This window comes from Salmo salar, chromosome 23 (genome assembly GCF_965601325.2).
Source record: "Salmo salar chromosome 23, fSalSal1, whole genome shotgun sequence".
Lineage (NCBI taxonomy): Eukaryota > Metazoa > Chordata > Actinopteri > Salmoniformes > Salmonidae > Salmo > Salmo salar.
In genome coordinates this window covers 11,993,365-12,105,998 of record NC_138313.1, presented here as the reverse complement: position 1 = coordinate 12,105,998, position 112,634 = coordinate 11,993,365, and the positions used below count along the sequence as shown (strand labels likewise).

At 41.8% G+C, this 112,634-nt stretch overlaps 1 protein-coding gene across 2 annotated transcripts; it reads left to right on the top strand.

Annotated features, from left to right (window-relative positions):
• Positions 1-16,153: 16,153 nt before the first annotated feature.
• LOC106583994 (pituitary adenylate cyclase-activating polypeptide type I receptor) lies at positions 16,154-93,697 on the top strand. Of its 2 annotated transcripts, XM_082967917.1 has the most exons (13): positions 16,154-16,535; positions 25,625-25,733; positions 56,302-56,406; positions 74,000-74,100; positions 82,700-82,797; positions 83,018-83,150; positions 84,232-84,385; positions 84,548-84,608; positions 84,761-84,830; positions 84,995-85,086; positions 85,499-85,628; positions 89,628-89,669; positions 90,063-93,697. In XM_082967917.1, exons 1-13 carry the CDS (start codon positions 16,455-16,457, stop codon positions 90,339-90,341), a joined length of 1,455 nt encoding a protein of 484 aa, XP_082824043.1. In that variant the 5' UTR covers positions 16,154-16,454; the 3' UTR covers positions 90,342-93,697. The 2 variants fall into 2 exon arrangements, 1 of the variants encoding a protein (XP_082824043.1); XR_014382284.1 differs by lacking the exons at positions 16,154-16,535; positions 56,302-56,406; positions 74,000-74,100; ... (7 more) ...; positions 89,628-89,669; positions 90,063-93,697 and adding exons at positions 34,467-34,627; positions 34,766-35,552 and having other exon boundaries at positions 25,627-25,733.
• Positions 93,698-112,634: the final 18,937 nt, after the last annotated feature.

The following is a 112,634-nucleotide window of genomic DNA, read 5'->3' as shown; positions in this document are numbered from 1 at the left end:
TTCTGTATACCACCCCTACCTTGTTACAACACAACTGATTGGCTCAAACACATTAAGAAGGAAAGAAATTCCACAAATTAACTCTTAACAAGGCACATCTGTTAATTGAAATCCAGGTGACTACCTCATGAAGCTGGTTGCGAGAATGCCAAGAGTGTGCAAAGCTGATAAGGCACCTCTCAGATTTGACTTAGGCACCTATTTGCCCAGATCCGGTACCTCTCGCGGCATGATTTATTAATTATTTCACTATTCGCACTGTTGTGAATTGTTAGATACTACTGCACTGTTAGAGCTAGGAACACAAACATTTCGTTACACCTGCATTAACATCTGCTAAATATGTGTATGTGACCATTACAGTGTGATTTTATTTCTAGCCATCTCTGAATTTGAATCGTGGGAAAGCCAAATAAAAAATAAATAAGAAAAGGCAATCGAGTTTGACATTTTTCAAGTCCAAAAATCCAGAGAAAGATGGTGAGTTGAACCCAGAACGAGCCAGAGAACCGTCAATGCCGGAGGAGAGTGAGGGGCACACTGTTCCTGATGGCGATGCTAATCCCGACAGTTCAGCATCACCACCAGCATCTCCACTAGCTAGTAGGTCTACTAGCTAGTCAGGCTCAGTGGGAGAGGGAGATGGGGCAATGGGGGGAAGGGGGGCTGTGCATCCACTCACGAAGTGCTCGGAGCAGCCTCAATTTGCAGTTCAAGAACAAGCAAACGTATAACCACTAGCTTGTCATGCAGAATTCAAACTTGGGCTGTACTATATGCAAAAAGGTAGGGAGTTTGGGTCTAGAAACAACTGAAGGGATTAAACTAGCAAAAGAGTGGGTGGAATGTACAGTAACATCTTAACATCCTATGCATCAGACGTAAAAAATAACAACAACAAAGAGCCCTCAGAAAAAATATTTTTGAACATGCCTGAACCAAGGCGCATTTGGTGGCAGCAAGCCTTGTAGACTAAAAGAGGATTAAAGAGGTTAAAGAGGATACACAGGTTTACACCGAAAATGAAAAAAAAATATAGACACTACAGCCTACAGAGTCTTCAGAACAGCCTTTGGAGGCTACACATCACAGCCTCATGCCCGCTCATTGCTTTGAGCAAGGAGTTGACTCTCATGGACTTGACATGGGGAGAGTCATTGTGGAAGGTTTTGAATACAAAGGTAGGATTTTTTCCCCCCTTCATCTTCACAGCACTGAACAAGTTTGTAATATGAATATGTGTTTCATATTATCACGTAGGCAGGAGGGCTATATATTCTCATATGTGTGTTCTGCTGTAGCCTATATTGATTTATTTTATTTGAAGTTATATTCCAATATTGTGATAATTGTTCCACTGCTACATTGAAGTCTTGAAAATTATATGAAATTATATGAAGTCTTGTAAGCCCCACAGCTGAGTATGTGTGCATGTGATGGGTGTTCAGCAGTGTCGTCTAAAAACGATGCTGTACAGACGCAGTTGAGCTTAAATCTCGAGTCAGTTGTTCGAATTGAGTTAGGAGTGTGGCCTTTGAAATGGCAGCAGCAGTATGAGAACCCTCACATTCTTGAGCATGCAATACAGCTTTCCTCAGTATGAAATCCTTGTCAACCCACTTTGCTGTCATGGGGCTGACATCGCTGATCCAAATGTCAGTGGTGAAGCCAATAGCAGTGACACCCATAGCAAGTAGCTTATGGATGTGAGTTTCAACAATACTGTGTAACTCCGGTAGGGCAACATCTGAAAAATAGCACGATACTTGGTAGTGTGTACCGGTGCTTGACCAGTCGGCAAAAGCCAACATCATCCACGACAGAGAACAGTTGATTGTCAAGGGCTAAGAATTCCATTATCTTTGCTTTAATTGATTTTGCCTTTGAGTTGTCTCACTGAAATTGTTTTACTCTTTCAAATGACTGCTCTACTTGTTGACTGCTCGATCCACACAGCAGACATTGTGGGCTAGGTTAGGAATGCTGTGTTGCAGGTGTAGTGCTATATTTTTCAATGAGTCATTACATCATCTACCTACGTTATATAGGCAGCTTTGACATCGGTTTTGCACAACACCGTAAAACTACACATTGGGCCGATGCCCATGTTGGCATTTTTAGCTAATATCGTCCGATTCCGATATGCTTACCGATACATCATGCATACCTAATTCTGAAAGTATTCAGACCCGTTGACGTTTGCCACACTTTGTTACATCACAGCCTCATTCTAAAATGGATTAAATAAAAAAATTCTAATCAATCTTTTTATTTACTTATTTTATTTTTACCCATTTTTCTTCCTAATTGGTAGTTACAGTCTTGTCTCATCGCTGCAACTCCCGTACGGACTTGGGAGAGGGGAAGATCGAAAGCCGTGCATCCTCCAAAACACAACCCAACCAAGCCACACTGCTTCTTGACGCAATGCTCAGTTAACCAGGAAGCCAGCCGCACCAATGTGTCAGAGGAAATACCATACACCTGGCGACCATGTCAGCGTGCACTGCACCTGGCCCGCCACAGGAGTTGCTAGTGTGGGACAAGGATATCCCTGCTGGCCAAACCCTCCCCTAACCCGGACAGCACTGGGACAGTTGTGCGCCGCCCCATGGGTCTCCCGGTCGCGAACACAGAATCTCTAGTGGCACAGCTAGCACTGCAGTGCCTTAGACCACTGCGCCACTCGGGAGGCCCCTTTTCTCAACAATCTACACACAATACCCCATATTGACAAAGTGAAAACAGGTTTTTAGATGTTTATGCAAATGTATAAAAAAAAAAGAAGAAATACCTTATTTACGTATTCAGACCCTTTGCTATCGAAGGTCAGCATCCCGGAGTCGCCTATTTCACTGTTGACGTTGAGACTGGTGTTTTGCGGGTACTATTTAATGAAGCTGCCAGTTGAGGACTTGTGAGGCGTCTGTTTCTCAAACTAGACACTAATGTACTTGTCCTCTTGCTTAGTTGTGCACCGGGGCCTCCCACTACTCTTTCTATTCTGGTTAGAGCCAGTTTGCGCTGTTCTGAGAAGGGAGTAGTCCATACCGTTGTACGAGATCTTAAGTTTCTTTGCAATGTCTCGCATGGAATAGCCTTCATTTCTCAGAACAAGAATAGACTGATGAGTTTCAGAAGAAATGTCTTTGTTTCTGGTCATTTTGAGCCTGTAATCAAACCCACAAATGCTGATGCTCCAGATACTCAACTAGTCTAAAGAAGGCCAGTTTTATTGCTTCTTTAATCAGGACAACAATTTTTAGCTGTGCTAACATAATTGCAAAAGGCTTTTCTAATGATCAATTGTCCTTTTAAAATGATGAACTTGGATTAGCTAACACTTCATGCCATTGGAACACAGGAGAGATGGTTGCTGATAATGCATGTATGCCTATGTATGCCAATAGGTGGCATTGTTTCCGGTGATGTCTGGTGAGGACCTGCCTTACAACAGGCCTACAAGCCCTCAGTCCAGCCTCTCTCAGCCTATTGCGGACAGTCTGAGCACTGATGGAGGGATTGTGCATTCCTGGTGTAACTCGGGCAGTTGTTGTTGCCATTCTGTACCTGTCCCGCAGGTGTGATGTTCAGATGTACCGATCCTGTGCAGGTGTTGTTACACGTGGTCTGCCACTGAGAGGACGATCAGCTGTCCGTCCTGTCTCCCTGTAGTGCTGTCTTAGGCGTCTCACAGTATGGACATAGCAATTTATTGCCCTGGCCACATCTGTAGTCCTCATGCCTCCTTGCAGCATGCCTAAGGCACGTTCACACAGATGAGCAGGGATCCTGGGCATCTTTCTTTTGGTGTTTTTCAGAGTCAATAGAAAGGCCTCTTTAGTGTCCTAAGTTTTCATAACTGTGACCTTAATTGCCTACCGTCTGTAAAGCTTTAGTGTCTTAACGACCGTTCCACAGGGGAATGTTCATTAATTGTTTATGGTTCATTGTACAAGCATGGGAAACAGTGTTTAAACCATTTACAATGAAGATCTGTTCAGTTATTTCGATTTTTACAAATTATCTTTGAAAGACAGGGTCCTGAAAAAGGGACATTTCTTTTTGTTGCTGAGTTTATAAAGATGATCATCAACAAATTGGTGCTTATGTCAATACATTGCAGTCAATGGGAAGAGATGAGTGTCAACCAATAGATGCTTATGTCAAAACTTGGCATTCAATGAGAAAGGTGAGTATCATAGGGTTGACGCTTACAGGGATTTCAGAAAGTATTCATACCCCTTGACTTCATCCACATTTTGTTGTGTTACAGCCTGAGTTCAAAATGGATTCAATATATTTTTTTCTCTCACAAAAAAAACCCATAATGACAAAGTGAAATCATGTTTTTATTTGTTTTTGCAAATGTACTTAAAATGAAATACAGATCTATTCACACCCCCTAAAGTATTCACACCCCTAAGTCAATATATAGTATGTTTGACTCACCTTTGGCAGTGATCACAGCTGTGAATCTTCCTGGGTAAGTCTCTAAGCGCTATGCATATTATTCTTCAAGCTCTGTCAAGTTGGTTGTTGATCATTCCTAAACAACCATTTGTATGTCTTGCCATAGATTTTCAAGCCATTTTAAGTCAAAACTGTAACTATAGGCCACTCAGGAATGTTCAATGTCATCTCTGTAAGAAACTCCAGTATATATTTCGCCTTGTGTTTTAGGTTATTGTCCTGCTGAATGGGGAATTTGTCTTCCTCTGTCTGTTGGAAGGCAGACTGAACCAGGTTCTCCTCAAGGATTTTTGCCTGTGCTTTACTCTATGACATGTTTTTATCCCAAAAAATTCCCTAGTCCTTGCCGATGACAAGCATACACGTTCCAAAAAAGTGATGTGCAGAGGGATAGGGTTCTACTTCTACCAATAACTGTTTTGATCAGAAGAACCCTTTTTGGAAGACAAGGGTTATTTTTAAGGCAAAGGGTTCTACATAGAACCTTTAACATCCAAAGACATCGCTTTTTAAAGAAAGGGTTCTTTGGAAGGCAAGGTTTTTTTTACATTGAACTATAATATTTCCCAGCATGCTCTATTGCAGGGATGTTTTAAGAATTGTTTGTTTTACTGTAATATCTGTACATTGCTTGGTTGATATATTCTATGCTACTCAAAGATAAATAACATACTATTTTCAAAACTAACCAATCTGTTAGTAACTGGATTTATTGCACCCATTACTGAGATGGTTGTTCCAGTTTAGATTATTGAGGTAGTCTCAGTAATCAATATTCCCTACCTTGGCAGTAGGAAAGGGGCAGGTGATTAACAATGCCACTTGTTGGAAATCCTAACTCTGGCTGCATTCCAATAGGAAATACAAATCACTTTGCATCTGACCTGTAAACTAGGAGCTTCCTAACATCACTGTGTTAGGCTATAATTAGGCCCTCAAATAATGGTCTGATGATATATGGAATGTATAGTCATAAATAATTACATTTCTAAGGATGGTAGAACCCTTCATAGAGGGTTCTAGGCAAAACCCTTCATAGAGCGTTCTAGGTAGAACCATATAGAGGGAGTTATTTGAAGTACCTTACATTGAACCCTCTGCAATGGGTTCTACCCAGCACCAAAAAGGGTTCCCCCCTGTAAGGTGCTAAGAGTGTACCCATAACATGATGCAGCCACCACCATGCTTGAAAATATTAAGAGTGGTACTCGGTAATGTGTTGTGTTGAAGTTGCCACCAACATAACACTTTGTATTCAGGACATAATGTGGCAAAGAAATTAACTTTTTTCGCATTTTTACTTTAGTGCCTTATTGCAAACAGGATGCATGTTTTGGAATATTTGTATTATACATATTTGTGACCGGGGAACAGGCATGACCCGGAATATGACATTCGTAGTCATTAGTCCAAAAAGTATTTTTTGACCTCCATTGGACACAACGGTCTTGCAGAGAGAGGAGGGGGAGGGAGAGAGAGAGAGTGATGAGGGGGAGAAGGAAGGAGAGAGAGTAGGGGGAGAGTGAGGGAGGGGGAGAAAGGGGAGAGGGTGAAGGTGAAGGTGGGAGAAGAGAGAGAGGAGGGAAAGCAAGTGCGAGTCAACAGACAGACAGAGGAGGGAGAGAGAAGGGAGACAGATGAGAGGTGGGAGAGAGAGAAATAAGGGAGAGAGAAGGGATAGGGTGAAGGGGGAGGGAGGGAGAGAGACAGAATGAGAAATAGAGAGCGATAGAGAGAAGGAGGGAGGGAGAGGGTGGTAGGGGTGAAAGAAGGGCGAGTGAGAGGGAAGAGAATTGGGGGCATAAAGAGGAGGTAGAGATAAGAGACAGAGGAAGTTAAAGAGAGGGAGAGAGGAGGGCGGGAGGTAGAGAGGAGAGAGATAAGAGGAGAGAGAGAGAGAGAGAGAGAGAGAGAGAGAGAGACACACACACACACATACGTCTGTCTGTGAGTTTATGTCTGTCTGTCATAACGAGTGTGAAAGCGACCGCTACAACACAGCTGGATCCAAGTGCCAAATCCTTGTGTTACTGGGGAGAGGCATTAACAGTGTACACAAGGTGAGAGAACAAATCAACGGCCCACAATGCCCCTTTTTCTCAGAAATACGACTTGATGCATGATGAATAGAGGTAAGCCAAGGACACTTATCTACTATGTAAACAGTGACGCTGGCTGGTGTAATTGTTGCAATGCTTGTTGTGTTGAGGTTGTCACCCAGTGGCTGACATAGCAATAAGGAACTCAGGAAATTGCCTGGTGCCTCACATCATCAGGGGCCTCGTGAAGTTGGCATACTTTCCTTTAATAATACATAATTTCTTTGTTATCTTGCCTTCCTCCTCTCTAGGCCCTTCTCTGATATGCGGTGTTTAGCGGTTGTGACCAGCTCTGGTTGTGGCAAATGGAGCGGACAGACAGGAAACGCCACGTGTTCGTTTAATATTAAAATACATGCTCCTTCGGGGGGGAGCTCACTGCCAGAGCATGCATAATGTTAAGATAATAATAATTACAGGCAGAGAGGAAGGTATGCTATACCAACCCCCCTGCAGGAAGGAAACACATGCATGCGAGTAACGACATTACAGCAATAGCATGTCACCAAGAACACCAACACATACTGTAGCTTGCACGCAGCAGCCATCAGAGAATTGTTTCCAGAACCTGGTGGACTAAGTAGACCGCCATAGAGTGACGATCTAATTGGTGCAACATCAGCTTATGCTATCAGCTGATGCAACACTCAGGTTTCCTGTCTGATCCAACTGTGCTTGATTTTCTGTATGCTTCCTCCACCTTTTTATTTACCTTTTAAACGGTTGGGTATAGTAGCTATTATGACACATTTCCTGAAAGCTAAAACACTCAGGAACACTTACGTTTCATCTATTTCCCTCTACAACCCAAGCTCCGCAAGATACGCTTGAAGGGACTTTGACAATAACTGCAATTGAAAACAATGCAGATATTTTTTTCTACACACACAATTAGCTGAGGATCTTCCACCATGTTTACAATAACCTTTAGATTGGTACACCTTTCCGATATTTAAGTCATTTGACATATTTTCTTATTAGTCTTATGAACATAGAAACCTGGTTGCAATTTGTTTCTGTGCTAAAATTGTGTATATCTCTATTGGTCGATATTGCAAATAAATGATCTGTTTCACCTGTCTTTGTACTTGTCTCCAACCCCAACCAGGTGTCTCCCATCTTCCCTCATTATCCCCTGTGTATTTATACCTGTGTTCTGTTGCCAGTTTGTTTTGTTTGTCAAGCCTACCAGTGGTTACCCTGTGCTCCTGTTGTCCTGGTTTTGACCATTCTGCCTGCCCTGATACTGCCACCATCTATCTTCAGAGTTTGTTCTGTTAGGTGACCTAAACTGGGATATGCTTAACACCCCGGCAGTCCTACAATCTAAGCTAGATGCCCTCAATCTCACACAAATTATCAAGGAACCCACCAGGTACGACCCTAAATCTGTAAACATGGGCACCCTCATAGATATTATCCTGACCAACTTGCCCTCCAAATACACCTCTGCTATTTTCAATCAGGATCTCAGCAATCACTGCCTCATTGCCTGCATACGCTATGGGTCCACGGACCAACCCTCATCACTGTCAAATTCTCCCTAAAACACTTCTGCGAGCAGGCGCTTCTAATCGACCTGGCCCGGGTATCCTGGAAGGATATTGACCTCATCAATGTGGACCACAATAGGTACTACACGTGACCCAACATAGACCTCGAATTGGTGTAGCGCCCATATGAGTGCTAGCGCTTCTTTTTACACCACGGAGTAGTTTATCTGATAAGGGTTAAACTTCTTGGAAAAGAAGCTAACAGACCTCTCAACACCGGACACATCTGCTTGCAGCAGGACTGCACCTTCCCCCACGTGACTGGCATCCACCTGCAAGGTGAATGACAAATACATGCAAGGAGCAGCCAGCACTGGAGTTGCGGTAAGCAACCTCTTTGCGTCTTCAAAAGCCTGTTGCCATTGAGGAGACCAGACGTAAACAGCCTTAGCGTTCAACAAATCTGTCAGGGGAGCGACTACGGTAGAGAAGTTCTTACAGAAACTACGGTAATAATCAATAATTCCCAAGAACCGCATCAGTTCCTTTTTAGTAGTTTTTAGTAGTGGAAAAGCATCAATAGCTACCACTTTAGCCCAAACAGGACGCACTTCACCCTGCCCAACCACCTTACCAAGGCACGCAACAGTTGAACAAGGCTTGAATACGGGACAGATGCTCCTCCCAAGTATCTGCCTAAACCACTACATCGTCCAGATAAACAGCACACCCGACCAGACTGGAGACAACCTTATTCATAAGGCACTGAAAAGTGACCGGTGCTTTACGCAGGCCAAAACTCATAACCTAATAAGAGTACAGACCGAAGGGTGTAATAAAGGCAGAGATTTCACGTGGCCTACTTGTCAGTGGCACCTGCCAATAGCCCTTTGAGCAAGTTTGACCTTTTTAAACTTAGCTGCTCCGACCTGATCAACGCAGTCCTCCATCCGAGGAAGTGGAAATGAATCTGGCTTACTGACAGTGTTTACCTTACGGTAGTCTGTACAAAATCTGTTTGTCCCATCTGGTTTACTGACCAAGATACAGGGAGAAGCCCAGCTGGAGAAAGAAGGCTCTGCAATATTACTCTCCATGTACCGCTCAGCATCCAGACAACGCAGTTTCCCTAAAGAAACTCTATGGAACCGCTGACGGACGGGGTCAGCATCCCCAACATCAAGATCGTGTTCTATTCTACGAAACCAATATGACGGCTGGTTACACAAAGGGGGTTGGGTTAGAATGAAAGAGCAGGAAGACTGAGGTACAAAGGAGATTGTTGGGTCTCTGGCGGACCTTGAAAAGCTATGCTAACATAAATACAGAATCTTATGCATTCTATTAACCACCCATTCGGAAAAGGAAAATGCAAGATATAGTTACACTGAGCTGCGCTTCGATAGATGAGTCGAAGATGGAAGACTGGTTTGCCCAGCAGAGAACGCCCTTGTCCTTTGTAGAATCTCTTGCTGTTGTGTTGTAGTGTGAATATGTTGTACCCTGTCTTCTCAGGAGATTGTCTGTCCTTTCCTAGGCCACGTATGTTTACAGCTGCTGCTGATACATCCTACAGTAGAAGTTGAGTTATCACTTCTTTAATGAATAAAAGTTCAAAGTTCATACCAAGTTGCCATACTCAGTTCGTGCTATATTCTGGCTGGTCTAGTCGAAATTCACCATTCCCGCGTGGTGATCATCACCTCCACGTTGAAATTAGCCCTTTTAAATGTATGGACACCAGTCCTCACGTCATCGGGAACTAAAGTTAATTTTGTTAGGTTGTAGTTGAAATTAGCCCTTTTAAAACGTATGGACATCAGGACTCATGTCGTCGGGAACAAAAGTTTGACTTCCGTCAACGGGCTTTTGTAGTGGGGGAGAGAAGGGCGTGTTTCATAATTCTCAACCAATGTCTGTTCACATGGGCGTGGCCACTGAATGAGCATAGTTCACTTTATGAAAACAATTCTCTCATTTAGAAGCTAAAATTACATTTCATCTTATCACAAAAAGTTGCATATTTAAACATTTAAATTGCACAACAATTGCATGTGAATCTGATAACTAGAATGTGTAGAATTTCCATGATACAATTTGTCGTCCTATCATCAGATATTGTCCTAGACACCAACTGATCTGACATCATATTCTTTAAGTACCAACGGACACTTTCAACTGGTTGGATTACTGAAATATTGTTATTTTCCCCCTAACCTTTTTATGTTACCATACTCTATGTTAACAAAGGGCTTTCCAAGAGTCCATTCTGTAGAGTGGAGAGAAAAGGGGGGAAAGGTATTTATGGGGGTCATAAACCTCCCCCAACAGGGCAACGTCATGACAGGAGCGAACTGATGTGGGACAGGCGCTGCTAACGCTGTAGGCTTAGGTTTCACGTTAGTGCGAGTACTGAATTTACCCTTTGCTTTGAGAACAGGACATTCGTTTTCCAATGACCTGAACCCTAACAGTAATGACACTCGAGAATAAAGTCAGCTTTTCCACAGGAGCCAGGCTCAATCCTAGATTAATTCAACTCTGCCCGTAAACCAGAGTGTCTGTGCGCGAGGACCAAATCTCTCTGAACGTCCCCACTCACTCCGAATACGGGACTCTGCAAAGTCACATTTGTCAGTCAAAACATACTCATCTGCCAAAACCATAGCTTCAGAGACATTGGCGAAAATCTGATATCAACTTTGGAGGGGACAATTACATGAAATTTTCTCAAGAGCAATTCCTGAGGGGGACACCAAAAGTAATGCTGTAACACATAGCCTACATTGTAATATGGTAAATGTATATTGAGGAACCAAAGAAATAAGGTGTTTGCCATACTCCTAACTACCGGTACCCAAAACTACACAATTAATCACAACAGCAATACCATTGCCTTTAACAAATCTTAGTTCAGTCACCAGTTTAAGTTGAGAGTGGGGGTATCCATGGCATTTTCCAATTATGTTCCTATTTTACAAGTCAAAAAAATGGAGAACCTTTCATAATGTTGCCAAACAAAGACTCAACAAACTTACCTGAGACTCCCTGTCTCTGCCAGTCTGTCCCTGCATATCTGTCCCCAACTCTGCTGTCTGTGTGCCATCTGTTGCCTGCTCTGCCTAATGACATCATTGTTAAACATTTCCATTAGAATTTCATTTCTTTCTTATGAACATTTTATCAACTAGTCTTTGAGATATTAGGCTACTAGGGTTCTTACTATGCGTTTTGGTGTATTGAAAAATACTCTGATGTCCGTCTTTTATTTTTCTGCCATTTTTCTACCTGGCTGGCTGGCTACACACACACACAGTGTGTAGGTTATTTACAGTAGGAGATGGGCTTCTATCATCTTCAATCATTCTATTTGGGCTTCGATCTAAAAGGTAGCTAGCAAATGTGAAACGGATTAAAATGACAAGAGTTGACAGCTGTATGAGTTCACCATTTACACAACATATGCTGCAACCTTTTGTAATTTTAATAGTTTGTTTCATATTGGCTGGCTTCCAACAATAGCTGAATTTGCAAAGCTAGCGAGCACCAATTCAGTTTCAGTGGTGTTTGCTATAATCTTTGCTACCCGGGTTAAATAAAGGTGAAATAAAATAAATAAATAAAAGTTCACTTGCGACAATTTAGCTTTTGCAACGAGACCATTAAATATATTTAAGACAATGGTAGAAGAGAGTGTAGTTCTGTTCAGTTTGGATTTCAGTTTATCGCTAACCTTATCACAGGGACTTTGAAGCACTAACTTACATCATCTGCATGCTGATTCCATCTTTGACGATGCCACATAAATGGAATAGGTACTAGCTAGCTTAATAGTTGCGCGCTAGCTTAATATTTGCGCGCTAGCTCTGCATATTCAGCTAGTGTGTGTGCGCGATTGACTGGATTAACCTCACGTCAGTTACGTGCATTGAGTGCCTTTCAGACAGTAGATACGACCTCTCTGTTACCTAGCAAGCTAAGGAACTGGCAGTGGATCAAACCATTGTGAGGCAAAGGGTGGGGGGGTTGCAATCTTTTGAAACTTAAAAACGCGCTATTAAGTGTCTATAATCAGCACAATTGCTTTCATTGCGTATTATTAATATTATTTAAATTACATAGTTATGTTTCAGTGATATATTGCGGGGGACAAATCATATTTTTCCCAGGATAGGGGGGTCGTGTCCCCCCCGTCCCTCCCGGGATTTCCGCCCCTGTTCAGAGACGGTCTTCACTTTTCATTTGTTAATGTATGTGGCTATACAATCAAGGATTGTATCCTTAAATTTCTCTAGCATAATCAGATCGCACAGCCCCTGGAAAGTCGTAACCACAGAGGCGGAACACCAGCGATTAAACTGTGAAGGTAACTCTTGCGCAAACTCAACATGAGTCTGTTTATCAGCCTTTTTTAAAGTTCTAAATCGTTGGCGGTAAGCCTCAGGAACCAATTCGTAAATCTGCAACACATCCATTTTAACCTTATCAGAGGTGAATATGCTTCCTGCGCTTTACCAGTCAACACACACTGCTACATTAAAGTGCGATTAGAATCAGGCCAACTCCTAGCATCAGCAACACGCTCAAACAATGAAAAGAGCGTCTCATAGTCCTTCTCATAACATTTTGGCAACAGCCGTAAGTTTCCAACAACATCAATCGTGTCCGGGGCACAACCAAGAGAGGAGCGACCTCTAGGTAAATCTGGGTCACCTTTCCAGAGCAAACTCTCCCGTGACCTTTCCTTCCCTAACCAACTCTAGTCGCTCTTGTTGCAGCTTGATTTTAGCACGCTCAAAATCTTGTTTAAAATCCAAATCCTTTTCATACTTGACACGATCATACTCACAATCATGCTCTAGTTTAACACGTTCATGCTCTAGATTAACACGATCATGCGCCATTTGTAACAAAAACAGTTATTTCTGTTGTTCAAAAGAAGGTCTACTAGGGCTAACAGACAGAGCGGCCATTGTAACAAAACAGGGAGATGGCTGGGGAGGCGGCGAGTTCTCGGCAGAGGCTGCCCCATTGGTAACTTCTAGTATACCACTCTCCATCAGATTGGCCTTCAATATCAACCTAACCGAATTTAAGACGTTTATCACTAATTTCAACCTGGTAGTGATCAGCGATCTTCAACAGCTGTTCTTTAGTACATAATTCGAACAGTTCCTCTGATGGAACGCGAATGAACTCGTCTACATTAGACGCCATAGTCACAAGTTACTGCTAAAAATAATCTCACTCTTCCCCTCTGCTGAGCACACCAGACCACAACAAGAGAAATACCAATCACACTGGGCACCACAGGAGAGAGATGAGATATATAAGGAGCTTCCCCAAATCCTACAATAACTCAACCCTACGCTTCGTGCGGATTTGCAGTGGGTAATTATGAACTGAAGCTCACTGGCATGGAAAAAAAAAACAGCACGCTGGCGGATTCCCCCAAAGCCACAGATGTGCCCCTGAGAAAACTGCTCAGTCCACAGACATCCACACAAAAAACACAAACAAAATAACCATGCCCAATGTATTCCAAAGTGGAACACGTCGCTAAGCCTAACAGGGGAAAAGACAGGCTATAGCTCCTGGTAGCAAATGGCACTACCCTACCCAAATCTCCCACTGAGGTACACAGCAGATTGTACTCACCACCTCAGACCAATGTCCCAACTGCAAGTAGAGCAAGAGTTTCCAGCCTGGGCATGGGCCTGGAAACGAACCAACGTTACTCCAACGCAGCTCACAACCAACTATCCACCGCAGTGGCAAGTCTACCAAAAACAAACCAACAAAGGCACCCAACAGTGGTCTACCAAACAGCACAACTCAAAAAAGCTATCACAAATATGCAAACAAGCACTGACAGAGTTTTCAAACACTAACTCCACGTTTTCTCCCAAACAAATTACTCATACCAGTTAGCTCAACAAAACTAGTATTTGGCCTACTGGCCCTTTTTATTCCATGCATCGCATCATTTGATGACATCACCGGACAACCAAAAACACTGATACATCTCTAAGGCACTATACCGAACACATAAGACTATGCACAGAATACTAACCAAATCACATCCCAAAATAACATTAACCCATCATAATACTATACGCCAAAATGTCTAGGAACCAACCTTATATTCCCAGAGGAGCTCCCACTTGTCACGAACCGGCTCGTAGCCCGTGACAAAAAGGAGACAATGTGGAGATCAAGAAATAACAAAAATATATTTATTAACTAAAGCAACAGTAGTGTAAGTGGTTGTGTGCAAAGATGTGATAATGAAGGGTTCTGAAAGGTGCCAAAGCAAGCTGCCACAACCAAAATCCAACAGTGTGTCTGCATGGAGAGTCTCTTCAATGAATGGGGGGGGAAGGTGTATTTATCCCTAGGACACACCCGAACCCAGGTGTACCATTTTGCTGACAACTCTCCCGGCTCCAACCACCGACATCGTAATAAGGCAAACAAGAGCAAAAAGAAAGAATTCGGCAGAGGGTTGTCAAAGCATCCTCACATATGCATTCCTATTGTCCAGGCCCACTCAGCCTGCAAGCCCCCTGTCCAGTCAGTCTGTTTTTTTTCAGACTTCCTGGTAATTTGACATGAGAGAAAAGAGAAAAAAAAATGGAGCAGTTTTATCTGGAAATAATGTTATGGGTAATCTTTTGATTAGAATCAGAATGACTGTTTGGGACCTTTTTAAGAAGTCACAATTTGGTTAGAACATTTTATGTGAAGATCAGTTTGGAGTCACTATTTCATGTTATTGAACCAGAGTCATTTCTTGAGTAAAAGTTAAAAATCTACCAGAATTTTAAAGTGGGTGTATTTACATGAAATATTAGTTTGCATTGATGTTATTTATTTGATTTAACCTCCAACATGAAATATAGTTTTTTTAATAATCAAATAATACATTTGGCATTGAATCATATTTGGTTTCAACAAGTGTAGTATTTTTCCATTGAGAAAACCTAACTCATTTATGTGCAATCACTTGAATTATTATTGATCCAAAGAGTTGTTGTTTTTATAGTGTAGGTCCCTATTGTCACGTCCTGACCAGTACAAGGGGTTATTTGTTATTGTAGTTTGGTCAGGGCGTGGTAGGGGTGTGTCTGTTTTGTGTTGTTGGGGTTTTGGGGTATTGTATTTCTATGTTCTTTCTATGTTGTGTATTTCTTTGTGTTGGCCTGGTATGGCTCTCAATCAGGGACAGCTGTACATCGTTGTTGCTGATTGGGAGCCATACTTAGGTAGCCCTTTTTCCACCTGTCTTTTGTGGGAAGTTGTTTTTGCACTGCTGTGATTAGCCTGCAAAACTGTTTAGCTGTTGTTGTTTTTTTTTTTTCTTGTTTTGTGTAGTGTTCTAATAAAGTTAAGATGAGCATTCACATACCCGCTGCATTTTGGTCCAATCACTACGACGGCCGTTACACCTATATACTCCCCATGCTAATGTCCTAGCATGGCGACTAAGCTTAAAGGTAATCCAGTGTCTATGATTGAGGACTGCCTGTGTTTGGACTCTATGGGAAAACAATGAATTAACGTGAATGGATAATCAGTAACTAACAACAATCATATGTTAAAGATACAGATCATGTTGAGTTGCCAAATTAGAGCTATGGGTGCCTCATATCGTCTGTAGCCTTTATACTCAATGAAATAAGTAGTGTATATGCACATAATGTTTTTAATAAAAAAAATGGTATTTCACCTGTAAGCCTGTTTAAACCGACCTCAAGGTTATTTTCTGACACCAACAGAAGTATCTCTCCGGTCTCAAGCACTGTACCAGCAGAATGCATTAGCCTCACGAGACAAAATGCATTTATGCTTAGGTCTACTGCAATTATGATTACCATGGTTTCCCTAATGTTTTAGTATTTAACATTAACAGTGGATATAGTACACTTTTATAACGTAAGAAACCAGTGGACAAACTACGGTCGTTCTTTATCTCCAAGGAGGACAAGCACGTCTACTATACTGAGTGTGTGTGCGCTGCTCTGTTTACTGTAGCTGGCATTTGAGTAGGAGGCGCGCACCTCATTCACTCAGTCGAGTCCTGTCTCTTGTACGAGTATGGCGAAGTCTTGCTAGAAACTAAGCCCAGCATACCTGCGCTGGAGAAACCCCACAAAACTTCTGAATAACGGCGACAAGAAGGGTTACATACAGGCACATGCAAAATCTGTGGATAATAGACTGTGAAAGATAATCAAACAATACTAGTTTTCGTTAATGAGGTAGAGAAACAACTAACCAGTGTTTCATTAAATAATTAGGATACTTATTTAGAGTTATGTCAATGCAATGTACTATTCTTTGAACCATCTTTTATACTAAGAAAAGGGGCAATTCATTTTAAAGGACAATGTTACTCACTAAAACTTCGTCGTTGAAATGGATTCGCACGTTATTTGCTATTTGGCTGCATCAGATTGTATGGGAAACGGTAAGTAGATGCTTTTATAACATTCCAAACATTATTTTGACCTATTTTACTTCCAAATCAATTTAATCATCAATATAGCATATTTTATACAATGCTCTATAACACACTATCCAAACTATACATTATTTCTATAGGTTAAATGAGAAAGAATTCTAGAAAGTTTGGGACTTAATTTCCCTGATTATTAGGCTGCAACACTGAATCTTTCATCCATTCTTACAGATCATTGTCCCTCCAATTGTCATCATAGCCCCACGATTCGGCTGGTTATTGTTAAGTTAATTTCCTTTGAGAAAGGATCGTGCTGAGTTTGGTGTTTCCGGTGCCAACCACGGAGACCGGGGCACAGCGACTGTGTCTAATTTAGCTGAGTACTCCGTGCGGTCCCGGTACAGTATAATTTTTCTGAAGGCGTCAATGAGCAGCAAGAGTCCCGTTCTCCGGTGCTGCCTGTGAGAGAGACTTGAGTGTCTCCCGTGTCTCTATTAGGACACGTCCTTGGCATCTATCATCTCCCTGTAGTGCTCAAAGTCAAGCAAAAAGAAAGTGTAAACATATTAATGCTATCTTTCAATAGGGGAAAGAACAACAACTTGTGTAACTTGGGGGGAAACGCCCCCCTTAAGTGAAATATTTGGTACAATTGAAATATGTGCATATTGGCGATCCTCAGGCAAACACATTTTGAAGGGAAATAAGTGGGCAGAATTTTGGTTGTTTTTCAATAAAAACAAAAACTTGCCCCTTTAGGATTGTGTTCAAATCAGTTGTATACCTTTTTATTTTGGAATTTGAGTAATTGACTCTTAAAAGATAAAGTCTATGTATCTTATTTTCATTAAATAAATCAAATATCGGAGCAAAATGTCATTGGACATTCTCACTAAGATTACGTTTTGATGTATGGACCCTTTATTTTCACCCTTCCTGTCCAAATCTTAGTGTCTCAAAATGGATTGTGTAGATCAAAGAAGTTACTTTTAGATGATTTGGAAAATGTTAATTTAACTAACAAATTGCTGTAAATTTACAGCAACACTTTAACAGTTATCTACTGTAATTCTATATTACAGTACTGCAAAGGGAAATGCATTATAGGGGCTCAATGGATTTCCGCTACACTCTGAAAATTACAACACAATTGTACAGTAAAGTAATGTATTACCTGTTTTGCTATATATTTACAGCAGCATACTGTGAATTATGGTGCATTGTGGGAAAATGTTCTGGGTGGCGAAATAATCTCTTGCTCATTAACATATTTTGAAGCGTGCCTTGTAAGAGGCTAGATTTGTTGCACCCATTAGTGAGAATGCTATATCCCACAGAATACAGTACCATACCGTTTTTTGGGAATCTAAAAACCTTTTTCTGTAAATCTGCAGTAATCCAGTGGCTACTGTGCTGCTACAAATGTGCTGTATTTCAGTACTATACTGTAATTTCGGAGTTCCAAAAAGCTTTTGTGGGTGCATGGTGTTGTGGCTCATTAACCTTTTCACACTACAAACAAACAGGTGTGATAATTCCACAGTGGTCCCTGCAGTGTACGCTCAAACCGGTGTGATTAGAACATTTATTTAGAACGTCCAGTTTTGATTGACACAACAATCAACATTTGAGCTGGACACTGTTTTTTTACAAACATTTTGCACAAACACAGTCCTTACAAAGTTATGTCCAGAATGTGACCAGTTTATTTTGGGATGCAATGTTCAGACATTCGCAAAGTAGCTACAGCATATCACCATCATCCAAACCGGAAAATGTAGGCTACATTTGTCCTAGCGCTAACTGAGGAAAGATTGACGTAACACAAGCGGTCATATTTTTATAAATCTCAGCTGACAAACTACAATATGAATTATCTAATAGCAATTACTATTTATAATTAATCACATCATGGGTGAACTCACCAATGATCGAAATAATTGAGTAAAACAGTTTATAGAAATCAAAATTAATCCGACGATGGGTAGTTTTTGCGCGCTGCCATGTTTTTTTTTTTGTTGCATCAACCAAACATAATAAGAGGAGACGAGATGAGTTTGGTCTGTTTGCAGTATGCACGTTGAAGGGGTATGTCATCTACGATCATTCACTTCCCTTCATCCCCTTCCGGAAGTTTACCTGAAAGATGAGTGACCCATTTCTTCACCTCATTATAACATCTTTGGTCTGACAGATGTTTTACGTGACACCCAGAATGGATTGTATAGTGTCAACAAACATGGTGCCACACGTAGCTGGCAAATAGCTTAGCATTAGCTCATTATAATCAGTACAACCTTCAAAAAAGTATTTTACACACATAGGTGTCCATTACAATCTATGCAATAATCGGAATGCATTATATGACACCAGTACTTGAAAATGTGTGAATAAAACAGTAAATACATTATGCTCCATACATATATACTGTATGCACCTATAGTAGAAATGACAACACAATATACATAAAATAAGGAACTTACTTTTATAGGAACGCACACATGTCCAAAGTTATTATTTGTAAGGAAAACAACAGGGAAGACAATGCGAGCGCCAGCCATAACATTTTCCAAGACTGCACAAATGTCTGCATACTTGATCTGCACAAACATTGGTAAAGTGTGTGAGCTCTCCTCGAAGAGAGAACCCCCGAAGAGATACGTTTCTCCGGCTCAGTAAAGCCTCAAACATAAATTGTCCTCAAAGCTGAAATGGGCTAATTCTATGTGAATTGATGATGAGGCAGATCACACCTCAATTCAAACTGTTAGAAAATACTTGTTAGAAAATAATTTGAAATTGACAAGTTGAAACACAGCCAGCCTATAGAAAATTAACAGCAGCGTGTATTGTCTGTCCTGTTACCTAATAATCACATTTTGGAAAAGTGAGTGCATTCTGACATCAACTCACGCTGGGGCGACCGTTAGAGATATTTGGAACTCGCGTATGAACAGTTGAATACATTTTGAGGGTTGCCAATACTTGTTCCACCCGTTAGTGAGATTGCTGTACCAATTTAAGTGACATGTGGTAGTAGTTCCCTAACACTGAGAAGTGTCCAGGAGGGCATGAGACGAAGGAATGTATAGTATCGGTGGAGAAAGGTGCGTGCGTGCGTCTGCCCATGGGGCTGGAGATCGAAGGTGTCTGGCAAGAGAAAGGCAGGTTGAGGTTGCCAAGGTCAGAGTAGTACAGAAAGTGTTGAATGATGAAACAGTGAAGAGTGGTAGAAGATGGTAAAGGGTGAGGGATCCTGAGAAGATTCTTGTGAGTAGGCAGAGACCAATAGAGTGTTGGGAATAATATGTGCTTCAGTAAGGTGGGTTTCGTAGCATTTATAGCCATGGTTGTCAACTGTACTGCAGAAATGGAACGTAATTCACAGAAAATAAAGGTTGTGGCGGCAGCTGCAAAGAAGTACTTGGGATTGCGAGGTTTTACTGCAGAAGAGTTGCAGGGGGTGTTGAGTAGGATTAGACGGGGTTAAATAGTGCAATGGAGTGGTGCTTTTTGTTTTGTTGTGAGGACTAATAGTTGGCAGGGGAATGTTCCTTTTTCCCAATTTTGTATTACCGTAATGTTATGTAGGTAGGCCGTGACTGGCCTCACACTCCAGTACAGTAGGTGGCGGTGTATGCACCTAAAAGTTGGATGCACTGTTAGCGATTGTTGTAATTTTATTACAATACAATTTAACAATATTTTGCCATATATTTACTGCAGCATTCTGTAAATTAGAGAGAACATATTTTTAGACATGCCATGTAAGAGGCGATATTTGTTGCATCCGATAGTGAGTGCGTACCAATTGAAGTGATATGGGGTAGTAGTGCCTTAACAACTTAATATATTCAGGAGACAGGTCAGAGTGACAGTGTCTTAAACCTGTAATGGTTGAATATTAAGCTGTGTCCTTTTGATCTGTTCTGCCTTGTAATCAAAGCCAGTTTGGAAGCCTTTGTTTAGGGTTCTAGAAGTGCAAGTGATATGAAACACCAAATATTCATAAATATGCTTCAATATACAAATACCTAGCAGCCAACTTGCTTGAACTAATCCCAAGTAATTAGTGAAATACTAACATGATTACAGTAGAATTGACTTCATTATAGTATATTAGGCTAATTTCACAGTATTGTACCATGACACTGTGCTGCATTTGAAAGTAACTTACAGAAAGATGGTGCAAAGATACATCCAAAAGATATCCTATTACAATTACATTATAGTTTGAAGACCAATGTATTCTAAACTACAACAACATTCCTAGTAACGGTTACTAGGAATGTTGTTGTAGTTTAGAATACATTGGTCATAAATATGCTGCAATATACATATATAGAAATTAACAGTTCTAGCAAGGACAATGTTTCTGTAACCGTTACTAGGAATTTTTGCACCTGTTACTGAAATGGTTGTTCCAGTCTAAATGGCTTAGGTAGTATCCTCAGACTGTTTCCAACTCTGGCAGTCATTATGAATGCAAGTTGCAGGTGAAGAAAAATGTCAACAGTTAGAATATCCAACTCTCGCTGAAATATACACTACTGTTCAAAAGTTTGGGGTCACTTAGAAATGTCCTTGTTTTTGGAAGAAAAACACTTTTTTTGTCCATTAAAATAACGTACAATTGATCAGAAATACAGTGTAGACATTGTTAATGTTGTAAATGACTATTGTAGCTGGAAATGGCTGATTTTTTATGGAATATCTACATAGGCGTACAGAGGCCCATTATCAGCAACCATCATTCCTGTGTTCCAATGGCATGTTGTGTTAGCTAATCTAAGTTTATAATTTTAAAAGGCTAATTGATCATTAGAAAACCATTTTGCAATTATGTTAGCACAGATGAAAACTGTTGTGCTGATTAAAGAAACAATAAAACTGGCCTTCTTAAGACTAGTTGAGTATCTGGAGCATCAGCATTTGTGGGTTCGATTACAGGCTCAAAATGGCAAAACACCAGTCTCAACGTCAATAGTGAGGAGGCAACTCCTGGATACTGGCCTTCTAGGCAGAGTTCCTCTGTCCAGTGTCTGTACTTTTGTCTGTACCATCTTAATCTTTTCTATTTATTGGCCAGTCTGAGATATGGCTTTTTCTTTGCAACTCTGCTTAGAAGGCCAGCCTCCCGGGGGTTACCTCTTCACTGTTGACGTTGAGACTGGTGTTTTGCTGGTACTATTTAATGAAGCTGCCAGTTGAGGACTTGTGAGGGATCTGTTTCTCAAACTAGACACTTGAATGTACTTGTCCTCTTGCTCAGTTGTGCACCGGGGCCTCCCACTCCTCTTTCTATTCTGGTTAGAGCCAGTTTGCGCTGTCTTGTGAAGGGAGTAGTATAAAGCGTTGTACGAGATCTAAAGTTTCTTTGCAATTTCTCGCATGGAATAGCCTTCATTTCTCAGAACAAGAATAGACTGATGAGTTTCAGAAGAAAGTGCTTTGTTTCTGGCCATTGTGAGCCAGAAACAAAGAACCCGGAGGTCAGTGATGGTACTCCCATGTGGTCTACTCATTCCGAGCGCAGGTCTAAATCTTTGGTCCTTCCGTCGCACCTCTTCTGATGTGATGAATGGTTTCTTGTCTAGTTCTGTGAGAGGGATAGGTGTAGTGGGAGGAGGGGGGAGAGCGATGGAGAGGGAGAAGGGGGGTGGGAGTAGTGGAGGGTATGTCTATCGGGCTGGTGCTGGAGGATAGAGTGAACAAATAGGACTCAGAACCACCTGGCTTCAGCGCACTCACCAACAGTATGTGTGTTCATTGTGAGTGCCTCCGTGGGGGCAGATCTCTGTACGTACCTTGTGCTGTCTATGGATGGATTAACTCATGTGGAGGCAACCATGAGCAGCCATATATCTGCTGCTACCAGGGCTGGAAAACCAGGGGTTGGTGCTGCGCCTGGTGCTGGGACTGTGGGCCTGGAAGCAACAGGAACCGGGAACCAGGAGGAAAGACAACTTGAGAAGCAAGCAGACACAAAAGGGAGTCCTAGACCCCTAGGTCAGGGATGGCCCTCCCCTGGGGTCCGCTCGCTCCGGGTTGAGCTGTGATGTTTGGTCCCCCCTCCATCCTCTTTTGGTGGCGGAGGGTTCCGGGTTGGTTCCGTGAGTGTGATAGTGGGAGGTAGGTGTAGGTAGTAATTGAGAGAGACAGAAAGGGGGGTTGGTGGTTGAAAATGTGTTCATCGGCCTTTGCTGGTGCTGGAGCCTTGGTCGGTCGCGTAAAAGCAAAGCGACGCGGCAGCCAGGCTGAAGGCTAAAAACCGGGTCTGAGCTTTGTCTTGGTCTGGGCAGCTCGGGGGGCAGTTAAGATTTTGAACTTCCATCTTGCCACCCTCCTCCTCAGTCGTTCATTCCACAGCTTGTTGCTGGTTGATCCTGATGTTCCTTGGTTCCCACATATATAACATTTACCTAGAAATTCACTTGATGAAGGCGACAGGACTGAAAATGAACGAATTCAGCAACATTGTCTCTGTCACTAACAAATACAGTCATGGTTAATAACTCTGCAATTCACTTGAAAAGGCAAGGCGACCTGGGAAATTATATTGGAGGCGTGGCTTAGTGGGGGCAGTGTTCAAGATGATACCACTCAAATTTGGACCCCCTACAGGGTCGCAGTGACTATCGGTTTGAGTAATGACAAGAAAATCACTTTACGTAACTGTACTTATATGTTAAGTGCAACGGGATTCCATAACCTCTCTAGGGAAGGTGGGACGAAATCGTCCCACCTACGTAACAGCCAGTGGAATCCTGTGGCGCGTTATTCAAATACCTTAGAAATGCTATTACTTCAATTTCTCAAACATATGACTATTTTACACCATTTTAAAGACAAGACTCTCGTTAATCTAACCACACTGTCCGATTTCAAAAAGGCTTTACAACGAAAGCAAAACATTAGATTATGTCAGCAGAGTACCCAGCCAGAAATAATCAGACACCCATTTTTCAAACTAGCATATAATGTCACATAAACCCAAACCACAGCTAAATGCAGCACTAACCTTTGATGATCTTCATCAGATGACACACCTAGGACATTATGTTATACAATACATGCATGTTTTGTTCAATCAAGTTCATATTTATATCAAAAACCAGCTTTTTACATTAGCATGTGATGTTCAGAACTAGCAAACTTCCGGTGAATTTACTAAATTACTCACGATAAACGTTCACAAAAAACATAACAATTATTTTAAGAATTATAGATACAGAACTCCTCTATGCACTCGCTATGTCCGATTTTAAAATAGCTTTTCGGTGAAAGCTCATTTTGCAATATTCTAAGTAGATAGCCCGGCATCACAGGGCTAGCTATTTAGACACCCACCAAGTTTGGCACTCACCAAAGTCAGATTTACTATAAGAAAAATGTTATTACCTTTGCTGTTCTTCGTCAGAATGCACTCCCAGGACTTCTACTTCAATAACAAATGTTGGTTTGGTTCAAAATAATCCATAGTTATGTTCAAATATCCTCTGTTTTGTTCGTGCGTTCAAGACACTATCCGAAGTGTAAAGAAGGCTGACGCGCCCGACGCGTTTCGTGACAAAAAAATTCTAAATATTCCATTATCGTACTTCGAAGCATGTCAACCGCTGTTAAAATCACATTTTTATGCAATTTTTCTCGTAAAAAAGCGATAATATTCCGACCGGGAATCTGTGTTTTAGTACAAAGAGAGAGAAAATAAAAACATGGGGTCGCCTCGTGCACGCGCCTCAGTGTCATTGTCCTCTGATAGACCACTTACCAAAGGCGCTAATGTTTTTCAGCCAGGGGCTGCCTCGACATCATTCAGCTTTTTCCCGGGTTCTGAGAGCCTATGGGAGCCGTAGGAAGTGTCACGTTACAGCAAAGATCCTAAGTTTTCAATAAAAAGAGTCAAGAAGCCCAAGGAATGGTCAGAGAGGGCACTTCCTGTACAGAATCTTCTCAGGTTTTTGTCTGCCATATGAGTTCTGTTATACTCACAGACACCATTCAAACAGTTTTAGAAACTTTAGGGTGTTTTCTATCCAAAGCCAACAATTATATGCATATTCTAGTTTCTGGGCAGTAGCAATAACCAGATTAAATCGGGTACGTTTTTTATCCGGCCGTGTAAATACTGCCCCCTAGCCCTAACAGGTTAAAAGTTATGAGCAATGACAGCACATTGGGTTTTACAGTGCAGCATCCCCCTCCAGCCTGTTCACGTGTTCTTATAAAGTTATTGCGCAATCGCGTGTGAAAACAGAGTTTTGACTGGCCACTATTGAAAAAAAGGATCCCAGCTTTCTTGGACTGTGACATTTATTGCTCAACTCTTAAAATGAAGCACGTGAATCCACTTTACAATCAGTGTAGCCTACCTGGCAAATTAAAAACGTATCCACAGGAAGCGCTTCCTCCATTAGCTATTCGAGTGCAGGATACGGATGACGTGTCTTTTTTTGCTGGAGTTGATGAATATGAGGTTGAAAAGTGGTGGAATTTCCCTTTAAAGACGTTGGTTTTACTGTAATATATCTCAAAGATATTGACCTATCTCACTATGTACACTTCTTCCCCTGCCATTAATAATACTTTCATCCAGTTGAGCAAGCACACAAAGTTTCTACTGAAACTTCCCTTTCTACTGTAGTTATAGATACTGTCACTGTCTTTGGAGAACTGTCACCTTCTCCCGTGGGTGTGGGTATATAAACAGTGCCCTAACCCAAACAGTATCGTCAGCAGATGGTCTCTATAATGAAGTAAACAAGGTGGTGTTTCAAAGGGAGATGCTGTTTTGCTGTGAGTAGTTTTGCTGGGACTGTTTTTCACTGCCCTACAGATGGGACAGGAGGGGAGAGATGGTTGGAAGACAGGGCGATAATGAGTGTGTAACTCTACAGTATGTGTTGAATAAGTTAATGATACAGTGTGCGTAAAGGGACGATGTTGTATGGTGGCACTTGTCGTCTCGGTAAAGATGTACAAATGCAGGAATATGTTTTCACATTACACAAGTTCTGTGCTTTTTCATAGCTAATAAAATCTCCCCTTCCTTCCTTCCCTCCCTCTCTCTCATACTCCCTCCCTCCCCCCTCCAGGTGGAGGCCATCCATCCAGACTGTGCCTTGGTGTCCCAACACATGAAGACCCAGCAGAGCTGTATCCACACACGTAGACAGGAGGGTCGCAACCGTTCTGCCAGGACAGGTACTGTAAACCCAAACAGTACTATTCATTTATTGGATTAAGTTCTGTAAACATAATCGATGTGAAAAATTTGTAGTCAGAAATGTTTTAGGTTTCCTTAACTTCTTATGGATGGTGGCAGTATTGAGTAGCTTGGATGACTGACATGCCCAGAGTAAACTGCCTGCTACTCACGCCCAGAAGCTAAGATATGCATATTATTAGTAGATTTGGATAGAAAACACTCTGAAGTTTCTAAAACTGTTTGAATGATGTCTGTGAGTATAACAGAACTCATATGGCAGACAAAAACCTGAGAAAGAATCCAAACAGGAAGTGGTTTGTAGTTTTTCAAGTGATTGCCTATCCAAACTAGTGTCTGTGGGGTCATTTTGCACTTCCTAAGGCTTCCACTAGATGTCAACAGTCTTTAGAACCTTGTTTGAGGCTTCTACTGTGAAGTGGGGGAGAATAAGAGCTCATTGAGTGAGAGGACTGCCAGCAGGGCATGAGCCTCAGCCTTGCGTGCTCACATGAGAGGTAGCTCAGTTCTATTGCATTTCTGAAGACAAAGGATTTCTCCGGTTGAAACTTTATTGCAGATTTATGATAAAAACACCCTAAAGATTGATTCTATACATCGTTTGACATGTTTCTTTGACATGTTTCTTCTGACCTGCGGGTCGTGAATTTGGATTTGTGAACTGAAGGCGCGAACAAAAAGGAGGTATTTGGACATAAAGGATGGACTTTATCGAACAAAACAAACATTTATTGTGGAACTGGGATTCCTGGGAGTGCATTCTGATGAAGATTATCAAAGGTAAGTGAATATTTATAATGCTATTTCTGACTTTTGTTGACTCCAACATGGCGGATATATTGTATGGCATGTTTTTGTGTCTGAGCACCGTACTCAGATTATTGCATGGTGTGCTTTTTCGGTAAAGCTTTTTTGAAATCTGACACAGCGGTTGCATTAAGGAGAAGTTTATATAAAGTTCCATGCATAACACTTATATTTTCATCAACATTTATGATGAGTATTTCTGTAAATTGATGTGGCTCTCTGCAAAATCACCGGATGTTTTGGAGGCAAAACATTACTGAACATAACGCACCAATGTAAACTGAGATTTTTGGATATAAATATAAACTTTATCGAACAAAAAATACATATATTGTGTAACATGAAGTCCTTTGAGTGTCATCTGATGAAGATCATCAAAGGTTAGTGATTCATTTTATCTCTATTTCTGCTTTTTGTGACTCCTCTCTTTGGCTGGAAAATGGCTGTGTTTTTTTGTGTATAGGCGCTGACCTAACATAATCATATGGTTTGCTTTCGCCGTAAAGCCTTTTTGAAATCAGACACTGTGTGTTACGGCTGTCGTCTGAAGGAGTGGACCAAAGTGCAGCGTGGTAAGTGTTCATTATTATTTATTAAACTAATGAAACACTAGAACAAAGAAACAAAACGAAAAGCCAAACAGTTCCGTCAGGTAACAAAATACAAACCAGAAAATAACTACCCACAAAACACAGGTGGGAAAAGGCTGCCTAAGTATGGTTCCCAATCAGAGACAACGATAGACAGCTGCCTCTGATTGGAAACCATACCTGGCCAAAACATAGAAATAAAATACATAGAATGCCCATCCCATATCACACCCTGACCTAACTAAACAGAGAAAAAACGTCTCTCTCAGGCCAGGGCGTAACAGTACCCCCCCCCCCCAAAGGTGCGGACTCCCGGCCACAAACCTGAACATATAGGGGAGGGCCCGGGTGGCCATCTATACTTGGCGGCAGCTCTGGTTCGGGGCGTAGCCCCCACACCGCACGCTGATCCCCCCGCTTCTGTGTCGCTGGAGGAACCAGACCGTGGATCATCACCGGAGGCTCTGAACTGCCAACAGCCGCTGAAAACTCTGGGCTGCAGGCCGCCGCTGAAGACTCTGGGCTGCAGGCCGTCTCGGGAGGTTCCGGGCTGCAGGCCGTCTCGGGAGGTTCCGGGCTGCAGGCCGTCTCGGGAGGTTCCGGACTGGGGAGCGTCGCTGGAGGCTCCGGATCGGGGACCGTCGCTGCAGGCTCCGTGCCATGGATCATCACTACAAGTTCCGCGCCATGGATCATCACTGGAGGCTTTGTGCCATGGATCATCACTGGAGGCTTTGTGCCATGGATCATCACTGGAGGCTCCGGGCCATGGATTATCACTGGAGGCTCCGTGCCATGGATCATCACTACAGGCTCCGGGCCATGGATCATCACTGGAGGCTTCGTGCCATGGATCATCACTGGAGGCTTCGGACCATAGATCATCACTGGAGGCTTCCTGCGTGGAGCTGGAACCGGTCTCACCAGACTGGGGAGACGCACAGGAGACTGGGTGCACAGAGCAGGCACAGGGTATACTGGGCCGTGGAGGCGCACTGGAGGTCTGGAGCTTAGGGCTGGCACACCCCGTTCTGGCTGGATGTTTATTTTAGCCCAGCAAGGGCGGAGCACTGGCACAGGACAAACTGGTTTGTGCTGGTGAACAGGGGGTACCGTGCGTAGAGCTGGTGTAGGATAACCTGGGCCGAAGAGACGCACTGGAGACCAGGAACACTGAGCCGGCACACTTCTTCCTGGCTGACTGCCAACTCTAGCATGGCAACTGTGGGAAGCTTGCACCGAGCGCACCGGGCTGTAGCTGTGCACTGGCGACACAGTGCGCATCCCCGCAAAACACGGTGCTTGCTCGGTCACTCGCTCCCCACGGTAAGCATGGGGAGTTGGCTCAGGTCTCAAGCCCGACTTTGCCAATCTCCCCGTGTTTTTTGGGGGGGGGATGCCTCTCGGGCTTCCGTTGTTGCCGTGCTTGTTCCTCATAGTATCGCCGTTCCGCTTTCGCTGCCTCTATCTCCTCTTGCGGATGGCGATACTCCCCAGGCCTTGTCCAGGGTCCTGCCCCATCCGGGATTTCCTCCCAGGTCCAGTCCTCCTGACCACGCTGCTTGGTCCTTTGGTGGTGGGTAGTTCTGTTATGACCGTCACAATTAGGGGACCAATGCGCAGCGTGGTAAGTGTTCATTATTATTTATTAACCTGTTATGGCTAGGGGGCAGTATTTTCACAGCCGGATAAAAAACGTACCCGATTTAATCTGATTATTACTCCTGCCCAGAAACTAGAATATGCATATAATTATTAGCTTTGGATAGAAAACACTCCAAAGTTTCTAAAACTGTTTGAATGGTGTCTGTGAGTATAACAGAACTCATTTGGCAGGCCAGAACCTGAGAAGATTCCATGCAGGAAGTGCCCTGTCTGACAATTTCTTGCCCTGCTTGATTATCTCTATCCATTACAGAGGATCTCTGCTGTTACGTGACACTTCCTACGGCTCCCATGGGCTCTCAGAAGGCGGCAAAAAGCTGAATCGTGGCTTTGCAGGCTCTGGCTGAAAAAAAGTAGCGTGTTTGGGTAGTGGCTGGTTACAGTACTGTGAGACTCAGGCTCGTGCCCGCGTCGACCCCATGCTTTGTTTTCTTTCGTCTGTTTACCTAATCGCAGATTCCCGGTCGGAATATTATCGCTTTTTTACGAGAAAAATGGCATAAAAATTGATTTTAAACAGCGGTTGACATGCTTCGAAGTACGGTAATGGAATATTTAGAAATCTTTTGTCACGAATTGCGCCATGCTCGTGACCCTTATTTACACTTCGGATAGTGTCTTGAACGCACAAACAAAACGCCGCTATTTGGATATAACGATGGATTATTTTGAACCAAACCAACATTTGTTATTGAAGTAGCAGTCCTGGGAGTGCATTCTGACGAAGAACACCAAAGGTAATCAAACTTTTGTAATAGTAAATCGGAGTTTGGTCAGGGCTAAACTTGGTCGGTGTCTAAATGGCTAGCCGTGATGGCTGGGCTATCTACTGAGAATATTGCAAAATGTGCTTTCACCGAAAAGGTATTTTAAAATCGGACATATCGAGTGCATAGAGGAGTTCTGTATCTATAATTCTTAAAATAATTGTTATGTTTTGTGAACGTTTATCGTGAGTAATTTAGTAAATTCACCGGAAGTTTGCGGGGGTTATGCTGGTTCTGAACGTCACATGCTAATGTAAAAAAGCTGTTTTTTGATATAAATATGAACTTGATTGAACAAAACATGCATGCATTGTATAACATAATGTCCTAGGGTTGTCATCTGATGAAGATCATCAAAGGTTAGTGCTGCATTTAGCTGTGGTTTTGTTTTTTGTGACATTATATGCTAGCTTGAAAAATGGGTGTCTGATTATTTCTGGCTGGGTACTCTGCTGACATAATCTAATGTTTTGCTTTCGCTGTAAAGCCTTTTTGAAATCGGACAGTGTGGTTAGATTAACGAGAGTCTTGTCTTTAAAATGCTGTAAAATAGTCATATGTTTGAAAAATTGAAGTTTTCGGATTTTAGAGGAGTTTGTATTTCGCAATCCCATCATTGGATATTGGAGCAGGTGTTCCGCTAGCGGAACGTCTAGATGTAAGAGGTTAAACAAATGAAACACTAGAACAAAGAAACAAAATGAAAAGCCAAACTGTTCCGTCAGGTAACGAAATACAAAACAGAAAATAACTACCCACAAAACACAGGTGGGAAAAGGCAGCCTAAGTATGGTTCCCAATCAGAGACAACGATAGACAGCTGCCTCTGATTGGAAACCATACCTGGCCATAACATAGAAATAAAATACATAGAATGCCAACCCCATATCACACCCTGACCTAACTAAACAGAGAAAAATGGCTCTCTCAGGCCAGGGCGCGACACTGTGGCTGGATTAACAAGAAGTAAATCTTTAAAATGGTGTATAATACTTGTATGTTTGAGGAATTTTAATTACGAGATTTTTGTTATTTTAAATTTTGCGCCCTGCACTTTCACTGGCTGTTATCATATCGATCCCGCTATCGGGATTCCAGCCATAAGAAGTTTTAACATGCACATTCAGTCTATTTTTGATGCAGATTACATTTTTAGGTGAACAGGACTTGTGGTGATAGATTTACAAATACGTCTTTCAAGTTTGACCTTGATTACATCTGACCTCCTATACGATGACTGCAAGTTTAGGTTCAGAAAAAATATTTCCAAAAATGGTGGCACAAATTGGAGTTATCTACGTAGCAAGCTTTTATCTATTGTTGGCGGCAATGTAAACTTTTTTTCCGCCCCAATTTCGTGGTATCCAATTGGTAGTAGTTACAGTCTTGTCTCATCACTGCAACTCACGTACGGACTCAGGAGAGGTGAAGGTCGAGAGCCATGCATCCTCCGAAACACAACCCAACCAAGCCGCACTGCTTCTTGACACAATGCCCATCCAACCCGGAAGCCAACCGCACCAATGTGTCGGAGGAAACACTGTACACCTGGCGACCGTGTCAGCGTGCACTGCACCCAGCCCGCCACAGGAGTCGCTGGTGCGTGATGAGACAAGGATATCCCTGCCGGCCAAACCCTCCCTAGCCCGGACGACAATGGGCCAATTGTGTGCCGCCCCATGGGCCTCCCGGGCGCGGCCGGCTGTGACAGAGCCTGGACTTGAACCCAGAATCTCTAGTGGCACAGTTAGCACTGCCACTAGAGATACACTGCGATGCCTTAGACCACTGTACCACTCGGGAGGCCCAGTGTAAACTTTCCTAATGGTAAAAAAATAATTTGTGAATTAATTTGTATCATGATTGTGTAATTTGTCGCACTGTCAAGCTAGCAATCAGACAACTGGCAAACCAGGGCTACATAGGCATCACAAGCTGGGTTGCAACACAAAATAAAAATATAAATGCAAAATGTAAAGTGTTGGTCCCATGTTTCATGAGCTGATATAAAAGATCCCCAAAAATGTCCATATGCACAAAAAGCTTATTTATCTATAAAATGTGGCACAAATGTGTTTACATCTGTTAGTGAGCATTTCTTCTTTGCCAAGATAATCCATTCACCTGACAGGTGTGGCATATCAAGAAGCTGATTAAACAGCATGAACATTACACAGGTGCACCTGTGCTGGGGACAATAAAAGGCCACTCTAAAATGTTCAGTTTTGTCACACAACATAATGCCACTATTTAATGAAGCTGCCAGTTGAGGACTTGTGAGGCATCGGTTTCTCAAACTAGACACTCTAATGTACTTGTCCTCTTGCTCAGTTGTGCACCGGGGCCTCCCACTCCTCTTTCTATTCTGGTTAGAGCCAGTTTGCTCTGTTCAGTAAAGGGAGTAGTACAGTACACAGCGTTGTACGAGATTTTCAGTTTCTTGGCAATTTCTCACATGGAATAGCCTTCATTTCTCAGAACAAGAATAGACTGACGAGTTTCAGAAGAAAGTTCTTTGTTTGTGGCCATTTTGAGTCTGTAGTTGAACCCACAAATGCTGATGCTCCAGATACTCAACTAGTCTAAAGAAGGCCAGTTTTATTGCTTCTATAATCCGCACAACAGTTTTCTGCTGTGCTAACATAATTGCAAAAGGGTTTTCCAACGATCAATTAGCATTTTTAAAATGATAAACTTGGATTAGCTAACACAACGTGCCATTGGAACACCGGAGTGATGGTTGCTGATAATGAGCCTCTGTACGCCTATGTAGGTATTCCCAAGAAATCAGCCATTTCCAGCTACAATAGTCATTTACAACATTAACAATGTCTCCACTGTATTTCTGATCTATTTTATTTTATTTTAATGGTTAACAAATGTGCTTTCTTTCAAAAGCAAGGACAGTTCTAAGTGACAACCAACATACATACAGTACTGTCCAAAAGTTTGTGATCTCCTACTCAGTCAAAAGTTTTTCTTTTTTTAGAATATTTTCTACATCATAGAATAATAGTGAAGACATCAAAACTATGAAATATCACATATGGAATCATGTAGTAACCAAAAAAGTGTTAAACAAATCAAATAGATTTTATATTTGAGATTCTTAAAAGTAGCCACCCTTTGCGTTGAAGACAGCTTTGCACACGCTTGGCATTCTCTCAACCAGCTTCATGAGGTAGTCAATTGGAATGTATTTCAATTAACAGGTGTGTCTTTATTAAGTTCATTTGTGGAATTTCTTTCCTTCTTAATGTGTTTGAGCCAATCAGTTGTGATGTGACAAGGTAGGGTTGGTATACAGAAGATCACCCTTTTTGGTAAAAGACCAAGTCCATATTATGGCAAGAACAGCTCAAATAAGCAAAGAGAAACAACAGTCCATCATTACTTTAAGACATGAAGGTCACTTAATGCAACCCCTGTGTCAGATTTCAAAATAGCTTTACGGCGAAAGCACATTGTTCAATATTCTGAGTACAGAGCTCAGCCATCAAAGCAAGCTATACAGTTACCCGCCAAGTTCTGGAGTCAACAAAACTCATAAATAGTATTATAAATCTTCACTTACCTTTGCTGATCTTCGTCGGAATGCACTCCCAGGACTCCCACTTCCACAAGAAATGTTTGTTTTGTTCGATAAAGTCCATATTTATGTCCAAATACCTCCGTTTTGTTCGCGCGTTCAGATCACTATTCCAAAGGCACAATGCGCGAGCGCAAAACCCTAGACGAAAAGTCAAAAAGTTCCATTACCGTTCGTAGAAACATGTCAAACGATGTTTACAATCAATCCTTAGAGTCTTTTTATCATAAATATTCGATAATATTCCAACCGGACAATAGCGTATTAATTACAGAGGAAAAAGAAGAAACGGCACGCCTGCGTGACTGAGCGCCTGCGTGACTGCGCAGTAAACAACTCATTGGCCTCAGGCAGTCCACTTGTTGAGTCAGCTCTTATTCTCTCCCCAGTAACAATAGAAGCATGAAACAAGGTTCTAAAGACTGTTGACATCTAGTGGAAGCCTTAGGAAGTGCAAAATGAACCCTAAATCACTGTATACTGTATAGGCAATCACTTGAAAAACTACAAACCTCAGATTTCCACACTTCCTGGTTGGATTTTTCTCAGGTTTTTGCCTGCCATATGAGTTCTGTTATACTCACAGACATCATTCAAACAGTTTTAGAAACTTCAGAGTGTTTTCTATCCACATCTACTAATAATATGCATATTCTACCTTCTGAGCCTGAGTAGCAGGCAGTTTACTCCGGGCATGCCTTTCATCCGGACGTCAAAATACTGCCCCCTACCCTAGAGAAGTTAATCCGGAAAATTTCAAGAACTGAAAGTTTCTTCATGTGCAGTTGCAAAATCATCAAGCGCTATGATGAAACTGGCTCTTATGAGGACTGCCACAGGAAAGTAAGACCCAGAGTTACCTCTTCTGCAGAGGATCAGTTCATTAGAGTTAAATGCACCCCAAATAAATGCTTCAGAGACTGTGTGAATCAGGCCTTCATGGTCAAATTTCTGCAAAGAAACCACTATTAAAGGACACCAATAAGAAGAGACTTGCTTGGGCCAAGACATACAAGCAATGGACATTAGACTGGTGGAATCTTTCCATTGGTTTGAGATTTTTGATTCCAACTGCCGTGTCTTTGTGAGACGCAGAGTATTTGAACGGATGATCTCCACATGTGTAGTTCCCACTGTGAAGCATGGAGATGGTGTCGGGGTGCTTCGCTGGTGACATGGTCTGTGATTTATTTCGAATTCAAGGCACACTTAACCAGCATGGCTACCACAGCATTCTGCAGCGATATCCCATCTGGTTTGCACTTAGTCCCACTATCATTTGTTTTTCAACAGGACAATGACCCAAAACACACCTCCAGGCTGTGTAAGGGCTATTTGACCAAGGAGAGTGATGGTGCTTCATCACCCGACCTCAACCTATTTGAGATGGTTTGGGAGGCATTGGACTGTAGAGTGAAGGAAAAGCAGTGTGCAAAGCTGTCATCAAGGCAAAGGTTGGCTGCTTTGAAGAATCTAAAATATATTTTGATTTGTTTAACATTTTTTGGTTACAACATGATTCCAATGTCATTGTGTTACCACAATTTTGATATTGCAAGTGCACCCTCTTAAAATCCTGTATTCTTCCACAGAGCAATGGCAGCCTCAGACCCTCAAGCCATGTTGCTTTGCATTGTTAATGCTGACCATACAAGGAAGATAAACCTCATCTCCCATCTGGCATCCGCTGTTGATGTAAACATTTTGAAGGAAAAGTTTGAGTTGAACCACGACTTCCGCTTGTAGTATGAAGACCCTGACATTGATGGACAACTTACCTGCCTGATGATCATTGAAGAGTTCCCACAAAAAGCAACACTGTACATTTTAGTGGAAGAAGGAGATTCAAGTTCTACTCCAACCACTGACAGAATTACGGGGACCATGTCTGTTCCCTCAGCCACGTGTTGTATCAGTTCCCAGAGCCCTATATTTCCTCAGCCCTATGTTCCCTCAGCTCTATGGTCCTTCAGTTATATCTTCTACACTAGGGATCGGCAGCCCAAATGAGAGAGACCTTTTTCAAATTCTCTCAATAGCTAGTATTTTTGGAGCTGCACTGAATGTACCCCTGTTTAATAGGGGGGAAACAAAAAATATGGACATTATAGACAACTGGATGTTATGTGATAACAAATATTTCACATAGCGTATATTTTTTACACCATCGATGTACACTCTAAAAAATGCTAGGTTATTTGGTTGCCCCAACTGCTGGTTTGCAGACGTTGTTGGAATATTTTCTTTAACACAATACCAAACGTATTTCTTATGGCCTTATTTTGAGGGCCTAGTTTTACCCTAATACAGGATCTTGAAACTCATACACATCACTTTCAACCAAACCACCATCATTATCATATTTCCCAGCATACTCTACAGCAGCAAGTTGCAAGTGAATAAAAATGTTTAATTGGAATTACGGTGTATGTCTCTTTCTGTTGGGGAAGGGGTGGCGTATGGGCTGGCAGTTGTGTTTGATCGGTGTTGTGTCCAAATCAAATCAAATTGTATTAGTCACATGCGCCGAATACAACAAGTGTAGACTTTACAGTGAAATGCTTACTTAAGAGCCCCGATCCAACAATGCAGTTAAAAAATATATATGGATAAGAATAATAGATAAAAGTAACAAGTAATTAAAGAGCAGCAGTAAAATAACTATAGCTAGACTATATACAGGGCGGTAATGATACACCGTCAATGTGCGGGGGCACCGGTTAGTTGAGGTAGTATGTACATGTAGGTAGTGTTATTAAAGTGACTGCATAGATGACAAGAGTAGCAGTGTTGTAAAGAGGGGGTGGGGGGCACTGCAAATAGTCTGGGTAGCCATTTTACTAGATGTTCAGGAGTCTTATGGCTTGGGGGTAGAAGCTGTTTAGAAGCCTCTTGGACCTAGACTTGGTGCTCCAGTACCACTTGCCGTGCAATAGCAGAGAACAGTCTGACTAGGGTGGCTGGAATATTTGACAATTTTTAGGGCCTTCCTCTGACACTGCCTGGTATAGAGGTCCTGGATGGCAGGAAGCTTGGCCCCAGTGATGTGCTGGGCCATAGGCACTACCCTCTGTCGTGCCTTGCGGTCGGAGGCCGAGCAGTTTCCATACCAGGCAGTGATGCAACCAGTCAGGATGCTCTCGATGGTGCAGCTGTAGAATCTTTTGAGGATCTGAGGACCCATGCCAAATATTTTCAGCCTCCTGAGGGGGAATAGGTTTGTCGTGCCCTCTTTACGATTGTCTTGGTGTGCTTGGACCATGTAAGTTTGTTGGTGATGTGGACACCAAGGAACTTAAAGCTCTCAACCTGCTCCACTGCACCCCCGTCGATGAGAATGGGGGCGTACTCGGTCCTCTTTTTCCTGTCGTCCACAATCATCTCCTTTGTCTTGATCACTTCGAGATAGAGGTTGTTGTCCTGGCACCACACGGCCAGGTCTCTGACCTCATCCCTGTAGGCTGTCTCATCATGGTCGGTGATCAGGCCTACCACTTGTGTCCTCTGCAAATGTATTGATGGTGTTAGAGTCCTGCCTTCCCATACAGTCATGAGTGAACAGGGAGTACAGGAGGGGACTGAGCACGCACTCCTGAGGGACCCCTGTGTTGAGGATCAGCGTGGCGGATGTGTTATTACCTACCCTTACCACCTATGGGGCAGCCCATCAGGAAGTCCAGGATCCAGTTGCAGAGGGAGGTGTTTATTCCCAGGGTCCTTAGCTTATTGATGAGTTTTGAGGGCACTATGGTGTTAAACACTGAGCTGTAGTCATTGAATAGCATTCTCACATAGGAGTGGATCTGTTGGGGCGGTATGCAAATTGGAGTGGGTATAGGGTTTCTGGGATGATGGTGTTGATGTGAGCCATGACCAGCCTTTCAAAGCACTTCATGACTACAGACATGAGTGCTACGAGTCGGTAGTCATTTAGGCAGGTTACCTTAATGTTCTTGGGCACAGTGACTATGGTGGTCTGCTTAAAACTTGTTGGTATTAGACTCGGACAGGGAGAGGTTGAAAATGTCAGTGAAGACACTTGCCAGTTGGTCAGCGCATGCTCGCAGTACATGTCCTGGTAATCTGTCTGGCCCTGCGGCCTTACTCACATCGGCTGCGGAAAGCGTGATCAGTCTTTCGGAACAGCTGGTGCTCTCATGCATGTTTCAGTGTTATTTGCCTCGAAGCAAGCATAGAAGTAGTTTAGCTCATCTTGTAGACTCTTGTTACTGGGCAACTCTTGGTTGTGCTTCCCTTTGTAGTTTGTAATTGTTTAACTTGGGTCAATGTTTCGGGTAGCCTTCCACAAGCTACCCACAATAAGTTGGGTGAATTTTGGCCCATTCCTCCTGACAGAGCTGGTGTAACTGAGTCAGGTTTGTTGGCTTCCTTGCTCGCACACGCTTTTTCAGTTCTGCCCACAAATTCTCTATGGGATTGAGGTCAGGGCTTTGTGATGGCCACTCCAATACCTTGACTTTGTTGTCCTTAAGCCATTTTGCCACAACTTTGGAAGTATGCTTGGGGTCATTGTCCATTTGGAACACCCATTTGCAACCAAGCTTTAACTTCCTGACTGATGTCTTGAGATGTTTCTTCAATATAGCCACAATTTTCTTGCCTCATGATGATCTAGTTTGTGAAGTGCACCAGTCCCTCCTGTAGCAAAGCAGGAGGGACATGATGCTGCCATCCCCATGCTTCAGGGTTGGGAAGGTGTTCTTCGGCTTGCAAGCATCCCCCTTTTTCCTCCAAACATAACGATGGTCATTATGGCCAAACAGTTCTATTTTTGTTTCATCCGACCAGAGGACATTTCTCTAAAAAGTACGACCTTTGTCCCCATGTGCAGTTGCAAACCATAGTCTGGCTGTTTTATGGCGGTTTTGGAGCAGTGGATTCTTTCTTGCTGAGCGGTCTTTCAAGTTATGTCGATATAGGACTCGTTTGACTGTGGATATAGATACATTTGTACCTGTTTCCTCCAGGATCTTCACAAGGTTCTTTGCTGTTGTTCTGGGATTTATTTGCACTTTTCGCACCAAAGTATGTTCATCTCTAGGAGACAGAAGGCGTCTCCTTCATGAGCGGCTGCATGGTCCCATGGTGTTTATACTTGCGTACTATTGTTTGTACAGATGAACGTGGTACCTTCAGGCGTTTGGAAATTGCTCCCAAGGATGAACCAGACTTGTGGAGGTCTACAATTGTTTTCTGAGGTCTTGGCTGATTTCTTTAGATTTTTCCATGATGTCAAGCAGAGGCACTGAGTGTGAAGGTAGGCCTTGAAATACATTCACAGGTACACCTTCAATTGACTCAAATTATGTAAATTAGCCTACCAGAAGCTTCTAAAGCCATGACATCATTTTCTGGAATTTTCCAAGCTGCTAAAAAGGCAATGCCAAATTAGTGTATGTAAACTTCTGATCCTCTGGAATTGTGATATAGTGAATTATAAGTGAATTATTCTGTCTATAAACAATTGTTGGAAAATGACTTGTCATGCACAAAGTAGATGTCCTAACCGACTTGCCAAAACTATAGTTTGTTAACAAGAAATTTGTGGAGTGGTTGAAAAATCAGTTTTAATGACTCCAACCTAAGTGTATGTAAACTTCTGACTTCAACTGTATATCAAGAAAAAAAGCTGTATAAATGTCACTGTGGGGACCACGTCATCGATGCACTTATTGATGAAGGTGTACTACTCAATGCCATCGGAGGAATCCCGGAACATATTGCAGTTTGTGTTTGCAAAACAGTCTTGTAGCTTAGTATCTGCTTCCTCTGACCACTTTTTTATTGTTCTAGTCATTGTTGCTTCCTGCTTTAATATTTGCTTGTAAGCAGGAATCAGGAGGGTAGTATTATGGTCAGATTTGCCAAATGGAGGGCTAGAGAGAGCTTTGTATGCATCTTTGTGTGTGTGGAGTATAGGTGGTCCAGAGTTATTTTTCCTCTGGTTGCACATTTAACATGCTGATAGAAATATGGTAAAACAGATTTAAGTTTCCCTGCATTAATAAACATATTAGGCGGATTTGGGCAGTCTTGACATATCATTTTTAACATACATGCAATGGTTCATTGAATCAGTCTAAAACTTTGCACATACACTGCTGCCATCTAGTGGACAAAATCGAAATTGCACCTGGGCCGGAATAGTACATTTTGGCCTTTCTCTTGCGTTTCAAAGATGATGCTACAGAAAATACAAAAGAACGGTTGTTTTTTTCCTTTGTATAATCTTTTACCAGATCTATTCTGTTATATTCTCCTACATTCCTTTCACATTTCCACAATGTTCAAAGTGTTTCCTTTCAAATGGTACAAGAATATGCATATCCTTGCTTCAGGGCCTGAGCTACACGCAGTTTGATTTGGGTATGTCATTTCAAGTGAAAATTGAAGAAAAGGGGCGTATCCTTAGGAGGAAAATCGCTGGCTACTGGGAGCGCTCCCTCTGGGTGAGATTTTTCGTGTTTGCTTATGGCAGAATACAGCTCATTGAATGCTGTCTTAGTGCCAACCTCTGACTATTTTGGTTTGTAAACAACTACTAAAAATACAGAAACTCTCTCAGTAGGTAGTGTGGTCTACCACTTATCATGAGATACTCTTCCTCAGGTGAGCAAGTGCTTGAGACTTCCTTAGATATCGTGCACCAGCTGTTGTTTACAAAAAACATAGACCGCCGCCCCTTGTCTTACCAGACGCCACTGTTCTATCCTGCTGGTACATCGTATAACCAGCCAGCTGTATGTTGATATTGTCATCGTTCAGCCACGACTCCATGAAGCATAAGATATTCGTTTTTAATGTCCCGTTGGTAGTTAAATTTCCCGCTAACTCTGCGATTTTATTTTCCAAAGATTGCACGTTTGCTAGCAGAATGGAGGAAAGTGGCGGTTTATTCTATCACCTACAAATTCTCAAAGGCAGCTCGACCTTCGGCCCCTCTTTCTCCACCTCCTCTTCACACAGATCACGGGGATCGGGTGCGTGTTCTCGAAGAAGGAGTATATCCTTCGCGTTGGGCTCGTCAGAGTCGTGAAAGGGAAAAAAGGATTCTGCTAGTCCATTGTGAGTAATCGCAGTCCTGATGTCTAGAAGTTATTTTCGGTTATAAGAGGCGGTAGCGGCAACATTATGTACAAAATAAGTAAAACAACGCAAATAAACGAACAAAAAAATACAATTGGCTGGGGGCAAGTAAAACATCTGCCTTCTTCTCCGGTGCCATCTTACAGGGTTGGTACTGGTGTTGTCCCTGGGACCATGAAAACCTGGGTTGGAAATGGTGTTGGAAGTCGTGCTGTAACTGTAGTCCAGGGGTTGGTGCTGGGTCTGGGGACCGGAAAACAGGAACCGGGAATTGGGGTTGCTGCAGGTGCTGGATGAGGATCTGGGTCTGTAGATGGGAGGAAAGACAACCTGAGGAGCAAGCCAACACACAAGGGAGCCCCAGACCCAGAGGTCAATAGTAGCACTCTCCCTGTGGCCTGCTCGCTTCGGGTGAAGATCTGGTCCGTCCTCCGCGCCTCATCTTGTGGTCTGGTGCTGGAAAGCGGATGTGGATTGATGATGGGACTGGTGCTGGATCTGCAGAAGGAAGGAACGACAACCTGAGGAGCAAGCAGGCACGCCAGGGAGTCCTAGACCTGGGGGTCAGTGGTGGCAATCACCTGTGGTCTGCTTGCTCATGGTGAAGGTTTGACTGACATTCATGTGTTAAAGTAATGATGGACTGTCGTTTCTCTTGCCATAATATGGACTTGGTCTTTTACCAAATAGGGCGATCTTCCGCATATCAGCCCTACCTTGTCACAACACAACTGATTGACTCAAAAGCAATAAGAAGGAAAGAAATACCATACATGTACTTTTTAACAAGGCACACCTCTTAATTGAAATGCATTCCAGGTGACTATCTCATGAAGCTGGTTGAGAGAATGCCAAGCGTGTGCAAAGCTGTCAAGGCCAAGGGTGGCTACTTTGAAGAATATCAAATTGTAACGGCTGTCGTAATGTTGAAGTGACCAAATCGCAGGCGGGATGTGAATACTCATCTTTTAATGATAATGAAATAAGCAAACACGGAAAACAATAAACAAGAACGACTAAAGACAGGTTACCAGGCTATCCTTACAATAATAGCAGTGCTAATGAAACAACCCACAAACACAGATGACAAACACACTCCTAATATATGACTCCCAATCAGGAACAACGATAACCAGCTGTCCCTGATCGGGAGCCACACAGACCAACATAGAAACAGACATCCCAGAACACACATACACAGACTTCTTCTGCCACGTCATGACCAAAATACTACACAACTACTCCCTCTGCTGGTCAGGACGTGACACAAATATACAAAATATTTGTATTTGTTTCACTTTTTTGGTTACTATATGATTCCATGTGTTATTTAATAGTTTTGATGTCTTCAATATTATTCTACAATGTAGAAAATGTAAAAAAATAAAAACACATGAATGAGTAGGTGTCCAAACTTTTGACTGGTACTGTGTTATTGTAATAATGTTATACCCGGTGACGCTGCTGAAACATGAATGCACTTCCACCCGAAAGCTTGCAAGTTAAAATCTCCAAAGTATTTATGCACACATTACATGGTGTCCCTGCTCACTGCTTTTTGTTACATTGGTGATCTCAGATAATTGGACAATTACAGTGCCTTGCAAAAGTATTCACCCCCTTGGTGTTTTTCCTATTTTGTTGCATTACAACCTGTAATTTAAATAGATTTTTATTTGGATTTCATGTAATGGACATACACAAAATAGTCAAAATTGGTGAAGGATGTCACGGTTGTCGTAAGGAGAAGCGGACCAAAGTGCAGCGTGTGTGTCGTTCCACATTTTATTTACACTGTGAAACTTATGCAGTACATATAAATAAACTGAATGACAAAAACAACAAACCGTGACACAGAGGTGAAACATACACTGACTCAAAGATAATCTCCCACAAACCCAGGTGTAAAAAAAAAAAATACTTAAGTATGATCTCCAATTAGAGACAACGAGGACCAGCTGCCTCTAATTGGAGATCATCCCAAACAAAACCCCAACATAGAAATACAAAACTAGAACCTAAACATGGAAATAGAAAACATAGAAAAACACCCCCTGTCACACCCTGACCTACTCTACCATAGAAAATAACATCTTTCTATGGTCAGGACGTGACAAAGGGAAACAAAAAAAATTACTTGTTTCAAAAAATTCAAAAAAATGGAAAAGTGTTGCATGCATGTGTATTCATCCCCTTTGCTAAAAAGCCCCTAAATAAGATCTGGTGCAACCAATTACCTTCAGAAATCACATAATTGGTTAAATATACTGCTCAAAAAAATAAAGGGAACACTTAAACAACACATCCTAGATCTGAATGAAAGAAATAATCTTATTAAATATTATTTTCTTTACATAGTTGAATGTGCTGCCAACAAAATCACACAAAAATAATCAATGGAAATCCAATTTATCAACCCATGGAGGTCTGGATTTGGAGTCACACTCAAAATTAAAGTGGAAAACCACACTACAGGCTGATCCAACTTTGATGTAATGTCCTTAAAACAAGTCAAAATGAGGCTCAGTAGTGTGTGTGGCCTCCACGTGCCTGTATGAGCTCCCTATAATGCCTGGGCATGCTCCTGATGAGGTGGCGGATGGTCTCCTGAGGGATCTCCTCCCAGACCTGGACTAAAGCATCCGCCAACTCCTGGACAGTCTGTGGTGCAACGTGGCGTTGGTGGATGGAGCGAGACATGATGTCCCAGATGTGCTCAATTGGATTCAGGTCTGGGGAACGGGCGAGCCAATCCATAGCATCAATGCCTTCCTCTTGCAGGAACTGCTGACACACTCCAGCCACATGAGGTCTAGCATTGTCTTGCATTAGGAGGAACCCAGGGCCAACCGCACCAGCATATGGTCTCACAAGGGGTCTGAGGATCTCATCTCGGTACCTAATGGCAGTCAGGCAACCTCTGGCGAGCACATGGAGGGGTGTGCGGCCCCCCCAAAGAAATGCCACCCCACACCATGACTGACCCACCGCCAAACCGGTCTTGCTGGAGGATGTTGCAGGCAGCAGAATGTTCTCCACGGCATCTCCAGACTCTGTCACGTCTGTCACGTGCTCAGTGTGAATCTGCTTTCATCTGTGAAGAGCACAGGGTGCCGGTGGCGAATTTGCCAATCTTGGTGTTCTCTGGCAAATGCCAAACGTCCTGCACGGTGTTGGGCTGTAAGCACAACCCCCACCTGTGGACGTCTGGCCCTCATACCACCCTCATGGAGTCTGTTTCTGACCGTTTGAGCAGACACATGCACATTTGTGGCCTGCTGGAGGTCATTTTGCAGGGCTCTGGCAGTGCTTCTCCTGCTCCTCCTTGCACAAAGGCGGAGGTAGCGGTCCTGCTGCTGGGTTGTTGCCCTCCTACGGCCTCCTCGACGTCTCCTGATGTACTGGCCTGTCTCCTGGTAGCGCCCCCATGCTCTGGACACTACGCTGACAGACACAGCAAACCTTCTTGCCACAGCTCGCATTCATGTGCCATCCTGGATGAGCTGCACTACCTGAGCCACTTGTGTGGGTTGTAGACTCCGTCTCATGCTACCACTAGAGTGAAAGCACCGCCAGCATTCAAAAGTGACCAAAACATCAGCCAGGAAGCATAGGAACTGAGAAGTGGTCTGTGGTCCCCACCTGCAGAACCACTCCTTTATTGGGGGTGTCTTGCTAATTGCCTATAATTTCCACCTGTTTTCTATTCCATTTGCACAACAGCATGTGAAATTTATTGTCAATCAGTGTTGCTTCCTAAGTGGACAGTTTGATTTCACAGAAGTGTGATTGACTTGGAGTTACATTGTGTTGTTTAAGTGTTCCCTTTATTTTTTTTGAGCAGTGTATATTAAAGACACACAGGCATTTCAGTCTAAGCCAGCGTTTCCCAAACTCGGCCTACGGAACCCCAAGGACTGAGTTGATTTTTTGCCCTAACACTACATAGCTGATTCTAATGATTAAAGCTTGATGATTAGTCAATTTTTTATCAGCTGTGTAGTGCTAAGTCAAAAACCAAAATGTGCACCCCTTGGGGTTCAGAGGACTGAGTTTGGGAAACCTTGGTCTAAGCCTTCTTCAGTGTGTGTGAAGGAGTGCTCAACCATCATTCGGACTGTGTGTGTGTGTGTGTGTGCGCGTGTGTGTGTGTGTGTGTGTGTTCATGTCAGTGGAGGCTCCTCAGAGTAGAAAGGGGAGGACCACATTTAAAATGTTATCTTTTTTAGATACAAATATACTGATCAATAATATAAACACAACCTAAAACAATTTTACTGAGTTACAGTTCATATAAGGAAATCAGTCAATTCAAATAAATTAGCATTAATCTAGGGATTTCACATGACTGGGCAGGGGCGCAGCCATGGGTGGGCCTGCGAGGGCATAGACCCACCCACTGGGGAGCCAGGCCCAGCCAATCAGAATGAGTTTCATCACCTGTCCGGGTGGCTGGTCTCCGACTATCCCACAGTTGAAGAAGCTGGATGGGGAGGTCCTAGGCTGGTGTGGTTACATGTGGTCTGCGGTTGTGAAGCTGGTTGAACGTACTGCCAAATTCTCTAAAATGACATTAGAGGCAGCTTATGGTAGAGAAAATCACAATATCTGGCAACAGCTCTGGTGGACATTGCTGCAGTCATAATGCCAATTGCACGCTCCCTCAACATCTGTAGAAATGTGTTGTGTGACAAAAGATTAACATTTTAGAGTGGCCTTTTATTGTACCCAGCACAAGGTGCTACTGTGTAATGATCATGCTGTTTAATCAGCTTCTTGATATGCCACACCTGTCAGATGGATGGATTGTCTTGGCAAAGGAGAAATGCTCACTAACAGGGATGTAAACAAATTTGTCCATAACATTTTAGAGAAATGAGCTTTTTGTGCGTATCGAACATTTCTGGGATCTTTTATTTCAGCTCATGAAAATGGGACCAACACTTTACATCTTGAGTTTATACACCCTGTTTTGCAATGAAGGTCTACAGTAGCCTTGACAGCATTCTGTCGGAGGTCAGCTAACTTCTGTCCTCCTCTGGGTGTTTTTGACTTCAATACAAAACCTAGGACGCTCGTGGTTCTCATCCCCTTCCATAGACTCACAGTACACAGTAATTATGACAACTTCTGGAGGATGTTCTCCAACCTATCAGAGCTCTTGCATCATGAACTGACATGTTGTTAACCCAATCAAAGGATCATAGAATGAGTCTAATACTGAACGCATAACCTACAGCTAGCTAACACTGCAGTGCATAAAATGTGGTGAGTAGTTGACTCAAAGAGAGAGCAAGATTATAGTTGAACAGTTTTGAACAAATTAATTTCTTCAAAAATGAAGGAGATGTAAGAGAGAGAGAAACAGAGAGAGAGAGCCGTATGTTGTCATTTTTTCCACTTTCACTTACTTTGCTAGCGAACGCAGCTAGTTAGTCTAGTTTATGCAAACAGCCGGCTCAAACCGAGGGATGCAATGTTAGCTAGCTGGCTATGACTATCCAACACTGGAACTCTTCCAAGTCAAGGTATGTTTTGGGTTTTACTAATTTATTGCCACCGGGGCCTGCCGATGTAACTGCTAAATTGCTTACTGACTGTACACTGTACTGTATGATTGTAGCGGGTTTACTAATGCATTAGTTCTATTAGCTATGACGTTACTTTAGCTAATATGGTGACAATGATGTAGGCTGTGTTTTGCAGTTATGATATGAAGGTTTTGCTTGGAAAGTTTTTTTTTTATCTGGTCACAACTGTGTTGTGCATTGAAGTCCACTAGTGAAGGGAAGAGGTGAGTGGGGGAGAGCTCGTAGATGCGAGAAGAAATACAATGAGCTGTTTGTATGTGACTATGAAAGTGAACTGTTTGTGTGAGATCAGGGGTGTATTAATTCTGCTGATTATGTTGAAAAACGTTTCTTAAACGGAAGAAAACGGAACGAAACGGGGATAAAGAAACCTCAATTTGAGCAATAGAAACTCTCGTTTGCAACTGTTGAAATAATGATTGCACCCTAGATCAGCTAGATGCAGGCAAGAGTGTGCAAGGCGGTATTGAATGTGTCACTATCTGTACGTGTCACTGTCTGTCATCTCAAATCTTTCTCTCGACCTGTGTGCACCTACGTTGTAAACTTTCATTCATAGGCTAGGTTGTAGGAACCTCATGATGGGTATAGGGAAAATTCAAATATCATAGTAGCCTAAACCTATCGATGTTACATTGAACTGAGTGAATATAATATGAATGACAATCATCCAATATGCTGTAATAGAAAAAGGCCATAATCATTAAAAAAATGAATTGTCCTCTCTCATCTTAAACGGCACCGACCGCCACTGGTATGTGTGTGTATGTGTGTGTGCATCCATGTGTGTGCGTCTGTGTGGTACATGCGGGTGCCTGAGTTGGAAGAGGAAGGAGATAAAAGGTCTTGGAAGTAGCCTGGATGAAAACATGTCAAGCATGAATATTTATCCTCTGATTAACATAAGCATCAGCACAGTCCAGCCTCTCCCAGACCTGGGTTCAAGAGTATTTGAAATCTTTACATACTTTAGCAACACTTAACTGTGAAACCACAAACCCTGCCTATCTGGCACTCCAGACAGGCTCAAACAAAGATCAAAGTAATTGAAAAAAATGAAATACTGGTCTAGTCACCCCAGAGTAGAGGAGGATGTTTGAGGCTGGAAATGTGATTCCTCAGTCCACCGGCCACAGTCCATCTCAGTGGGTCTTCAATGTGTCCTGGGGAGGGTCATCTATCAGGGGTGGACTTAACAATTGGGGCACCGTTCCCAGGGACCTTGTGTCGTTTTCAATTGAAACCTATGAAGCATAGCAAAGTCTGCATCTGTCTTCCATGGATGGCTGTGACCCCAGTCAATTAATGTTTTCATGTGTGAGGTCCAAATATCTTTAATGCTCCCCCAGCGTAAGTTTATTTATGCGTGTGATGTCAGAATGCGCTCACTGTTCCAATTTGTATTGCTATGTTACAGGACAATTAACCCGCACTGCCCTCAAAGCAAGGAACGCTGCCTGCTAATTATCGATCGGATATGTTTCAAACCACAGCTTTATTTTAGAACAACAGTTTGAAATAAGGTGTGTTCCGCCTCCTCATCAATTCACATAGAAGTAGCCCATTTCACTGTGGAAAACAATTATATGTTTGAGGCACGCTATGCTAATGTAATGCAAGGATTAGATGAGCCGGAGAAATTTCTCTCTTCAATGAGAGCCCAAGTTTCCCCAGGTCAAGTATGCAGGCATTTGTTCATCTCGAGGCAGAATAGAACTTTCCCAAACTTTTTCCCTGGCGCATTTTCCCACTGGCGCCTGCATTGCCTTAATTGTTTTCCTTACCACTGATAACTTTGCACATACAGTTGAAGTTGGAAGTTTACATACACTTAGGTTGGAGTCATTAAAACTTGTTTTTCAACCACTCCACAAATTTCTTGTTATCAAACTACAGTTTTGGCAAGTCGGTTAGGACATCTACTTTGTGCATGACACAAGTAATTTTTCCAACAATTGTTTACAGACAGATTATTTCAATTATAATTCACTTTATCACAATTCCAGTGGGTCAGAAGTTTACATACACTAAGTCGACTGTGCCTTTAAACAGCTTGGAACATTCCAGAAAATGATGTCATGGCTTTTGAAGCTTCTGATAGGCTAATTGACATCATTTGACGCTTCCCATCCAACCTGACAGAGCTTGAGAGTATCTGCGGTGAAGAATGGGAGAAACTCCCCAAATACAGGTGTGCCAAGTTTGTAGCATCATACCCATGAAGACTCAAGGCTGTACAAAGTACTGAGTAAATGGTCAAAATATTTATGTAGTTTTTTTTATTTATAAATTTGCTAAAATTTCGAAAAACCTGTTTTTGCTTTGTAATTATGGGGCATTGTGTGTAGATTGATGGGAAAAAAACTATTTTAGCAATTTTAGAAGAAGGCTGTAACCTAACAAAATGTCAAGGGGTCTGAATACTTTCCGAATGCACCGTATATACACACCATATAAACAGTCACTCACACACACTACACTGACCCTCCCACACAAAAGCCACACACATTCACATACACTACATATGCACCAATGGCGGTCGGTGCTGTTTAAGATGAGGGAGGATGATCCTTTTTTTTTTATGAGCATGACCTTATTTCTATTACAGCACATTGGATTACTGTCATTCATATTATATTCACCCAGCTCAATGTAACATCGACAGATTTAGGCTACTACATGATGCTCAAATTTTCCCTGTACTCATCATGAGGTTGCTACAACCTAGCCTACGATTAAAGGAAAGTTTACAACGCTGGTGCACACAGGTCGAGAGAAAGATTTGAGGTGACAGACAGTGACACATTCACAGATAGTGACACATTAAATATTACACTCTTGCCTGCATCTAGCTGATCTAGAGTGTAATCACTAGTCCAACAGTTGCAAACCAGATTTTTTATTGAACTACTTCTAGGTATATACAGTATCTTGCACCCTCTTAATTTCGTTCTTTCTTCGCTATTGGCCAGATGTTCACAACAAATCGGCATCTTGTATCACATAATGTCATTTCTGGAATGCCATAAGAGTAGAAATACAGTATAGTAAATCTAGACTGAACAATATTGTAAACAGCGTTACAACCAAACCGAGAGCTATCTGTGTATGACAAATGGAGCAATGGAAAAGAAATGTAACCACTAAACATCTGAAAGTAAAGCCTGAGGGGAAAAATGCAAGCCAGAGAGGAGTGAGAGAAGGAAAGATTGAAACCTGCAGAAAGGGAAAAGAAAGAAGGCTTAATTGGGTCACCCTGTTGCAGGAAAACTTTCCTGCAAAGCAGGACATTTTTTACTTGTAGTGTATTTGAGGTTTAAAAAGGCTTCTGAGGTTTGTAATTTAAAAAATTACAATTTTTTTTTTATTAATTATTTATAATTCACATAGTTATTCACATATCCTGTTGCTGGAATATTATTTTCCTGCTGTAGCAAACTGGCTCAAATGATCCTATATCTGTACACTGAGCTTATTTCCCAATCTAATTCCACCACTCTCTCAAACCAGATCAGGTGCACTGTAAACCCCAATGTGCTGACAAAACCTGTTGCGCTTAATATATAGTACAGTTACTTAAAGTACAGTTACTTAAAGTGATTTTGTACTCATTACTCAAACCTATAGAGTCACTGTGACCCTGTAGGTGGTTCAGATTTGAGTTGTGTCAGTTCCTGGGGCCTTCATCAAATTCCTATGCGAATGTTCCATGCTCACATTTTAGTCTTTTTTTTTTTTACGCATTCGCATACGCATATTGACGCCTCACACTTTCACACTTCATGTACGCTGTTGCTACTCTGTTTATTACATATCCTGATTGCCTAATCACTTTTACCCATACCCACATATGCATACTGTATTACCTTAATTACCTCAACTACTGTACTGTACCTTGTACCCCTGCACATTGACTCAGTACTGGTACTCCTTGTAAATAGCCCCATTATTGTTTTTATTGTGTTACTATTTCCTTTTTTATTTAGCAAAATTTTGTCTTCCTTTAAACTCAACCTTTTTCAGAAAGTCTACAGCTGTTGTATTCCGCGCATCTGACCAATAACATTTGATTTGATGCATATCTCTCTCTCTCTCTGCGTCTCTAGCTCTCTCTTCTGTCGCATGCATATGGGTCTTTCTATAAACTAGAATACCAGTGAGGATTTCCTACACTGGAAAACTTGTTACAGCTGTTGATAAGTCATTGATAATAATCTGCCAATTTGTTCATGTCATTACATTAAAATATAAGAGGGAATCATAGCTATATCCAATAAAATTCAACAATTCATAAGTTCCCCAGCTCCCTTATAATTATTTGTGATTACATTTTTTATCCGTTTTTGCAAGAGATGTGGCCACTTTCATTTGTTTCCCACCGCTTCAATTGAAGGGTGTTGTGCTACTCTGTTGCAGTAAAACCATGTGTGGTTATTATGAGGACGACAACATCTAACGTTGGCTTCAACTTGGCTTTCCAAACAAATCCTTCCATTAAAAAAGAAACCTGGTTTTTGGTCCCTTTCTCATAATAAAAACAACGATGGTGAGATTAATGATACAGCTATTCATGTCTTTATTATGTGTGCCTGTGTTGGCCAAATACTGTAGATTTCAGAAATATCTCCATGCATGCATTCAATCTATGTATTTAGTCAGGCAATATCCACATTATTTGCACATATTTTAGAATGTAAAAATAATTTCAACATCAAGGCTTAAAAAATGCTTTAGTCTTAAAGTGGTGAAGTGGCACACTTCATGCATGCTTTTTGGGGAGGTGGGTTCTATATTATGCCCTATATGTACAATTATATAAATTATACAATTATATAACACTGAGGTCCTTGAAAATTACAATTAAGTGCTTGAAAAAGTCCCTGAATGTCCTTGAATTTGACTTGTCAATGTCTGTATGAACCCTGCTAAAGGATGTTTAGTCCTAGGCCTATGTTGAATAGGTGGAGTTATGGGCTAATTTGCATATATTCACTTTTATTCCTCTAAGTACACATGAGGAACTGCATACATTTTATTTTTATTTTGTTTCAAACCATTTTCAAATGTTTATCACAATGTCACACATTGGCCCCATTATTTATAGAAAGACCCATATGCACACATGATATTAGTGTTCTGTTACCTCTTAGGGACCCCTTAACGATTTTGCCAATTGGATTGGTCCCCTCTATCACACGGAACCCCACTAATCTACAGACGGAAATGCAAGAGGTGGCTAAAAACAGACATCCCTCCATCTTCTGCCAGCTTGCTACCTATGGCCCGGCTAGCTGTCTGAATCTCACTGGACCATTATGATCACTCGGCTAAGCATGCCTCTCCTTAATGTCAATATGCCTTGTCCATTGCTGTTCTGGTTAGTGTTTATTGTCTTATTTCACTGTAGAGCATCTAGCCCTGCTCATTATACCTTATCCAACCTTTCAGTTCCACCACCCACACATGCTATGACATCACCTGGTTTCAATTATGTTTCTAGAGACAATATCTCTCTCATCATCACTCAATGCCTAGGTTTACCTCCACTGTATTCACATCCTACCATACCTTTGTCTGTACATTATACCTTGAAGCTATTTTATCGCCACCCGAAACCTGCTCCTTTTGCTCTCTATTCTGGACGTCATAGACGACCAATTCTCATAGCTTTTAGCCGTACCCTTACCCTACTCCTCCTCTGTTCCTCTGGTGATGTAGAGGTGAATCCAGGCCCTGCAGTGCCTAGCTCCACTCCTATTCCCCAGGCGCTCTCTTTTGAGGACTTCTGTAACCGTAATAGCCTTGGTTTCATGCATGTTAACATTAGAAGCCTCCTCCCTAAGTTTGTTTTATTCACTGCTTTAGCACACTCTGCCAACCCGGATGTCCTAGCCGTGTCTGAATCCAGGCTTAGGAAGACCACCAAAAACTCTGAAATCTTCATCCCTAACTACAACATTTTCAGACAAGATAGAACAGCCGAAGGGGGCAGTGTTGCAATCTACTGCAGAGATGGCCTGCAGAGTTCTGTCCTACTATCCAGGTCTGTACCCAAACAATTTGAACTTCTACTTTTAAAAATCCACCTCTCTAAAAACAAGTCTCTCACGGTTGCCTCCTGCTATAGACCACCCTCTGCCCCCAGCTGTGCTCTGGACACCATATGTGAACTGATTGCCGACCATCTATCTTCAGAGCTCGTGCTGCTAGGTGACCTAAACTGGGACATGCTTAACACCCCAGCCATCCTACAATCTAAGCTTGATGCCCTCAATCTCACACAAATTATCAATGATCCAACCAGGTACCACCCCAAAGCCGTAAACACGGGCACCCTCATAGATATCATCCTAACCAACTTGCCCTCTAAATACACCTCTGCTGTTTTCAACCAAGATCTCAGCGATCATGGCCTCATTGCCTGCATCCGTAGTGGGTCAGCGGTCAAACGACCTCCACTCATCACTGTCAAACGCTCCCTGAAACACTTCAGCGAGTAAGCCTTTCTAATCGACCTGGCCCGGGTGTCCTGGAAGGATATTGACCTCATCCCGTCAGTATGAGGTGCCTGGTTATTTATTTTTTTAAATGCCTTCCTCACCATCTTAAATAAGCATGCCCTATTCAAGAAATATATGCATATATGAATATATGATATGCAACTTTTCAGGGAAGTTAGAAACCAATATACACAGGCAGTTAGAAAAGCCAAGGCTAGCTTTTTCAAGCAGATATTTTCTTCCTGCAACACAAACTAAAAAATGTTCTGGGACACTGTAAAGTCCATGGAGAATAAGAACACCTCCTTGCAGCTGCCCACTGCACTGAGGATAGGAAACTCTGTCACCACCGATAAATCCACTATAATTGAAAATTTCAATAAACATTTTTCTACGGCTGGCCTTGCTTTCCACCTGGCTACCCCTACCGCGGTCAACAGCACTGCACCCCCCACAGCTACTCGACCAAGCCTTCCCCATTTCTCCTTCTCCCAAATCCAGTCAGCTGATGTTCTGAAAGAGCTGCAAATCTGGACCCCTACAAATCAGCCGGGCTAGACAATCTGGACCCTTTCTTTCTAAAATTATCTGCCGAAATTGTTGCAACCCCTATTACTAGCCTGTTCAACCTCTCTTTCGTGTCGTCTGAGATTGCCAAAGATTGGAAAGCAGCTGCGGTCATCCCCCTCTTCAAAGGAGGGGACACTCTTGACCCAAACTGCTACAGACCTATATCTATCCTACCCTGCCTTTCTAAGGTCTTCGAAAGCCAAGTCAACAAACAGATTACCGACCATTTCGAATCCCACCGCACCTTCTCCGCTATGCAATCTGGTTTCAGAGCTGGTCATGGGTGCACCTCAGCCATGCTCAAGGTCCTAAACGATATCGTAACCGCCATCGATAAGAAACAATACTGTGCTGCCATATTCATTGACCTGGCCAAGGCTTTCGACTCTGTCAATCACCACATCCTCATCGGCAGACTCAATAGCCTTGGTTTCTCAAATGATTTCCTCGCCTGGTTCACCAACTACTTCTCTGATAGAGTTCAATGTGTCAAATCGGATGGCCTGTTGTCCGGGCCTCTGGCAGTCTCTATGGGGGTGCCACAGGGTACAATTCTTGGGCCAACTCTTTTCTCTGTATACATCAATGATGGCGCTCTTGCTGCTGGTGAGTCTCTGATCCACCTCTATACAGACGACACCATTCTGTATACCTCTGGCCCTTTTTTTGGACACTGTGTTAACAACCCTCAGGACGAGTTTTAATGCCATACAACTCTCCTTCCGTGGCCTCCAACTGCTCGTAAATGCAAGTAAAACTAAATGCATGCTCTTCAACCGGTCGCTGCCTGCACCTGCCCGCCCATCCAGCATCACTACTCTGGACGGTTCTGACTTAGAATATGTGGACAACTACAAATACCTAGGTGTCTGGTTAGACTGTAAACTCTCCTTCCAGACTCACATAAAACATCTCCAATCCAAAGTTAAATCTAGAATTGGCTTCCTATTTCGCAATAAAACATCCTTCACTCATGCTGCCAAACATACCCTCGTAAAACTGACCATCCTACCGATCCTCGACTTCGGCGATGACATTTACAGAATAGCCTCCAATACCCTACTCAATAAACTGGATGCAGTCTATCACAGTGCCATCCGTTTTGTCACCAAAGCCCCATATACTACCCACCACTGCAACCTGTACGCTCTGGCTGGCCCTCGCTTCCTACTCGTCGCCTAACCCACTGGCTCTAGGTCATCTACAAGACCCTGCTAGGTAAAGTCCCCGCCTTATCTCAGCTCACTGGTCACCGTAGCAGCACCCACCTGTAGCACGCGCTCCAGCAGGTATATCTCTCTGGTCACCCCCAAAGCCAATTCCTCCTTTGGCCGTCTCTCCTTCCAGTTCTCTGCTGCCAATGACTGGAACGAACTACAAAAATCTCTGAAACTTGAAAAATGTATCTCCTTCACTAGCTTTAAGCACCAGCTGTCAGAGCAGCTCACAGATCACTGCACCTGTACATAGCCCATCTATAATTTAGCCCAAACAACTACCTCTTCCCCTACTGTATTTATTTATTTATTTATTTTTGCTCCTTTGCACCCCATTATTTCTATTTCTACTTTGCACTTTCTTCCACTACAAATCTACCATTCCAGTGTTTTACTTGCTATATTGTATTTACTTTGCCACCATGGCCTTTTTTGCCTTTACCTCCCTTATCTCACCTCATTTGCTCACATTGTATATAGACTTATTTTTCTACTGTATTATTGACTGTATGTTTGTTTTACTCCATGTGTAACTCTGTGTTGTTGTATGTGTCGAACTGCTTTGCTTTATCTTGGCCAGGTCGCAATTGTAAATGAGAACTTGTTCTCAACTTGCCTACCTGGTTAAATAAAGGTGAAATAAAATAAACAAATAACGCTCGAATCCTGTTAACGGGATAGATTTGACAACATAAGGTAAATTGCAGACAATCCCAAATGTCTCAGTTACGCAATGAATGGTCGGTTTGTTCGATAAAGTCCTTCTTTATGTCACAAAAATGTCCATTTATTTGGCGCGTTTGATTCAACTCGCCCAACATGCCTACAAAGTATCTAATAAGTTACCTGTAAACTTGGTCCAAACATTTCAAACAACATTTCTAATCCAACCTAAAATTTAAATTATCGATAAAATTTAAAACGGAATAATGTTTCCAATACCGGAGAAAAACAACACGGAGCGTGCTCCTGTTCACGCGCACCAAAACACTAGAGTCCTTCTAAGTGACACATGGAAAGAAACTTTAGAGTGTTTTCTATCCAAATATACCAATTATATGCATATCCTAGCTTCTGGGCCTAAGTAACAGGCAGTTTACTTTGGGCACGCTTTTCATCCGGACGTCAAAATACTGCCCCCTAGCCTTAAGAAGGGACTTTGTGTCTCATGGCCAGGAGTTGGTTATGATTACACACTGTCATTACTTTCCCTGTTCCTCTAGTCCCACTGTGATCTACATTCGGATCTACATCCTGACTGGTTGCATCACTGCCTGGTATGGCAACTGCTCAGCCTCTGACCGCAAGGCACTATACTACTTAGTGTGTACATTGCTGGGGACAAGCTTCCTGCCATCGAGGACCTCCTATACGAGGCAGTGTCAGAGGAAGGCCCTAAAAATGGCCAGATTCCAGCCATCCTAGTCATAGACTGTTCTCTCTGCTACGGCAAGCGTTACCGGAGCACCAAATCTAGGTCCAAAAGGCTTCTTATTAACATCTTCTACCCCCAAGCCATAAGACTCCTGAACAGCTAATCAAAGTGCTATCCAGACCCCTCTTTTACGCTGCTGCTACTCTCTGTTTATTATCTATCCATGGTCACTTTAACTCTGCCTGCATGTACATATTACCTCAATTACCTCGACTAACCGGTGCCCCCGAACATTGATTCTGTACTGGTACCGCCTGTATATAGCCTCGCTATTGCTATTGTTATTTTACTGCTTTTTGTTATTTTAAATGTTTTTTTACTTATCACATTTTTCTTCTTAACTTCTTAAAGCATTGTTGGTATATACCTGTTGTATTCGGTGTATGTGACAAAACATTTGATTTGGTTGTTAGAGTTTACAGTGGACCCATCAAACCCGGCACAAATCTGCTGTCCGTCTACAGCTTGCTGACAGGAAGTGACAAACTGTGTTCATATCCTTTCCTCCTTCCTCCTGTGTGTGTGTGTTATGCGTGCATGCATGCGTGCGTGTGTGTGTGTGTGCGTGCGTGCGTGTGTGCGTGCGTGTGTGTGTGTGTGTCTCTCTCAGGGTGTCGTATTAAGTGGGATGAAGTAAGGTGCTAACATCCATTCTTTCTGTGTGGGTGCATGTGTGTGTGCATGCATGCCTCTTTGTGTGTTTCTCAGGGTGTCGTACGGAGTGGGATGAGGTCAGGTGCTGGTACCGGGCTGATGTGGGCCAGATTGTCAATGTGTCTTGCTCAGACATCTCACTGCTCTTCGCCAACAAAGGTAATGATGTCCAACCTTTCACCTTTAACTTTTGGCCCTATCCTTTGACCTTTGAGCGATTTGACCCTGAGCAGTTTTTCCTAGACAACATGCATCTGCTTCTGCTTACCCTTTGCGGTCTATAGGCTGGGTAATGGCATATGCATTTTGTGACAACTGCTGATGTAAAAATAACTTTATAAATACTTTTCATTGATTGATTGATTGACCTTTAAACATGGCCTTAACCCACACATCTCAGTGGGGAGAAGTTTATATAAGCAGAACCAATGTAGCTTCTGAAGAGGTGTAAGGAAGGATGTCAGTATGTGTGTGTTTCCTGATCAATCCACTGATGTATATCGAAAGATCAGAGGTGAAAGCTTCTACTGTTTACTGTTGCTATTAGTTGGGTCATTAATAGCGCATGCAAACACCAAAGATACGAATCAGTTGGCGAATAAAGGCCTCTGCATGCTTCAGTTTGGACATGCTTCAGTTCGGCTGGCGCATACCCGAACTCGTCTAGGTTAACCGCCTGAGCATTTTTTTATGCTCCTTTGGCACAAAACTGCCTCCATTGGTTTGTATTGGTTACCGTCAGACGAGTCCCGTGACACTTGTGGGTGTTGTAGATAAAAATGGAGAACACCATCATGTTCGTGAGAGTCTCCGCTTTCCATAGTGGTTTGTAGCTCGAAAGGTTCGGGCGCTACAGACAGAAGTTGGCACATCAGCGTTACCGACTTCAGACGAGTCCCGTGACACTTGTGAGGGCTGTAGAGCAAAACACAGCAGTATGTTAGCAAGCAAAACCCAACATGGGTTTCAGTAGACAAACTAAAGTTAGCTAGGTGGCTTGCAGGAAAAATAACTTACTTAGCTAGCCAACGTATTCCACCTGCTCTCTTAGTGCTGGCATCGGCTGTAGCTGAGCTTCTAGCTAAATCCAACTATTTGTTTCAAATCCTCTTCGCTATATTCCGGTTGAAACATGTATGGTTGAATGTCACCATGTAGCTAATAGAATAGAACATACAAAAATGCTCCATTGTCAATTTCGTGTTGATGAGAGGAATCACTTAAAACCATTGCGGTCTGATCAGTTCTTTCAGTTTTGCCCAAAGGATTGTGTTGTTAGTGTCTGCCTCCCTTTCAAAAAAGCCCACCTTGTGGGAGGGACGGGGCCAGAACACAAAGCACCCGCCCCACACGAGTTGTAGTCTTTCAGAGACTGGAAAAAAAGCTTCAGCTTGTATATTTAGCAATGAATCCGCCTATAGGAACATCACTGAAAGATGTCCAATTAATATATTGAACAAGTCCAACCATATCTACACGCACAAAACAAATAGTGCGATCAGTATAACATAGAGCCTTTGTGAAATGCCACAAAGCAGGACATTTTTTTTTGTCAGATCTCACACCTCCCACAGACCTGCCTTCCTCCTGGTCAATTATTTGTGAAACACATCTCAGTGACCTAGAAATGCCTCAGACATTATGAAAACAAGCCTAGATTCCCCCAGGGTGAAATTCCCCTTGAAGGGGACAAGGTGACATCACCTTAACTCTAATTTTAATACACCAATGGTGACATGATATTCTATTACCTAATTTAAAGAAGTACCGCCTCGGAGAAGGCATGTTTGCACAGGGGCGTGGTTTATATAGCTAGATAGCTACTCTACTGGTGCCAAAACTTGACTGTAGGGTGTCAGCAAATACAATTAAAAGTTTACCCTATTAATCTATGGCAAAGATACTTATATATTTCCCCGTTCATCTGTGTCTTATATTAGCTAGTTAGTGTCCTGGAGGGCTAGGTCTTCAGGCTGTATGGAACTAAAGGAGGGGAAGGGTCGTTAAACTCCAACGCAGCTGTCAAATCAACACATCTGTCAGTGCTGCTGTGAACTGCATCACAAAAGACATACCAAATGGGAGCTGTTTAAAAAATCGTTGATACCTGTAGCTAGGTATACATCCAATTTGTGACAGATTTTCATTTGAATATTCAAAAATCTGCATAAAACAAAATGCGCATTTTACCAGCAGAGATGTTTCCATCAAACTGACTTTTTGCGGTTGAAAGACTGTGCGTGATAACATATTGCACATAAAAATAACTTTTACCGTTAAATTCAATGGAAAATTATCAAATCAAATTGTATTGGTTACATACACATGGTTAGCAGATGTTATTGCGAGTATAGCGAAATGCTTGTGCTTCTAGTTCCGACAGTGAAGTAATATCTAACAAGTAATCTAACAATTCCACAACTACCTAATACACACAAATCTAAGTAAAGGAATGGAATAAGAATATATAAATATATGGATGAGCAATGACAGAGCAACATAGGCAATATGCAATAGATGGTATAAAATACAGTATATACACATGAGGTGAGTAATGCAAGATATGTAAACTTTATTAAAGTGGCATTATTAAAGTGACTAGTGATCCATTTATTAAGGTGGCCAATGATTTCAAGTCTGTATGTAGGCAGCAGCCTCTCTGTGTTAGTGATGGCTGTTTAACAGTCTTGATGGCCTTGAGATAGAAGCTGTTTTCAGTCTCTCGGTCCCAGCTTTGATGCACCTGTACTGACCTCGCCTTCTGGATGGTAGCGGGGTGAACAGGCAGTGGCTCAGGTGGTTGTTGTCCGTGATGATCTAGAGGGCAGGTAGTTTATAGTTTATAGTTTAAATACATGTTAACCCAAAGTCGATGTCCGCGCCCTGCGGAAATCTAATTATCATAATTAAGAAAATCCCCATCAAAATCCATTGGGTGAAAGCTATAGATATCTGGGGGGGGGGGTTGCACAGGATGTGTGCACAAGCATCTTGGGACTCGTCTGAAGTCAGGACAGCCGATCTGCCAACGTCTTCTGTAGCGTCCGAACAGTTTGGGCTACACACTAATATGACCCCTCTGTGGAAGTTGTTTTGCTCTAGGACGCCCACAGGCCTCATAAGACTCTTCTGACAGTCCCCCGGTACCAGTTGAAAAAATGTATGGAAGTTTATATGTAGTTTCAGAAATAAGAGGTTGAATACATATAAAATAAATACATTAAATAAACATTTTCCTGATCTTATATCTCTCAGATATAGGACAGACACTTCAGAAACAACTTCCTTTGTATTTTTATTTTTGGGGGGGGATCTGTTGTTCTATATAGTGAATCTGTAATTCCATGCATTTGTATGGGCTAATAGTAAGGCCCAAAATAATTTATCAAATCATTTTTGTATATATTTTTTATACTTCAAGGGGTCTTAAAAGTCTAATTGCTAAATGATCCTTGGTATGACCTTCGTAAAACAAGTAGAACTACCCCGGCTTAGACAGGGCTTAGACTGTTATGGGTTAATTGGGTTTCCATCGCATTTTCAACTATACTGATGGTTTTGTCACAAAACTGTTGCATTGTCAAGCGAATGTGCCCACTCTGGTCTTGGCACATGCACTCTAGCAAACAGCTAGCATCATACAGTGCGAGTAGGCTACCTACATTATGAGATTGTTATGGATAAGAGGGATATCATTTGTTTTTGTCAAACGTCAGCCAAGCATCGATCATCATATCACCAGAATAAGACCCTCAATATTATTGGAAAGGAGCATCAAGCTAATCACCTTGCAAATTCACCACCCTGTGAAGTTCATCATAACTTATTGAATCTGTAGCCTAATAAACTGCATGCTTTCCTGAGTCATAGTGGGAGGACCACACACAACATATCAATTTACTTCAATTTGATGGTTATTGTATCAATGCTTGCGCATAAAGGTGTTTCCACCTCCATTTCTCACATAATACATTTCCCGACACAAAAAGATCCCACCATGTCGAACGAACGAATTGTCTGTCGGCATTTATACAATTTTACCGGCATTTCATGTTGCCGTTAGCTCGGTCGTGACTTTTTTCATGCATCAGGTAATTCATCCGCATGAAATGGTTGGATGGAAATGTAGTTTGTGATGTAATTTCAATGAGTTGCTCAGTGCATCCAAGTAGCTTGACGTTGGCATTTCAAAGAGCTGTCAGTCAAGGTGAGCTCATGAATATAAGTTCCCGCCCACTCACCCTTTCTTTTCAAACTTTCTGGTAGTTAGCAATGAGAGAACAAAATATTTTCAGAATGACTGTTCAGGACCTTTAATATTATATTGTAGAGGTGGAAGCCTATCATATTATTGAAGGTGTGGCTTATTGGAGGCCAGGCTTTCAGATAGAGTTTTTTGGCCACCGTTAGAGTAAATGTCATCATGTCAAGTTTGTACACTGCAAAATTTAAATTTACCTTAAATATTAAAGCATTTTACAATTGCTGATTATATATAATAATAAAGGGACTTGAGGACTCATACACCACTGTAAGTGAAACGTGGGTTGTCTAAAGGGGACCAAGGCGCAGCGTGTAGAGTGGTCATATTTACTTTTAATGGATATACTTTTTAACAAAACGACAAACAACAGTTCCGTCAGATGAACTACACTAAACAGAAAACAACTACCCACAAAACCCAGGAAGAAAACCCCCTACTTAAATATGATCTCTAATTAGAGGCAACGAGGTTCAGCTGCCTCCAATTAGAGAACAACCCAAACAATCCCAACATAGAAATATAAAAGCTAGAACATAAACATAGAAATATAAAACATAGAAAACCCCAAAACACCCCCTGTCATGCCCTGACCAACTCTACTATAGAAAATGACATCTTACTAGGGTCAGGATGTGACAGTAATCCTCACCAAAACAACAAACCTGATAGCATTCAATCATACAATGGGATGAAAATGCAACCGAACAGATGAACAGGAATGACATTTACTCCCACAGGTCTGGTAAAAAGATCTATCTGAAAACCACACCCCTACTAAGCCACACCTCCAGTCCAGGGTTCCTCTAACAACCCTTTGCTACAAAAAAAGGTTTCTCAAAGAATGCCACAACTAACTAAAGGTGCCAATATGAATCCATTGACTGCAGGGGTTCCTTGAGGATTTCCAGGGTTCCTTGAGTGACCACTAATTCTAGGAGTGTACACTAAAGAAAACAAACACTGTTATGGCCTCTCTCATGGCTCGTAAAATGGTTGACATTGGATAAGGTGTTTAAACATGATACATTCATCACTGTGTGTGTGTGTTTTATGTTCTTAAAACGACTACACTAAGAACGTCTCCATGGAGTCAGAAACACACTCTGTCGAAGTATGTGTGTGTTGACCAAAATTCATGTGTGACTGCAGGGAAATATGTAGTGTGTATTGGTTTGATATGTGTTAACCAATATTAATGGGTACGTTTAGGGAAATATTCAGTGTTTTTGGTGTGGAGGTTTGTGTATATGGCTTGTACTTCTCAATGACAGGAAGAGCAAAAGACGGAGAGTGTGTGTGTGTGTGTGTGTGTGTGAGAGAGAGAGAGGGAGATAAATATCAAAATAAAAATGGAAAGAACAAGAGATAGGGAAAAACCCCCTTGAAGCATTATCTCAGTGAAACTTGAGCTTGGACTTAAACTTGGTGTGAGTGGGAAGGGCGGGGGTTGTCAATGTGATCCATGACCTCATAACTCAATTAAGAGTGGGAGCTAGCCTACAGAGCACTCCCTGGATCCCCTCCCCCGCAGACTCAGTCAACTATAAGTACACCAGAGGCACTTAGCGCCACGGAGGGAAAAATAAAGAAATAATCAAAAATCAAAGGGTTCAACTGAGAGAGTGAGGAGGAGTGTGAGGATGAGCATTATTGAAGCTTGTTAGCCACAGTTGTTCAGTCTCTACTGTCTCTGGAGTTTTAGCCTTAGCCCTCAGTTATGCTACGCTACCGCTAGGCTAGATAGTACAGCTGTCTTACCATGGCTGCAGGGCTACAGGCCTCCGTGCTATGGCCACAAGCCACTTTATGCTAATGCTAATACAGAATCTAAAATCTCACTGGCATCTTATCAGTCAAGCCGCCCACTCTTCACTATACTGTTCAAAACCCCACATTCATTCTCCTACCGCTCACCGTCTCACTGTGGAGCAAGGTACTGGATGGGTGCAGTTATAATTTATTATCCATAACAGCCAATAGGCAGCTTCACAGTCCCATTGTGTTAAACCCTCTTTAACCTCCTTTTCTCAGTAAGCTGCTGTGTTGATACAGGGCTGATGAGCTGTTATGAAGGTGTCATTAGTGGATAGTAATTCACTACTTCTACAGTGGAAGGCCAGAGGCAGGAGAGAGGGGGCAAGGAGATAGCATAGTGGAAGATGCTTAGTCTACAAAATAAACACAACACCTATTCTCAAAGCCATAATCAAATCTCATGCGTCCGTAAATAGCAACATCAACGCAACACTGAGAGCGTGGACCAAGGCATTCAACTCTGGTCAGATTTCTGGGGATATGGATGAATATAAAACTACACAAATTCAATCAACGTGTAGCTCTCGTAGTTCATTGTTATACAATGGGTGGTGCTAATCCTGAATGCTGATTGGTTAAAACCACATTCCAGCCGGTGTCTATTGCACAAGTTACCACCGGCTAAATCTATAACGTTAAAATGCCTATTTACTCTGTTCCATCTGATTGCGCAATCCACTTTTTCATCAGCCCTGCCAGACAATTTATTAACTTGATCTCCGCTATAAAAAGCATCCAGACATTATCTCACATTTCTTTTAGACTAACAATTAGTTTTTAACAGCAGAGATTTGTATAAACTTTGCTGTCTGTCCCTCTGATATTTGCAACATTGTTTCAATATTCAAATTCGATCTCCGACTGTCCCATAGTAATGAATGTGTCGGGAGTCGGGACGAGAGACAGGCAGGCAGCATTTCTCAGCCAGTCGAAATCATGAGTCAGCTGGCATCCTTTTTATGGATACATTCAAAGAAATGTAAATTGAAAAAAGGTCAAACGAACTGAAGTGCAGCTAGTTTGCAATCTTTCCAGCTTCAGTTTGAAGTGATTGTGTTAGCTTTGTTATTGGCTCCACTGAAGAACAGTGTCCTGACGAGAGAGCACATTATCTATGCCAGGTGAAATCGTGCCTCATTAGCTCATTGTTATGAATGTATCCAAATAAATGTCACTGGAAAACAGCTTAAACAAATGCAAATCAAATCAAACTTTATTTGTCACATGCACCGAATACAAGTGTAGACCTTACCATGAAATGCTTGCTTACAAGCCCTTAACCAACAGTGCAGTTCAAGAAGAGTTAAGAAAATATTTACTAAATAAACTAAAGTAAAAAACAATAAAAAGTATCACAATAACATAACAATAACGAGGCTATATACAGGGGTTACCGGTATCGAGTCAGTGTGTGGGGGTACAGGTTAGAGGTAATTTGTACATGTAGGTATAGGTGAAGTGACTATGCATAGATAATAAACAGCGAGTAGCAGCAGTGTAAAAAACACATGTAATAGTCCAGTGGCCATTTGATTAATTGTTCAGCAGTCTTATGGCTTGGGGGTAGAAGCTGTTAAGGAGTCTTTTGGTCCTAGACTTGTCGCTCCAGTATCGCTTGCTGTGCGGTAGCAGAGAAAACAGTCTTTGACTTGGGTGACTGGAGTCTCTGACAGTTTTATGGGCTTTCCTCTGACACTGCCTATTATATAGGTCCTGGATTGCAGGAAGCTTGGCCCCAGTGATGTACTGGGCCGTACGCACTACCCTCTGTAGCGCCTTACGGTCAGATGCCAAGCAGTTGCCATACCAGGCGGTGATGCAACTGGTCAGGATGCTCTCGATGGTGCAGCTGTAGAACCTTTTGGGGATCTGGGGACCCATGCCAAATCTTTTCAGTCTTCTAAGGAGGAAAAGGTTTTGTCGTGCCCTCTTCATGACTGTCTTGGTGTGTTTGGACCATGATAGATCGTTGGTGATGTGGACACCAAGGAACTTGAAACTCAGCTACTTTGTTGTTATTCTGGCTGCACTGTTTGACGTGACTGTTAGTTGGCTAGCTAGCAAGCAAGGGATAAGAACATTACCAGCCAGTATGGCAATGGAACATTTACAACAAACGACTGGGTACAGAACAAATACACTGAACGACTGGGTCTTGTCTCTGGCAACCGAATCGATAGAAAGAAAATGCAGCTGGCTTGGGTAGCAACCATAGATTTGTGTCGGGACTATATCTTGTGGAAGGATGAAATAGTACAAATAAATTAATTCAAACGTTTTTAATGAAAATATGTCAATCATTATTTGAATATGTTGTTAACCCATTGTATAAAAGTGATAACCCCCGCGACGCCGGCGTTTGCAGGATACATTGGCACGGTTTGCCGGCCCTTGACTTCGTCTCGGACCTAACAACTCCCGCGCCAATATATCCACCAAACTCCAGCTTCTCTGGCATTATCACTTAAATAACCAACTGTTCCGAGACACCAAGACTACTCCATGGCTATTCTAAATCATACAAAGTTCCCATAGATGTGACTAATAACTTAACACCTAATACTAACCATGGCAGGGATTGTAATAAAACACAACAGGAAAACAATAAAATACATAAATTGATAAAGGAATAATCGACAAATATACCTTACCATTCAAGATAGGGAATGTTGTAAAATAATTAGTATTCTAATTTCTATTCATAGTATTTATAAATAGATAAACGGCAATATTAGAAGGGATAATTATTGAAATAATACATCTTCAAATAAAAATAACTGAAACACAAAAGTACTAAAAAGCCCAAAATTACAGTACCAGTCAAAAGTTTGGACACTTATTACAGTAAAAATAAAGAAAAACCCTTGAATGAGTAGATGTGTCCAAACGTTTGAGTGGTACTATAGTTAGGAAGCAACATGTAGGGATAAAAACAGAAAACAGATATAGAAGGCACAGTATGTGGGTATGTGCGGGTGTATTGTGTGTTTTTGGAAAAATTATTAAGTGGATGAGAAAGGAAAATGGTTGCAAATGCCAGAGCCCATGTGTCTGCCAACAAGAGTTGTGACAGAGAGAGACAGCGCATAGTAGCAGCAAACGGCTCTAGCGACTCCTGTGGCGGGCCGGGGCACATGCACGCTGACTTCGGTCGCCAGTTGTACTGTGTTTCCTCCGACACAATGGTGCGGCTGGCTTCCGGGTTAAGCGAGCAGTGTGTCAAGAAGAAGTGCGGCTTGGCAGGGCCGTGTTTCAGAGGATGCATGGCTCTCAACCTTTGCCTCTCCCGAGTCTGTACGGGAGTTGCAGCGATGGGACAAGACTGTAAATACCCATTTGATATCATGAAATTGGGGAGAAACAGGGGTAAAAACTATTCAAAAAAATTAAATAATGTTAACTGTTTGTGCATACTGAGCAACGTATAACTCCTATCTATCCCATGTTATGTACAGCTGGGTACCCTCGCTTGATGCAAGATGAGCTTAATGTTGGCACAACTGCCTATCTCGTAGCAGTGTGAACCCAGCCACCCTACAGAACAGAACTATATGAGTAGCCTAATCATCTGTGGTCTGCATGAAATATACACTATAAGCAACCTAAGCAATAAGCACCCAGCCAACCACGTGTACTGATATGCACTGAACTTCATTACGAGGGCAACCAAAGTGAAAAACCGTCTCTCTGAGGTCAGGGCGTGACAAGTAGAGTAAAATGATGACCTGATAACGAAAGAAACAGACCCCATAGATTACTAGATAAGCCTGCATTTCCCGGATAACCGCTAACAGACCTTCCCGTAAGAGCTTGATCGTCAACACTGATCGCCATGTGGGTGTTTAGCAAGCCCAGCACATGCTAGATAATGTTTAGTATCAACAGCCCATCCAACACGCCGAAACTAAAGCAAGCCTTGATTAGTCATCGCACAGCTATACGCGTCAGCTTCCCCAATAAGGTCCAGGGTGAGAACTTAAAGTCTGAGGAGGAAAGGGGAGGGTTGGGCAGAAGTATCAATTTAAAATGAGGCTGTACTTCTTTGAATATGTGCTAATGATAAAAAAAAAGATCCAGTAATATTTACCCTACGACAGACTAAACACCAGTCAAGTAGCGCAGAGATCCTGCTACTTGACTGCTGAACAGTTCATGTAGCACCCACACATTTGGAACAGCACACGTTGGTAGATATGAGTCACGCTCAGTGAGCTGCATCAGGCTATAAGATGCCTGCATACGCACTATGTACAAGCATGCATGATAACGCACATCAGCTTGCTTACTGCTGTCCTAAAATGGTGTGCCACCGTACTACAATGCTCCAGCAGATGCTATGGAAGGAATAGCTAGTGTTGCACTCTAAGTAACCGCAACCTCACTGTGTGCTCTTGGAATAATAGTAACCATGCCATAACACTATGTGCAGATGATACAGAACATACAGCCAGCCATGCATGAATTACACAACATCCACCTACTGTAGGTGATGTATATGGAGCCTAACCAGCACGCACTCCCACAATGCAATATTGGTAGCCATGCCATGTGCTTACTGTGTGTAGAAAATGAAGCAAAGAATATCAGCTAACATCTGAATGTGCAAAACTCTACACCAAACCAGCAAAACAGTACACATCTCTTGCAAAAGCAAACAATTCTTGCAAAACTCTTCAAACTCTTTTAAAAATGATGTTTTTTTGCGTCAATACAGTACACACAAACCATTTGAATAAGCACACAAAGCACCAACTACGCACTGATGGTATAAATGAAAAACACTTTTCTGTGTGCAGGGTATAGCAGTTTGCAATAAAGTATAGTCATACATATAGTAAACACACATACACATAGGTATCCAAATGTGTAAAGTATGGATGTGTATTCCGAACATAACACACTATCAATACAAATAAGGGGGAAAAGTTTTTTATTTTTTATTATGAAAATGTTCTAACACTTCTCAAACCAAAAAAACGCAGTAGAAGAAAACAAAAGCATTTGTGCTAGAAAAAAAGACTTCATCCACATCACATGCAATGTTGTCTTGAGCTAGGCAGCGTGGGAAGTATCGCCTGGAGTGCGGTATCCAGGCCAGGCATGACCCCTGATCGATGTCTCCACAAGCCTCCTCCATTGCCCTTAGAAAGGGTATGCATTGGTGGGGCTGGAGATCATCCACCTTCCAACGCCATGCAGAGAAGAATTCTTCAATAGGATTCAAGAACGGAGAGTATGGGGGGGAGATTGAGTGCAATGAAAAGTGGGTGACATGTGAACCAATTGCGGGCCACAGCAGCCCAGTGGAAACTAACATTGTCCCAGATGATAACGTACCTGGGCTGCTCTGGCCCCTGGTCATTAGGGATTAGTCTGTTGTGGAGGGTGTCCAGAAATGTGATAATGTGTGCAGTGTTGTATGGGTCTAGGATTGCATGATGGTGAAGGACACCTTTTTGACTAATAGCCGCACACATTGTTATGTTGCCACCACGTTGTCCCAGGACGTTGATGATGGCATGGTGTCCGATGATATTTCTGCCACGGCCCCTTGTTTGAAACCTGCCTCGCCACATATATTAGCTCATGATGCACTGTATCGGCTTCTAGCTCCACGACTTTCTGAAAGAGAGTCATGGTACATGGGAATCAGAATGACAGTTTGGGACCTTTAAAGGCTTCACCTTCCTTTTTGCGCATGTCACAGTGGGGCCAAACAATTCCTTGTGTGTCCCTGGAGCATCCAGGAGGTCCACACTCTAAAAATAAAAGGTTCCTAGAGTACCCTTTAGGGGTTCTTCAAATTGAAACTGTGGGGAACCCCTATAGGGGAACCCCTATAAGTTCTTCAAATAACCTCTTTTAATGGATCCTCAAAGAAACTTTTGAAAAACTTTTTGGGGTACATTTTTTAAATACCCCTGATATTATTATTATTAATGATAATAATATGCATAACAATAACACAATATTTTATTTCTCCGTTTATTATGATTTTAGTGGCAAAGTAGAAGAAAAAAAGTTCTAATATGCAGAGCCCCAAGTCCAATGGGTATTTCCTCTGGCATGTTGATGTTAATGTGTTGATGTTCTCCGTATCCATAGCCAGAATAATTTTGCAGTGCGTGGTGATTGAACAGGTTGCTTGTTATGTTGTGAGATTCTAATTCTCAGAGTATAAAACATAACAGACACTACGAAAGCTCAAACCAAGTTTACTCTTCCCAGAGGGTCAATACAGCTGCATCAGACCACGACATTTCACACAAGCACTGATATTTAACCCTTTCTCCTTGGCCGAGTCTCCTCCTACTCATCTGAACAAACATTGTATCTTTATGTATTGTATCGTTATAAGTGATATGGGCCATAAACTTTTCTTTGTCCCTTAACGTGACCTGACCTCAACCCCCTTCATCACTAATCCATGGCTCTCTCCCCTTATCAATGCCTGCCACATGTGATTGCTTTCCCTACACTCAGTACATTCCAAACTTAATTGCCCCCACCATATACTTTCCTCCTACAGATAACCATTAACTTCTGGTGTAGACCCTCTAAACCTAAGCACTCAATATTTCAATAGGATACCTGATAATTAACCCTATCCCAAGTTTAGGAGGTAGTACCCAGAATCCATCAATATTCATCAGAGATGTAGGAAGGGTGAAGTCTGTTAATCCCAAAAAATGTAATTATACATAAGATTAACAAAACACACAACCGTATTCATACCTTGGTTTTTGTGGTGAATGTGAATGAAAAAATCTGTTTTGATAATGGTTTCCATACACATACCTTGTCCATAATGTAGAGACTTATTGGATATTCATTGAAGGGGTAAGGGAGGAAGATGTGATCTGCATAACATACCAATACCAACTGACATACCTGTGTATGCCTCCTTGTCTGTATACCTGCAGACACAGACACAAAAGTGAGCAGTTCAGTCATCTGCACCCAATACAGCTAGCCTTCAAGATATTCTAATAGCCCACATATTCTTACCTCTTTGTTGATTGATATCCATTGAATTGTGTCCAGTCTGTTTTAGAAAGATTTGCACAAATATAAAGATCTACCGTAATTTCCGGACTATTAAGCGCCCCTGAATATAAGCCGCACCCACTGAATTTTTTTTATTTATTTTTTTACATAAATAAGCCGCACATGTCTATAAGCCGCAGGTGCCTACCGGTACATTGAAACAAATTAACTTTACACTGGCTTTAACGAAACACGGCTTGTAACAAAAATAAATAGGCTTTAACGAAACACGGCTTGTAACAAAAAATAAAACATTAGCAGTAAACAGTAGCCTACCAAGAAAGTAATTGGTCACCATCTTCCTCCTCCTGTGCACTGAAACCATCTCCTTCGGTGTCGGAGTTGAATAGCCTCAGAATTGCTTCATCCGATATTGGATCGTTTTCATTGTCGCTCTCGTCACTTTCATCCGGAGGCAAATCCCCCGCTGAGCCCTCTTCAACACGCAGTAGTCCAGCCTTTCGAAACCCGTTGATGATAGTGGATTTTTTGACAATGCTCCACGCTGTCAGGACCCACTGGCAGACTTGACCATAAGTTGCTCTTCACATGCAGCCCATTTTAGTGAAGGATTTCTCCCCACTTGTCATCCAAGCCTCCCGCTGAACATGGAGCGCCACCTTAAATGCACGATTTACACTGATGTCGAGTGGCTGCAAATACTTTGTTGTGCCCCCAGGAATCAGGGTGACAAAATGACTACCGTAATCAGAATGATGGGAAGTTTGAGAGCGCTCGATTGAATCTAAACAGTAAACAAAAAAGTTGTTTTACTGTAACCCGTTTGGCAATTTCATTGGTCTAATGAAAGCTTCATGCCGCCAAAAAACTGAGCACGTCACAGAATGTATTTTATTTTATTTTTTTAAATTGAAAGCGGGAAAAATCCATATATTAGCCGTGTCATTGTTTAAGCCGCGAGGTTCAAAGCCTGGGAAAAAAGTTGCAGCTTATAGTCCGGAAATTACGGTACTCAATTTAAGGTAAGTGCCTTAACCTTCTGTCCTTTCAAATTCAAATCAAAATGTTTCAGTTGGGCAGTTAGGTGCCTGCAAGAACCCCCACCAGCTAAGGAGGTTCCTTGATGAATCCCATTCAGTTGTACAACTGACTAGGTATCCCCCTTTCCCTTCTTGGCTGAACCTTTTGGGGGCCATTTTCGGTGCCAAGAACCCTTTGGTTCTTCGAAGAACCCTTGTTGAACCACTAGTTTTTAATAGTGCACTTTCTCTTTGAAGCTGGATAAGTTTAGCCAAAAGTACCCTTTCTCCCACCTCCACTAGGCTCATGGTATGACCACAGCCTTGGATGGTACTATGGGAGGAACGGAGGCTCAGGTCTGTAATCATACAGATCTCCTCCCAAGCATCTGGATCTAGGGTGTCTGAGTCCAGATGCTTCCCCACCTCCTCCAGTAACGCAGCCTGATACGCCAACAATAAAGAGGTCACATTGAGGTCTCTAATTACTTGGGCTGAGGCTTTGCACATTTCGGAAAAACGGAAGCAGTAAAGCCCTCTGCCTTTCCAGGGATTGAAGCGCTGGTGTCGTTAGTAACACGGCACGAGGGGCTGAGGTGGTGAGCACAGTATAACTCTATAGCCATGAGGTTAGTGGGGCGTTAGCTAGCAAGCAGCTACCTCATGGTGAAGGTATGTCGTGGCTAGCTCAGTGCTGGAGGCACTGGGCTTTTACCAGTATTTCCAACATTATCCACTAGTGTAGCTGCAGGTAGAAAATCAATGGTAAATGTTCTGTAATTGACATAAGCTGTCTCCAATCAATCAATGTTTGGTTGTGCGTGTGTGTTTGCCAGGGGGATCGCCTGAGCCAGGGGAGGCATAGCTCTGTGAATCTTAATCACACAAAACCTATTATTTGGCAAGGAATTGTATTTGTAGATTTTTATTTAACTAGTCAAGTCAGTTAAGAAAAAAAATCTTATTTACAATGATGACCTTCCCTGGCCGAAACCTAACAGCGCTGGGCCAATTGTGTGCCACGCAATGGGGCCTTCAATTACCACTGGTTATAAAACAGTCTGGAATCGAACCAGGGTCTGAAGCGACACCTATAACACTGAGACGTATTGCCTTAGACCACTGTGCCACTTGGGAGCCCCTTGATCAGTGATTCTACATCTCACTTTGCTCAAGCTGATCATCTCCAAGAAGTTGCCGTTAAATGAGTCAATTAGGGGCAGTTTAAGGGAAGAGTCAATGAAACCAACCATGCAAGTATATTGTCGGGAATTCTGTCGGCAGCCTTGGCCAGGAGTCGAACCCTAGTCAAATCAAATCAAATTTTATTGGTCACATACACATGGTTAGCAGATGTTAATGCGAGTGTAGCGAAATGCTTGTGCTTCTAGTTCCGACCATACAGTAATATCTAACAAGTAATCTAACAATTTCACAACTACCTTTTACACACAAGTGTAAAGGAATGAATAAGAATATGTACATATAAATATATGGATGGGCGATGGCCGAACGGCATATGCAAGATGCAGTAGATGGTATAGAGTACAGTATATACATATGAGATGAGTAATGTAGGCTATGTAAACATTATATAAAGTGGCATTGTTTAAAGTGACTAGTGATACATTAATTCCATCCAATTTTTATTAATAAAGTGGCTAGAGATTTGAGTCAGTATGTTGGCAGCAGTCACTCAATGTTAGTGACGGCTGTTTAACAGTCTGATGGCCTTGAGATAGAAGCTGTTTTTCAGTCTCTCTGTCCCTGCTTTGATGCACCTGTACTGACCTTTCCTTCTGGATGATAGTGGGGTGAACAGGCAGTGGCTTGGGTGGTTGTTGTCCTTGATGATCTTTTGGCCTCTATGTGTTTGTGTGTTTCTTTGTGTTCATTATTTCCTGCCACTATGGCCCTTATCTCTCTCTCCTTTTCTGTCATTGCCCTCTGCGGTGCATCTAATCCTCTATCTAATCAATCTGTAGAAATAATAACACACATCCCTCTAATCCCTTAACCCATATCAACATGTCAAAAACACACACACACACACACGCATGCACGCACACACGCACACACACACACACACACACACACACACACACACACACACACACACACACACACACACACACACACACACACACACACACACACAACACATGCAATCATATACATGAGTATGATCATAAAGAAATAAGCAGAACAGAGAGAAGACAGGTCCCCAGGCTATTAATTAGCCTGCGGCATTCTGAACTAAAGTCTAGTATGATAAAGTATTGAACACTGTTTCACTGTAAACTTTCGTTGCTTTTTGTCTGTTCTTTAACTATTGCAACGCACTGTATCAGGGCATCATGCAACCCAAAAATCTGAACAGGCACAAAGTACGTGAGGATGGCTGGGGGGTGTTCTGGAGGGTGCTTATGCTCCACGTTCGTAAGTTGGAGAATTTTGCAATTTTCAAACACCTGAAACAGATTTTTCCTGCATTCTAGAGCCATAATTATTATGCTTAAATCTTTGTAAAAAATATATATACTTTTTTCTGCATATCTAAGCATACCTCTTGAGCTGTCTATCCTCCTGACTGGTGGTTATTTTTAAAGAAACTAAATATGCTTCTCTGCATAACTGCTCAAATCTGGGTAACATATTGAAAGGAATGTGAGTCTTATTCAGTACATTTAGTTATTACTTGCTTTTCTAAAGTCTACCAACCTGGCCAGCAGGAATGTCAGCTAAAATAGTTAGACAAGCTAGCTACTCTAACTTGATTGATAGCCTGAAATGGCTTCTTGGTAGCTATTTATGAGGTTATGAGATTGGGAACCTATCTGGGCCAGCTAAGCCAACTTCATGAATTGCTAAGTGGCTAGTGGTATTAAAGAGAAAAAACAAACACATTTTTTTGGTTCAAAATAAAAACAGGATGAATCTGAGGGGGCAAGTGCCCCTGTGCCCCATATGGGAATGATACCTCTGATCTGTAGAACTGAAGGAATTTTGCAATGCTGTAGTTCTGTCTGATTATTCTACTGTATGTGAGGGGAGAATGAACTGGCGACCCTCCTGAGTTCTATATGGGGATAAGGAATTTGGGTAGAAGTCCATCCTCTCTCCTCCATGACCCGGAAACCGATAAGTGGTTGAGTGGTCGAGGACTGTCAAATCGTTAGTAGGCAAACAGAATATGGTTTACCCCTCCTCGATAGCCTCCTTTTAGCTTGGACGCACCAGTGTATCATACTGCGGAAGAGTTTTGATATCTTCCACAACCTCTTTGAACCAGCTGTTGTATTGTCAGAGAACAATATGTTACATATGGTTTTATCTACAAAATGTTCTTAATTTGTTTGTATCAATTTACACATTTATTTTGGGATTCCACCCCTGTAAACGTAATTTGCCTGACAAAGTGTGTGTGGAGAAGGACCGTCTCATTTCAAACAAGTGCATTTCCGTCCACATTCCCTCTCCTCGATTACCTTTGATCCTTTTCAAAAGGAGGTGAGCGAGGACAGAGGAGACAGGATGCAGGAGGATGAGCAAATCTAGTTGAGAAAATACTTGCAGGCTACCAGCTCTGGTGGCTCCTCCTTCACACCCTCAGGGCTGGCCTCTGATTGGTTGATCTGTTTCTCAGGCTACATCTTCAGGAACTGTACGAAGGATGGCTGGACAGAGCTGTACCCTACTTATGAGGAGGCGTGTGAGTTCGCAGAGGAGTCAGAGACAGGATCAGAGGTTAGAGAAATCACATCACTCACATACTGTACATTCTCATTTACTCACTCTGTTATTCAGTCACTCATTGAAATGTTCCACTTTCAATTTTGTTCTGTGGGAGAAGGAATGTGATTGGTTGAGGACAGAAGGAATGTCACTTTCATTCTGCCCTTAGAACCAAATTGAACGAGGAAACCTCTAATGAACTATTCAGTCATGTGCTTGTCTGAATTATCTGGCCTGTACTGTACTCTTATTCTAACAGACCCATTTCCCAGGCACATCATGAAAAGTTACGCGTGCAGTTCAGAATCAGAAACCGGTCTGTTTACATATAAGTAAATGCGATCAAGTCCGACTTCAGATGCAGCTCGTGCAAGTTAGCAAACACGTAATCCAATGGATATCGTTTACAACATCGCAGATGTCATTGATTACCTGGGTCGTTCCACCAATTCGGTGCCTTTTGAGAAGTGTAACTTGGTCCAAAAAAATTATTATTTCACCAAATATAAAAATTCTAGATAAAAAAAAAAAAACATCTCAAGAGGGGAAAAAAAATATTACTATACTAAGTGCCTTTTAAGTGCCAAATAAAGTAACAGGGTTGACCATACCAGGGTTGACGATTTCTTCTTAAATGAGCCAGACATCCTCTTGTGACAGGGGGAATGAAAGCTTGTGTGCAACAGGGAGTGGAAACTGAATGCTAATTCACAATAAAAATGAAATTGTTAAAACATTTCTAGCCTGTCTATCTATGGGTAACATGGTTGACGTGTTATGCTCGACCTGCTCAGATTTCCACCAGAAAATGTCCAAAAATGGTAGAACCAGCTCACCTGCTTTTACTCTATGATTTGACTATTAGATGTTCAATGTTTCTTTTGAATTTAAAAAAAAAAAGGAATCGTTTCACCGTAACAAGGGTTCAGTTCACGTAACAGTCTTGACCTTAAAATGAGGGACAGACAGAATCACTAATCACAGAAATGACTGTCAACTAACAAAATAACTTCGCCTTTACAATGATGGTGAAACTTGGATAAATGTTGGGATTTAGTGGGTTAAAATCTTCCTAGAAGTGACACAGGGATGACGGAGGGACATGTCATAATAATGAATTTTGGCACTTTAAGCAATCCTTTATTCATATAACAAATGTATTTTTATTGAATTCTCTATGTGGTCTATATTAAAGCGCAATTAATTTAATATAACAGGATTTTAAAATGAAATATCGGTGCATAAGTTCTACTTAAAACATTAAAGGATGGCTTTTTGTGGGACAACCCACCTAGGAAGCTAACAAGCCAGTGAGGCCAGTCTTGTGTGTTTTCCTCGGTCATCGTTCACTCTCTGAAAAGTTTTTCCAGGTCCAGAGATCAGTGTATAGCTACAGTGCCTTTTGAAAGTATTAACATCCGTTGACTTTTTCCGCATTTTGTTGTTACAAAGTGGGATTAAAATGGATTTAATTTTTGTCAATGATCTATCTACAGAAAATACTCTGTATTTTAAAAATGGAAGAACAATTATATTTATTGTTTTAATTAATGGAAAGTAAAACACTAATATATATTGATTATATAAGTATTCATCCCCCTGAGTCAATACATGTTAGAATCACCTTTAACAGAGATTACAGCTGTGAGTCTTTCTGGGTAAGTCTCTAAGAGCTTTGCACACCTAGATTGTACAATATTTGCCCATTATTCTTTAAAAAATGTGTCAAGCTCTGTCAAATTGGTTGTTGATCATTGCTAGACAGCTATTTTCAAGTCTTGCAAAATATTTTCAAGCCAATTTAAGTAAAAACTGTAATTAGGCTACTCAGGAAAATGCTATGTCGTCTTTGTAAGCAAGTGTATATTTGGCCTTGTGTTTTAGATTATTGTCCTGCTGAAAGGTTAATATGTCTCTCAGTGTCTGTTGGAAAGCAGACTGAATCAGTTATTCCCTGTGCTTAGCTCTATTCCTTTTCTTTTTATCCTAAACAAATCCCTTGCCGATCACAAGCATACCCATAATATGATGCAACCACCATCATTCTTGAAAATGTTGTGTTGGATTTGGCCCAAACATAACATTTGTATTCAGGACAAAAGGTTTATTTTGTTGCCACATTTTTTTTGCAGCATTCATTTATTCCACCTGTGGTAAAATCAATTGATTGGACATGTTTGGAAAGGCACACACCCGTCTATAAAACAGTAAAAAAAAAAAAAAAAAAGATATCACATTTACATTGGTATTCAGACCCTTTTTTGAAGCACGTTTGGCAGCAATTACAGCTTCCAGTCTTCTTGGGTATGACGCTACAAGCTTGGCACACCTGTATTTGGAGAGTTTCTCCCATTCTTCTCTGCAGATCCTCTCAAGTTCTGTCAGGTTGGATGGGGAGTGTCGCTGCACAGCTATTTTCAGGTCTCTCCAGAGATGTTTGATCGAGTTCAAGTCCGGGCAATGGCTGGGCCACTCAAGGACATTCAGAGGCTTGTCCCGAAGTCACTCCTGTGTTGTCTTGACTGTGTATTTAGGGTCGTTGTCCTGTTGGAAGGTGAACCTTCACCTCAGTCCGAGGTCCTGAGCGCTCTGGAGCAGGTTTTCATCAACGACGTCTCTGTACTTTTCTCCATTCATCTTTTCCTCGATCCTGACTAGTCATCCAGTACCTGGTGCTGAAAAATATTCCCACAGCATGATGCTGCCTCCACCATGCTTCACCGTAGGAATGGTGCCAGGTTTCCTCTAGATGTGATGCTTGGCATTCAGGCCTAAGAGTTCAATCTTGGTTTCATCAGACCAGAGACCAGAGTCCTTTAGGCCACTCTACCATTAAGGCCTGATTGGTGGAGTGCTGCAGAGATGGTTTGATCTTTTGGAAGGTTCTCCCATTTCCACAGAGGAACTCTGGAGCTCTGTCAGGGTGACCATTGGATTCTTTGTCAACTCCCTGACCAAGGCCCTTTTCCCCTGATTGTTTAGTTTGGCCAGGCGGTCAGCTCTAGGAAGAGTCTTGGTGGTTCCAAGCTTCTTCAATTTAAGAATGATGGAGGCCATTGTGTTCTTGGAGACCTTCATTGCTGCAGAAATGTTTTGGTACCCTTTCCCAGATCTGTGCCTCCACATGATCCTGTCTCAGAGCTCTACAGACAATTCCTTCAACCTCATGGCTTGGTTTTTGTTCTGACATGCGCTGTCATCTGTGAGACTTTATATAGACAAGTGTGTGCCTTTCCAAACATGTCCAATCAATTGAATTTACCAGAGGTAGACTCCAATCAAGTCTCAGAAAAATTGCAAGAATGATCAATGGAAACAGGATGCATCGGAGCTCAATTTCGAGTTTCATAAAGGGTCTGAATACTTATGTAAATAATATATTTCTGTTTTTGATTTTTAATACATTTGCAAACATTTCTAAAAACCTGTTTTCACTTTGTCATTATGGGGTATTGTGTGTAGATTGATAAGGAAAACATTTAATTTTATCAATTTTAGAATGAGGCTGTAACGTAACAAAATGTGGAAAAAGTCAAGGGGTCTGAATACTTTCCGAATGCACTGTATGTAACTTAACGCATTTTTACTCCTGAACTTGTTTAGGGTTGCCATAACAAAAGACTTGAATACGTATTGACTCAAGACATTTAGGCTTTTCATTTTTTATGAATTTGTAAAAATGTACTGTTTTCTAAAACATATTTCCACTTTGACATTTGGGGTATTGTGTGTAGATCAGTGACACAAAATCTCAATTTAATCCATTTTAAATTCAGGCTGTAACACAACAAAATGTGAACTTTTTCCCTTTGCGTGTGGACTTCTGTGCACAACACAACAGCTGTCTGTGACCAGGCAAAACAAACTCTCCAAGCCAAACCTTCATACCATAACTGCTAACCGCTACACAGCTCAGATCTAGCTACTAGAACTAAGGTGTTAGTAAACACACAATCCAATCCATGTGTACAACCACACAGTACAGTTTACAGCAAGCAGTTTAGCCGTTACACCAGCGGTCCCCGGTGGCAATAAATTAATAAAACCGAAAGCTTACCTTATGTTGGATAACCTTAGCCAGCTAACTAAAATAAATAGCATTACTCACTGTTTGAGTCAGATTGCTGAGTAGCCTAAATTAGCTGCATTAGCCAGCTAAGTAAGTGAAAGGTAAACCAAGAAGAATAAAAAAAATACATTAATCTCTTGCTCTCTCTCTCTCTCTGCTGCTTAATTTGTTCCAAACTGTTCAACTACTGCCTTTCTCTCTCTTTGAGTCAACTACTCACCACACTTTATGCACTGCAGTGTTAGCTAGCTGTAGTTTATGCCTTCAGTACTAGATTAATTCTCTGGTCCTTTGATTGGATGGACAACATGTCAGTTCATGCTGCAAGAGCTCTCATATGTTGGAAGAAATTTCCATAATTACGGTGTAAGTATTTGGTAGCGGTGAGATCCATGATCCTCCTAGGTTTTGTATTGAAGTCAATGTACCCACAGATGGAAAAAAGCTGTCCTCCGGCTACTCCATTGTGTTACCTTAGAGAGTGCTCCTGAAACTACTGTAGACCATTGCAAAAAAAGTGTTTTAATCAGCTATTTCGTGACGTGAATATATTTACTATTGTTTTATCTAAAACGGATGAACATTTTTAATGTGTCACTATTTAAACTTTTATGAAATTCACTGAGTAGGTTGGTCCTCCCCTTCCCCTCCACTGCTCCACACACCCTCTGTCACCTACATAATAGAAGACCCAGACCACTCACAAAAACTTGCAAAGGCCATGAGAAAGGTGTGTGATCGTGCCATGAATGTGAAAACACTAATTAAGAAGTTTCACTCCCCAGACAGAAACACAACAATACCTTTCCTGTCTGGATAAGTTAATTTGCTAAGCTTACAATGTTTTATCTACTTGTCAGTATATGCTAATTGTATGATTGAGTATATGCAGGCAAGGTACTGATGGTATTTCAAGTCCTTTCAGTTACAACAGTGATCTTAAGCCTGTTCCATACTATGGAATTCCTATCTTCACATTGCCAAAATATCACCATGCCTCAATAACTTCAAACGTATACTAGGGGTCAGCCTAATCAACCAAACTACCCAGTAGTCTCCTCCGTGTAGCCTAACTCTCTCACACACACACACATAATCAAACATGTTTTTTCTTTGATACTGAGTATATCATGTACATTTATAATTAGCATGCTCTGTATAACTGATTGAACAAACCTTTTTTTGTACTTATATGTGTATCTTGTTTTCTGTGGTGTGGTTTTCATATACAGTGCATTCAGAAAGTATTCAGACCTCTTGACTTTTTCCACATTTTGTTACGTTACAGCCTTATTCTAAAATGGATCAAATTATATTTTCTCATCAATCTACACACAATAGCCCATAATGACAAAGTGAAAACAGGTTTTTAGAATTTTTTTGCAAATGTAAAAAACAGAAAAACCTTATTTACATAAGTATTCTGAACTTTTGCTATGAGACTCAAAAATGGAGCTCAGGTGCATCCTGTTTCCATTGATCATCCTTGAACTGTTTATACAACTTGATTGGAGTCCACCTGTGGTAAATTCTATTGATTGGACATGATTTGGAAAGGCACACACGTCTATATAAAGTCCCACAGTTGACAGTGCATGTTAGAGCAAAAACCAAGCCATGGGGTCGAAGGAATTGTCCTAGAGCTCCGAGAAAGGATTGTGTTGAGGCACAGATCTGGGGAAGGGTACCAAAATATTTTTGCAGGCTTGAAGGTCCCCAAAAACACAGTGGACTCCATCAATCTTAAAAGGAAGAAGTTTGGAACAACCAAGACTCTTCCTAGAGCTGGCCACCCGGCCAAACTGAGCAATCGGGGGAGAAGAGCCTTGGTCAGGGAGGGGACCAAGATCCCGATGGTCACTCTGACAGAGCTCCAGAGTTCCTCTGTGGAGATGGGAGAACCTTCCAGAAGGACAACCATCTCTACAGCACTCCACCAATCAGGCCTATATGGTAGAGTGGCCAGACGGAAGCCACTCCTCAGTAAAAGGCACATGACAACCCGCTTGGAGTTTGCCAAAAGGCACCTAAAGTACTTTCAGACCATGAAAAAAAAGATTCTCTAGTCTGATGAAACCACTTTCGCCTGAATGCAAAGTGTCACATCTGGAGGAAACCTGGCACCATTCCTACGTTGAAGCATGGTGGTGGCAGCATTGAAGTCGGAAGTTTACATACACCTTAGCCAAATACATTTAAACTCAGTTTTTCACAATTCCTGACATTTAATCCTAGTAGAAATTCCCTGTTTTAGGTCAGTTAGGATCACCACTTTATTTTAAGAATGTGAAATGTCAGAATAATAGTAGAATGATGTATTTCAGCTTGAATTTCTTTCATCACATTCCCACATTCCCATTTGGAAGACCCATTTGCGACCAAGCTTTAACTTCCTGACTGATGTCTTGAGATGTTGCTTCAATATATCCACATAATATTTCCCCTCATGATGCCATCTATTTTGTGAAGTGCACCAGTCCCTCCTGCAGCAAAGCAACCCCACAACATGATGCTGCCACCCCCGTGCTTCACGGTTGGGATGTGTTCTTCGGCTTACAAGCCTCCCCCTTTTTCCTCCAAACATAACGATGGTCATTATGGCCAAACATATCTATTTTTGATTAAGCAGACCAGAGGACATTTCTCCAAAAAGTACAATCTTTGTCCCCATGTGCAGTTCCAAACCGTAGTCTGGCTTCCTTGCTAATCAGCCTTTCAGGTTATGTTGACATAGGACTCATTTTACTGTGGATATAGATACTTTTGTACCTGTTTCCTCCAGCATCTTCACAAGGCTTTGCTGCTGTTCTGGATTGATTTGCACTTTTCACACCAAAGTACGTTCATCTCTAGGAGACTGAACGCGTCTCCTTCCTGAGCGGTATGATGGCTGCGTGGTCCCATGGTGTTTATACTTGGTTACTATTGTTTGTACAGATGAACATGGTACCTTCAGGCATTTGGAAATTGCTCCCAAGGATGAACCAGACTTGTGGAGGTCTACAATTAATTTTTCTGAGGTCTTGGCTGATTTATTTTGATTTTCCCATGATGTCAAGCAAAGAGGCACTGAGTTTGAAGGTAGGCCTTGAAATGCATCCACAGGTACACCTCCAATTGACTCAAATTATGTAAATTAGACTATCAGAATCTTCTAAAGCCATGACATAATTTTCGGAAATTTTCCAAGCTATTTAAAGGCACAGTCAACTTAGTGTATGTAAACTTCTGACTCACTGGAATTGTGATACAGTGAATTATATGTGAAATAATCTTTCTGTAAACAATTGTTGGAAAAATTACTTGTGTCATGCACAAAACAGATGTCCTAACCGACTTGTCAAAACTATAGTTTGTTAACAAGAAATTTGTGGAGTGGTTGAAAAATGAATTTTAATGACTCCAACCTAAGTGTATGTAAACTTCCGACTTCAACTGTATGTAGGCTACGTGTGCCTTTTAAAAAATGTATGTAGTTCTGTCCTTGAGCTGTTCTTGTCTAATGATGTTCTGTATTATGTCATTCTGTATTATGTTTCATGTTTTGTGTGGACCCCAGGAAGAGTAGCTGCTGCTTTTGCAGCAGCTAATGGGGATCTTAATAAAAAGCAAATACCAAAATACCTAAAGGACTCTCAGACCATGAGAAACAAGATTCTCTGGTCTAATGATTGGCTGAATGCCAAGCGTCACGTCTGAAGGAAACCTGGCACCATCCTTGAAGAATGGTGGTGGCAGCATCATGCTTTGGGGATGTTTTTCAGCGGCAGGGACTGGGAGACTAGTCAGGATTGAGGGAAATATGAGCAGAGAAAAGTACAGAGAGATCCTTGATGAAAACCTGCTCCAGAGCGATCAGAACCTCAGACTGGGGCGAAGGTTCACCTTACAACAGAACAACGACCCTAAGCATACAGCCAAGACAATGCAGGAGTGGCTTCGGGATAAGTCTCTGAATGTCCTTGAGTGGCCCAGCCAGAGCCCGGACATGACCCCGATCAAGCATCTCTGGAGAGACCTGAAAAAAGCTGTGCAGCGACGCTCCCCATCCAACCTGACATAGCTTGAAAGGATCTGCAGAGAAGAATGGGAGAAACTCCCCAAATACAGGTGTTCCAAGCTTGTAGCGTCATGCCCAGGAAGACCCAAGGCTGTAATCGCTGCAAAAGGTGCTTCAACAATGTACTGAGCAAAGTGTCTGAATACTTATGTAAATATGATATTTCTTAAAACCTGTTTTTTCTTGTCATTATGGGGTATTGTGTGTAGATTGATGATGGAAAAAAAAAACAATTTAATCCATTTTATAATAAGGCTGTAACGTAGCAAAATGTGGATAAAGTCAAGGGGTCTGAATACTTTCCAAATGCACCGTAAGCCCTTTTTGGTTTCCAACTTCACTTGCACACCATTTTTCCCATTTTTCTATCTGTACTGTTTTGTCTTTCACTAGTTTTCTCTGGAGCGAATAAATGAAACCCCCCAAAAAACTAAAACCAGTATTATATGTTTCTTTCTGACCTTTCTCCTGTTGATTTCCAGACAACATACTTTTTGACCATCAGTCAGGTGTACACTGCTGGATACGCCACCTCCCTCATCTCCCTCATATCAGCCATTTTTGTCTTCGCTGTGTTCAGGTAACACTAGGACATACTCAGTCCAACATTAGTTCCTAAGAGATAGACAGATACATGATAAATAGATAATACTGTAAGAATGGACTGCATTCATATAGGTACTATAGTTTATAATGATACAGTATATATTGTATAGGAAAACATTTGCAAACATGGACCCTCTAAACTCGCCTGACAGAAAATGAGGTCAGTTTAACAAGAAGTTAACTCACCCGTACAGGAAGTTCCACTGTACCAGGAACTACATCCACATCAACCTCTTCTCCTCATTCATCCTGAGAGCCAGTGCCGTCTTCATCAAGGATGGGGTTCTTTTTGCTGATGAGAACTTCGACCACTGCTTCATGTCCACTGTGAGTGCCATGATGTCATCAACAAAGGACACTTACTATACTGGACTTAATGTCCCAATACTGTCTCTAACTCCCTGTGACTTCTACATCTTACACCACCACATATTTAGATATTCTATACCGTATCTACATTAACTTCATGTAAGTTCATAGAGTATCCCACTGATCTTTACTAAGTTCCTGAAACATTATAAGTCTTCATCCTAGCCCTTTCCTCCTTTGAATGTCATTGCCTTCCGTGTATGACTCATCTTGTTGTATGTGAACAGCGTGAGATGGTGAGATTGTGAACATTATCTCACTGGAACACATTTTAACATATTGAAATGAGTCTGTGAGACAGAGCGAGTCGAGACTTTCTCCTCAGTATATTTTATGCTGATACATGCTTCTAAACAGAGCGAGTCGTCCAGTCGAGAGAAAAGAGCTGTGTGTATAGACAAGGCGATGGGGCATTCTATACTTAGAAAGTAAATCCACAGCATAGAGAGGAGATCGGGGCAATAGAGAGTCAACTATAGAAGTATAGAAAGGTGTGAAAGTGTGATTGTATCTCAGGGAGTCATTGGCATGGTGGATGGGGCACCCGAGGGGTGAAGGGGAGGGGTGGAGGTGGCAGTGTGCAGGTAATTTGCTAATTTAAATTTTCCTTGAATATTGTTGCACATTGCGTATTCTAATATAAAGTTAATAACATTATTATTTACATATTGTAACAAAGTGGTAACGATCCCAACATTGGGATATGCATTGTCTTTTGTGGAACTCATACACTTCTGTAAGCCTCATTAAAACTACAAAACTGTCAGTGAACCGGAACAGATGAACCGGAATGACATTTACTTTCACGGCTGGCCAAAAATAACTATGTGGCAGCCACGCCCCTACTAAGCCACACCTCCAGTCTTCTGATCTGACCCACTGGGTCATATCTCAATAACCCAGCATCAACAACCCAACATTTGTCTTTTTAAAGAAAACAATTCAACAACTAAGTGACCCAATGCCTGTAACCAAGCAATTGGGTCAGCCAAACAGCACAACATTTTTTTGAGTGTGTGTATATTGTGTTCTCCTGCAGACGGCGTGTAAATCAGCAGTGGCGTTCTTCCAGTTCAGCATCCTGGCTAACTACTTCTGGTTGCTGGTCGAGGGCATGTACCTCCAGACCCTCCTTGCCCTCACCTTCGTCTCACACAATAAGTACTTCTGGTGGTACATACTCATCGGCTGGGGTAGGTGACTTTTCTCAATCGGTCCTTTCTTTCTTTCTGTCTTTCGCAAACACCTCTCTTTCTTTTCCTCTCTTCCCTTCTCCCTCTCTCCTCAACAACTCAAAGAGGCATGGCTTTGTTACAACATCTCGCTGATGTTTGTCCATTCTCTGTGTCTATTAGGTCTCCCAACCACAATATTGTTGGTGTGGGTTCTGACACGAAACTTCTATGATAACAGAGGGTAAGTATGGAAACTAGCATTTGCTTTGAATTTACTCTGAATTGATATTGTCATGTAGCCTATATATTCATACATGAATCCTAATGTAATACTGTTGGAGATTGGTATGAATACAGTACTGTCCGATATCATGTTGTTCTGTCCCAATGTAGTTGCTGGGACGACACCGATGTGGCCTTCATTTGGTGGATTATCAAAGGGCCTATAACTGCATCACTGCTGGTGAGTAGCCTAACACTCACCTAACCTTACCTAACCCTAACCTCAAATCTAACCCTGACCCTAGTCTCCACCCTAAACCTACCCGTAGCCTCATCTCTAACCCTAACCCACCCTGTGTTGTAAAGTATTCAGCCCTAACTCATCCTCTTTCTCCACTGCTTAAGGTCAACTTCATCATCTTCATTAATGTGATCCGTATTCTGGTCCAGAAGCTAAAATCTCCCGGTGTCAGGGGCCACAACACAGGCCACTTCATGTGAGTCCTCCCCTCCACACACACACACACACACACACACACACACACACACACACACACACACACACACACACACACACACACACACACACACACACACACACACACACACACACACACACACACACACATATATATATATAACAATGGTGGTTCAGTGACCATGCTTGCGTGATGAGTACATTTCAGACCAGAACAGTTGTAATGGCTCCCTCAACAAATGCCTAGGCATTGGCCTAGAGTGTTAATTGTCGTTCTGGTGCACAGAACACTCAAGTTCACACACGTTGACACAAATACATTATTGTGATTATTCTCTCTCGTGTGCGTGTGTGTGTGTGTGTGTGTGTGTGTGTGTGTGTGTGTGTGTGTGTGTGTGTGTGTGTGTGTGTGTGTGTGTGTGTGTGTTCAGGAGGCTGGCTAAGTCCACCCTGTTCCTGATCCCTCTGTTTGGGATGCATTACATGGTGTTTGCCTTCCTACCAGAGAACACAGGAAAGGAGGCACGCATCTTCATAGAGCTGGGTCTGGGATCCTTCCAGGTAGGTAGGTACAGTGAGGGAAAAAAGTATTTGATCCCCTACTGATTTTGTACATTTGCCCACTGACAAAGAAATGATCAGTCTATAATTTTAATGGTAGGTTTATTTGAACAGTGAGAGACAGAATAACAACAACAAAAATCCAGAAAAATGCATGTCAAAAAATGTATAAAATGATTTGCATTTTAATGGGGGAAATAAGTATTTGACCCCTCTGCAAAACATGACTTAGTACTTGGTGGCAAAACCCTTGTTGGCAATCACAGAGGTCAGACGTTTCTTGTAGTTGGCCACCAGGTTTGCACCCATCTCAGGAGGGATTTTGTCCCACTCCTCTTTGCAGATCTTCTCCAAGTCATTAAGGTTTCGAGGCTGACGTTTGGCAACTCGAACCTTCAGCTCCCTCCACAGATTTTCTATGGGATTAAGATCTGGAGACTGGCTAGGCCACTCCAGGACCTTAATGTGCTTCTTCTTGAGCCACTCCTTTGTTGCCTTGGCTGTGTGTTTTGGGTCATTGTCATGCTGTAATACTGATCCACGACCCATTTTCAATGCCCTGGCTGAGGGAAGGAGGTTCTCACCCAAGATTTGACGGTACATGGCCCCGTCCATCGTCCCTTTGATACGGTGAAGTTGTCCTGTCTCCTTAGCAGAAAAACACCCCCAAAGCATAATGTTTCCACCACCTTGTTTCACGGTGGGGATGGTGTTCTTTGAGTCATAGGCAGCATTCCTCCTCCTCCAAACACGGCGAGTTGAGTTGATGCCAAAGAGCTCAATTTTGGTCTCATCTGACCACAACACTTTCACCCAGTTGTCCTCTGAATCATTCAGATGTTCATTGGCAAACTTCAGACGGGCATGTATATGTGCTTTCTTGAGCAGGGTGACCTTGCGGGCGCTGCAGGATTTCAGTCCTTCACGGCGTAGTGTGTTACCAATTGTTTTCTTGGTGACTATGGTGCCAGCTGCCTTGAGATCATTGGCAAGATCCTCCCGTGTAGTTCTGGGCTGATTCCTCACCGTTCTCATGATCATTGCAACTCCACGAGGTGAGATCTTGCATGGAGCCCCAGGCCGAGGTATATTGACAGTTATTTTATGTTTGTTCCATTTGCGAATAATCGCACCAACTGTTGTCACCTTCTCACCAAGCTGCTTGGCGATGGTCTTGTAGCCCATTCTAGCCTTGTGTAGGTCTACAATCTTGTCCCTGACATCCTTGGAGAGCTCTTTGGTCTTGGCCATGGTGGAGAGTTTGGAATCTGATTGATTGATTGCTTCTGTGGACAGGTGTCTTTTATACAGGTAACAAACTGAGATTAGGAGCACTCCATTTAAGAGTGTGCTCCTAATCCCAGCTCGTTACCTGTATAAAAGACACCTGGGAGCCAGAAATCTTTCTGATTGAAAGGGGGTCAAATGCTTATTTCCCTCATTAAAATGTAAATCAATTTATTACATTTTTGACATGTGTTTTTCTGGATTTTTTTGTTGTTATTCTGTCTCTCACTGTTCAAATAAACCTACCATTAAAATTATAGACTGATCATTTCGTTGTCAGTGGGCAAACGTACAAAATCAGCAGGGGGTCAAATACTTTTTTCCCTTACTGTAGGTAGGTAGGTAGGTAGGTGTGTGTGTGTGTGTGTGTGTGTGTGTGTGTGTGTGTGTGTGTGTGTGTGTGTGTGTGTGTGTGTGTGTGTGTGTGTGTGTGTGTGTGTGTGTGTGTGTGTGTGTGTGTGTGTGTGTGTGTGTGTGTGTGTGTGTGTGTGTGTGAGTGCCCGTATCGCGTGCCTGCTCACGTATGTGTGTTTATGTGATGTACAGCATGTGACGTGCAACGTGTGTTGGGGATGAGGCTCTCTGAATAAGTGTATTTTGACGTAATACAGTTGTAGTCGGAAGTTTACATACACTTAGGTTGGAGTCATTAAAACTTGTTTTTCAACCACTCCACAAATTTCTTGTTAACAAACTATAGTTTTGACAAGTCGGTTAGTACATCTACTTTGTGCATGATACAAGTAATTTTTCCAACAATTGTTTACAGACAGATTATTTCACTTATAATTCCCTGTATCACAATTCCAGTGGGTCAGAAGTTTACATACACTAAGTTGACTGTGCCTTTAAACAGCTTGGAACATTTCAGAAAATGATGTCATGGCTTTAGAAGCTTCTGATAGGCGAATTGACATCATTTGAGTCAATTGGAGTTGTACCTGTGGATGCATTTCAAGGCCTACCTTCAAACTCACTGCCTCTTTGCTTGACATCATGGGAAAATCAAAATAAATCAGCCAAGACCTCAGAAAAAAAATTGTAGACCTCCACAAGTCTGGTTCATCCATGGGAGCAATTTCCAAACACCTGAAGGTACCACGTTCATCTGTACAAACCATAGTGCCCAAGTATAAACACCATGGGACCACGCAGCCGTCATACCGCTCAGGAAGGAGACGCGTTCTGTCTCTTAGAAATGAACGTACTTTGGTGCGAAAAGTGCAAATCAATCCAGAACAACAGCAAAGGACCTTGTGAAGATGCTGGAGGAAACAGGTACAAAAGTATCTATATCCACAGTAAAACGAGTCCTATATCTACATAATCTGAAAGGCCGCTCAGCAAGGAAGAAGCCACTGCTCCAAAACCGCCATAAAAAAGCCAGACTACGGTTTCCATCTACACATAGGGACAAAGATTGTACTTTTTAGAGAAATGTCCTCTGGTCTGATGAAACAAAAATAGAACTGTTTGGCCATAATGACCATCGTTATGTTTGGAGGAAAAAGGGGGAGGCTTGCAAGCCGAAGAACACTATCCCAACCGTGAAGCACGGGGGTGGCAGCATCATGTTGTGGGGATGCTTTGCTGCAGGAGGGACTGGTGCACTTCACAAAATAGATGGCATCATGAGGGCAAGAAATTATGTGGATATATTGAAGCAACATCTCAAGACATCAGTCAGGAAGTTAAAGCTTGGTCGCAAATAGGTCTTCCAAATGGACAATGACTCCAAGCATACTTCCAAAGTTGTGACAAAATGGCTTATGGACAACAAAGTCAAGGTATTGGAGTGGCCATCACAAAGCCCTGACCTAGATCCTATAGACAATTTGTGGACAGAACTGAAAACGCATGTGCGAGCAAGGAGGCCTACAAACCTGACTCAGTTACACCAGCTCTGTCAGGAGGAATGGGCCAAAATTCACCCAATTTATTGTGGGAAGCTTGTGGAAGGCTACCCGAAACGTTTGACCCAAGTTAAACAATTTAAAGGCAATGCTACTGTCAACGTCGTGTGTGTAGGTGGCAGGGAAGTCAGGCGCAGGAGAAACAAACTTCATATAAGCGGAGTAGTTTAATAAACTTTCAAACAAACTCCAAAATAGAATACATAAAAAATCAACATGGGTACACATACCCGTCACACACCTAAATAAACAACACGAACATAATAACACAAACAATCTCGGACAAGGACATGAGGGGAAACAGAGGGTTAAATACACAACAGGTAATGAATGGGATTGGAACCAGGTGTGAAAATAAACAAGACAAAACCAATGGATAATGAAAAATGGATCAGTGATAGCTAGAAGACCGGTGACGTCGACCGCCGAGCACCACTCGAACAAGGAGGGGCATCGACTTCAGTAGAAGTCGTGACAGCTACCCAAATACTACTTGAGTGTATGTAAACTTCTGACCCACTGGGAATGTGATGAAAGAAATAAAAGCTGAAATAAATCATTTTCTCTACTATTATTCGGACATTTCACATTCTTAAAATAAAGTGGTGATCCTAACTGACCTAAGACAGGGAATTTTTACTAGGATTAAATGTCAGGAATTGTGAAACACTGAGTTTAAATGTATTTGGCTAAGGTGTATGTAAACTTCCGACTGCAACTGTATATGATCTTGTAATAACGTAGCTAGTCAAAATGGCCTGATGTACAGTACAACTCACTTTCTATTCCTTCTTCTTAGGGCTTTGTTGTGGCTCTGCTCTACTGTTTCCTGAATGGAGAAGTAAGCAGGGGGGTTACCAACATAATTAGAATGACAAGAATTAGAATTTTGATTAACACGCAGTGTTCTTACTGCAGAGACGAAGATGATAATCCCAAATTCTTATAATTGACTGCTTTCTCAAGTCTCTGATGTCCAGATTATTTTAAGTACTGTACGCCGTGTACAGCCCTCTCAATGTGCTTTTAAATGAGAGCTTTTCTCTCTCTCTCTCGCTGTATCTGTCTCTCTCTCCCCCCCAACAAATCTCTCTCCCCCTACAACTATTTCACTCTCTCTATCGCTCTCGCTCTGTGTGTGTGGTGTGTGTGTGTGTGTGTGTGTGTGTGTGTGTGTGTGTGTGTGTGTGTGTGTGGTGTGTGTCTCTGTGTATGTCTCTGTGTATGTCTCTAGGTGCAGGCGGAGCTGAAGAAGCGTCTGTGGAAGTGGCAGACGGAGGGCTATATGAGCTACAGTAGGACAAGACGCACCCTCTTCACAGAGAGCTCCACCGTCACACAGATCTCTGTGCTGGAGAAGTCCTCCCCCAGTGAGCTGCCCTGCATCAGTGATACACACACACTCACCGACACACACACACACAGCTCTGTCTCAATCTGTGACGACACACACACAACTCTGACACACAACTCTGATTCCACCTGCACCGACACACTCACACACACTGTCTGAGTGAACAAAAAATAGATCTCTCTCTTTTCCTTCTCCTTCTCCTGCAATCCCCAAATATCAGATAGAACTGCCTCTAGAGAGGTCTCTCTTTGAATTATGTTCTATAGATTGAGGTATCTGTTGTGTTGACTGATTGGCTTGGCTGGGGGGTTCCACAGACTGACGAAAAACTCCACCCGAAAAATCCTTGAGTCCCTATATCTCAATTGCCACAGTTTGACCAGATTCCCAACTGAAGCAATCCTTATAGTATCTACAATATACAGTATGTTTCATAGTACAATGATATACACAGCCTTGTGTGTCAGGGCATTTCGAACGGTGCTGTGTTTTGGTGGTTTGCTGGTATTTTTGCCAGACATGGGCTTGCTGGCTGTGTGCTCTAGTCACGAGACTCTAGTGGACTGTGCTTGTATCCAGAGTAGTAAGAAATCAAACAGTGTCTGCGTCTGAAATGGCACCTTATTCCCTATATAGTCCATGTTCAACTGACCTCTCTCCCCTCATCAACCTGAAGTGTACAGAGAAGAACGACCACTTATCAGTGGTGGAAAAAGTACCCAATTTTCATACTTGAGTAAAAGTAAATGATACCTTAATAGAAAACGACTGAAGTAAATTTGAAAGTCACCCAGTAAAATAATACTTGAGTAAAAGTAAAAAAGTATTTGGTTTTAAATATACTTAAGTATCAAAAGTAAAAGTATAAATTATTTAAAATTCCTTATATAAAGCAAACCAGACAGCATCATTTACTTGTTTTTTTATTTACGGATAGCCAGGGGCATGCGCCAACACGCAGACATCATTTACAACCAAAGCATGTGTTTAGTGAGTCCGCCAGAACAGAGGCAGTACGTATGACCAGGGATGTTCTCTTGATAAGTGTGTGAATTAGACAATTTTCCTGTCCTGCTAAGCATAAAAAATGTAACGAGCACTTTTGGGTGTCAGGGAAAATGCATGGAGTAAAAAGTACATAATTGTCTTCAGGAATATAGTGAAGTAAAAGTAAAAGTTGTAAAAAATATAAATGGTACAGTAAAGTACAGATACCCCAAAAAACTACTTAAGTAGTACTTTCAAGTATATTTACTTAAGTACATTACACCACCGCCACTTATACCTTATGGATTGTATTGCAACATGTTGCACAGTGCACTAGCACATCTGGAGCACTACACTGTAAAATGATTTATTTAGACCCTCTTGTTTTTTGTGATTAATAATAGATGTGTAAATTGACATGAATGAATGAATTATATAGTCTAGAATGGTTGTGTTTTTGAAACTGTGCACTCCTGTTTTCCTCAATCTGTTTTCCAGATTTTATAAATACCAATTTCAATGTATTTATATAAAATATAATATTTGAGCAATCTATACAATACAGTGCCATGAAAAAGTATTTGCCCCCTTTCTACATTTTTACATATCTTTTATACTGAATGTTATCAGATCTTCACCCAAAACCAAATATTAAATAAAGGGAACCTGAGTTTAAAAAATGGTATACTTATTATTATAATTTTTTAACTTTTACCCCTTTTTCATGGTATTCAATTGGTAGTTACAGTCTTGTCTCATGGCTGCGACTCCTGTACGGAGTCGACATGAAAATGCCTAAAAAGCAACAAATTTGAAGATTTGGAATGGCCTAGCCAAAATCCAGACCTAATCCCAATTGAGATGTTGTGGCAGGACTTGAAACGAGCAGTTCATGCTTGAAAACTCACAAATGTCGCTGAGTTACAGCAGTTCTGCATGGAACAGTGGGCCAAAATTCTTGTGTGCTCACATCAACTTGAGAGACTGATCAACAACTACAGGAAGTGCAGCTAAAGGTGGCGCAAACAGCTATTGAATGTAAGGGGGCAATTCCTTTTTCACAATTACTTTTTGAGTGTTGTATAACTTTGTTTATGAAATAAATATGTAATTGTTGTGTTATTGTTCACTCAGGTTCCCTTTATCTAATATTAGGTTTGGTTGAAGTTCTGATAACATTCAGTATCAAAAATATGTAAAATTACAAAGGGGCAAATACTTTTTTCATGGCACTGTATATACCTAGACAACACATCTTAATGATTTCATTATGATCAATCAAATATTTTTGCATCATATATGTAACTGTACTGTAGGTAATAGGTTTATATAATAAAATGAGTAGATTAATCAAATAAAATATGACATACTTGAAAAAGAAATATATACATTTTATATTTAAACAATTGCAAAGAAGATGTGTTGTTACATACTTTATGTGCTATCATTACATTTTAGAGAATGGTTATTGTATTAAAATATTTATTTGTCAATACGTTAAAACTGTACAGTATGCGTATGTTTTCAGATATTTCTATTGTGTAGTTGGGAAAATGTACAGTTCTTTGAATTAATGTGTCTGTTTATTTCTTGCTGTCAATAATTGCATTTCTCCACAAGGGAGCACTGTAGAGTCATATTTTAACCTCACTAATGCTCTTGTGGCTGAATGTCCCTGCAGCAATGTTCCAACATCTAGTGGAAAACCTTCCCAGAAGAGTGGAGGCTGTTATAGCAGCAAAAGGGGGACCAACTTCATATTAATGGCCATTATTTTGTAATGAGATGTTCGACGAGCAGGTGTCCGCATACTTTTGGTAATGTAGTGTACATTTTCTGAACAGGAACAAAGTCAGAAGTATTGGTACTGTACAATGTGACAAGAAAATAGAACTGATCTGATTGACTGAGAAATTGTTACCTCTTGAAAGGATCAATGGATATATCACTTGAACTTGAGCTCCTGTGTAAACAGCTTTTTTGTTATTTAGGAGTTTAAATCGTATAATATTTCTGAACGTTTCTGGTGAGATGCTGTTTCTTTGGGATGAGTAATAGAGGGCTAGCCTTGTGCCAGATCTGTTTGTGCTGTCTTACCAACTTCTATTGGCATGTTCATGTTAGGCGAGAGAGTGGCCATAAATTGGCAAGAAAGCACAAACATTTATGTCCAAAACATTTAATGCGACTTAAAGTCAATAATGCAATAATATTATACAACACCTCTTTAATATGTACATCAAAACAAGAAGACACATAAACACTGCAGCAGTGAAAGCAGTGGCATGTATTTATGGATGTCAAGGGAAGCCAGGCTTCCCTAAAAATGTGTTTCAGAATTTTCCTTCAATTCGCAATAGGCTGAATGTATCTCAGGAGAAAGCATCCGAGCGAGCAAAACAGCACCCCTCTATCTCTCTACGTGTTGGCCATCTATCTGATGCTGTCTGGTTCAAACGAGTATGCCATTTACAGGATACTGCAAAAGTAGCTTCATTCGGTGTCTTACACTGTTCACATCTCATGTATTGCCTGACTACAGTATTGTATCTTGATATGTTAATAAATGCATGCTGTGTTCATTTTGGCATGGTTACCTGCCTACAATACCCACTGTAGTGTGCGTAGGTTGCAATCCCATAGTAAGTCAATAGAGCTAACTGGCTAGCTACTACTGTTAGCTAGCCAGATAGCCACAAAGAATTGTTAGCATTTTTGCCTGTTATACTATCTGGTTAGCTACATTATTACGATCAGTGGCGACCCGTCATTCAGGGCAGAGCCCCACCTGTATTGAGCCCCACATTTTTAGCAAACATTTTTTAATAAAAATAAAACAGTTTTGCATGTTATTTTGTAATTAATACATGTCACATATGAGTTTGCAAACAATGTAATAAAAAAAAAAGAGTAATCGTTGAGTTAATAAAGCCGCAGTTGCGCCACGATTAGCTCAGTGTTCTGTTACTCGTGGGGAGAGTACGTCACTGTCAAGTCTAACGGTAGACTTTGAAAATTCAAGCCCCTTGGGTGCTGCCATAGAGTTACATTAGAAGTGCCCATCCAAGAAGGCTCAATGTCATTGGCCACAGATAAAATGACGTCAAATCACATTATATCTATAGCTGTGATTGGACTGATCATGTCAACATCATACTTTCAAAATCTTAGCTAGCAGTCATCATCATGAATCAAGTCGACAATCTACTTTTTGGCAAATCCTTTTTAATCCTTGTCATATGAAGAGAAATTATAGATCAAATGTATCGGTGCTCATCTGCCATTGGACATACACCTTACACAAGTTGTAAATCGCAAATTCAACAATGAGTGGTTTGGAAACAATCAGTGACAGTAGCTAACTGCAAGCATTGCAAAGCAATCACTAGCCTGCTATTCAGTGGAGTGGCTGTGTGGTCCCAAATCTGGGATTAAGAGTCTCTTTTACAAGTTTAAAATGATAAACATTCAACGTTGGCCATGATGTCAATGAAGCATGATTTGTGCCATGCTCAAAACAACTGTTAACTCAGAACTGCGAAAACTTGACTTCAGTGAATTCTGGAAAAAAATAGCTTCAACTGGAAATACGTTTTGAACGGTCATCCAACTCTGAATTCTAAATCAGGAACTCAGGCTTCATCCTAGAGCTACAGTATGACCTGAAGATTAATGACGTCATCATGATTCGGCCTCATTTTTTTACGAGTTCCCAGTTGTCTTGAATGCACAGAGAATGCCAGACTTTGATGACAAAATTGGCCCACGAAGTTCCGCCGTGGCACCTTCCTGTTCAAGTGAGCACAGCAAGGTCAGTCCAAAAATGTCTTGTATGCTGCTGCATAAGTTAACTGTAGAAAATATAACTTAAATACTGGTTTTACTCCTGTCACCGGTCTTCCTCAAAATAATGCTGCGTTCAAATCAACTGGGATCTCGGAACTTCTGACTTCAGTACGTTCAAGACAACTGGGAATTGAGAGAAAAAACGAGCTCCGACTGGGAAAAATCCATTTAACGGTCATCCAACTCAGAATTCCATGTCGGGCATCTTTCTAGCGCTTCGACTTTCCGACCTGAAGTTCACTAACGTCATGATTCCAATTTTTTTTTTTTTTTAATCCTTGCTTTCTTGAAACACCATGAAGTTTTCCTTAATCTTTAATAAGAGTGCTACACATAGCAAGGACGACGTGACATCATCCTCTTCCTGTCACTCCACCAATCACAGCTTACACAGGTAAAGATGGCCTGTGCCATCGGCTGACAATAAGCTGTTGACGTCATAGTACACTGATACAAAATACTGTGATCCTCTACTAATGGTCATGGTTGACTATTATTTTCATACTCCAAGAGTCATTGTTTCAACTATTGGTCTAGTAATTATTTATTTTGCATTGTTCTTGGCTTGAGTCTCCAGGCCTGAGTAGTATCCCATGATGCAGTGCTTTAGCCTCCATTTTGTGTCCTTTCACTGTTCATTCTGTTATAGTGACCTCACATGATCATTCTCCCTGTACACACTGGCCAAACTAGGAAGTTACTGAGGCAGATGCTCACACCTGCAACCTGATTGGTCAGTTGATAAATATTTACATTAGGTCAGTCCGTCTTGATTGGCCGGTTGGTTGCTTCTACTGAACAGGACGTGTTACGACCCATGTTCCCCTGCTCAGACATTGCATGCATCAACCAATGGTTGAGTGACACATCATCGACTGTACCATATGGCACCAGATTGCTATAACATAATGATGTGGTTAACTGATATGTAAAATACCTATCCAGGCATTGTACAATCTGGCATGTGTCAGCAACGTCTGAGCAGAGGAACACAACCATGGTTTTGTTACTGCTCCATAAGTGAGTTGCCAAAACAACAACAGTACCTAGAACAACAAGACAGTCTCAACTTGAGTCTGCAACAAGCTGAAGGAAAAAGTTATTGTCCTTCTTTGGACATGATGATTTGATTTCAATGACTGGTCGTATTAGATTGATGCTCCAGCAGCACTGAAGTGGTCCATCTCTTCTGCATGATGAACATGATGAACCTAGAGAGGGGGAAGGTTTTTGACGTAACACTATGATGATGTACAAAACATAAACCATGCTTTTCCTCAACATAGCCTTCTACCTTCCCTGTAAATATCCTTGTCTGATGGTTTCTGAATGGTGATTGACATTCACTGCTAGGCCACAGCCCTGCCGGTGGGTTGCACCATCACGGAGACACTGTCATTTTAATAGTTTAAAGGTGGATTTACCTTCAACCGCAACGCAACCATGTCGAACAGATGCTGCTGGTGAGGTGTTGGGTTTTGTAGTTGTATGTCTGGTAGAGTTGGGTTTTAAGTTTGGGGTTCAGTCAGGGTGGGCTGGGTTAGTTTATATAGTTATAGGTTGGTTTGGAATGGAATATGATTCAGGTTAGTTTGGGTAAGGGAGATACTTCACAGGGTCATTATTAATGTACCTCGCTGGAGATACTCAGCATGAAACACTCTGCCTGCCTGTCTGTCTGCCTGGGTGCTTGCCTGCCTGTCTGTCTCTCACTCTTTTGCCATCTCTTGAATTTCTATACAAGCAAAAGAGGTTGCTTTAAAAGGGGGCTTATCTCTCCATTCAGAAAGCAGTAGAGAACAGCCACGACAAATCCCTACAAGGACACAAAGAGCATGAGCATAAGGAACTATACTCAGGTATAGAATGTATTAGGAATATTACATTGTCACATTAACAACATTACACACCTGGAAGGAGCTGAGGCATTGCTCGAACACCAGTCTCTTCCTCTTGCTGACGTCCTCGGGTGAGAAGGAGAAAACAGTGTAGTGGATCCCAAACAGAGGGATCAGGAGCAGGATGGAGCGAGCCAGGTGTCTGTCAATCACACAACATAACACACATTACATTATACAAAATGGACCTATATACTCATGACATCATCAACAGTGGACCAACATACTCATGACATCATCAGCAGTGGACCAACATCATAGAATTCGAATACCAATCTCTATGATCAAAATACTCATGACACCATCAACAGTGGGTCAATAGATTCAGACATCCTCAAAAATGTACCAATATACTCACGGCATCATCAACAGAGGAACAAACATACAGAACCACCTGGCACACCATCATGTATAGAACAGCCCAAAACATATGACATGATGAACAGTAGACAGACTCTACTGCAGTAGATACCATTTCACACACAAAAACACTTATTGTGACTTATAGGTAAATACTGGATTCGTTCCCACAGTTTAAACTGACTGATTTTTATGCTAATTAGATTTCCACGGGGGCACAGACATCGACACTAGTTTTTATTTTACATTTTAACTAGCAGTTCACTGAAATGATCTGATGACAACATTAGGTGACTTCTACTAATGAGGAACGTCGGCACATTGCCTCCACCCACATTTCAAAGTGCAGTAATAATTGTACCTTATATTAAATATATTGTGTAGAAAAATTTACCATTATACTACATTATTTGCACAACCAATACCATGTGAGTTCTTAAGTGTACATTTGACCTTTTCGTACGGCAGGGAACAACACTGTAGCCTAAACAGACCCTTTTTTTGAGAGTGATAATGTTCTTGGTAGTAAGCATGTATCTGGTGGCACCGCAGATTGACAGATGCACTCCCCACCAAGAGGTTCCACGTTTAAATCCCCAGAGCGTTCATGCACACTTTTACGTCAACTCCACGGTGTCCCCCTCCCAGAGTGCAAAGAACCTTAGACAACACCCTGTCGTTCTCTCCAAACATCGCTCCTGCAGGGTCATTTTCTACAACATCCGTAGAGTAAAACCCTACCTCACACAGGGAGCGGCGCAGGTCCTAATCCAGGCACTTGTTCTCTCCCGTCTGGACTACTGCAACTCTCTGTTGGCTGGGCTCCCCGATTGTGCCATAAAACCCCTGCAATTCATCCAGTATGCTGTAGTCCTCCTGGGGCTCAAACTTCCCAAGGTCTCTAATGTCATCTTGCTCCTCCGCATAATCCACTGGCTTCCGGTCAAAGCTTGAATCCACAACAAGACCATGGTACATGCCTACGGAGCAGCAAGATTAACAGCTTCCTCCTGAAGCTAGGACAGCAGAGTTCCTTTCCATCTTTCGAAAACATCTGAAACCCAACCTCTTCAAAGAGTATTTGAATATTATTTTATTATTGGATTCTCACTGACCTGGTGACACAGCAGGGAATTCAAGTAGCTACTAACCAACAGGTTTTGTGTTCAAATCCCATTGAATTAGCATACAGCAAAAACACCTTAATTTAGCAGAAAAAAACACAGTAACTTCTTGTATATTTACCATATTTTCATGGCAACCAGTAGCTGGTAGTGTACCATAAAATGATAGAACATTTTTAACAGTGCAGTTACCCGAGGTTTGTGTCTCTTTGTTAAAACCTCTTACATCTAGATGTTCCGCTAGCGGAACGCCTCAACAATATCCAATGGTAGAGCGTGGCGCGAATTACAAACACCTCAAAAATGCAAAAACTTCCATTTTTCAAACATATGACTATTTTACACCATTTTAAAGACAAGACTCAACTTTATCTAACCACATTGTCCGATTTAAAAGGCTTTACAATGAAAGCAAAACATTAGATTATGTCAGGAGAGTACCCTGCCAGAAATAATCACACACCCATTTTTCAAGCTAGCATATAATGTCACAAAAAACAAAACCACAGCTAATGCAGCACTAACCTTTGATGATCTTAATCAGATGACACTCCTAGGACATTATGTTATACAATACATGCATGTTTTGTTCAATCAAGTTCATATTTATATAAAAAAACAGCTTTTTACATTAGCATGTTTTGTTCAGAACTAGCATACCCACCGAAAACTTCCGGTGAATTTACTAAATTACTCAAGATAAACGTTCACAAAAAACACAACAATTATTTTAAGAATTATAGATACAGAACTCCTTTATGCAATCGCGGTGTCCGATTTTAAAATAGCTTTTCGGTGAAAGCACATTTTGCAATATTCTGAGTAGATAGCCCGGCCATCATGGCTAGCTATTTTGACACCCACCAAGTTTGGCACTCACCAAACTCAGATTTACTATAAGAAAAATTGGATTACCTTTGCTGTTCTTCGTCAGAATGCACTCCCAGGACTTCTACTTCAACACCCAATGTTGTTTTGGTTCCAAATAATCCATAGTTATATCCAAATAGCTGCGTTTTGTTCTTGCTTTCAAGACACTATCCGAAGGGTGACGAGCCGGCGCATATCGTAACAAAAATGTCAAAATATTCCATTACCGTACTTCGAAGCATGTCAAACGCTGTTTAAAATCCATTTTTATGCGATTTTTCTCGTAAAATAGCGATAATATTCCAACCGGTATCCGTTCAAACACTGAAAAAAGAAAATGGAGTCGTCACATGCACGTGCGCACCAGTGTCATTGTTCTCAGAACGACCACTTTCCAAAACCCCTACTGTTTTTCGCCCAGGGACTGCAGAGTTATCATTCCACGTTCTGGCGCCTTCTGAGAGCCTATGGGAGCCTTAGAAAATGTCACGTTACAGCAGAGATCCTGTATTTTCGATAAAGAGGCTATAGAAGGACAAGAAATGGTCAGACAGGGCACTTCCCATATAGAATCTTCTCAGGTTTTGGCCTGCCATATGAGTTCTGTTATACTCACAGACACCATTCAAACAGTTTTAGAAACTTTAGGGTGTTTTCTATCCACATCTACTAATTATATGCATATTCTAGTTTCTGGGCAGGAGTAATAACCAGATTAAATCGGGTACGTTTTTTATCCGGCCGTGAAAATACTGCCCCCTAGCCCTAAACAGGTTAACAACAACTGGTGCGCGATCTCTAATGTTAAGGATGTCTCGAGTTTTTGCTCACTTGAGTTAGAATACCTCATGATAAGCTGCAGACCATAATATGTATTTACCAAGAGAGTTTTCATCTACATTGTTCGTAGCTGTCTATTTACCACAACAAACCAAAGCTGGCACTAAGACCGCACTCAGCGAGCTGTATACGGCCATAAGCAAACAATAACATTTTAATGCAGCGTTACTGAAATCTGTTTTACCTCATTTTTACCAGCATGTCACCTTTGCAACTAGAGGTGAAAAAACTCATAGATCACCTTTACTCCACACACAAAAATACATACGGTACAAGGCCCTACCTCGCCCTATCTTTGGAAAAACACACCATAACTCTATTCTCCTGCTTCCTGCTTACAAGCAAAAACTCAAACAGGAAGTACTCGTGACATGCTCATTATGGAAGTGGTCCGATGAAGCAGATGCTAAGCTACATGACTGTTTCGCTAGCACAGACTGGATTATATTCTCAGATTCATCCGATAATTAAGGCTAGGGGTCCCGCTAGCAGGACACCTGTCAACAACATCCGGTGAAATTGGAGGGCGCGCAATTCAAATAAATAATCGTAATATTAAACATTTATGAACATACAAGTATCTTATATCGTTTAAAAGCTTAAATTCGTGTTAATCTAACTGCATTGTCCGATTTACAATAGTCTTTACAGCGAAAGCATACCATGCGATTGTTTGAGCACGGCACCCCATATCAATATATTTTTCAACCAGCACATGCTTCATAAAGTCCCAAATAGCAATTAAATAAATCACTTACTTTTGAAAATCTTCCTCTGTTTGCAATCCCAGGGGTTCCAGCTACAACATGAATGTTCGTTTTGTTAGATAAAATCCTTCTTTATATCCCAAAAAGTCAGTTTAGTTGGCGCCATCGATTTCAGTAATCCACTCATTCAACATGCAGACAAAGGAGTCCAAAAAGCTACCGCTAACCTTTGTTCAAACAAGTCAAACTACATTTCTATTTAATCCTCAGATATCATAAAAGGAAAATAAACTATAATATTTCATACGGAAAGAAGTATGTTCAATGGAAATGTAAAATTAGTAGGCACGCGTACTCTTCGTCGCGCACCGACGGACTGATTTTCAACTGGGACTTTGTACAAAAACTCAAAATTCTTGCTAGTTTTTGAAGGAACAAGCCTGAAACAATGAACAAGACTGTTGACATCTAGTGGAAGCCATAGGAATTGCAATCTGGGAGCTGGAATTACATAGGACCCATAGCTTTCCATTATAAGAGCCAGGGACCTAAAAAAAAAAATCTGGTTGGTTTTTCTTTGTATTTTTGCCTGCCATATCAATTTTGTTATAGTCTCATACATTATTTTAACATTTCTACAAACTGTAAAGTGTTTTCTATCCTATGCTACCAATTATATGCATATCCTGGCTTCTGGGCCTGAGTAACAGTTTACTTTGGGCATGTCAGTCAGGCAGAAATTGAGAAAAATAGACCCTATCATAATATTTATTAAACATTGAGGAGTTTACCACATCAGTCAATGTTTTCATTAATAAGTGCATCGACGACATCGTCCCCCACAGTGACCATAAATACATACCCCAACCAGAAGCCATGGATTACAGGCAACAGCCACACTGAGGTAAAGGCTGCCGCTTTCAAGGAGCGGATACACTAATCTGGATGCTTATAAAAAATCCCTCAAAGACCTCCGACAAGCCATCAAACAGGCAAAGTCTCAATACAGGACTAACATCGAATCCTACTACACTGGCTCTGATGTTTGATGGATGTGGCAGGATTTGAAAACTATCACGGATTACAAAGGGAAACCCGGCCGTGAGCTGCCCAGCAATGCAAGCCTACCAGAGGAGCTAAATGCCATCAATGCAAGCAACACTGAATCATGCTTGAGAGCACCAGCTGTTCCGGAATACTATGTGATCTCGCTATCTGTAGCCGATGTGAGTAAGACCTTTAAACAGGTTAACATTCGCAAGGCCGCAGGGCCAGACGGAATGCCAGGACGCATACTCAGAGCAGCTGGCAAGTGTCTTCACTGACATTTTCAACCTACCCTGACCCGGTCTGTAGTACAAACTTGCTTCAAGCAGACCACCATAGTCCCCATGCCCAGGAACGCCAAGGGAACCTGCTTAAATGACTATCTCCCCATAGCACTCACATCTATAGCCATCTAAATGCTTTGAAAGGCTGGTCAGGGCTCACATCAATGCCATCATTCCAGACACCCTGGACTCTGGACAACCTGGACCCACTTTTGGGGCATACCGCCCCAACAGATCCACGGATGATGCAATCTCTATTGCATTCCACACTGTCGTCACCCACATGAACAAAATAAATAACTATATAAAGATACTGTTCATTGACTACAGCGTAGCATTCAACACCATAGTCTCCTCCAAGCTCATCACCAAGATCAGGACCCTTGCTAAAGTTGATCTCAACTGAACTTTAGCAAAACAAAGAACCTGATCATGGACTACAGGAAACGTAGGGGCAAGCACGCCCCTATCCACCTTGATGGGCCTGTAGCGGAGCAGGTCGAGAGCTTCAAGTTCCTTGGTGTCCACATCACTAAGGAGTAAACGTGGTCCACACACTCCCACTCAGTTGTGAGCTTACATGTCTTTTTGATGAGCACAGACCCCCTCACGCAATCAACTTCATGGAGATACAGAGTTCCCCTGTAAGCCTATTTGACGGGAAACTGTGAAGACAGCTATATATCCTATGGCCTGTTTCTGTTAATGAGTCTTTTATTAAATAATGTGAAATAATGTTGTGTCTGTTTGCTGCTTTTCATTTAAATCATGCATAGTTGTTTGTTATATGGCCTAAAATGTATTTGTCCATATTGGCAGATAATTATATATAGCATACCGAATTTTGATCAGTTATGAAAATAAACATTTCATGTGGAAACTAAAATATCCTATAAAAGGCCGAAATTTGGAAGTTTCAGTTAAAATAGACTATTTGTCACATGATTAAAGCAATGAAAACATTGTGATTTTAGAGACAAAAAGAAACAATAGCCTATGATTAAAGGTTTTAGGGCTCTCACCGTCATCATCATTATTATTATTATTCAAATAATTCAAATTCAATCAAAAAGAACACCTATGTGAGAAGGCTGTTCATTGACTACAGCTCAGCGTTCAACACCATAGTGCCCACGAAGCTCATCACTAAGCTAAGGACTCTGGGACTAAACACCTCCCTCTGCAACTGGATCCTGGACTTCCTGACGGGCCGCCCCCAGGTGGTAAGAGTAGGCAACAACACATCTGCCACCCTGATCCTTAACACTGGGGCCCCTCAAGGGTGTGTACTTAGTCCACTCCTGTATTCCCTGTTCACCCACGACTGTGTGGCCAAACACAACTCCAACACCATCATTAAGTTTGCTGACGACACAACAGTGGTAGGCCTGATCACCGACAATGATGAGACGGCCTGTAGGGAGGAGATCAGAGAACTGGCAGGGTGGTGCCAGAACAACAACCTCTCCCTCAATGTGAGCAAGGCAAAAGAGCTGATCGTGGACTACAGGAAAAGGAGGGCCGAACAGGCCCCCATTAACATCAACAGGGCTGTAGTGGAGCAGGTCGAGAGTTTCAAGTTCCTTGGTGTCCACATTACCAACAAACTATCATGGTCCAAACATACCAAGACAGTCATGAAGACGCCACGACAAAACCTTTTCCCCCTCAGGAGACTGAAAAGATTTGGCATGGGTCCCCAGATCCTCAAAAGGTTCTACAGCTGCACCATCGAGAGCATCCTGACCGGTTGCATCACCGCCTGGTATGGCAACTGCTTAGCATCTGACCACAAGGCGCTACAGAGGGTAGTGCGAACGGCCCAGTACATCACTGGGTCCAAGCTTCCTGCCATCCAGGACCTATATAACAGGCAGTGTCAGAAAAAAGACCATACAATTGTCAGTGACTCCAGTCCCCCAAGTTATAGACTTGGGTCTATAACCGCCCTGTTAATCTTGCTGCTCCGTAGGTATGTACCACGGTCTTGTAGTGGATTCAAGCTTTGACTGGAAGCGTGGATTGTGCCCTTACCGCATGGCAAGCGGTCCTTTTCGTAACATATGAGACATCAAAATATTATAGAAAAACCTTGCGTGCTATCACAACAGCTGTTCACTTTACTGTCATTCTGAAAATTATTTTCTGAATCAGCTGATGATTTTTGAAACAGGGTTCAAGTTCAATGTCTAATTTCACAGATCAATTATTATTATTATTATTATTATTATTATATTGATAGGAAAACAACACTGCCATTAATACAATGAACGAAAAGTGTTTTATGTCACCCGATTTTGCAGTCAATTTTTATTAGAATGTATTAAAATGTTACATTCCAATGACGCCCAAAATACTGTTCCAGTTTTAGGAGTTCATACTTAAATGTAAAATACTAATAGGAACACAAACTAAAGTATGCTGCTAATGAACAATAACTCGGCCCAATTGATTACCTTTGAATCTATCCTCTTTGAACTGTCGGATCTGAATAAATGGGTTGGATGGATGGCTTCGATAGTCCAGCAATCAAATTGCAAGTCGTTCATTTGCTAATAATCCAAATATTCTGCTTAAAAATATATTGCACTGTTACCCTCAGTATTCATTATTCTTAGGGGAGGTCAGAACAAGCAATGGAACCCGAATGTATCCTCTGTGCGTGGAAGAAACATCCTGGTTCATGAAGGCTACAACACCGAATACGATGCTTTCGAATGCCAAGGTCGCATAACCCTCACTGATGGGGTTATCTCCAATTTAACTGGAGAACACAATCATATCCCAGACAATGCTCAGATATGGATCTGAAAGGTGATGAATGGCCTGAAGGAGAGAAGCCTGGAAACCCGGAAAGAAACTAAGCAAGTTGTGGACCGGGTACACATGACTTGCCTGCTCTGCACCAACAAAAGAACACCGCGGCACCCCCTCTTTGAACTCGTCATTCATGACACCTACAAGGGCAACAACGGAGAGCTGTTCCTCCAGCATGACAGTGGACCCGGGCCAGACAGAATTGTGATCTTCACAACCACACGCAACTTGTAGTACCTGTGTGACTCAAAGGACTGGTTTGCAGATGGAACATTCATGACAACCCGTCCTTTGTACACCATACATGGGTTGCATGGTTCCAACGGTCTTCATGTTGCTGCAAAATAAGACTGAGGTATGTATCAACGGTTACTATTGACGTTGTTATACTGAAGTGTTCAAAATGTAGGCGTAAACATGCAGTCCAGCATGATATATTTTACATTTTTAGGGAACATAGGCTTGTGCGTAAATGCGACGCTGAAGAGCCTCAGGCCCAACCTGAAACCAGACTCAGTCATGACTGACTTCGAGCCGGCGGTTTTTAAAGTCTTCGCAAAGGTGTTTCCTGGGACCCACAATTGGGGTTGGTTCTTTCACATGAAACAGGCCATTTGGCAAAAAGTACAAATACTTCCCAATGTGAGACAAAAGTACCTCAACAACATTGACTACCCACAAAATATCAGGAAGCTCGGCACGCTCGCCATAATCCCACCGACTGACGCACCTCTTCCTCCCTCCACCCCCCTCTTCCCGCTTCCCTGCTTTCACTGACTTTGTCACACCAAGGTTCAGATGAGTGAGTTGGGTCTCCAGTACCTGGCGTGCTGTGGCTGCTCTGTGTCTGACTCTACTGTCTGACTCTACATGTGGTGCAAAGGAAATCATCACTGAGAGGTAAGAGAGATCAGTACTGACTAGCTGCTAGAATAAACTGAGAAAGGAGGGATGTGAAATGTGCACTGTGTAGTACAGCACAATATTGTAGGCATAAGAAATGAAATGTTAACATCACTTCCTTGTATTGTGGTTGCAGCACACCGGCCCAACATCAACAAGACCCTTTATTTAACTAAGCAGGAGGCTCTGTCCATTTTTTTCTTTGTCTTAAGTGTAGTGCTGCTGAGCTGCTGAACTGTAACTGGGCTATGGGCCCATCCTCCTCATCTGGGCCATGGGCTCGGCTACACTGGCCTGGCTGGCCAGGCACCACAGTGCTGTTAAAACCTGTTGGGGCTCGGGGGCAGTATTGAGACATTTTGAAAAAAATATGTGCCCATTTTTAACTGCCTCCTACACCAACTCAGAAGCTAGGATATGCATATTATTAACACATTCGGATAGAAAACACTCTGAATTTTCTAAAACAGTTTGAATGGTGTCTGTAAGTATAACAAAACTCATATTGCAGGCAAAAACCTGTGAAAAATAGATTTAAAAAAAATGTGAATTTTGTGACTGTACTATTTAGTGTCATTGTTTTATAGATACCATAGTGAGAAAGGATTCATTTCGCAACACCTACGGCTTCCACTAGATGTCAACGATCTTTATAAAGTTGTTTGAAGCGTCTATGATAAACAGAGAGCAAATTAGAATCCAAGGAAGTTGACATGTCATCACTTCATTTTTTTGCGCCTGCGCATAAATCTGAGAAACGTGAGTTTGTCATCATTTTTTATCTAGACATAGGATAGGTTGTGTGAAAATATTACTGATGTTTAACGTTAAAAATGGACCAAAAGATTAATGCTAAACAACATTTGACATGTTTGAACGAACATAAATAGATTATTTACTAGGTTTTTTTTAGCTTTTCGGCGTGATTTTACCAGCAACCCAACCACGTTTTGTGGGAGCATAATGAACGCTAAGTACTTGGTGTTATTTGGACATAAATTATGAACTTTGTCAAAAGAAACCACATTTGTTCCGGACCTGGAATGCCTTCCGGACCTGGGATCCTGCCTTCTGATGGAGATAATCAAAGGTAAGGGGGTATTTACAATGTTATTATCGATTTTAGATGATGCTAACTGTATAGCATAGCCTGTTGTTCTTAGCATAGCACCCCGTTTATTGCAAAATGTGATTTCCCAGTAAAGTTATTTTGAGATCTGGCCATTCGGTAGCAATTACGAGATGATAATATATTATTCTTTGAATGACAATATTATAATTTACCAATGTTGTCGAATAGTAATTTTGTTATGTTCACCGGAAGCATTTCAGAGAAGAAAAAAATCTGAATTTCACGCTACTGTAAAATGCTATTTTTGGATATAAATATGAACTTGATGGAACAAAAAATGCATGTATTGTATAACATAATGTCCTAGGAGTGTCATCTGATGGAGATTGACAAAGGTTAGTGCATAATTCTAGCTGGTTTCTGCTTTTGGTGACGCCTGACCTTGAATTGAAAATGGATGTTTGTACTTTTGTGGCTATGTAGTGTCCTAACAAAATCTAACTTTATGCTTTTGCCGTAAAGCCTCTTTGAAAATCGAACAATGTGGTTAGATTAAGGAGATGTTTATCTTTTAAATTGTGTAAAATAGTTGATGGTTTGAGAAATTGAAATTATTAGATTTTTGATGTTTTGAATTTCCAGCCTTGTTAGCAATCCCGACTCGGGGTTCATTGCTAACCTGTAGCCCCAACAGGTTAACCCTATCAGTCCCAAGACCCCACAAAAAAATTGGCTTTTAATTTATCTGACATTCATTTATCTGCATGTTCAACCCTTATATTTAGCCTCACAATTGTTTTAACATTTCTTTTCATGACATCCAGGGCTACAAGTAGAACACAATTAATTTGACATAACAGTTGCATTCATGAGTTTTATTGACAATTGTCAATAAAATAAAAAGGTCTGCCAAAACAAAAACCTGATGAAATGAATTTATATGAACGCTGTTAAGTACAATAATGTTTGCTCAGTGGGAAATTAATAACCAGCTAGTGAGTGACAACTGTGTGGAGTTCGTGACAGCAACAATGTGAAGTTATTACAGTATTATAGACATTATGTCCTGGGATTTCCTATGATCTTCTAATGACTTCTGTGTAGCTTGTGAGCATCATAGAGCAAAACATGTTACACATGCGTGCTCGTGAGAGTCTCAGCTATTTTAAATAGTTTGTAGCTCAAACAATTCTGATGTTTTTGTAAAAAAGACTCTGCCAAAGGCCCCTTTGGGATCCGCCCTTGTCTCACAAACACTTCTCTAGCTCAGCCCCCGTCAATCACACAGACTATTTGGTGGTACAAAGAAATAAACAAATCCAATGATACAAGCCATAATTCTGTAGCTCAAACATATAATGTTTAAAAGGGGTTAGAAGTCCTAAATCACGCCACTCAATGGGTTAACTGCAATGACATACATACTCACGGGTGGCCAAAAATAACAAACTAAAAGTCACGCCCTCAATAGGCCACGCCTCCAACTCTTCTGATAGGCTTCCGCAGCTATGTCACACCCACTGCTATGCAATGCAAATATGAATGAGGTGTTGAAAGCAATTTAGAAGCTTCATTCAATAAAAAAAATCACATTGATCTGTCAAATTTGTTATTTGATTCCAGACAAATTTAACAGAATAGGTTGCACGAACCAAAGCATAATTTTTTATCATACCAATCAGAAAAAGCATTTCAGATGAACAACAGTGCGTCCCACTTTTTATAGTGCTGTACTAACCGCAGAAGAGAAAAACATCCATTTGTAATAGACTATATGCAATATAACAATTTAGAGGAGAGTGAAAGCCAATTACATTTTCATGCAGTATAGGCAGCCTAGTATTGTTTCAGAAGGAGTGGAAACTTGACAATAAATATTACCATCTCAGCGGTGATGTCCATAAAACAACAACACAATTTGAGCGATAACTCCTTTTTGGTTTTATGTGCTGGTGGCTTGGATAGGGACTGGAGGTCCACTCCGAAAGAGGAGGGGAGAGGAGGAGAACCGTACCACTGCACACACTTTCATGGTGCAAAGCAATTCCCTCAGGGCGCAGACAGACGGCCAGGGAACTTGAGTCTTAAACAGGTTCTCGTCACTCGACACCGTTCAAGAGGCTATTCACATTGCAAGAGAGATGGACAAAGTCAGAGAATTGAAGAGAAAGATAAATGAGTGTGTCTTAACACAGATCTGACTGGGTCCGTGATTCGAATCTCAGTTCCCAGGAATTATGACTGTTGATATTTCATCATTCCATTCCACTGCCCTGGGGTTAAATGTGTGTGGTCACTTCACTCGATTGTGAAGTGTGCGCTGCACATTTCAACAAGCCTGCCTCTTTCTCTCTCTCGCTCTCTCTCTCACACACACATACACACAAACACTAAGACAATGTGCTGTGCATGCACTAACACACCCCCAGAACAGCTGTTTTGCGCTGTGATGGTAGTCAGTGAAACCTAACTAGCCACACACACACACACAAGGGGTAACTATGATGTAGCTCTGTTATCTGAGTGGTTCAACGTGTACTGTTTAAATCAGTCAAAAGTCTAGACCCAGAACGTGGTCAATACCGCGAGTCAACAAAAAGTTTTAAGGAACAGTCAGGTGGCTAGGCAGAAAGTCGAGTCCTGGAGGTTTCGAATATGGAGGATGGGAGGTTGATAGGCGTCAAGTACAAACAGAAAGTTATCACTCCTTTCAAAGGAGCCCTGCTCCGGAGATGAAAGCAAGTCACAGTTTTTTTTCCCAGTCGCGTGGTGTGGAGCGCACGCTCCCTCTGGATGGCAGAAATCTACACGATTCCACTTCGAGTCACATTAACCGACCCAGTATTCCCAACCTCTTCTCCACTCAATCTGACAGTTCATATGGATCTGCCAGAAGGCAAGGATCCATTCTCTCCAAAAATCTCACTCCCACCGAGCCAGAATAATCTTTGTCATCAACAGGATGAGGCTAAAACTCAGCAGTCTTCAACGCACCTGTCACTGCAGTTAATTCATCCTTACTCTCGTCACGTTCAATTTCCTTCTGTAGCTCTTCAAAAAATTCAGTGTGATCCACCACTCCATATTCACTCAAAACATGTTCCACTTTTCTCCTTTTTTCCTGTCGTCCATCTTCTTCATCAGATCTTCCAGAAGGCTTGTGCATTCCCCCATTCCATATTTACTTATAATATTGTAACGACCCTGCGGAAACAATATTATGCACAAAGAAAGCATGCTCAAGCGCGGAAATCGCTTGAGCATGCTTTTGCAGCACAGTCGATAGCGCGCCGGACTTCGGTCTTGAAGGTCGAGGGTTCGAAACCTGCTCCCTGCTGTTTCATTACAATATGTTCCACTTTTCTCATTTTTTTCCTATCCGCGTTTTAAATGTCAACATTAAATGGGGTGATGTCAGAGTTGGGACGTCCCAAGCATACTCATTCTCTGACACTAGCACCTCTATTTCAGTGTCTGAAAATATTTTTTTTCTTAGCCTTTTTTAGTTGTGACATTGTATTTCATGGTACTGTGTTGTATATTCCATATGAACTGCAAAGGGATGGTATTCATCAATGGTTAACTCCTACCAGTGTGCGAGATAACCATTGTTATGGTTCTGTTTGAGAAATCACGCTTTTTCTGTGAGTACGAACATTCTAAATTCAGTTTGTAAGTAGTATTTTAAAATTGTTTCCATGCAATATTGATACATGAGGCCCCAGGTCAGGTGAACAGGAGCTCGCAATGTTTTCAACTTCGGTACACCAGGAATTGTTTATTAGGAAACATACACCACCACCCAGCTCTTACCAGAAGCACCATTCGATTAATTCAGAATATGGAGAAGCTGTCTGGTTAAATAGCAGAAATGAGTGTATAGTCTGAAAGCCATGTCTCATTTGATAAAATCTGTTGTGTTATGTCATTACATGTTAGAGTACAGTATACAGTTGAAGTCAGAGTTTACATACACTTAGGTTGGAGTCATTAAAGTTTTTCAACCACTCCACAAATTTCTTGTGAACAAATTAAGGTTTTGGCAAGTCGGTTAGAACATCTACTTTGTGCATGACACAAGTAATCTTTCCAACAATTGTTTACAGACAGATTATTTCACTTATAATTCACTGTATCACAATTCCAGTGGGTCAGAAATTTACATACACTACGTTGACTATGCCTTTAAACAGCTTGGAAAATTCCAGAAAATTATGTAATGGCTTTAGAAGCTTCTGATAGGCTAATTGACACAATTTGAGTCAATTGGAGGTGTACCTGTGGATGTATTTCAAGGCCTACCTTCAAACTCAGTGCCTCTTTGCTTGACATCATGGGAAAATCAAACAAAATCATACCTCGTAGACCTCCACAAATCTGCTTCATCCTTTGGAGCAATTTCCAAACGCCTGAAGGTACCACGTTCATCGGTACAAACAATAGTATGCAAGTATAAACACCATGGGACAACGCAGCCGTCATACCGCTCAGGAAGGAGACACGTTCTGTCTCCTAGAGATGAATGTACTTTGGTGCGAAAAGTGCAAATCAATCCCAGACCAATAGCAAAGGACCTTGTGAAGATTCTGGAGAAAACAGGTACAAAAGTATCTATATTCACAGTAAAACGAGTCCTATATTGACATAACCTGAAAGTCCTCTCAGCAAGGAAGAAGCCACTGCTCCAAAACTGCCATAAAACAGCCAGACTACGGTTTGCAACTGCACATGGGGACAAAGATCATACTTTTTGGAGAAATGTCCTCTGGGCTGATGAAGCAAAAATAGAACTGTTTGACCATAATGACCATCGTTATGTTTGGAGGAAAAAGGGGGAGGCTTGCAAGCCGAAGAACACCATCCCAACCGAGAAGCACGGGGGTGGCAGCATCATGTTGTGGGGGTGCTTTGCTGCAGGAGGGACTGGTGCACTTCACAAAATAGATGACATCATGAGATGTAAAATTATGTGGATATATTGAAGCAACATCTCAAGACATCAGTCAGGAAGTTAAAGCTTGGTCGCAAATGGGTCTGCCAAGCATACTTCCAAAGTTGTGGCAAAATGGCTTATGGACAACAAAGTCAAGGTATTGGAGTGGCCATCACAAAGCCCTAACCTCAATCCCATAGAAAATTTGTGGGCAGAACTGAAAAAGCAGTGGCAGGCCACGTGTAACACCCACACAGGATCGGTACATCCGAACATCACATCTGCGGGACAGGTACAGGGTGGCAAGAACAACTGCCCGAGTTACACCAGGAATGCACAATCCCTCCATCAGTGCTCAGACTGTCCGCAATAGGCCGAGAGAGGCTGGACTGAGGGCTTTTAGGCATGTTGTAAGGCAGGTCCTCACCAGACATCACCGGCAACAACGTCGCCTATGGGCACAATCCCACGGCCGCTGGACCAGACAGGACTGGCAAAAAGTGCTCTTCACTGACGAGTCACCGTGTGGTCTCACCAGGGGTGATGGTCGGATTCGCGTTAATCGTGAAAGGAATGAGCATTACACCGAGGCCTGTACTCTGGAGCGGGATCGATTTGGAGGTGGAGAGTCCGTCATGGTCTGGGGCGGTGTGTCACAGCATCATCAGACTGAGCTTGTTGTCATTGCAGGCAATCTCAACCCTGTGCGTTACAGGGAAGACATCCTCCTCCCTCATGTGGTACCCTTCCTGCAGGCTCATCCT

Coding starts and splice junctions, on each gene's coding strand:
- LOC106583994 (XM_082967917.1), top strand. CDS start 16,455: ATGTTACTCACTAAAACTTCGTCGTTGAAATGGATTCGCACGTTATTT. Junction 25,734..56,301: donor CAACCGTTCTGCCAGGACAG/GTACTGTAAACC, acceptor TGTGTTTCTCAG/GGTGTCGTACGGAGTGGGAT. Junction 74,101..82,699: donor AGTCAGAGACAGGATCAGAG/GTTAGAGAAATC, acceptor GTTGATTTCCAG/ACAACATACTTTTTGACCAT.